General features: G+C 39.5%; 1 protein-coding gene across 1 annotated transcript; it reads right to left on the reverse strand.

The window, feature by feature from the left end:
- Positions 1-1,640: 1,640 nt before the first annotated feature.
- ELL2 (elongation factor for RNA polymerase II 2) lies at positions 1,641-75,698 on the reverse strand. Its single transcript, XM_068979704.1, has 12 exons — positions 75,543-75,698; positions 53,035-53,082; positions 31,128-31,249; positions 26,041-26,204; positions 19,167-19,426; positions 15,997-16,121; positions 15,744-15,831; positions 13,226-13,793; positions 10,612-10,678; positions 6,439-6,610; positions 3,860-3,904; positions 1,641-3,768 (listed from the first exon to the last, which is right to left on the reverse strand). The coding sequence occupies exons 1-12, from the start codon at positions 75,696-75,698 to the stop codon at positions 3,652-3,654; spliced, it is 1,932 nt and encodes a 643-aa protein (XP_068835805.1). The 3' UTR covers positions 1,641-3,651.
- Positions 75,699-144,179: the final 68,481 nt, after the last annotated feature.

Genomic DNA, 144,179 nt, shown 5'->3' on the forward strand with positions numbered 1-144,179 from the left:
ATATGTATAGATTTTTTAACACTTCAAAATATTTTGAAATGAGCCTCATAGCCTTGTTCAGTTTTCAGGTTACAGAGGACACTGACAATATCTTCTGTTGCCTTCATTTAGTTGTGTCAGTTAATATCTTTTCCCAAGAGGTTCCTCTCAAAGCTGGCTGTTGATTTTTCCCCATCCGGTATACAAGAGAAGGCTTTAGTAACACTTAGGCAAGTGATACACTGTAAGAACCTTAGAAGTAGTAAAGGCAAAAACCACACATACGTGACTCAATACTCACGAGGCCAGCAAGATAGGGAAACTGGCTGGAGAATTTCAGCCAAGTTTCAGAAGCAAAGAACGCACTAGGGGTAGGGGCAAGGCAACCAAGCAGAGGGTCGGAACTGATGGACCGTTTGTGTCTAAACCTCATTTCAACACCTTGTTTCAAACATGAAAATACGCATTTGTTTGACAGAATAAAGGGAAATATTTTAAGGGGAAAGAAAACTCCTATAAAGGTTAAAAGATCAGTCAGAGATGAAGGAAGGTTAATACTGGATTTTTATAATCAATGCCCGCAGCAATGATATCAACTGACGACACCAATTACTTCTGTGAGAGCAAGTTCTGAACATTCATCTCTACTGAGAGTATTCACCCCTCTCAAGTATTCCAAGGGAAATACATAACCAACAAGGCAGGAAGTGAAATCCTCACATAAAACAAAAAAACCACATCTAGTTGATGCTATTTTTGGTTTGTATTAAATCAGCTGCTCATTCATTCTGGAGTTAATTTATGGGTGTTGGTAAAAATCTTCAAGAGTGCTTCAAATTATTTTAGGTGAAATGTGATGAACAAATAATAACTCAATGTCTCATCTTGACAATGCTATTTAACACTTACCTATTCCTCTCAAAAAACAAAACAAAACCTAAATAAATTCTACCAGAGTAACTACATGGCCACCCATTCCTGCAGCAATTATTTGAGAGAATCTAAAAATCTTGCAGTAGGAGATGAAAGATGGTTATAAATATAAGTATTTTAATAGGCCTATGCCTATCTTTAAAAGAGATGCAGTCTCAGGTAACAGCAGATTCAGAGATTTACAACTCTCAAATTTGCAAGACAGACAGATACACATTTTGCAAGGATCTGCCCAATGTACACAACAAACATCTAAATTAAGGCTTTTATAGGTACGTGGTCAAGTCTATGGGTGTGCAATCCTGGATTTTCAGAAAGCATCTCCAGCTTCCATTGTTACCCAATTTGTAAACCAGAAGACGTGCTGATGGAGGTGGGTAGGAGCTCCAAGGGACAACAATTAACCAACTGGAAGGCTTGCCTTATTTGTAAACAAGTTTTAAAGTAAGAGCTGGCAGTGAAACAATTGAGGGTGCCTCATATGATGTTAAGAGGAAAAGTGACTTGCATCTGCTGAGAGATGAGCTTAAAAAAAAAAACCAGCTGAATTTCAGTTCAAGACCTTGAGATTTAGAGACCTAAATGTTTAGAGTCGCTTCCAAGTCAAAGGTTCTCACACTTTAGCTTGCAGAAGTCACCTGGAGGATACTTATGAAAATGTGGCTACGTGGGCCCCATCTCCAGAGATTCTAATTTGGGGATGCAAGTGGCCCGAGCACCTTGCTTTTGAGAAACACCACTCACAGCAAGTAGCAGCACACGGTCTTTGATTAAAAGGCCACGATGTCTAAGAAATGACCTCTATGAGGTCATTACCTATAGAAGAATCCCTCAGGAGACTCCACCATAATGATGTGAGGACCAAGTTTATCCCCAGTTAAGTTTCTTTTCCTATTTTTTTTTTCCCCAACTGAAAGTTTGATATCAATGAACACAATGATTGTACCAATTCTGAGGTAAAAGGAAGAGCACCAGGGATCTCAATGCTTAAACAAACAAACAAAAAAAATCAAATTCCCTAGGAGGTCCATGCTATGTAGAAATCAAATTTTTGCAGTAATGTATTAGAGTTATAGTGCACAGGGGCTTGTTGTAGTCTTTGTAATAATGTACTTTTACCATATTATTTACTCTTTCCTGTTAATGTTTTGGAACTCCAAAGACAAAATTCCATCTACATGCTCTCTCAGGTTTTTTTGGATACCAGCATTTTCTGGTTTACGATACACAACAAAGTTATATATTTTTTTGGATGCTGGAGACAAACATCTTTATTAAAGATACCACCAAAATTTTGGCAAACATTTCAAAACATATTTGTAAACATAATGCTTCCCTTTTAAACTGGCAGCACTTTGAAAAACAATACGATAAGACAACACAACTTGTATCAACATTAGTTCAAAATCCTTATATTTTTGACCACATAACTTATGTTCCCACATGATAAAACAAATGATAGTTTAAATCAACGTCAACAGATAAACTCCATGAAATGAAAAGTTTGTGCTGTTTGATGAATCACAGTATGTTATGGTTAAATATATCCGCTCTGCTTTATATTCCTGGCACCCAGGATGACAAAAAAAATTCTTTAAATATACATTTCATGTAGGTAATAGCTTCTTTGCATATCTCTCTTCAAAAAATACTTTATAGCAGTATATAAATAGGTTACCTACACATTTCATGTTATAATTTTGCCCCAAAACTATAGATCTGTTTCATTTTCATAACATATCAATTTTGCCCAACATTAATAAAGCTGACAAACTGTTGAAATGGAAATGCTTTTTGTCTTCCATGATAGAAGTAGCAATTTGACAGGAAAAAAAAAAAAAAACACACCTACAGTAACACTCGTCAGTTGTTTCACCTGAGCGTTTGGCCGACTGAGAGTAGCAGCTTTTTTCCTCCATGCACGCTCACATCCACACCACCTCTGCACACACACAGGTCGCGCACACGCGTTCAGACGCTGGTAGGCCACAGTGTACTTCCCACTGCCCTAATCAAATGGGAAGCAGTGTAGCTAATGAGTAACCACACTAGGTACACAACTAGCAAACACCTTAAGGCAACCATTGCAATGGGGGGTTAACTTGCAGGGCGATCACTGTTCTAGATCAAGTCAGCCTATATATACACGTGTGTATACAGAGCTATACACGTACTCACACACCTTTCTATTTCTTAACCCTCCAAAACAATGTTTTAACTTTTTTTTGTATTTTGTGCAAATTTCTAAATGTTCTACCATTTAAGGCAAAGAGTTCGCATTAAGAAAGGTCAGAAAATAGGCTTATGTTTATCCAAAAGCATTTCACCTTGCATGTTACTGCTTTTTTTTTTTTTTAAACATATGTAACTTTGAAGTATGGACACTGGATCCCCAATATCTAAAAAAAAAAAAATCATTTCTAATGACAAACACAGTTTTTAAGGAAAAAAGTTGATTTGAAGTACAGACACAGGATCCCCAATATCTAAAAAAAAAATTATTTCTATTGACAAACACAAGTCTTAAAGGTGAAAAAAGGACCAGGAAAAGCAGCTTCAAAAATGCAAGGAAGCAAAGTAAAATGGGAAAACAAGGAAAAAAAAAAGGTAACTCAAGTTTACTAATACTGAAACTTTCAACAGGCAAAGTTTCATTTTTTAGAATTTTGAGAGCAACTCATTTGGAATTTTAAATAAATAAGCTTAAGTTTATTCACATCTTCTGGTCCAAGCAGAGCTCTAGTGCCATGATTCTGCTTGCTGTTGGTCAAATTCACCTATTAGTCTTTTGATGTGAGCTAGCTTGTTATGAAGATACTCGCATCGGTATTTTTCTTCGTGGTAATTGGGACTAGACTGTGGATGAAAAAAACAAAACAGGAGTAAGACTATGGAATTTGTAATACTTTCTCAATGAGGTCAGAAGACTAATAGTGATGATACCTACCTGCTTTATCTTCTGATATTCTTGTAAGACTTCTTCATGAACATTCTAGAAAAGTAATAATTAGAAATCAGAAGAGGAACTTTTTTTCTTTGTGGTATAAACAGATAACTTGCAATTGGCAAGGGTGTGGGAAATATTAATGATGGAATGTAATTTGGTGTACTCTTAAAGGAAGGCAGTTTAGCAACTGCCATTAAGATTGCAAATGCAAAATGGACTCAGCATTTATACTTTTTTCAGATTACTTGGGCCTGAATGAAATGACACATGTTCAGGGCTACTTGCTGCAGCGCTGTGTGTAAAGCAGAAGAAAGTAAACACGGTCTAAATATCCACTAGTCCATACAAAAGAGTCCTAAGAGGCCATTAAAGATGAGGGGAGTGCTGTATGTGCTTACATAAAAATGTTCTCTAAGATATATGTTGTTCAGTGAAAAAAGCAAAGTACAAACAGTTTTATATAGTTTGGTATCATTTGTTTATAAGGGAGAAACAAAATATTATGTTCTGAGAATTTTTAATGAAATCAGATAATGTAATAAAGTATCTTAACTTACTGGAACATAAGACAACGGTGTATCTTATTGATGATGACATCTTAGGTTCAATTAAATATGGTATATTTGTGAATTTACTTGTGTATATCTTATAATCACACAGCCTTCTGAAAGAATACACTGGGAACTGGTAATACTGATTTCCTCTAGGGAGGAGAATTGAGTTGCAAGGGAAGAGCTAACCTTTATGTACCATATGACCTGATATACTATGCATCTAAGCAGTTTCCAAATGCTTATATTTGTTCTGCATAGCTCTAATTATCTCACTCTATGGATGGGATTTTGAGTATTTTCAGGCAAGCAAGTAACCTTCCCAAGGTCACACAAGTAGAGCAGAGGTAGGAACCAAATGCAAGCTGCCTGGCTTTGGAGCTTGTTCCTAACCACTAAGCAATTCTTAGAATTACATTTTAGTTTAAATATAATTGTGGTACCCTAGTAAATAACTATATAGAAGAAAAAAAAAAAAAACCAAAAAACTCCTAACCACTGTATCACTAACTTCTTGCACTCCCAACCACCCACTCCTCTGGCTAAGTCTTCTATTACTTTAGGGAGCTTGTGTAAAAGGTGAAGGCCCACTGACAGAAGACACAGGGGGCCTCTAGGGCTTCCCTGGTGGCTCAGCTGGTCAAGAATCTGCCTGCAATGTGGGAAACCTGGGTTCCATCCCTGGGTTGGGAATATCCCCTGGAGAAGGGAAAGGATACCCACTCCAGTATTCTGGCCTGGAGAATTTCCATAAACTGAAGAGTCCATGGGGTTGCAAAGAGTTGGACACAACTGAGTGACTTTCACTTTCAGGGCATAGATGCTTTTTTTCGTGTAGGTTCCTGCTGGAACAACAGTGGACTATGATGGAGACACCATTTGTGGCTGTGAAGTGCAACAAACTTATCTGTCCTACACAAGGAGGGGAATTCCCATTTATACCAGTCCTTTGGCTGAGGGCTCTAAGAACACTGTGGAGACAGGTCAGGCTTCTCCTGCCCTGTGTCAGCTGTAGTAGTATTACCACTTAAGGTAGGCGAGTGAGAACGGATTAATACCTGCTAACAAATGTCAGTAGCTGGACTAGCTGGAAGCACCCAGCTTTTCTTCACTTAAACCCCAAACCTGAGTGGTCTTAGGCTCCCTTTAATATTCTATACCAGACTGAGGTTTAAAATAAATAAATTTACTCAAAATGGTAATTTTGGAAATAGCATCAGATAAGCTGAGCGCCAAAAAATTGATGCTTTTGAACTGTGGTGTTGGAGAAGACTCTTGAGAGTCCCTTGGACTGCAAGGAGATCCAACCAGTCCACTCTAAAGGAGATCAGCCCTGGGTGTTCTTTGGAAGGAGTGATGCTAAAGCTGAAACTCCAGTACTTTGGCCACCTCATGCGAAGAACTGACTCATTGGAAAAGACCCTGATGCTGGGAAAGACTGAAGGTGGGAGGAGAAGGGGACGACAGAGGATGAGATGGCTGGATGGCATCAGCGACTCGATGGACATGAGTTTGAGTGAACTCCGGGAGATGGTGATGGACAGGGAGGACGGGCGTGCTGCAATTCATGGGGTCGCAAAGAGTCAGACACGACTGAATGACTGAACTGAACTGAACTGATAAGAACTATAGTCTGAGTTGAGTAGGTAACGCAGTCAAATACTTTGATGAATCCCAAATCCAGCTTTTCGTTTTTTCCTATTTAGTCACCTGTATTTTTCTCAGCACATGTTATGTCACGGGAAGTATATAAGTATATATTATACATTTTATACACATTATGTAAAAATGGTGATTTTTTTTTTTTTACATTGGAGGAATTAGAGGCTCACTGTGTTACTTATTTTTAAGAACTATTTCAAATATTTATTTTCCTAGCTAATTCTAAGTCAAGGCCAAAAGCTACAGAGAGGCTGGTCTGTGAAAGGACCTGCTCTGAAGGCTAGCAGGACGTCTGGGGATGGGCAGGGCAGAGAAACGAAGAAGGCAAAATATGAAGACAGTCCAGTGAGGAACACATGTGTTTACCTGATACTCTTTTGAGCCTGGAGAAAGGCGTTTTCGCTGTGCATCCAGTTTGATAAATCTTCTAGCCACAGTCTCCATCCTGGCATGCAAGGCCCTATATTCATCATACTCAGCATTGAAGTCATCCTTGTAATTCTGGCGTTGCTCATAGGAGACGATGGCAATATATTTTCTAATAAGACAAAAGGTAAATGGAGAGGAGCTTTGAACAAACACAACACACAACATTGAAACCAAATATTTGGAAACCACATCTGTGCGTTGTCTCCCTAGGTTGAGTCCCACTCTACCACTGCTTGCGGCCTGCCACTCCTTCAAAGACCTTCCAGGTGAAATTATCCCAGAGGAGAGTTTAAAAACCTCAGTGAAGGAAAGTAAATGTGGGGGAAAAAAAGCAAAAAAACCATGGTGGCAGTGGAATTACAGTGCAACTAGAAGACAGCACTCACACAGAGGGAGCTTCCTAAAGCTTTCCACGCTCGAAATGACTACCACGCTAGCGCAGAGGCCAGTCCGTCTGTTACAAGTCATGTGGAGAGAGCAGGGCTGGTGGGGGAGCCTGAGACCCGGGGAATGTCGCAGTCCCCAACGGCTGAAGGCAGAGCTCTCTCCAGACCTGCTGCCTTATGAGAGGGAGTCTCTGCCTTTGGCCTTTCACACCTGCTGCCAGCAAGGTACCTGGGGCCATTCCCTCTGCGCCTCTCCTCCCATTTCTGGTAAGGCAAACATAAAATACAAAAGGGGGATTGTTTTACCATTAAAAAAAAATAAGAAGTACAGCCACTATGGAGAACAGTGTGGAGATTCCTTAAAAAATTGCAAATAGAACTACCTTATGACCCAGCAATCCCACTGCTGGGCATACACACCGAGGAAACCAGAATTGAAAGAGACACATGTACCCCAATGTTCATCGCAGCACTGTTTATAATAGCCAGGACATGGAAACAACCTAGATGTCCATCAGCAGATGAATGGATAAGAAAGCTTTGGTACATGTACACAATGGAGTATTACTCAGAACTGATGAGATGGATGAAACTGGAGCCGATTATACAGAGTGAAGTAAGCCAGAAAGAAAAACACCAATACAGTATACTAACACATATATATGGAATTTAGAAAGATGGCAATGACGACCCTGTATGCAAGACAGGAAAAAAGACACAGCGGTGTATAACGGACTTTTGGACTCAGAGAGAGAGGGAGAGGGTGGGATGATTTGGGAGAATGGCATTCTATCATGTATACTATCATGTAAGAATTGAATCGCCAGTCCATGTCTGACGCAGGATACAGCATGCTTGGGGCTGGTGCATGGGGATGACCCACAGAGATGTTATGGGGAGGGAGGTGGGAGGGGGTTTCATGTTTGGGAACACATGTAAGAATTAAAGATTTTAAAATTAAAAAAAAAAAAAATAAGAGTAGGAAAAATAAAAAGGGGGAAAAAGGAATAATTCTCTAGTTCTTTTCAAACATTTACTGCCATACTATGTGTAACAGAAAGCCAGTTTATACCATCAGTTTATTTTTTTAATAGAAAGGCTACACATATTTCACTTCAGGGCATGAGGATCTCTAGGGACCCAGAGAATGAAGGTCATCTTCCCAGTGTCAGTCTGTTCAGTGGTGGTGAGAAAATCAATAATATTAAAGTTGATATCATTTGTGGATCTGGGTCTTTGCAGTCTGTGCTCCTGTCATGGGATGCAGCATTCCCTTGATTTTTTGAGATAAAAACTGAGATTTTGAAGCAATTTCAAGCAGGAGCTTCAGGATGCCCTGGGGGTACACATCTATTCTTTATTGAAGAAGATTTTGGGAGTTCAGTCCTCTCAAGAATGGTTTTAGACAATCTCACCAGTTTTGTTTAAAATGTAAAATAGCACAGATGTCTATTTGCAAATGTGAGAAAAGTGATGCAGTGAGCAACCTTAATGTCCTCATTAATATTTTTATTCATGCTGAGTTAGACCGTGTGGAGGTTTAATTTTCTAAGTGTAATTGAGACAGTGGTAGTACGCTGATTTAAAGCCGCCCTGCTAGTGTACTTGCTATAAAAGGAACCTTACCAGCCAAGCAGGGAAGCCATCCTCTCTAGAAAGGTTCCTGGGGATAAGCATTCATAAGCAAAACAGCTTAGCTGAAACTCAGGTTCCATTTGTTATATAAAACATTTATCCCACTTTCTTCAAAATCACACCTGAGACCACACCCTCTTTATTTAATTTAATTACTCCCTCAGGGAAAAAAGTACCAAAGTGGCCAGCAGTTGTGTTGCTATTATAGAAGGTTATTTGGTTATACTGACATTTTAATGAAAAGTATTTCAATATTTTCAATAAAAATTGTTACGGTTCTGCAGTTGGCTCTTAATGTAGTGATAGAATAAAATGTTAAATACTTTGGATAAGTCACAACCACAATCTTATTAAGAAGTGTCCATATTATAAAAAAATTGGGACTGTTGTGGTTCAGTATGAATTATTCAGAGGTTGGTCATTAAAGGTTTTATAGGATGTTCTTTGGTTTTCTTAAGAAACAGGTTTAAGTTCTACATTTTTAGTGATTTTTCTGAAATTTCATGCTTTATCACCATTTTAAGAAAATCTGCAATATTTATATAAGATAGCTTTGGTTAAAATAAATTGCTTAAGTAAATTAAGCAATCATGGAGGTTACATATTTTCATGATTTTTAAAGGAGCTAGAAAATGACAAACATACAGAAATGCACTGAGGCAGATATCTGCAGCAACCATCTGTAGCTCAGTAAATTAAAAACAACTTTAAGTACAGAATTAATTGCTTAAGTTGACAAAACTCAGCAACATCTGAATACATGAGGGAAAGGTTACAATTACTTTTGAGTCTCCCCACATGATTTTGTCCTATGTAACAAATAAACAGCAGTATTACTATTGTAAGGGGAATTCAAAATCCATCGAAAGAGAATGAGAGCACAGTACTGCAGCTGTTATTTGCACCTCTCACAAGACTTGAAAGGGAATGCATTTGGAGAGGTGACCCCCCACATCAGTGGAGCCAGGCACTGTCCCCCATCCATCCCTGACCAGGCCAATTCAGTGGCAGCACCTTTTCCAACCCACCCCCCCCACCCCACCCCTCGGCCCCAAACACAGACTTTTAAGATGAGAGAGTATTCAGCATGGTTTCCTGGATTCCTTTTAGTTAAAAAATGATAACCGGCTTATCATTCCATGCTGTATCACCCCCAAATAAGTATAGCTTTCACCACTACTGTTAAGCAAAGTAGCACATTTTTAGTGTAAAATGTTTTCTACTCTGGAAATGAACGTTTCATGAGACACGGAGCACTAAACCGCATAGTTTAACTTTGTACACCATGAGATGCTACTGATAAAGAAACAATATTCATACAGCCCAGGTTCCGTTTTCCAGTCTACATGTAAGCTATCTGTTAGTTTTCTAAGCTACTGGTGAGTAAATCTGTATGTTCTTTCACTCTCCATTTTTCTAGACTCTTGCAAGTTAATTATTTTCTTCTTACAAAAGCCTTTTGAGTCTGTAAAAAAAAAAAAGCTAGAATTATGTGTCCAGGTTATAATTTCTGTGATGACCAGTTATAAGAAAGTCCCCAGCTTGGCATTTAGCAACTTGTTGTCACAACAAGAAAAACATTATAACTAGTATTAGAGCGAAATGAGCAAGTTTTACTGCTCTCTCCTCTTAATTTTATGGCACAGCTTTATTTAAATCAAAAGCCATCTATCTCTAGTTTGTATTAACTGCAGAGGTTTAAGCACTTTGTCAGTAATAAACTGTCCCTTTGGGGGGCGGGGGGCCCAAATGAACGACTATGCACTGATAGACTGTCAGCTTTGAAGAGTAATATCCCTGAAATCTTCCATAATCAAACGCTTGGCCTGGCCTCAGAACAAAGGGCAGGCTTCTCTATACTTAAAGGCCACTGAACAGAGCTCAGGGCAGGGGCAGGCACAACCTGTTGAAGCCGACAAGAGTGGACTGGGGATGAACAGGCTTAATGGGAGCCTTTCAATTGCAGGGGTGGCTCCAGGACTCTATTTCTGGAACGTCTTACTGTTCTGATTTGCAAATTATGGGAAAAGAGTTTGCAAACTTTCTAAAATTGAACAGTTCTCCCTCATTGGCAGACATCTGAACTTACATCAAATAATCTGGGAGTTCAATTGTTGAAGAAGGCTCTGTGGAGGCAGTGCAATCTTCTTTAACTCCTGCAAAGAAAAAAAAATTTTTTTTTTTTCAAGCGTTCACCAAACAGTATGGTTACAAAATGCCTATAATTCTAAAATAGATCAGAAACATCTGGAACACTTTTCCTCAAATTCTATTCTTCCATCTCAATAAGCAACAGTGAGCAAGGAATACAATTGAGCACGAACAATAGAGGCCCTGTGACCAGCTCCAGCAGAACCGACGCCAGGCATTGAAAGCACCCTGGCTACTGCAGTGTCTGCACAATAAAGGAATTCCATCTTAACCCAAGGTCAATCTTCTATTCTTTCAACAACAGTTGTGGCATCTGCCCAGCAATTCAAAGACTGTGGTGGCAGATGCAGCCAGACAATGGGAGATACAAATTTTATATCAACATCTACTTTTCGTAGGATTCAAACAAGGCAGATGAGATAATGAAGTCAGGTAGCAGACTGCTTCAATCAGTGTATTTTTGCTGCTATTCTTTTTGTATGCAGACAGTGCAATTGGGCAGGAAGTCTTCCCATCAATTTAAAGTAATTTAAAATGTTATTAGTGAACAATTTACACTCCTGTAATCTCTAACCCTCATAGTACTACATGGCTTTTTCCTTACGAGGCCAAAATAAATAGATAAATCAAGTGCCAGTCACTCAGAACTATGCTGTGAATCCCTCAGTATTCCATTTGTTTGAATGTACCATTTCCAGAGGGTATGTTTAGATTTTTTATTAGGGTAATTTTTTTTTATCATTCAAAGTAGAATTAAACTAGTAACTCAAACCCAAGCCCTGCCTGCTGGCAAAACATACATGTTCAATATAAAACAAGAGTGAGTATTTAATAATTTCTTGGTTTAATATTTTAAAGGACAAAGCACACTAAACAAATTATGCAGACTTTGTGGACTTACTGTGTGTGCCTATCTGACTCAGGCTTAGGTAAAAGCTTGTTTTCACAACAGCCTGAGTCTTAAAGGAAAAGGCACTGAGTGCTTGTCACCCAGCTTCTCCTTTGCCACAGACATCAGATAAATTCCAATGGGTGCAGAGCATGTGGGTCTGAATCGGTCCTCAGTTTATGATAATCTCGACTGGCTGGTCCGTCCTTAGTGAAGGATTTAGAGACTAGGTCTGTTTCTCTTGGCTTCCAAGTGGGAAAATAGTCAACCTCTGCTGTAGGACTCAACGTTCTGGGATCCAGTCCTCCCAGCAGATGCCTCTGTCTCGGGATTACCTTCTGATGGTGGGAAGTGTGGAGTGGAGCATACCCAGGAATCTGGCTCACTGAGCACAAAGTTTCACTATTCTCTTTTCTCTTCTTGATCTGGCAACTTCAAGTATGATAGTGTTTGAGGGGAAAAAAGCTTACAGCTGACTCTTGGGCTACTATACACTACCACGCTGATCTAAATATTTCAACAGCCATGCTTTGATGAGCAATATACTCAATCCACGTTAGTAAAGGCACTGAATCATACTATCCCCATAATCCAAGCTTCTTGTCTATGGTTAAAATGGTCAGTTAAATCTAAGTACCACAGGCTTTCAGTATTATGGGCGAATCACAAAGATAAAACTCCTTAAAGTCTAATCACTGAAGTACGTTTTCTAAAGTTGTATTTTTCTGGGGAATTTTACCTTAGTTATGCTAGGTTTAAAACTGGTAGCAGTCCTAAATGATAAGCATGGATCTTCTCCATGGTGGTGTGTAAGACATTACGTTTTAAATATATGGAGTAAGAGAAATCTAATTGTGTCATTAGGTTTTAAAGATCGCTACACATTAGGTAAGCAGTGTTTCTACTAACTGTTCTTCAGAGGTAAAGCATGATTTTAGGCTTCTTTGGGTCTCTAGATATTTGACTTTTAAAGCTTCCAGAAATGGTTAAATTTATTAATAACAACTGATGTTAGTTTACTCAAACAATGTTCTGAAAATTGGGGGGAGGGGGGAAGAAAAAAACCCCAAATCTATCAAGCCAGTCACCAACAGCCTTGCACAAGACAAACTGCTTTCACTCTGAATGAAGATGATGCTGCGGATCTCCACATGTAATTTTACCTTGCCTGTTTTATAAAGAATTTGACATTTCCCCTGTGCTATTATTAATTAAAGCAAGGTTGACCCTGTTTCTTTGGCAAAGAAGGAAATGAGTATTTTTGTTGCTAATTGTGTGTCTGGTTAAATCAGTTCAAGAATGGCATATAATAGGTCACGTTGAGGTTGCACAATACTGTGACAGCTCTGGAGAAGAGCAACAAAGTCCACCTTGTCAAAGGGGGTCCCTGGAGGACCAAAGGTCTTTTTCAGATGTCACCATCTTATTAATAAATACAGAAAACCATGGTTAATAGTTGGCTAAGAAGAGACAGAAAGTGACTACTGTAAAATGGAAGAGAAAGAACCTTGCTCCAAAGGACAATACTAAAATTAATAACTAAACAGCAGGTCATTTGATAAAAAAGCATTACTAATTCTAAACAGCACATGCTCACAGTCAGCAAAGTCCCCTCCTCCTGTGCATTTAACCCACAGAGTTGGTTTTTACAAATGCAAAATACCTTCATTGGAATCCGGATTGGAGTCGTTCAGCTTGGCAATTTCCTCTTCTCTTTCAAGGTCCTCTTCCTTTTCCTCAATCATCTCAACGTCTTGCTTTTTTATTTGGTCCTTTTCCTTGTGTTTTTTAGACTTCTTCTTGGACTTTTTGTGAGACGAATGGTTTTCTTCCATAGGCTTTGGACACTTTAGTAGAACTGAACCAGGGGGTAAGGTTTCCAGAGAAGTCCTAGAGGTATATTTGTCTTGCTGGTCCTCATAGATACTACCATCTTGACTAAAACTGTCAACAGGTAGGTCTTGAGTCCCCCGGCCTTCTGGAGTGCTAGGGGAATTGGAGTTAGAATTTACAGTCTGAGGCGGGTTGGAGACAGGCAGGTGGGTTGAAGGCAGCGGTGGAGGCGTGGGGATGGCAGCTGCTGCAGGGGGCGGCGGAAGGCCTGCAGTGGACTTTTCACTGGTGGGATTCAAATGGCCATTCAATGTTGGCGGCACTCTATTTGTCAGGTGAGATATTCGAGCCTTTTTATTCATTAAAGGATCAATGAAATCTGAATCCAAAAGCCGTTTCTAGGGGTGGTGGTGATGGGGAACAGAGGAGAAAAAAAAACCAAATGAGCCAGTTTGCACTAAAATGTAATACATGTGTCATTTGTTACCATATGAACTGAGTAATTTTATTCATACTTAAATTTATAATCAATTTAAATTCACCACCACTATCGTGTTAACTATTCTCTGAGCTTAAGCCACAACCTACAATAAGTTTTCATGTCTAGTGTAAAAAAAAACAGAATCTGGAAAATATGGCTCTTTCTTTTTTTTTAAATTAATTTTTTTGACTGCACTGGGTCTTAGTTAGGGTATGTGGTATCTAGTTGCCTGACCAGGGATCAAAGCTGGACACCCTGCATTGGGAGCATGGAGACTTAGCCATTGGAACACCAGGGAAAGCCCCCTAACATGTTTCTTGAAGAAATATATCAGATTATACTTTCTGATCATGCAACCCCACCCTCAGTTACTTGAGAGACTGCTGCTGCTGCTAAGTCGCTTCAGTTGTGTCCAACCCTGTGAGATCCCATAGACGGCAGCCCACTAGGCTCCTCTGTCCCTGGGATTCTCCAGGCAAGAACACTGGAGTGGGTTGCCATTTCCTTCTCTAATGCATGAGAATGAAAAGTGAAAGTGAAGTTGCTCAGTCATGTCCGACTCTTTTCGACCCCATGGACTGTAGCCTACCAGGCTCCTCCATCCATGGGATTTTTCCAGGCAAGAATACTGGAGTGGGTTGCCATTTCCTTTGCCACTTGAGAGACTAGGCCAATTTATGTGCATTATATCACTCAGGAAATGTATTAAATAGAGGTGGCCTCCTCCTCCTGCTGGCCACAGCTGACCTACTTATATTCAGTGAGAACCTTCTCTGAATATAACCAACCATTATTGGTTGTCAGAATCAACAGGGGTAGGAACAGGGCAACAAGCCTACACTTACTTGATCTCTATGAATGTGCTAAGATCCTGCAGTTACAAGTATTTTGGCTGTTACTTATTATTTCCCCTTTCTTAAGATGGGAACAACCAGCACTTTCAAAATAGTTTCTCTATAAATCTCTATCATTGCTGAAACACTATCCACTTCCTCCCTGCCCCTCTTAAATATATCTCTTCACTGGATTAGAAGATAAGTCTTAACAACTGGTCCATAAAAATAATATGGAATTTCTGTTTCAAAATATTAAAAAAAAAAAAAACAAACATGCTAATATCATCCTAATCCAGGAACAACAATAACAGTATTTAAAATAAAAAGGGAAGTCAGTGAGTTGATCCCCACTTCTGTCCCATCTCCCTAAGCCTCAGGAAGGGGGCTCAGGGACAGGAGCCCTCTGTCTACAGCACTGGAAGAGACAGGTCGGTCTCACCGCTAGTCCCAGAGACCTGAGAGCGTTCGAGGCGGTCTGAGAAGCACGTGGGCTTGAACTCTTATGCTGCTCAGGATCTCCACACCTTCTTCCAACTGAATCTTTTGGGGGAAACTCTAAGCTGGAATGGAGTCTAACTGGAATAGTCTGATTGGGATCTAGTCAAAAAGTGCTTTGAGAAAACATATATGGAAACGGCAGAACTTTTTATTTGCTTATATATTCAATTTTCTCTATAATCTAAGACTTGATATAGGGCTGAATAAATATTGTCGTCTAGTTAGTGATTAAATGGAAAAGTAGACAATCTCAACAAAATGAAAACTTAAAGAACCGCAGAGCAAGGTAGACGTTAAGTACCTTAATGACAAACAGTGCCATGTAGCAGCAAAGAGTTCTGGGTTGGGAGCTGGGATCTGAATTCTAGAGTGAGCTCTGTCTGAGCTAGTCACAACTTGCTATGTGACTTTGGGTAGGGAGGCTACATAGCTTTTTCTGGGTCTCATTTCTCTTACGTGCAAATCGGACAACCTGAAAAAAATGGTACCTAAAGTCCATTTCAGGGCTATGATTATATAAGCTTATGCAATACCTGAGGAGAAGATGCAGGGTCTCTACTAGAACATACAGGAGATTCTGAGCGGCTGGTGCTGGCAGCATTCTGAGATGGGTTTAATTTTCTGTAAAGCACACACATGCCCCAGTTAGGGAGACAGTTTTCAAATGTTCATGAGAGAAAGCCTGCCCTTGCTTCTTTTTTTCCATCTCAACCCTAAACTAACAATGACTAAAATAATTACTTATTTACATCATTTTTAAAGGCAGGAAAAAAAAAAAAAACTTACCTTGAGAGTACTGACTCTAATGACCGTCTGTCTATTTCATTGTATCCAGGCCAGTCTCTTTGAAGCTCTTTAAAAACATAATCCTTTAAGGTGTATGAGAGGTCCTTAGGATTCAGATTGGCTACCTGGAACATGGTGTGAAAACAGAACATTGGATCTTTTTGCGATTTCCTAGCCTAAAACAGGCAATCTTTTGGATTTATACCGAAAATAACTATACCAAATGGCTCCAAAGGGACTGCTAGCTTTGCATACGCCAGATCTCAATAAATACTGTTTGACTTCACTTGGGGAATTAAATAAAACTTTATATGCATATTTAAATTTTTTTTTTTCCTGGATGGCTGCTGTATGTTAAATAGTAATTATACCATTATGCAAAAAGTGGAGGAAGGCTTTTTTTTAATATTTTTTTTTTCCTAGTCAAAGGAATCTAAGACAGTTTTCTTAACAACTTCATTATTTATTTCTGGCTATAACTCCATCAGGGCTTTCCAGGTGGCTCAGTGGTAAAGAATCCACCTGCCAATGCAGGAGATGCTGTTCCATCCCTAGGTTGGAAAAATTCCCTGGAGAAGGAAATGGCAACCCACTCCAGAATTCTTGCCTGGAAATCCCATAGTCAGAGGAGCCTGGCAGGCTAGTCTGTGGGGTTGCAAAAGACTTAGGACTTAGCAACTACACAACATTAACTCCATTACTTTTGAGTCACCATACAAGTCCTTGACCACTTGTGTTAAGTAGAAATCAAACAGTGCCTATATGCTGGTTTACAAAACTTCCCTTCAGTAATCAACAGAAATTATCTTCATAAATAGTATCAGTTCTGATGATTTTTTTTTAAATTTTAAATTTATTTCTTTTAATTGGAGGCTAATTACTTTACAATATTGTATTGGTTTTGCCATACATCAACATTAATCCTCCACAGGTGTACACGTGTTCCCCATCCTGAACCAGTTCTGATGATCTTGTGTGTCATCTTCTTGGCTTGCTAAGCTTGCTCCTTATAGCTGCCAGTACTCCTGAAGAACCACTTTTTCAAAATCCTTGAAATTCCCCCAAACCAATAAATGGAAACAGAAACCAAAACCACCCCCAAATTACTGTTATTAGTCAGCCAGTTTATTTGCAAGTGTAATCTTTTCTTATCCTCTAACTACAATTCCTTGTGCGTCCAGGCCCAGGCTCCATTAACAACATAAATGTATGGATTCAGGGGCTGAACCAAGAGTCATTTCCAAGGCTGGCAGAGAGGTAGTCTTTTATTTTCCTACTGGAATGGTCTTTTTTAAGAACTTTACTTCTTTCCATGTCTTTTAAAAGTACTATAAATTAGAATAGATATTTTATGCTTTTCTCACAGCTCAGCTGAATACTAACAATGTTGATATACAGTAGAAAACAATAGGCTTCTCTTAAAATTTAAAAATAAATTAAAATGAGATACAACCAGATTTCTCAAAGTGGAATAAATACAATCATTTTACAATTTACAATCTGCTAGCTCCTAATTTATAACTCCAGCTTCAGTTGCCCTCTGGCCCAGACCCTTACATGTAACTACCTACTGAATATCTGTCTCCATTTGGGTATGTCTAACAGACATCTTCCAAAGAGAGGGCGTGTAGACAGGACTCCTGACCGCCCTGCACACAGGCGTTCCTTTTCCTTTGCTCCCCACCTCAGTCAGTGGCTCAGGATCCATTCAGTTGCTCCATTTTGTTGTTCTGGGGCAAAGTCCAGGAACTGGCATTTTAAAAAAAGCTCCCTAAGGGATTCTAATCTGCAGCTAGGACTATGCTGCAGCCCTAGACTATGCTCTAGCTTCTATCAGGTAGTCAGCAGTAATGGCACCCATGTCTCACTTGCTCAGGAAGTAAGCACACCTACATTTAAAAATTATATACAAATACACCATCACATGCCCACTGACGCACATCAGTAGCAGCCTCTGGGTGAACTGCCTCTGCCACCTTTTTGCCTTCTCATCCTCTAACCTAGGAGGCAATTTACAACCTTTCTGAAAGTTCAGCCATGAATTATTTGGTGACTTATAACCTGAACCTCCCTTCTTCTCTAAATAAAAAACTGAATGCACATAACTATACCTTCATCCTCATTCATTCTTTCATCCTGTCTCTTGAGCTCTTAAAATTGCTATGTGACAGATGGATTTAAATTAAGTGTTTTCAAAAAGTACTCAAATGACTTAATAAGATCGTTGAGATTGCTCAAGATATCTTGGGGACTGGTTAACCCAGAACTGAAGATTATGATTTTACTCTTTCATGATATTTAGTATCATGACATGAATATAAGAGAAAATAGATGAAAAATAGACTAAAAAAGTGTTATTCCTTGAATAATAGATGGAAACCTGAGGGTGTATTTTATTTTTTAAAGATGAAATTTAAGAACTTTGAAAATGTTACTGCTTTAGAAAAAAAGAAAGCAGATGTGATTTACAGTGGATTTGAATGCTAACCAACATTTATGACCCAAAGTCATTCTGAAAAATACAGGAAGTTACAGCCTGAAGAACTGTTGACTTTAACAAAAGTAATGACCTACATTTATATGTAAGCTTGTTATCTTATGGTAACTGATCAGAGCTGATACTTAACACATTCATATCCTTTAATGAAGATAGGTGACTGATTTCAGCATATCCAATGGTAGAAAAAGGCCGAGTATTATACACAGAAAGAGCGTGCAGGGTAAGACATTCACAATTATTTAGTAAGTAAAAATATTCTAGCTTATACCAACCAAAGACCAATAAAATACACTTATAACTTCATCTATATAAACCAGTAAAAAGTATGCAATAGTTTAGTACATTCAGTACTAAAAGCAGACAGCAAAAACTTAATTTTTTTTAATGGAATTTCAAGCAAAATTTGTTTAATCCAAATGAAGATAATGACTTGAAACTTTTTTTCAATCATTCAGAAGCCTCTAACTTATAAAACCTAGTGTAGCTGTCCACATTTCAGTTAGTTTTTCATTAAATGTTTAAACCAAGATGAATTTAAGCTAATGTTCATCTACCATTGATCAAAATGATCCTGAAATTTCTCTAACTCAATAATAATGATAACAAGCCTTCTTCAATGAACTCCCGAACAAGACGGTGGGCAGACAGAACTCTCTCCAGCTCTCCTCACCTGCTGCAGAACTGCTCCAAGGGAGTTCTTGTCTTTCTGATTGACACCGTCTTTCTGCAGTCGGGCCAGCAGCTCAGGCTTCTTATAGGCCTTCAGTGCCAGCAAGTGAATCACCCTGTCCCGATACGGCCGCTGAGAGACACTGTTGCTGCTGTGCGTCTTGCGAATCGTATTTGCAGGGTTCATGGGGGTTGACCTTTTCCTTTCAGGCACTGTATCTGAAACAGCTTGAGGAGCTTTCCGAATTTGCACTCTTTTCCCTAAAGTCCAGCAGAAGCGACATTGTTAACACACTTGCAGGCAGTAACATCATGAGCATCTCAATTTCCATGACTCTGATTTAGGCATCTTTTCATTTCTGGAAGGAATAAAGACCTCATATTTCAGCTTTTGTTTTATAGAAAGATATGCAAACTGAAAGCATTCTGAATAAATGGCCTAAAATATAGATTTGGAATTTTCTGATAGACTCATTTATTGGAATAGATAAAACTTATAGAAGCATTTTGGCCACTTAGCTACACAGCAACACACTGGACATTTTAAGGCTGTAGGCATTTGATGTTAGGTGGAAATAATTTCCATGCTCACTTGTGCTACTTACGGAACTTAAACCTACCTATTGTATGTCGTTTCTTTGACAGGCATGAATACAACGAACATGCTAAATGTGGAAAATATGTTTGTCTCACTAACGACATACTCTCAGCTGAGCTCAGTCATTAGCTTAATTTCAGATTAAGAAGCCACGAAGAGAAGAGGCAGTCATAATTTGGGGTCAACCTTCACCAGGGTACTCACGAGTCATACTGCTTTTCAACAGAGCACAATAAACTCTGAGTCAAAAAACAAACAAAACCAACCAACCAACAACACAGTCTCAGCAGGCCAGACAATCGGATCCCTTCTCTGTGGTGCTGAGACGACCCAGGTGAGTTAGAGGAGTGGAGCGGTAAGGGGAGGCCCTCACCCCAGTTCTGCACAGGCCAGTGCCATGCACACAATCAACCCACTGTTTGCTTAAACTTGACAGTGACAAGTGTTTGGCAAGCGGCTGCTTCTAGAAAATACTGTGGGCTATGTGGATTCTCCGTGTGGGTGAAGCCATCAGGACATGGTTGGTCACTGACAACACCTGGTGACCATTCCTTGCAGAAGAAACAGAAATGAGAATGAACCTGGGCTGACCCTCACTTTATGATTTCTAAGGTGAAATCTCAGAGTTCATTACAAAAGCCTCCAACTCTCTGCCCTTGGGTTAAAGAGAAGGAAGAACCGGTAATGTCAGCCAGTGTGGAGCAACTGCACTGGGGACAATCCTAGCAATTAGAAACTATGGAGAAGCAGGAGTGGTCTCTTCTGTGTGACCTTGGGTGAAAGCAGCGTTGTGGCGCAGGAACTTTACTGAAAAGCAGTCCTGTCCCTGCTGGGTCCTCAAGGCCTGGCCAGAGGGGCTGTTTATTTGATGTAATCCTACCTAAAGGAAAAAGAATGATCTCACTGGCTCTTACATTTCTTTACAGTCTGGACATAACCAATTGTAAATATCAGATCAAAATACTGACCAACAAAGGAACCCACATTAAAGGGTCACTGCCCAGGGATAAGAGAAGCTATTAAATTAAGGTACAATTAGGGTTTTGGAGGTGGATTTAGACCTGGTTTCTGTATTTTTCTTCAGAGATAGTTAGATCAGTGTCAGATGTGCAGGGAACTAACATTTATCTTGCACCAATTATGGGATGAGGGTGGGGCACTGTGCTAAGAACTTTACATATATAATATAGTCTCACAGTTAACCTGATGAGGTAGGCATCGGTCCCATTTCACAGATGAGAAAAGTAGAGTTTCAATGGGATAATCTCAAAGAGTAAAGTGCTCATTTAGTATTTGCAAGTTTCTGTGATTAACACCCAAGGTTTCCTACTTGTGCTTCTTTTATTGGAAAGGTTTTACGAACAAATGCCCAATGTCTATTCTTGATTCATGTTGGGCTGCCAGCTTCCTGTAAACAAAGCTATGGCTGCTTTATCAATCAGATTTTGATGGCTCACAAAGTGAACTGATCAGCAGAGTATCAAAGTGAATGATAGCAAGAGAACAAGCTGATGGCAGAATCAAGGTGGCTTGTCCTGTTTTCCCACATTACCAGGCTGCCCAAGTTTGAAGACACCTTGAAATTTCTAATATGGCAACTGCAAACTTTCCAACTCACCACTTCTCAGTTGCAACAGTGTTAGCAAATAGCACTATTCCTTGAAATTTTAATAGGAATTTGTGGAAAGAAAGAATAAAGGTCACGAAAGTTTAGGAAATGATATAAATTCCACACTCCCCTCCCCCGTGAAATCTGCTTAACTTCCACTTCCCCAAACCAAGCTGACTGTGGATCCCTTTCCCACACTCTCTGGGGAGGGGGAGGGGCAGAGGATGGTTTTTAGCTAACTCACACTACCATGACTGGTGATTTAGAATGAATTCAGGCCAGCAAAGAAGGTAAATAAAATTAAAACCAAAAACAGGACTATCACTGTGTTGCAGGCTGCCCGACTCTTCTGTAGGTATGACCAACCTCTGGTCCCCGGTCTCAGGAGAGCCCCCCAAGGTCTCCTGAGTTTACCCCACCCTCCCTGACGTGGCTCCCCAGAGGGCAGCCAAATAAGGCAGGCTCACTCTGACCTTAAGAGGGGTCTAAGTATGATGTCTGGCAAGAAATTAGGATCTGGTTAGGGACACGACTGCCTTGGAGTCTCAGCTGGGATGGAATGCTTGACTATCATCAGTCTGTGAGTCTCCTGCCCGCAGAAACTCACTTCACCTTTACCTCATTGAAACAGCCAGTCGCAGGGTAACCCATTTCTTTCAAATGATGAAAGAATGGAGCCACACTGGGCCACGGGGTTTGACACAGAAGTCACTGGCTCCCCGCCTCCCCATCAATTTTTGCCAATTCAACCAGGAAGGAGGCCTTTGATTTAAGGGAAGACAGGCTACAGATGAAAAAACATCAGTACTGTATGTAAGCAGTTACAGAATTGAGATGCCAAAGTTAAAAAAGAAAAAAAAATAAAGTAAAATAGAGCAGGAAAATGTCAGGTTCAAAGTGGGCAGAAGAAAGGCTTTATTTTTATTTTCTTACATTTGCCTCAGAAAAGTCCTTTTAATAAAGCCTGTGGGAGAACCTAATTCTCTTCCCAGACCCAACTGCTAATCAGTTCCCTGGGCTCCTTATATAAACAGCAGCAGCAGGTCCGACAGAGTTGGGTAATCTGGGACTAAATCTGAACTGTTTTGTTTCCTAACAAGGAGTCCACTTCCAGCTTCTCCATTTAATACGCTGGTGATAGGACTTATCCCTTTAATGACTCTGAGTAAACAATCTGAAAGGAAGGTGTTAAAGCAGACCATGGGACAACAGCTGTCTTCTGCAGTTGTTTTTCTTTTCTGTGGAACCTAACCAGAAACCCTGGCAACACTGACCTGAGGCTTTAATAAAAACACTGGCAGGACCTCGACAGTGGTGTGACACTGTCATGGTTAAATACATAATCTACTGCAGTGGAAACCATTTCCACTACTTAGCATTTGGGATCACTTCTTCAAAAGGTTTACTATTAAAACATACATAAACCTCAGTTACAGAATGCTGGAACAACAAAGGACCTTAGATGCTAACCTAAGTTCAAAACCCTTCATTTAGTATCTGAGAAAATTAAGGTCTCCATGTTGAATGATTGTGTCCAAAGTCACTCAAATAGGTACTATCAAAAACAAGGAGGATGGGGGCAGAAGTTGGAAAGACTGGAAAAAGGATCTTAGAAATTACATTGGTTGGGTTATTTAATATACCTAAATAACTAGCATACTTAAAAATTTATGATTCAATAAATTTCCAGAATTTAGATAGGAGTCAGTGAGCAGACATAAGATCCTGGTAAACTAGAGGTGATAAGTGTTTTGTTTTAAACAAAGGGGATGGATCATAACACAACAGTGCTGATCACTGATATAAATGGCATGACTACAACTGGACATATTACCGACAAAATGATAACCATATTTTCTAGGTTAATCTCCTGTTCCTTTCCTTCTTCTCCTGTTCCTTTCCAGGCAAATAGGCTTTTCTTTTTTCTCTGCAGCCCACTGGAGGGTCGTAGAAGCTCACGTTCCTGGTTGCCTAGGCCAGCTGAACCCTAGGTACTCAGCCTTCCTTCCCTGAAGCTGGGCTTGTGTCCTAATTCAAGTGTCAGAGGCCTGGCACGATGCCATCACAACCCACAGTGACGCCAGCGTTATTTCTATTTGTCTTCTACCCGGCTGACACTATTAAAAGAAACCTTGTTCTACAGGGGCTTCTAAGCTGGCAGAGGTCAACTTCTGTTATCATCTCATAAGACAAATTCAATTATGAACTAAAGAGGTACCTCCTATTGTCTTATGAAAAAAACCGCAACTTGTTAATGAGGCCAAACTCCTGGTTTTTTCTATTTGCTGATACCAACAGCTTCATATGTGAAATGGAGAGGCAATGATTACCCACCTCATAGGGTGATTGTCAACTTTAGATGACTAACTACGTGTACAGTGCTAACCAGTCCCTTGTGCATCAGAAGCACTCGTTAAGTGCTGAGTAATGTTAGTACTGAAGGGTGACGGACAAGCATTTTAAAGAGCGCAGTGAGTCAGTTTTGAGATACTGGAAAAAGCAGGAGGATACAAACTGAGCTGCCTGGAAGGAAAGACACAATGTAAGGGCCTAGTACTGACAGGATTAAAAGAAAAAGATGAAAACACGCCATAATAAAGAAGAGTAAAAAAAAAAAAAACAAATACAGTATAGCCAAGCTGGAGTCTTTTGCTCTACTGTACATAAAACTGATCAGTTCTTTTTTTTTTTTGACCAGTCTTTTCTTAAGGGTAGCGTGTGCAGTTTTGAGTTCTGAGGTGCAGAACTGGAGGCAGTCCAGAGGAGAGCAATAAGAATAATTAAAGGGTTGGGATGCGGGCCATATTAAGAGAAGTTAAAAGGAGCTGGGGCTATTTGACCTAGAGAGTAAAGGGCTGAGGAGGTTAATGACAAGACTGAAGGCCAGGGAGCACTGAGCTGTGGCGGTGTAGCCCAGGGCGCCGAGGAGAAGGCTAAGAGCACTGGGCTGCCAGCAATGGCCGCCGGGGGAGCACACGTGGCCTCGTCTTCACAGGGCAAAGATGTAATCCGGTTCAGAAGTTTAGATCACCTCAAATTCTATGTGGTCACTCTAAAAAATGTATATACATTATTGGTAGTGCCAGTAAGAAACCCTGCACGTTTCAAAAGTCCCATCCATTAGGGCAACTAGGTCTGTGTGATTCTGGGTGTTGAAAAGTCTGTTGTGTAAGCTGTGAATGAACTGTACCAACCCTACAAAACAAACAAAAACACATGAACACAGGGTACACCCAAGGATCTTTCCCTGGAAAAGTACAGTGATCACTGCCAGTTTTCAAGCGTTAGAGTAAATCAAGGTGGAGGTTTTCGACTGGTTATACTGGGAAGAAAAAATAACCATTTTGATGGCTTGAGTCTTCTATTCCTTTGTCAAACATACCAGTTTACCTCACGTTTTATAAACTGGTAGTGTTGGACAGAGTTAGAAAACACTCTCAGAGCAACAGGGACAGTAAATTCATAGCTTGATTTAAGTGCAGATCTTGTACATTTTAGAAACAATTTGAGATTTGGCTTACTAAAGTCAATTAGGTTACTTGTGAGAAGAAAGGAGGTTGGAAGTTGTTACCTTATCAGGTAGGAAAGAGAAGATGAAAAATCTCATTGCTTGTAACTTACTGGGCAGGGAACTGGGCCCCGTGGGTACAGATACCTGGGGAAGCCATGAATTGTTGTTAAACCAAACTAAATGTATCTAAGCTAAGGACCAAGTCCCAGGAGCACTGGCTCCGTTCCAAAGAAATACTTATTAAGGATACTAGTGGAGCTTCTCAAAGCTGAATGCATTATAACTGGGGCAGCAATGGGCAAATACAGAAGTAGAATTATACCAAACTGTAGAAAGATGTTGATTAAGGGATTTGGTTATTCAAGAGACTTTTTGTGAGCATTTATGTTTTCAAACTAACATCCTTTCATCATTTACTATCCAGTGACTTGTGTTATTAAACTAGTCATGGCCTCGTAGAGCTTATCCTCACTCTGGGTAATTCTATTACTATTGTTAATAGGCTCGTAAAGGAAAGACTCATCTGGCTGGTCTGGTCTTCCCTTTGATCTGAGGGATACTTGAGTGAGCAAATGATAAAAATGAAGGGAGTGGGGCAGTCTCTTAATTAATGAAGAGATGAGGACTCATAATTGAGATGATATCACAATTGAGGTACCAAAGAAGCATTATACTAACTAATGCTTGGCTATAAACACATTTTATACTTTTGTAATAAAAATCCCTTGTGCAAAGATCCTTTGACTCTAGTAGAAAACTCGTAACTTCTACTAATAGAATTTACTATAAAAAAAAATAACTCCACACAAGTGCAAAATAAGAACCATACTGTCCACCACTGAAATTACATCATCCAGTGACAAACACAGCAGTCCCACTATCACAATCTTACATAATAAAGTAACTTGACCAGATCCCTAGTATTGTAAAGTAATAATAAATGGCCAATAGAAGATTTGGGATTTATAAAAGAAGTAAAACTTCCATCTATTCCATCAGCAGTATGAAGAGGACAAATGACTTTTGACCATGTTTTTCAAAACATTCTCAGTACTAATTTCTGTGTTTTCATTAAGTTAATATTACCAATATTTACCTATAGTGATCTTGAATTATTCCAATCGATCAGCAAGAAGGAGAAATATATCTATACCAACCTACATATGGTCCACCGGGTTTGATAACTTTTGTGCTTCGGTTGCGGGATTCCTCCTCTGCCTGGGTCATTCTTTCTCGTGTCATCTGATACGAGTCATTTGTTGCACACACTGTAATTTTATCTTGTATAAATCCCAGGCAATTGAGCTGGGAGGCTCCAGAGCTGTCAGGTAAGATGGTGGCTTGTTAGAGATGTCCCACATTTTGCACAATAAAGGCAAGCAGGAATTGTATAATCCTACAATCAGCAGCTTTAATAATAACTTTAAAATTCAAAATAACTAATATTAATCATTTTAAAATGTAAAGCTTATTTTAAAACTTTTAAGTTTCTTTTCTTCATTTCATATCACATTTTTTTTTTTTTTTCTGGATAGAGTGGGTGAAATGAACTCTCAGAGACTAAATCTATGAAATTTTTTGGGAAAAAAATGAAACCAAACAGTATTTGGAGTGAAGATCAGGGTCCTAATGGGCACTGAAGTTCTACTTTCATTTTTTAAAAAATTATCTACTACTGATGTGAGAAATGTTAAAAGCTTACTTTTAATGGAACCATAATGTGTATGCTTTAGCACTGACTAGCTGAAACAGATCCACCATAATAATCCCTTTTATTTTTAATAAGATTAATTTTAGGCAAAAATACTGACAAATATCATAGTTTGTTACTATTTACCAAAATACCCTAAACATTTGTAACTTTATATTTACATTTATTTTTTACATTGTTAAATGTCTATAAGATAATCTGTTGAGATAGCATATATGAAAAAAATACTAGACAAGAGATTTTTGCAGAAGTATTTAAAAAAAAAGAAACCTTTTGGTTAAACAATCACAAATACTAATGCTGGCCAGGAAGACAGTTCTGTATTCAAAGTATCATGCTGTATTAGGGGATCATGGTAACAGTTATGCTAGTATTTTACGAAGAAATTACTATTGCCTTAGACTAGAATATAGAAGTAATGAAAATGTCACTATAGCCCTGATATTCTATTCCTAAACTTAACTGGAAGTAGCTTTGTTATGATGCTACAAAGTAAGGATTGACAAAATTTTTGTAAAATTTTTAAAAAATCAGTTCATTCATCTCATGAATATTTATTGGGCAGAGACTGCACGCTAGGCAGTGTGTGAGGTATACAGGCTGTGACAAAGACTGACAGAAGTGGTCCCTCCTTGGAGGAGCTCTCTAATGAGTGACAAGGATGAACACACTGGGAATTATGATTCAGAGTGACAAATGACAGGGGGCAGGGACCTGCAGGAAGGTACTTCATGTGGACTAGGGCACAGGCAAAGGCTTCCTAGAGGAAGTGGTGCCCAAGGTGATCTAGAGGGATGACTAGAGAGAGGTGGAGGACAGAGCGTTCTGGAGGGATAACCAACGTGTGCCACCTCTCCTGGGGGAGCTAGGAGCAGGTTTGTAGTTTGACCAGAGAGGTCGCAAGGATAATTAATGAGACGAGACTGAAAAAGGTGCAAGAAGTACATGACACAGGGCTTTGGAGGTCACAGTATGGATTTTGGACTTTATCCCAAGAATAACAGAGACTGAAAACAAGAGAGAGAAAACATCTCATTTATACTGTAGAAAAGTCGATCAGGATAAGAACAGATTGAAAGGAAGGGGGCACTCTTGTGAAAGCTGGAGACCAGTCAGGAGGCTACTGACGGATTACAGCCAAGAAGTGATGGCTTGAGCCAGGGTAAGGGCAGTGTGAATGCAGAACAGTAAATGGATTTCAGAGACCGGGAGGAAGCAGCATTGACGGGATCTGGTCAGTGACTAGCCATTGGGGCGGGGGGGGCGGGTGGAGCAGGGGTGTTCAAGAGTGTGCCCAGGCTACTGGGGGTTACTGGAATACTATGGCTGGGAGAGAGAGAAAATGAGTTCAGTGCTCGACATGGTGATTTTGAAGAAATAAGGAGCAGTCTCAGGAGGGAATGGACAGTGAATAACACTAATATTTAAAATAAGCAATAGGAAGATGAAAAGAAGACCACGAGAGACTGCAGAGGTACAGCCAGAGAGGTGGAGGGGCAGCAGAAGAGCAGTGTGTCAAGTCATGGGAATAAAAAGCTTGAAGAATCAGGGTGGTCCACAGGGTGAAATGCTGGCAACAAGTTCAGAATAGTCAGTAAGCAGCCGCTGGGTTTATGGGCAAGGAGGTGAAGGCTCGCTTTGGGGAGCATAATCCAGTGGAATGGTGGGAACCCAACTAGACTTTGGGCCCAGAAGTGAGTGCAAGGAAGGTGGGTTTGGGTTTTTATTTTCTTTTTTAATGAGGCCGACTTGAGCTGAAAAATCAATGAAAGGAGGGGAAGGAAGTGGGGAGAAGAGGGAGGACGAGTAGGAAGAAAAGACTGCAACAGAGAAAAGACTGCAGTATGAAGCGCTGGTGGCAGGAAGCTTCAATTTCAGCATCTCCCCTTATTAATTACTAAGTAATGTCCATAGTGAGAATAAGCTCAACCTATTGCCAGTCATGAGGAAATGACAGTTTACATCATCCAAGGTTAAGAAACAGATGTTTACAGGAAAACAGAATAGGGCTGTCAACACTGCAGGCAAGAAGACATTCCCCACATGCTCTGCTCATCCCTTCTGAACTTAGTTGCCTTAAAGTTGAAATACTGTGACACGTGTGTTCAGATGTTCCTATAGTCTTTCTCAGCCAAGCTTGCTGTTTTCTACACTTGAATATGCACTGCTTATAGAGCTGTATTATATATTTTCACTAGGACTCTCAATGGGTAGAGTCAAGAAATTTTTCAAAGGTAATTTTTGACTGTGAGAGTTCTTGCATCTTACATATAAGAAAAGTGAGGCCCAAGGAGATTTTAAATGAAAGGTAAGAAAGAGACTAGTTAATATGGATTCTTGGAACAGCTGTTTGTGCAGTCAGCCAACCCTTTCAAGACTGGGAAATGGTGTAAGAGAACTGCCCTTGAAGAACTTGCACAGCTGTAGAGACAAGATACACGGAAAACCAAAATCAAATTAAACACAGAAAGTGCTGCCAGATTATACAGAGGCATTCTTGCCAGGTTGTGAACTGAAAGTTTGAGCGCTTCTGCTTTTATAATGGCAAATTTCAATGTACATTCTTACCACACTTGGATCATACTAATGGAGTTGTGACAGTTTTCTCACAGTAATGGTTTCTTTTCTGTTTGGCCCATCATGGATACTTTTGTAAAGTGGCCTTAAATCCTTCTCCAAACAAACAAGGTAGAAATAAACACACAGGGTATTTATGAGGTTAGGGAGAAACCATATTACCTATGATGACAGGCCTGGTTTTGAAGAGGGAATTAAGTTCCTTAGTAAAATCCTAATTTTGGACAGAGTTCAATTTGATGTTGAAATGTTCTCTAGAAAAAAACAATTCACTGAAGACAAGTATTATAGGTGATGGCACAATTAGAAATTGGTGTGCCCTGTGGTCTGTAAAGAACGCCGGGGTGGGAGTTAGGAGAACTCAGTTCTCATTCAGTCCAGTCACTAACTAACCAGCTATGTAACATGGATAAGTCACCTGTGAAGTGACAGGGTGGAAGTACAGTCACCAAGGACCCTTTTACTTGGGGATGCTATAATCTAACACAATGCTGTCCCACAGACCTTTCTGCAATTTCAAATGTTCTGTATATGTGCTGTCTACCACGAGAGCCATTAGCCATGTGGTTATTTAGCCTGTAATATGTGGTTAGTATGAGTGAAGGACTAACTTTTACTTCACTGTTGTCATCTGAAATGTAAACAGCCACATGTAGCCGGTGGCTACCACAGTAAACAGTGTGGAAAAGTCTATATAACCTGGAACACATGCAACTTATACCAAAAAGTGTAAGTTTGGGGGAAGGCAATTTTTAGAAAGCAAAATTAACATCTACTCATGGAAAACGGCAGGTTAAGATAAAGCAAAAAGTTATTTAGTCGCCTTAAATGGGAGGGAAACTCAGAGTGCTTTCAGGGCGGCGTCTTTTTTGTATCTCTGCCTCCTGAGCTCACTGGGAACACAGCTCTCTCCCCCACACAGTGAGTGCTCACGGCTTCAAGTGCTAAGGGAAGAAACAGGGAGGGACAGCCCTGGGGAACTTTGGGCCAATGTCAGTGTTTCTTGCCGGGCTGGGGGCTCTAAGGCCTTGTCTTTATCCATAGCAGAACAAACTCCCCCTACTCAAGGGGCCCATTCTTTAGTCAGAAACAACCACAGCAAAGAAGAGTGAAACAAGCAGCTTATTGTTTACAGAGGACCTAAGCAGATAAGAGTTCCACGGGCACCCTGGGCTATGGGAGTGTGTTCTTGTCTTCCTCCTTCCATTTCCCCCTTAAAATCAGAAGGGACTGCTCTCCTGGGGTTAATTTCTAGTTTCCATTCTGCTGCAGAATAAAGATTTCTAAAAATCTATCTTCCAACATGCCTTGCACAGGGAAGGAGGAGGGCATATATAAGACATGTGCATTTTCCTCCTTTATCCATGAGCGTGAGTCTTGAGGTCACTACCACAGTGGTCTCTAACCTTCGTGGCACCAGGGACCAGTTCTGTGAAAGACAGTTTTCCCACAGATCGGCGGTGGGGGTTGGGAGTGGGGGTGGGGATGGCTTTGTGATGATTCAAGCACATTACATTTATTGTGCATTTTATTTCTAATCTAATGCCACTGGCTGATCTGACCAGAGGTAGCCAGTCGTGGTCTGGAGGTGGGGGACCCCTGTAACAATAAAGTACTCTTACATATATTCAGTGATTAAGAGCTTAAAAACCCCTGAAACTTGTCTTTAATTAAAGTAAAATAAACCATCTTCTATAGGTAAAAAATCTATACTTTAAAAATTCCTCGAGGGCAAGAATCTTAAATTTTTTGTGATTGCATCCCACAGTGACAAATATAATTTCTAGCACATAGTATGTGCTCACTATTTCTCAAATAAATAAGTGAGCTCTGCAATTCAAGCCAATAAATATTTAAGGAATGACTATTATGTGTTTTATTCTTTAATTTAAGAAAAAAAAAAAAACCCTCAAAGAAACATTACTTTCCCTTCAGCATACCTTGAAACACACTTACCTGGAGAAAGTTTGCTGGATGCAGTCAAAGCTGCCCTGAGGGTTGTCTTTACCCACATTTGACAAATAGAAGTTAAAGGTATGCACTTCGTTGAGGGGATCATTTTTAGGGATTTTGACAAGCTAAAAGGGGGACAAAGAGAGAGAAACACCTCAAATTATAAATGTGCTATAGAATGATCTGATGACTGACTTTACTGTTTCTCAAATGACATTCATTTTTTACCCAAACCCTCTTGAGCACTTACACTTATACCATTTAAATTACTGAATCATTCAAGGAATCTGACAAGCATGTCTATAACTTACCACACTCTGATTTCAATTTTCTGCTCTAAAGTGTCAGTAATTATGCCGGCTCAGTAATTAGTCTATAAGAGGAACCCTCTTCTTTTCAAAGTAGAAATTGCTTACATCTCACATGGAAGAGTTATCAGTGAACTTGCTGAAAAGTTCTTCCTCTTCTGAGACACACAGGTTCTGCCTGTGGCTTCATGACCCCCTGCTAAATAGCTTCTAGATATTTAGATGGTCTCTGAGACAGAGTCTGTGCCCCAATCCTTTCCTGTCTTATTACATACACATTTCATCTTGATTCTTACTTCATAGAGTACCACTTTTGAAGAGTAACTAGCAGCATAAGGTGAATATCGTAATTACATTCACAGCACAACACAGGTGGGTGTTTCTCCCTCTTCCTCCTCCTCCTCGTGTCAGCAGCCCACAGAGGTGACTCTGCAGGCCCCCAAGGCCGAGCCCTAGGCAACACTATGGAACAGGAGGATGTCTTCCATGCTCTTGGCTCAAGGCTTGGCTCCTTTCCTAGCTGAGCGGCCCCAGAAGCAAAGGGACAGGATTGCTCTCGATTACTGAGGCCCTGTACCAGGCGTGTTTTCCTGGCACATAGTGGGGGCTTAATAAATACCTGTGAATACATGAACTGGAGATTTCTGTCTTTCAACTGTACCACTCTTCCCAGCTCCCAAGACCTTTCTTCCCTTGGGTATACAGGGGCCACCATGGTGTCAGATGGTGATAATGAATGGGTTTTGTTGCAAAGAATGTAAAATCCTGCTCTCCAGCCTCCAAATATGTATGCTTGGCAATTTAGTAGACATGCAAGGAGGGAGAAAGTATTTTCTAATTCTCTTTCTTCTCCCCCAAATCTTTCCTTTCCATCAAGGGAAGAGTAAGACTCAGAGCTAACTGGCTGCTATGTGTATGTCCTCCTTAAGGTCTAGGACAGCAGCAGGTGGACAGAGAATGAAGGTATGAATGCTTGAATGACATCCCTTCCTCAGCCATGACTCACTTAACCTCCACTCACCTTCCCCCTCAACCCTCCCTGCAGCTCTGGAGAACCTGCTTGGGGAGATTTTCCACAGCAGTGGCCAACTGATTTTCAGGCCAGGTTCTGGCTTCAGTTTAGGCCTAAGGTCTTCTTACAGGGTTCAGGTCTGGGACTGCATAAGTACTTTACCCATCAGAGTATGGAAGACTGTTCCTTTTGGGAGATTCTAAACTGCATTTTTAAAAAGTAGAATCATACAGTTTTTTTCTATTTTGCAGAAGTGATTAGAGTTTGTACTCAAATTCTATAAATGTTCAGTATTCTTTCACTGAAAACTTTTAATTACTGGAGTCCTTAAGTTCAGACATCTACTAAACACAACATGGCTTTTCCTATCATCTTAACTGTGATTATTAAGTAACATTTATACTTCTTAAGGTGAAAAATTATCCTTCTATACATTTTTTTTTCATTTTTAAGCACACATATACACAGAAAGTCTTTGTGTAAACTTGAAGGGTTTAATAACAGAAATACCTTGAATGAATTAATTGCTGTGCACACCACTCAAAGCATTAAGGTCTGGCCTGATGGTGGACAAAGAAAGCTTTCTTATTCTTTAAAAGAATATCAAATAGGAAAAAAAAAAAGCTATAGTCATTTAAAAAATATGACAATGAACACGATAGGAAAGAATCAGGTTAAAAAGAAACAAAGTTAAAAAAATACACAACCTACGCTATGAACCCATTAAAGTGTTTGGAAGCTTGTCAGCCTCAGGGCTCAGGAGAGCAGTTTTCGCCAGGGGGCAGTTTCGCCCCCTCCAGGTGACAGCGGGTGTGGGAGGTTGCTGCTGGCATCTCTTGGATGCCAGGGACATTGCCCAACACGTCACAGTGCGCGGGACAGCCCCCATAACAATGAATCACGCAGTCTCTAATACGTTAGTAAGGCTGACACTGAGAAGTTATGGCTCAGAGATGGATGTAGGTTAGTCTCTTAGAAGAGAAGAGAACTCTGACTTCATTGCTTTTGATAATGAAGAATTAAAGAGGGGAAAATGGTATCTTTCAAGAAATCAAAGTACCCATTAAAGAAAAAAAAAGGAGGTAGTATCATGGAGAGTGACAGCAGGACTTCTCAAAGCTCCCTGCTGCCCCACCCTGGGGTGTGTGCGGGAGCAGGGTGCACTCGGGGGCAGGGGCAGGTGTCAGGGCAGATCATGTTTCTGAGGGGCATCCTGGGTGCATATCATGGTATTTTTCTCCAGCTGAGGAGCTGGGGTGGAGTTGGAGGTTAAGGAATGATGAGCTGCCACAGAGTTTCGACAACTGAGTTTCTACATCACTTTTTCTTGGTGGTTTTCAGAGCAGGAGCAATGCAGATGGTACGTGCGTGCTAAGTGGTTCAGTTGAGTCCAACTCTGTGTGACCCCATGAACTGTAGTCCGCCAGGCTCCTCTGTCCATGGGATTCTCCAGGCAATCTGGAGAACCCACGGGAGGGGGTTGCTATGCTCTTCTCCAAAGGCATGGCAAGATGGTACAGCCTGACCTAATCTCAGGCTTTTCTTATAAAATATCTGAGAGCAAGATGTCAACCATGCAATTTTCTTATCTTTAAAATTTCAGAAGTCTACACTGTACAGTCTGTAGATTTAGTATATCTTATTTCCTGAAGGAGATTGTACAAATCAGATATACATTTTATGTGCATCAATATCTGGATGTATTAGGAATGAAATCTATGTACAAAGAGTACTTATTTTATACTGGTAAATGTACTTATTTATTTAATGATAGGAGTACTTACTTTATACTGGTAAATGTGCCTAACAGTTTGGCTTCTTGGGCAAAGGCTCAATGGAAAGACAGGTTGCGTATGGCAACTAGAGCAGGCAGGAGGGGTGACAGAGGGGGGCACATCAGAATTAAGCTCTGGGGGCCTCAGAGTGGACCAGAACCCGTGGGACTGCTGAGGGCCACAGCTAAAATGGGACCGGAGTCCTTGTCTGATCCAGGGCCATTTCAGAGACTAGACTTCAGAGGAACTTGGGGATACTCATTACTTCTCTCTCTAATATACAGGAACCTACTCCATAGCTTATCTAGATAGTGAAGTAGGAGTCTGTCTTTTCTTCCAGAATGATTATGAAGCATTTTCTTATAAACTGGCCTTTGGGTTATGGACTATGACTAGGAGGAGATGAAAATGACTGTTATTGTTGGGCCTAGGATAGGCTTTTGAAGACAGGGATAATCACCATGGGAAAAGAAATTCCAAGGTCTGATTTAGAAACAATTTTGGAAGAGCATCCCTTTGTATGATAGGAACTTCTCAATTTTAATGATATTATTTTGAGCTTTTCCTACAAGTCAGTGGGAATACTTTTAGAACTTTAGGGACCCATGGTCTACTTGAAATTTTTAGCTAATACCTTAAGAGTGAAATGTTATTTTAAAAGTATCAAAGACTATGATTCCAAGCAGTTTCTTATTCATAATGAAGAATATAAAAATATACTACCGTGATCTGGGCAAGTTGAAAAGTAGATTTTAATTTTCATTCCAAATATGAGACAGGCTGAAAATCAAAGGCTTAGGACCACAATCCACAACCCTCCTCCCAAACTCCAGGCTGTCTTTGATAAAAAGCTATGAAGACAAAGTTTCAGGAAACTTTCAGACATTTATAATTAACATAAACACTGTATACCAAGATGTGTAAGTCAAAGCTTCTAATTACTCTGAGACACAAGTTCAGGCATGTGGCACTGGAACACTGTCTGAAAGGTCATTTCAACATCGAGTCACAGACCTCCGTTTTACAAAAGGTTTTAAGGGCAGAAGCGCAGTACGTGTACTGCTGCAAATTTCTCATACGGGCATGCTAGTCTCTGCTTAAAAGCCACTGATACTTTTGCTGCAGAGGTTTCTTCACTGGACTGGACTGAGGAACACACTAGATTAAAAATAGAACCAGCAAGGTGTTTTTTCGCCCCATTTATTTAATATAAACGCTTTGTTCTGTTGTGGGTATTATAAATTATTTAGGTTTACATAAGCTTTTATTTGGCAGCAATTCTCTAACTTTTATCAGCCTTTTCTACTAGGGTAACTGCAAATGCTCAGTGAGATGTTCATGACCCAGCAATACCACTGCTTATGACAACTCTTGGTCCTTAAAGCGACCTGCTGGCAGGGCCTTGGAGATGATTTAGTTGAATGGCTTCATCTTACGGATTTGGAGCAAAGAGAAGCTAAGTGACTTGCTCAAGGTTACATCTCTATTTAAAATTGTAACCCCTGTACTCCTGACCTCCTGACCCTGGCCCCATGTTTGTCTAAAGTACTTAGTACCTGTACTACTTAATTTTGCTCATTGTCTTTCTCCCTTGGCTAGGCCTTCCAATCCTTAGACGGCCATGGGCTTTTGTCTGGTTTGTTCCAGGTATTGCCAGCATCTTGAATAGTATGTAGCAAAAAGCAGTCACTCCATATGTATTTGCTAGATAATGGTGAATAAAGCCTCAGCCACAGCGAGAACTGAAGTGTCTGTTTTCTTTCCACCAATATTATAAAGCGTGTTGAAATTTCCTTATATGAAAAAGGTTCTATCCTCAAATAAATTTGGGAAATGCCAGCTTAAACAAAATCATTTACTTTAAACTAGGTCCTTTCACTCTGAATAGCAATTTCCCAGTTTTTATGGCCTCAGAACCCACTTCCCTCCATTCCTATAATATCTTAGGAGGTCAGCTTGTCTCTTAATATTATTGGACTAAAATAGCAATTATTTTACTATATATAAACTATATATCTTAGTTTGGATACAAAAAATGCTACAAACATTTAAACATTAGGATTCTCTGTTGTTCTCAAATCCTTTCCTAACTCTTAATGATTCTTTAATTTCCTAATAAGCTGGAAAATTCAGTTTAGCTAGAGAAATGTATTTGCATGGTACTGGTAAGGTTCCAGAGTTTAGGGGCAGAATAAACCTAGAATCAGAACAGAAAATAGAAACCTCAACCTGAAAGCCACAAAGTCCTATTTTTCAAACTAGAGCTGCAGTTATAACTTTAGGCCTAACATTATGGGTTTAGAGAAGAAAAAGCAGCTTCTCAGATCAGTCCAGATGTAGAAACCAATGCTGAGGTGGGGGTGGGGGAGTAGGGAGGGGATCTTTCACTGGCAGTAGAAAAAGTTTAGGTATTACAGAAATCAGTAAGAGATCAATGTTCCCACTGACAAGGAATGACAGGGAGTGGAGTGGAGTGGATCCCACACTTACAAACAACTGAAACTTCCACACGATAGAGGCTTTATTGAGAGTAGTACAAAATGCTAAATTTATCTGCACAAAGGGAAATGTTGGCAGTTATTTAAAAAAAAACTCAGGCCATATACCAATTAATAATTCAGGACAAAGTAAGTCCATTTATTTCCTTGCATTCTTTCTCTGTAGCAAGATGTATAGTATTAAAGAAAAAGTAAAAGTGGACTAGCCTTTTCTATTCTTCTTCATAGAGTTCCTTAAATTCCGTATTAGGACTTAAGCAAATCTCATTGGAAGGGTACAGTAGGTCAGTACCAAGTTTCTTAGTTCTGTTACTTCCATAGGATACAGTCTTTAAATAGGAAAACCATTCCTTTGAAATTACATTCTCACCCCTAATATATTCTTTTACATTTATGGCTGTTTTGGGGGAAAACATCATTGATGACAACATATCAAAAATTAATTTCAATTGGTTACAAGTAAGCAATACCATCTACAAAAGTAAAGTGTTAATTTTTGACAGTCAAATACACCCAAGTTGCTGTATCACTAAAACTGAAAAAAACTACCTTGAGTAATTTTTGGTTCTCTTAATAAGGTTTCTCTTTAATATGAAACCAGCCTTCTAAATGTTGGTCTATCCAGTAAGATGATACTGACTGATTTGTTCATTTATTTCACTTATTCCACAAATATTAACTGACAGCCTACTGTGTCAGGCACTACTCTAGGTTCTTGTGACACGTTAATGAATAAAACCACAATGAGCCCTGCCATTGGGCACTTATGTACAGAAATTCAGAAGAGATAATGATGACTTCGACCAGGAGATGGGGAGAAGTAGAGGGATTCAAGATATAATTTGTAGGTAGAGATGGCAGAATTCCTAGACATGCTGTGAGGAATGAAAGAAATATCAAGGTTGATGCCAAGGCATTTTCCCCTGGAAGAATGGAGTTGTTTGAGAGAGTGTGTGTGTGTGTACACACATATACGTATATACATACATGTGTATATATATACTCATATGTATGTGTATATATTTATGTTTGTATATTTATTCTTGGATATGATAATGAGTACCTTGATGTAAATCTGCTAAGCACATGAAAATACAGTTGACCAATGCTGGTTTCACCAGCTAAAAAGGGGCTTCAAAACGGGTTTTGTTATGACTCATTTTGTAGCTTCATGGCCAAAAATTATTGAGAAGGGCCCAGGTGGTTGGGGGTAGTTGGTTGGTAGCTGGGTATTTCCAGGAAAAAGGGGGAAGGTCAGTTAGTAGCAGGGGTAAGATGCAAATAGCAGATACTGGAGAACCAGGGAAAAGTATACAGACTATGGAGTGTGAGGAACAGAAAATCTGCATTAAAAATGACTGCCAAATGGAGCTAAATGCCAAAGTAGCTTTCAGAAGAAAAGTGGCAGAGCCACCAAGAGAATCTGAGCAGTTTGTTCAAATTTCATAGCTGGGCTAATCCATATTGTCTCTTTGGTGGCAAAAACTAAAACTCTGTGGTCAGTTTCATAAATCTTACCCTAAAATTGCTTTTCATTTTATTAACCATTCCCTTCTGAAATTTAAATATATTCCACAACATCAATGCTTCTATAGAAAAGAATTCTCATCCTATTTCCAAGTCTGCCCACCCTGTCACATAATCTATCTCCTAGTTAAGAAACTACTAGTCATCTATTTTACTGAGGTTACTGGCATCCTGGGGAGTCAACTTTGGCTCTTCATTCCCCCATACCACTGCACACCCCTCGGCATCCAGACACAAGGCCTACTGCCTTTACTCCCCAAATTCTCTCTCAAATGTATGTTCTCGTGCCCCTCCTCTGTTTGGGCTCAATATCACCTGCTTGGACATCTTGTGATCTGGCCTCCACTTTTTGTCTTCTCTTGATCCCATCCTCTAATTATTCAGCTGCCAAAATCAGTTTCATAAAATGCCAGTGTGACTATGTCAATCCCAAGCATCATAGTTTCTGTATGGTTCCTACTACTGATCTGAAGTAAGCTCCTGAACAGGAAGGACACTTGTGGTTCCTTTCCAACAGACCTGGGCCTCACTCTCCACCTTGTACTTGACGTCCCCATTTCTGTCTTGACCTGTGCTCACTTATCCTTTATCTAACCCTCAGTTCAGGAGCCTTTCCTTCCCCAGTGGAACAGGTTCCCTTTTCTGTCCCCACAGCCCCTTGGGCTCGCCTCTCCTGCTGCCCTCACTGTACTGCGTGCTGAGCATTTCTTCATATGTCTTCCTTCCTATTAGACCAAGAGTTTTGGCGGAGGCAAGGACCATGGTCTTACTTTCACATATACTGGAACATAATAGATACTAAATAAATATGTGTTGGATCCATCTGAAGAAACTTAGAACTACATTACATGCACTCTGAAGAAGACTTTTGCCAGGAATATTAAAAAATTAGATCTATATCTGAAATAGATCGCTTAAAAGAGTCAGTGGAAACCCAGAGCAGGCAAAAATAAATAGCAAAATGAAAGGAAGAAACAAACAAACAGCAAACAGCAGGCACTGTGTGGTACAAACGTCAGGATGAAGAAGTTTCCTTGTGCTATGTTTAGCCCCAAGCCTAGGTCAAGTGGATGCCTGAGTTTGTAGAACTTAAATTTATAATATAGATTTTTCTTTTAAAAAAAAATTATCTTCATCTTTATTAAAATATTCACATGATACTCTGGCCTTATCAAATTCCATTTGAAAATATGATCTAGCATCTTTAAGACCACTTTGCATTTTAAAGGACTTAGGGAAACCACACTAAATAATTCTTAAACTTAGCAATTCTCCTGGTCAAGTAGGAAGCAGAATTTTTTAAATTCTGTTTTTTTTTTAAATGGCTTGTTTCTCAGAAACAAAGCCCAAACCTAATTTCTACAAGGAAAAACAATCTTTGATATGAATGTCAGTTTCCAAATTCATTGCTAATCTTCTCTCCTTGTTCTCCTGAAGTCTTGACGAAAGCTTTCTGTAATATGCCAGGAGGCACTGCTGGTAAAACGTGGGTGGAACAGAAGTCATGTATGGCAGTCAGCAATGGTTGTGTAAACCTGGGGGGAGACGGGGACTTGGCAGATGTGAACACTCAAGAGTAAAACAAGTTGCTAAAAGTGGCCCAGGCTCTAGATTTTGCAAAACACATGGTTTTTCTAGCTCACTCAATGTTGCCGTGAAAACTTATCAGTTCAATAACATAAACGGTATTTAAGTCTAAAAAATATTTCCATAGATTTAAAAAGAAATTCAATTCTTTTCTATTTTTCAACATCAACATATTTAAAAACAAATTAAAGCTACAGAATACTTTCTTCAAAATAAATCTTGTGGGGAAACCCACCATGTACTATAAATAGAGCCACTCTGGTTGAGGAAAGGGCGATGAGGGACTGGGACTGCTGAGGCAGCCACGCTGGTAACATCACAGAACCCAGGCAGGCTCTGGGGATCAAGGCCACAAATCCAGGCTCTGTGCTAAGGGAAGAGAAACAGCAACAAGATGTGCAATAGTCGGGGGATATTTTATTAATTACACTTCAGTCACATCTTAAATGACAGTTACAAAAGACTGTGTACAAATATGATCTCTTATGTGCCATTTCTTGATGGGAATTAGCAGCAAATATAAGGATACCAAAGGTAGAAATAGTGTCCTTCTGCCTTATTCCCTTTCTTTTTTAGAATGCTTTCTTTACTATTGGGTCTTTTTGTATTTCCAGTGCTAAGATGGATAAAATCCAATGGTTTGAGAAGAGGCAACCTGAGCACTTCTCCTTTACACACAGATGACAAGGGAACGGGGCGAGCAGATCACATCTGGTATGCTGGGTTACATATGCCAGGATCTGGAGCAACCATGCTGTTTCCAGCATGGCCCTGGAATCTACCATCTGTGTTACCTTGGGCAAGCAACTTAACCTCATTAATTCTCAGTTTCCTCTGGGTAATGATACTACTCACCTCGTAAGATTGTTGGAGTTTAAAGAGATAACTCATCTTAAGGGCTTGGTACAATGTCCAACACACAGCATATGCCCCAGAGTGGTTGCTCTGATGACGTAAAGACAGTATTGGAGAGCTCCCACTCTGATTTCAGCCTGTTTGATTCATGTGCACACATGTCTCCCTCAGCAACAGTGATGTGTTTGATTTTTAAAATAATTATAAAATGGTAATGGACTGATAACAGGCACCCTGTGGATAATCACAAGTTGATAATAATACTTATTCTGAATTCTTGGTGTTTGCAAAAGTAAGGGGCTAGAAACCTTTAAGGTCAAAATTTAAGTGTTAGCTTAAATAAAAGCCAAAGAAGCTATCTGCAAAAACAAACAAACCAAAAGACTAGCAGTATTTCTAACTGTTCCAAACTCAACATACATAGAGATAAGGTACAAGAATGAATCAGCCACAACAGGTGTCCGTGAAAGGCTGAAAAATTACAAATGCCTGCAATTACTCTAGAAGGGTATTCTAGAATGGTAGCAAACACTGCTTCCCGAGTGCCCTATCCATTAAAAAGTAAAAATGCTGCCTTCAGAACCCCAGATAATAGCTACAGTGCACTGAAGAAACAAAACATAATTAAGAGTTCTCATGAGAATCACAACTTCATGATTTTAAAGCATTCAGTCTTCATAAACGCAAATCGTCTTTTAAAGTTTGTGGGTTTTTTTTTTCTTTTTTTGGTGTGTCAAAACTACATAGGTAGTCTTGAAAAATGAATAAAATTTATTTTAATTTTTTAAAGGTCTCCTACTAAACATCTACCTTGAAAATATATTCCTAAGGTAGAGTCCGTTTCATAAAATTTATTTCTATTCAGTTTTCATAAATCAAATTCACTTGCTAAAATTTCCTTCAAGCCTTCAAGAAGTAAAACTATTTCTGATTTTACATGTATAAAGCTACTGACATGCACAGTGCATCAAGAACTAAATTAGAAACTGCAATTCTGATTTCTAAGAGACGTGACAGGTCATATAAATAAGAGGGCCTGTCAAGTCTGTTAGATCGATTGATTTATTATTATAAGAAACACAGGACTAAGATGATTCGTTTCTGAGGATGGTATGCCTGGGCCATTGGTAAAGCCATCAAAACTAGCCCTTCACATAGAGAAAGATATGTTGGCAAAGAAAGAGCTAAGATATTTTACATATGGACAACCAAGGTAATTATTGTATTTTAATAATTCATATCATAAAACTGTTGATTATATTCTGGATAGTTATTTGATTCTGCTAGGAGGCAGACAACACAGGTCCCTCTAGAATAAAGAAATTATGAGGTAGCAAAACATTTTATCCTCTTGACAATAATTCATTGCATTGCCCCTTAAAAAAGAACCATATCAGTAGACTTCAGGAGACATTTGGCTTCTTATGACTCAATTGCCTTATACATTTTTGGAAAAAAAAATGTATATATATATACATTTTACAGAATCTGAAATTGTAAAGTTTAAGACTTTATCCAAAATTAATCATGGATTCACAATTATCTTTTTTATTTTTCAAATTCTCAAAGGAAGGAACAGAACACTATCTTCCTGAAAAAGTAAAACAAAACACCAAGCATCCCTGGGAGGAACTTTTCTTCACTGCCAAATACAAAACATTTAAACAGCTGTGGACATATGCCAGCATCATCCTGTTGTTTGGTGGAAATGGAACACCTCAAGTTCTGCTCCTCCTTCCAAATCAGTGAAAACTGATTTTAATGAATTACCAATACAAACAGATTAAGAGAAAACTAAAAAAGCATTCTGGTTATTATTAAGGAAGAATTTCTTAGTGTTGATTAGTAGAGTATTACTACATTCATAAATATGGCTATATCTTATATTGTTACTCTTAAAATAGGATAACTTACTGAGTGATTATTAGACACTGTAAACTTTTTAAGTCTATAAAAGATTGCCCTTTTCCTATGGCTGCTTAATTAAGTACTAACCCTTCAATACTGTGGGCCCAATTTAGCTATCTTTAATAGGTTCTCTATTGCATTCTGAGTTTTAGTGCCTGAAGTTCCCTAAGAATCTTATCTTTTGAAATTCAGCTGACTACTGCTTTTCATCCCCACAATCTATTCTTTCTAGACTGGAGCCACTGCCAGGACTCTTCACAACACCACTGTTCCAAAATGCCTGCTGTTAATTCAGAAAGGAGAGTGGCCTCCGTCCCATGTTCTTGATAACACCAGCCACTCCGCCTTTACCTTCCTTTCCCTGGGGAGAAAGATCACAGAAGGGAGAAAACTTTCTTTCTCAACTGATAGATGACAAAGCAACTCATGAAGTAGTTGACTAGAAAGATATTCAGCTGGTGTCTAGGTATAGATAACTTCAAAACATGCTTTCTCTTTTCCTTGTTAACATTTTTTTAAACCTTGAATATTTAGGCTTTCTCCTGAATATTCCTTTCTCCTTGAATATTCAGGCTTTCTTCCTGACACATTTAAGCTCAGCATCTCTAAATATTTATTTTATGCTTATAGAAAAATTAGGAAACATAGATAAACACATCTATCTCATTAGAAAAGCAATTAGTAAAGCAATGACATTTTGGTGTACAGCATTTCAAATTTTTTGTAGGTTTATATTTGCATTTGTGTACTGATTTTTAAACCTTCCCAGGTGGCTGAGCAGTAAAGAATCTGCCTGCCAATGCAGGGGAGGCAGGAGATGCGGGTTTGATCCCTGGGTCAGGAAGATCCCCTGGAGAAGGGAATGGCAACCCACTCCGGATTCTTGCCAGGAGAATCCCATGGACAGAGGAGCCTGGCGGGCTATAGTCCAGGGGGTAACAAAGAGTTGGATACAACTGAGCACACACATAGCACATTTATTGTTAAAATTAGTATAATGATATATATGACATCTAATTATTAATTAGGAAGAAGAAATGACAACTTCAAAAGCTTCTAACCTAAATCTATGGACAGACAGTCTTGCCATTTATCAGTTATATATTCTCTTATACCCATCAGGAAAGTATTACAGCTCTTTAGATAGAATAACAGGACTACATTTAACCTTTAACCTTTGCTACTTTATCATTTTTTCTTGCCACTGTTAAGATCATTTTTATATTGAAATTCCTAATTGTTAGTGCTTAAAGAGGCTAGTGATTTTTAAAAACTGTATTTATCACTTAGTGGGCATTTTCCATGTGCCAAAAACTTTGCTAAGTGTGAACATTATAAGACTTTGACCTACGTGTTTTGACTTTAGTTTGGAGACAGGGCTAAAGAAATGGTTTAACAATAAGAATTTCAAAATCTACACTCATATACATACATACCTTTTTTTTGCTCGTATCTAAAACATATCTCTCCTCTGAGCAACTAGACACTATCTCTCCAACTACTTAAGGGCATTGCTCCAGCAAGTCTTCCTCTTTTGTGTATCAACTTTTGCTTTCTATTGGGTGAGGGCCATCAGTTTAGAAATGTTCCACTATTTCTCCCATTTTAAAAGAAACTTCTCTTCATTCCACTCTACTATGTTTAAGCCAGTGGCTTTTAAACAGTTATTTCTGAACTGACCATGTTACTAAAGGAAATCCTGTATAAGTTTTTATAGTTTTTCACTTGGTTTATCTGCAGATGCAAATTTGTTCCCTCTTATCTATTATCCATAGCTTTTAATTAAAAATAGTTAATTTTCTTTTCCATTATATTAATGAGCATTCTCCAAAATATATTAAATTCTAGAGATGAGAGTGGCTATGTGTATTTTATTGATGTTGTTCAGTAACTGGCTATTAGCTTGACAGTTTTCATCATGTTAAGAGAGAATTCTTCTATTCCCACTTAAAGTTTTAATCTAGATTTAATACTGAATTCTTATCAAATGCCACCTTGGCATCTACTAAAATATGTTCTGGTTTTTCTCTTTTAATCCATGCAGATGACAGATTATAAACATACAAAGATATGTATTTACATTACTATATTTAAAGTTAATGATAACGAGAACTTTATGTAACATTTGTTTCTACACAATCAATACAGCTTGACAGTTATGAAGCCTGACAACACAGTAAACCCTGTGGATTCCCTGCCCAACATAAGAGAACATTAGCAATAACAGATCTACCCATATGCTCCCCTCCTATCCCTCCTGCCTGCCTTTCTGTACCAGAGGTAACAACTATTCTAACTTTTGTGATTACCATTCCTTTATTGTTTTTAATAATTTAATCACATGTGTACCTACAAAATAGTTTGATTTTGCCTGTTATTAAACTTTACACAAATGGTGTCATACCATATGTAGACTTCTGCCCACTTAAAGAGTTTTCACTGCCATACTGCACAGAGCTCTAAGTCACTGCTTTTTACTTGTGTACTCTTTGATAATCAATATGCCACAGTTTATCTCTATTAGCCTGTCATTGTTCTTAACGAGTGTGAAAAAAATTTGGCAAAAGGAGCTTCAAATTTCATAAATGTTAAGAATTAAAAGTATCAACACTTGTAAGTGTTCATAACTAAACCAGTTTGCCTAACAATTGAAAAAAGTAACTCTTTTAATAGACCTTAATAACAGAATTCCACCTATTAATGCATCTTTTTTTCTTCTCACTACTGGACTGTCAAGTATAATTAAGCACTATAAAACGTCTTTTCGAACTGTTTCTCAAAAAACCCGTTTCTTCCAAATCCCCCATTACCAATGTCTCCTGGACAGATCCATCTTGACAGAACGAGGTACAGAGTTATTATCTGAACACCTCATGGACAGCACGTCCTGAACCAAACACTTCATGACTTCTGCCTCAGTCTATTCTTTCATCTATTTTAGATCTTGAATAATAGCCTCACCATTCAAAGAAATGCTCATCATAAATATGACATCATCCTTGATACCTTCTTTTCCTTCCTTGCCATATATAAGCAATATAAGGTAGCTACTGGATAAACAAACTAAAATGCATATCTGGTCACCTGACTCCCTGGCTAAAATTTCTAAAATTAAAAAAAAAAAAAGGAAATGATAATTTCTTGTAGTGTTTTTTAAACTATAGATTGTAACCCATTGGAAAGTTATGACATAACTTTAGTAAGCTGTGATCAGATTCTTTTAAATTGAAATAGAATAGAACATGTCAGAATATATTGGTAAAGGATAAATAACGTGCTGTGAAACTTTTTTTGGCTGTTTGAATGTGTACACCTATATCTGTGAAGGGTCACATTGCAGAATGTTTTTCCTTACTGTGACTTGTTACTAAATGTGCTGAAAGCATCTACTATAGTAGTTTTCTCTATTGGGGAACTTGGTGGTCCCCTTCAGGAAATGATGAAAGTTATGAACCTTGTCCAAAAAAACAGAATGTATGCATACCTGCGTCTGTGCATATTCTTTTAATCATCGACCCTTAGAGAGATTTTATAGATAAGAAACACTGATCTCCAAGGTGAAATTCAAGCTCCTTAAGACGGTGGGAATATTTGCCACACCTCCCTACCTCTCTGAGCCCTCCCTGACTCACTCTCTTCCTGGCTGGGGAGATACTCAACAAATTTTTCTCTGAATGTGGGAATAAAATGCCCACTGAACATTTATTATAGGCAGGCAAGGCAGTGCAGGGATGAAAACAGGCTCTGGAATCAGATGCTTAGACTGTGTGCAGGTTCATTCATTCACTAATGCTATGAGCTTTATCAAGTGGTTTAACTTTAAAGCCAGAGTTAACACACCTGCAGGATACGAGTATGTGCTTCACGGGATCCTAGCGAAGACTAAATGAAAATAACATGTGTAAAAGTGCTTAGAATAGGGGTCTTAGTACATAATAAATATTCAATAAATTTTAGTTATAAAACTACTGAAAAAAAAAACTGGAGTCTATAAACAAAATAATGGATGACTATGCATTTATGCTAAATATACTACAAATTACAAGACTAGTTAAGAGAGATTTTGAAAATTCCTAGCCTGGTTTATATGGGCTTTTTAAGTCTTTAAGTCAGTAAAATTCTTTTCTTCTAAACTTGTTTTCAAAGCAAATTACTTTTATAGATTCTAGTTAGATAAAATCTTACTGCAGAATACAGCAACTCTAAATATTTCTACTGCAGTGCTACCGTTAATTGAATCTAAGGTGCCAGCCCAACTGTACGGCTATCCATGATTTTATGTACCGCTACATAACAAAATGCTGACAAACTGACACACCACTAAGATGCTGCTGGTAATGAGATGTGTTTCTAATTCCAAAGATGTTAAAGGTTAAGAAATGCCTTGCAATCAGTGATATATAGTAATTTTGTTGCTGTGTTAAATATTGCTTGAAATAAGATCTAAGGCTTCCACATATTCTGCTAAATTGTTTTTCCTGCATTAAATTTTGGCTTTTCTTTTTAATAGACCATGTTCTTATAAGGATAAGCCCTTGCACATAGTAAGAGGTCAAAAGAAATTTAAATACTGCTTGTGGTTCAAATCTAGGGGTGGATTAGCTATAAGAACTGTAGGTGTTATAGGATGGTTAAAGATGATTACTTTTCAAATGTAAATAAGTGAGTGCTGTTAAAGTGACTATGTCTGTAACACAGGCAACTAAATTTCACAAGTTTCAGTTTTTGGTGGGAAACGAAACAAAAAGGCAAAGCCATCAGTGGCAGATTTTATTGACAAACAGGTGGTGTCAGGAACAAGAGCTGGCATTTCAAGGTCCACACCCTGTCTACCGAGGTGCCTGGCACACAGCAAATATTCACAAAAGCTTGCTGAATGAAGACTGGAAGCTTAACTAACTGCTAATAATGCCATTTATGGTATTGGTTGCAAGTTCAGATTTCAATCATAGTTCCAATAGCTGCTTTCCAAAGCAACTTCAGTCTGATGAAGGACAGAGCTGGATGACTTAGTCTTCAGTTCCTTTGTGATCTCTGATATATACCAAAGTGAAATACTTCTTTCAAATTGGGTAATTTATTATTGCATTAACACCTTAATAAATTAACATATGGTTGCAGTACGTGTGCTCAGTCATGTCTGACTCTGCAACCCCAGGTTCCTTTGTCAATGAATTTTTCAGACAAGGATACGGGAGTGGGTTGCCATTTCCTACTCCAGTGGATCTTCCAGATCCAGGGATAGAACCCGAATTTCCTGTGTCTCCTGCATTAGGATTCTTTACCACTGAGCCACCCGGGAAGCCCAATGTGTGGTTAATGAGGTATAATTCAATACAGACATCAAAATGTTACCTACACATGTTAACCACTGTAATATTAAAAAAAAAAAATTTAAACCAGAACTGCCATTACAAAAGAATTTAATTTTAATGTTAAAATTAAATCTTTGTAGTATTAATTACATTCGGAGCTGAATGTGTAAGGGTAAGCTGTTAGTCAGCAACCTTTGAGCAGACTGACTAAACACAACTGTTGGCAAAACCAGTGGACCAGCCAAACCAAAAACAGCAAGGGAAAGCAGACTGCAGGCATATCATCGGAGAAGGAATGGCAGTGCTGAGGATTTATTTTTATCTTTGCTGCTGTTTCAAGCAGATAGTTATCTTTGCTTCCCGGGTATCAAGTAGATTAGAGAAGGGTAGTCTGGGGGAAGTATTTGCAGGTGGGTTGAAACTGCCTACTAATTTCAAATACTATATAATTTAGTTTTTCAAAACCAATCTTCTCTCCAGCCCCCCAAAAAGGAAAACAAGTAATTAACAAAACATTTCTGAATGCTTTGCTAAGTTTGGAAGAAAAAAAAAATCCAACTCTGTTCTTTAGAGTTAATGGCTCTACTGCAAAAATTCTAACACCATTCAAGCCTTCAAAGTTAGTTCAATGCCGATTTCATCCACAGAAGGTCACTGCGCCTTTTTGGAAGGCATACATTTAAAACCTGTTTGGCTGGCTCTTTGTTGCTCCTTCTTGGTAAAGTGTGTGTGACTCAGTATTTTATAGGAAACATGACACGGTGGTACGTACAGAAAATATTTTTTACATTTTCAGTCATCTTAAGGTTAATTTCTAAATTACACATGCAGCTTCTACTTTCTAAAGCCTCTGGGATTGCTGAGTCTGAAGCAAGCAATTAAATTAGAGAGAATTTTGGAACAACATTCTCATAACAAATACTGAGTTAATACTGAAGTCTAGAATCCTATTTATTGTGACAAAGTTAACATTTTTCTCACCGCCCTGGGACAATTATTCCCTGCACAGGAGTCCCTGGTCCCTGCCTCAGGCCAGCAGACGTGGCCATTATTTGCTGTGGAAAACCTTACCATTTCAGATTCTATCTGAATTATAAACATACCTTTTTGCATACGAGGATGTACACAGATTTTAATAGACCTTCTGCAATTTTATAAACCTATTTCCAGGATACAGTATTTTGTTTTTTCTGAAACCTCTGCTTTAAGATGCTGATTCATACCAATCAGAAATACATAAGCCTTGTTCCTGAGAGTCCCTTGTTTCCACAGAGAAGGGTCTGGATTAAGTCCTACATTATTAATTCTTTCCTTAGTATTAGTCTGTATGTGTTTGTCACGAGTTCCTAGAGGGCAAAGCCTGTATCTTACCCATCCTTGTATCTCTGCACACTAAGCACTTTAGCAAAGTACTTGGCATCACTAAGGACTAAAAGAATGTGTGTGTAATAACTAAGAGACAAATGAACAATAAAGTTATTAGTGCACCCACTGATTAGGCACCTGTTTATAGTTTATTGAATAATTATGTTAGTAGATAATTGCATTAGTAACAACTGCCATTACTTGAAAATACTGAGTTAGCTTGCTTCCAGCACCTCTCCTTTGAGAGCTGTGCAGTGTAGGGAGCATTCTTCCTGGCAGTGTAAAGACCTAGGCAGTACAGCTGTCTCCTTCAGCTGTGTGTCTTTAGATAAGAAATTTTCAACAAACATAAAAATACACAGTAATTAGTTTTTAAAATGTTACTGGAACACACATTTTTGGAAATTTTTCACCTACCACGTTTTCAGTATCTAGTTAAAATATGAGATAGAACTAACCTGATTTGGATAGAGCTTGCTCAACAATATGGACGCAGCTTTTGGAAACTGTGTGTGTTATGCCAATACATCCCTGTGAATGTCACAACTTGAACATTTCTGTACTGTAGTGAATCTTACCAGCTTCTTTTTCTACCAATTAGAAAAGCTACCTTTTCTATCTTTTCCACAAAAATGCATAATTCTGTGCATTTACTAGGCAATAGTAAACCTTTAGTTATGAATATCCTAGGTATGGATTAGAACCATGAGGATAATTGGTTGAGCCATACTCTTAAAAGTCAACAAGGTATTTCAGGCTGATTTATTCAGCTCCTGATATTCATGAGTTTTAAAAACACAGTCAACTGCTCCTCACAGATATTTCGTCTCTTCAGAATTCATAAAATGCCTTCAACGACCAGTCAATTTCCTGAGTACTCTCTTCCACAGAGGGTAAAGGGTGAGATGAAGTGTGAAAGACACAATTTACATTTTCTATGCTGCCCAACTGTGATGATAAAAATCCAGGTAATCAATGATTCTCAGAATTTTCCTCTTTAAGACCATATTGCTATATTTTGTTTAATGGTCCAGTCTGCATTTTTTTTTTAGAAGAAAACTGTAAGAGAACATGTTCAGGCACAAAAGTAAATACGCTTAAAAGCTAACCTGCCAAGACCCAAATTCTGACTTTCTAATAGAAGAGGGAAAATCCTACAATTAGTAACAAGAAACAGCATAACCATGCAGTGCTTAGGATCACGGATAGAGGAAATAATCTTGACACTAAATGTTCACTTTTAAAATGATGCATTGACAACATTTCATTTCTATTTCAAATATGTCTACACAGGACACTGTCATGATAGTTAATTTACATTTTCAATCACATTTGATGTGAAGACTATACATTTGTTAGATTTGCCACATTCTTTCTAGGAAAACTTTCAAAGCGTCGGGAACCCTGTATTAGAAGACAACTAAAATTTCTCATTAAGAAAAACCCTTTTGTGGGCAATCTAAGTTAAAACCTTCCAATTTTGAGTCCTGAACATTTTCCACATAGGAAAACTCTCTAAGGACACTTCTTTAGAGAGTTTTTAAAGCAATCAGCACTGGCAATGTTAAATTACCATGGCTCTCAAGAAAAACAGAGGAACACTGTACAGAAGACCCTCACATTTGTGGCTCTGTGTCCTCCCTGTGGGCTGTGCCAACCCACTCCCTCCCCTGCAATGACTCTTTGTTTTTACCAAGTCCCAAAGGGACGGGGAGGACTCTGCAAAGAGAAGGGGGGAGGGGAGGCTGGAATGCAGCTGCAGGCTCTGAAACAATGCTGAGTCCATATATTTTGTTCCCAGTTAGAATAATAAAAAGGGGACTGCGGCGGGGGGTGGGGGGTGGAGAAGACAGAGCCCAGAGTGCGCAAGGTAGGACCCAGTGTCCTCCAGCTGAGTGCCTTCTGAGGCACTCCCTCCCCCCACACTCCCAGCCTTCCAACTCCAACAACCATTCATTTGGTTAAAAGCTTATCTGTTAAAATTCAAATGCCCATTAAGATTTAAACCCATCAGTTATTTATACCTAAATTACTTTTATCAGTGAACTCTACTCAGACAATAGAGTAGGAAGAATGGAGCTTGCAGAGATAAACTGGGGAAGCCTGGAAAACTAGGAAAGTTTGGGGGAGGTGGGTAGCAGATTTCAGAAAAGGAAGGTCGAAGTTTCAAACAGAAACTGCCTGCTTGGTCATGGTGCCTAGGGCCTGGGGGTAACAGGTATGCCATATAAGCCACAGTCCTTCTGAGACTGCTAAAACCTACATTTCTGAATCAAGAGCTTGGAAGCCTGCACGTCTTGGTTCCTCATTATTCAGTTTAACCTAGTCCCTCCTAAGAAACTATTCTTCACTTGCATTTCCCTGGCCTCCGCTTCCCAACTGGAAGAATTATGGGAAGAGGGAAGAAGCAGACACCAAACAAGCTGTCAGCTGCTAGGGAGGGAAAAGGAGTTCAAACCCTCCTCTCCCTCCCCTGAGTATTGTCCTCTCTTCCCAGGTAACCCATCACTGAAATGGGCAGCCTGGCTGAGCTCAGGAATTCCTGCCTCTAGAACATCCCTTCAGATGTTACTGATGCCACTGAAATTTGTAAGAAAGTTCAAGAAGCCTTAAGTGAACAACCAAAACTAGTATCTCAAGATAGAATCAGCATGCAGTAAAGACCATCTAAAAAGCTATAAAACAAAATTCAGAAGAACAGTTGTTCCCATCAGGATCCCATTCATGAACACTCAGTTACTGGGGGAGAAAAAAAGAGGGCTTCATTATAAAGCAGTCATGTAGAAGCAAACCTCTGACATCCACACACAAACATCTCCTTCACGTTAGGATTTCACAAGATTTAGAAGTACTCTTAGTTGGTGCTGAATGATACAATTAATCTCTTGACTCCTGAAATGTTTTCAAGTTATGAAGTTTAAAAAGATTCTATTTATTCACATTGATTTTTTGCATTTTGTGACCTAAAAATTCTCAAGCATATAGATATATAATAAGCAGGAACAGGATCTTCCCCCCTCAGGTTGCCCTTTCACTATAGCTCTAAAATCCATTTACAGATAGTCCAAATCTCCATACTATAGATAGTATTAGAGACAAATTTAGAAATGCATATTAATTTAAGTGAAGGAATGATTGAGTCTACCATTTTATTAATATTAAATAGTAATAATAATTATGAAATAATATTGACACTACTCCTGTGAAGTATATCATCTATTACAAATACAAAATTCATCAGTCCATTTTATTAGGGGTTATCACTTATTATATTTTTAAGTGCAGCAATAAAACAGACAATACTTTGTTTATTCCGTGTACTGGAAAAACTCAATTTTCTATATATACATTTTATTTCTTAGTATGTACAATCAAAGAAATAAAGTCCATAGACAACAAAAGTTTGTTCATATTAACAATCACATAGTCATAACTTGCCTAAAATTAATGATTCTTTTCAGTTGCTTGTGGTAAATAAAATATAATCTCTTAACACTATGATGTATGTTATACTTCAAAGAAAAAGTTAAAAGATCAAGTAGCTATGACTTGGAAATAACTACTCTCAATATCTGTATCTGAATTACTTTTTAAATAAATCAAGAAGATAACTCAAGTCTTAAAAGTATCATAAATTTACATTTAGTCACAAAATATGATTGACGTTATTAATATATTAAGAGGCACAGGTGAAAACAAATTTTAAGAGTTAAATATAATACTGTGTAAGATTAGATTTTTTGCTAATAAGAGTACTCACCCCTTGGAGCCCTTGGAATTGAATTGAAGGTCGAAAAGGAATTAAATTCTATTAAAAGAAACATAAGAAACAAACAGATCAAACTTGGTTACTGGACACAGAACTAAATATTTAAACTTTAAATCCATGCATTTGATCAGTGCTATTGTCTGTGAAAACCTTTCCATTACATACTTAGGTTTATATGTCATTATCTTAAGCTGCCTTGATAAATGACATTGCACTATTATTGACAGTACAACCGAGGTATCTTTTGGCAGTATAGCTAATCAGGTTTTTGAAAATGACTAACATGATTTGGCAAAAAATGATTAGTGTACTAATTCAATTTTACACGAAAAAATATTCTTGCTTAGTTTCTTGATATATTTTTCAAAGAGGTGGAGGAAAGCTAGAGATAATTTAAGGAATCCTGCAAAACCTTAACAGGATGCTAGTATAAAATTAAAATATTTGAGGATGAACTGTGGTTTCCATTTTCTCACATTAAAAAAAATTAAATTTATTTAAAATTGAAGGATAATTGCTTTACAGTATTGTGTTGGTTTCTGCCAGACATCAACAGGAATCAGCCATAGGAGTACCTACCTATGTCTCCTCCCTCTTGAGCCTCCCTCCCACCTTCCTCCCCATCCCACCCCTCTAGGTTGTTACAGAGCTCTGGTTTGAGTTCTGAGTCATACAGCAAATTCCCATTGTCTATCTATTTTCCATATGGTAATGTAGGTTTCCAGGTTACTCTGTCTGTATATCCCACTCTCTCCTTCCTTCATTTTCTCACATTTTACCAGCGATGAGTTTTTTTTTTTTTATTCTTACATGTGTTCCCAAACATGAACCCCCCTCCCACCCAGCGATGAGTTTTTAGCTGAGGGTCAAACAAGTAACCAGTTCCATCACAAGCTTTTCATCAGGAGAATATAATTTCTAGAACAGTGTTTTATTATGATTTTGTCCTCTTCCTAACTTTTAATATCTTCTCATAGAGCTATGTATTTAAAAGAAAAGCTGTAATTGTAAATATCTACCATAGTCTCAGGCATAATTTCCTGTACCCCAAATCACCAGTATGGGACTGGTTCACTACTATGGGAATGCTCTCCCAAATTGGTAACAGAAATTCATGGGGAAATCAGATTTGGATAACATTTTAATAGTAACACATCAGCTAGTCTTCATACCCTCATATCCAAATTCAAAGCACAAAAACAGAAGCAGGGGTTTCTGGTCTCAGCTCTACCTTAAAGAAAAATACAGAGGCATCCATATGGCCCTCCCTAGCCCCTCCACATTAACTACTGATATCAGTTACTTCCCAAAACTCTGCAGATTGAAAAGTTTACTAATCAGTATCACAATAAACTAGAGAGAAATAAGGAAAGGATAAGTACTTTAAAAGATAGATCATCTGAATAGAAAACCAACTGGTAGCATTAACCGTCCTGTTATTATTTATAAGAATAGATAAACATCTTCTTGGAGAAAACATGAGTAGTTACTATCACCATTGTTCTACCACCATGAAGATAATTTAACTTTAGACTTATCAGCAGAATCAAAGTACTACTGCTTGAAAAAATTTATTTCTTGGTGTGGGAGACAATTTTTTGTAGTGATTCATTCTAATTCATGGTCTTTTATGAAAATGTAAAATATAGATTAATGCTAATTTGAATTTCCTTAGAGGGAGAAAGCCTCACCCAAATGGACATTCCACAGCTAACCCTCTACCAGAAGTAATGGCAGTTTGCCTGCAGAAGCCCTGGGGAGGCTCCCTTCATGTGGAGAAGTAGGCAGTCCTCCAGTTTAGGTAACAGAGGTCCCGGTTCTAGCTTCCAGAATACTTAAATCAGCCCCGCCTCCTGCTCTGCCTTCAAATCACAAACATCTCCTCTGACACTTTCCTTCCTGACTCCTTGAAGGGAGGTTATCTTCAGCTCATCACTGGAATTTGAACTTGTCTATCAAGTTCATCAATTCTTCTTGGTCAAACAAATGCTAACTTTCCTCCGCTTTCAAACTGCTCACTTCTCCACTGGATATCACAACTTCCTCACACTTGGAGACACCTGTCCTCCTAGCCCTTTGATCACGCCTTTCATTTCAAAACCTAGTGCCCTCATTTTCCTCTCGGTATATCCACTCTCTCCTGGAAGCTCACCCTGTCTGGTGACTGACTCTGAATCTCTTCAGGATTCCTCAACTTGGCATCTCTCCAAAAATTGCAGCTTATCACTGCCCAGGATATTTGCATTAGAAACTCTCAGAGACAGTAAAATTGGCAAACACTAAACTACCCTGGGCTTCCCTGGTGGCTCAGTGGTAAACAATCTGCCTGCCAAACTCTCCAGGAGACGCTGATTGGGTCCCTGGGTCGGGAAGATCCCCTGGAGGAGAAAATGGCAACCCACTCCAGTATTCTTGCCTGGGAAATCCCATGGACAGAGGAGCCTGGTGGGCTACAGTCTGAGAGGTCGCAAAAGAGTTGGACAGGACTGAGTGACTCAACTACAACAAACTACCGCTGCCCCGAACCAAACTGGCACCTCTTTCCTACTTTCTGGTCAGGGTGCTTCTCCAGACTCATAACCGTAAATTTAACTTAAGAGTCTCTTCTCCTTCTCCTCTCACCATATTCAGTTAGGCAGTCACACACTACTAGAATCCCAGAATTCCCAATCTGGAGATAATCCAGTTGCTGCCCACCTACCTCCCGCTATATAACCACAATGGCCCATGTGTCACATTAATAACTAAGCTGGGACCGTAATCTAGGACTCAATCTTCCTGTTTTGCCATACTATTTTTGCCTACTATCTTGGGCTCCACACACATCTGCTATGGCAGATCCAAAAGTTTGGGGGCTTGCTCCTTTAGGCACAGAGTTCACTTTTTAGTTGGAGAACGTTTGAAAATAATTAAATATTAGGTTAAGTACTGCTGGGAGGTGCAGTAAGGACTCTCAAAAAGGAGAAAAGTACGGGTTAGAAGAGATACTAGAAAAGAGAAAAGGCTCATGGAAAAGATGGATCTTTTTTTTTTTTTTTTTAGCAATGCTGAAAAGACAAACTCCAAGGAAAAGGAGTGCCCTAAGGGAAAAAGCTCCTTTTCCTTGGAGTTTGTGTTTTCAGCATTGCTTAAAAAAAAAAAAAAAAGAAAAATGACAGAACGTGATCCACTGGAGAAGTGAATGGCAAACCACTTCAGTATTCTTGCCTTGAGAACCCCATGAACACTATGAAAAGGCAAAATGATAGAATCCTGAAGAGGAACTCCCCAGGTCAGTAAAACACGCTACTGGAGATCAGTGGAGAAATAACTCCAGAAAGAATGAAGGGATGGAGCCAAAGCAAAAACAATACCCAGCTGTGGATGTGACTGGTGATAGAAGCAAGGTCCAATGCTGTAAAGAGCAATATTGCATAGGAACCTGGAATGTCAGGTCCATGAATCAAGGCAAATTGGAAGTGGTCAAACAAGAGATGGCAAGGGTTAACGTCGACATTCTAGGAATCAGCGAACTAAAATGGACTGGAATGGGTGAATTTAACTCAGATGACCATTATATCTACTACTGCGGGCAGGAATCCCTCAGAAGAAATGGAGTAGCCATCATGGTCAACAAAAGAGTCCGAAATGCAGTACTTGGATGCAATCTCAAAAATGACAGAATGATCTCTGTTCATTTCCAAGGCAAACCATTCAATATCACAGTAATCCAAGTCTATGTCCCAACCAGTAACGCTGAAGAAGCTGAAGTTGAATGGTTCTATGAAGACCTACAAGACCTTTTAGAACTAACAGCCAAAAAAGATGTCCTTTTCATTATAGGGGACTGGAATGCAAAAGTAGGAAGTCAAGAAACACCTGGAGTAACAGGCAAATTTGGCCTTGGAATGCGGAATGAAGCAGGGCAAAGACTAATAGAGTTTTGCCAAGAAAATGCACTGGTCATAGCAAACACCCTCTTCCAACAACACAAGAGAAGACTACACATGGACATCACCAAATGGTCAACACCAAAATCAGACTATTATATTCTTTGCAGCCAAAGATGGAGAAGCTCTATACAGTCAACAAAAACAAGACCAGGAGCTGACTGTGGCTCAGATCATGAACTCCTTATTACCAAATTCAGACTTAAGAAGAAAGTAGGAAAAACTGCTAGACCATTCAGGTATGACCTCAACCAAATCCCTTATGATTATACAGTGGAAGTGAGAAATAGAATTAAGGGCCTAGATCTGATAGACAGAATGTCTGATGAACTATAGAATTAGGTTCATGACACTGTACAGGAGACAGGGATCAAGACCATCCCCATGGAAAAGAAATGCAAAAAAGCAAAATGGCTGTCTGGGGAGGCCTTACAAATAGCTGTGAAAAGAAGAGAGGTGAAAAACAAAGGAGAAAAGGAAAGATAAAATGCAGAGTTCCAAAGAATAGCAAGAAGACATAAGAAAGCCTTCTTCAGCGAACAATGCAAAGAAATAGAGGAAAACAACAGAATGAGAACGACTAGAGATCTCTTCAAGAAAATTAGAGATACCAAGGGAACATTTCATGCAAAGACGGGCTTGATAAAGGACAGAAATGGTCTGGACCTAACAAAAGAGGAAGATATTAAGAAGAGGTGGCAAGAATACACAGAAGAACTGTACAAAAAAGATCTACAACCTGGATAATCACGATGGTGTGATCACTAATCTAGAGCTAGATATCCTGGAATGTGAAGTAAAGTGGGCCATAGAAAGCATCACTACAAACAAAGCTAGTGGAGGTGATGGAATTCCAGTTGAGCTATTTCAAATCCTGAAAGATGCTGTAAAGGTGCTGCACTCAATATGCCAGCAAATTTGGAAAACTCAGCAGTGGCCACAGGACTGTAAAGGGTCAGTTTTCATTCCAATCCCAAAGAAAGGCAATGCCAAAGAATGCTCAAACTACTGCACAATTGCACTCATCTCAAATGCTAGTAAAGTAATGCTCAAAATTCTCCAAGCCAGGCTTCAGCAATACGTGAACCGTGAACTTCCTGATGTTCAAGATGGTTTTAGAAAAGGCAGAGGAACCAGAGATCAAATTGCCCACATCCGCTGGATCATGGAAAAAGCAAGAGAGTTCCAGAAAAACATCTATTTCTGCTTTATTGACTATGCCAAGCCTTTGACTGTGTGGATCACAATAAACTGTGGAAAATTCTGAAAGAGATTGGAATACCAGACCACCTGACCTGTCTCTTGAGAAATCTGTATGCAGGTCAGGAAGCAACAGTTAGAACTGGACATGGAACAACAGACTGGTTCCAAATAGGAAAAGGAGTATGTCAAGGCTGTATATTGTCACCCTGCTTATTTAACTTCTATGCAGAGTACATCATGAGAAATGCTGGACTGGAAGAAACACAAGCTGGAATCAAGATTGCTGGGAGAAATATCAATAACCTCAGATATGCAGATGACACCACCCTTATGGCAGAAAGTGAAGAGGAACTCAAAAGCCTCTTGATGAAAGTGAAAGAGGAGAGTGAAAAAGTTGGCTTAAAGCTCAACGTTCAGAAAACGAAGATCATGGCATCCGGTCCCATCACTTCATGGGAAATAGATAGGGAAACATGGGAAATAGATAGGGAAACAGTGGAAACAGTGTCAGACTTTACTTGGGGGGCTCCAAAATCACTGCAGATGGTGATTGCAGCCATGAAATTAAAAGACGCTTACCCCTTGGAAGAAAAGTTATGCTAGTAAAGTAATGCTCAAAATTCTCAACCTAGACAGCATATTCAAAAGCAGAGACATTACTTTGCAGACTAAGGTCCGTCTAGTCAAGGCTATGGTTTTTCCAGTGGTCATGTATGGATGTGAGAGTTGGACTGTGAAGAAGGCTGAGCGCTGAAGAATTGATGCTTTTGAACTGTGGTGTTGGAGAAGACTCTTGAGAGTCCCTTGGACTGCAAGGAGATCCAACCAATCCATTCTGAAGGAGATTAGCCCTGGGATTTCTTTGGAAGGAATGATGCTAAAGTTGAAGCTCCAGTACTTTGGCCACCTCATGTGAAGAGTTGACTCATTGGAAAAGACTGTGATGCTGGTAGGGACTGGGGGCAGGAGGAGAAGGGGACAACAGAGGATGAGATGGCTGGATGGCGTCACTGACTCGATGGACGTGAGTCGGAGTGAACTCCGGGCGTTGGTGATGGACAGGGAGGCCTGGGGTGCTGCGATTCATGGGGTCTCAAAGTCAGACACGACTGAGCGACTGAACTGAACAGAAGCAAAAAAGCAAGGATACAGGAATGGGTGGTGTGTGGATGGAGGGCAGATCTCTGGATGTGTGCAGCTTCCTTTCACATGTGAAACAGGACATAAAAGACGAGAATTGGACCTGGTGATCCCTGGCTAATCTCTTCTTGACGTCAAAATGTGTCTTCAGTTTTAACTTCTATCCACTACTGCGTAAAGAGGACAGTAATTTAAATTTCCCACCTGAGAATTTCATAGGTTTACCACCCTGTGAACTAGTCCTACCTTAACCCCCTCCATTACTCCTTTAGGGGTGGCCTTTAAGTCTTGCCTTTGACAGGATAAAGGACTGGAGGCTCTTCTGATTTTTGGAATAAGAAAGTGAGTTCCTAAAAGAAATTGCTTCAGGGAAAGCAGCTCTTTCAGTCACATGTAAGAAAGATAGACAGCGATGAATCTGGGCTAGGGAAAAGGATTAGATATCGGCTCCAGGGGATGTTTCATTTAGGAACGCTCTGGTGATAAAGGCTTAAATTAGTATGACTTCATTTGGAGCAAACAGGAGATGGTGGAATGAGCAGATATTCCCAAGAAAGAATAAAATGTGCTGAAGGTCTGAATATCACACACACACACACACACACACACACACACACACACACAGGAAGCAAAGGTGGCTCAGGGCTCTCAGTCATCATTTGGGGCCAACATGCCCCAGACTCTGAAGGAGGAAAATGACAACCCACTCCAGTATTCTTGCCTGAAGAATCCCATGGACACAGGAGCCTGGAAGGCAGCAGTCCACAGGGTGGCAAAGAGTCAGACATGACTGAATGACTGAGCTTGCATACACACGCATGCCCCAGACACCCTCAAATTAAGCTCAGTTCCTACTTTGAAAGTTTCTAGCCTGCTTCCAGGCCCCTATTACCAAGCAACTAAACAAAGGCCTTCCTCCCTTCCTTCAGTCAGTCAGTCAGTTCAGTTGCTCAGTTGTGTCTGACTCTTTTCGACCCCATGGACTGCAGCACGCCAGGCCTCTCTGTCCTTCACCATCTCCTGGAGTTTACTCAAACTCATGTCTATTGAGTTGGTGATGCCATCCAACCATCTCATCCTCTGTCGTTCCCTTCTCCTCCTGCCTTCAATCTTTTCCAGCATCAGGGTCTTTTCAAATGAGTCAGTTCTTTTCAAATGAGTCAGGTGGCTGAAGTATTGGAGTTTCAGCTTCAGCATCAGTCCTTCCAATGAACATTCAGGATTGATTTCCCTTACGATGGACTGGTTGGAGCTCCCTGCAGTCCAAGGGACTCTCAAGAGTCTTCTCCAACACCACAGTTCAAAAGCATCAATTCCTCCCTTCCTTCAATTCCTTCCAAATGCTCCTCATTGAAATAGCTAGCAGAAGCTCTCTCAGATACCACTTTGCAGTGGTTCTATCAAAGTAAAACAAACTCCTCACATAGAAAGCAGAAGCTCCAACTATAGGACCAACCAGTCTCATCTTTTTTACTTCCCAACTGTGGCTCAGCACTGTTAACCTTTTTCAGTCTGTTTTGTAAACACTTTCCTATTTCTACTTCCTACCTGTTCCTTCAACCTGGCATAACTTCCCTAACACTATTTTGCCAATCCACCATTAATCACTTAATGTTGAAGTGTAAGATTCATTTCCTCAGCTAGGCCTTCCTTTGGATGAATCAGGAATCAAAGACTCAGGTAAGAGACTGGGTATAAAGCAACAAGGAGTGGTGAGTATTTGGGGGATGAATGCCCAACTGAGAAAGGACTCACATTTTAAAACATTACACACTTCCTCACCAAACAAGATACAAATGCCACCATTTTGCTCACGCTGAACTGTGCCCACTTTAACTACCATTAGCTATTGTTCTTCCAGATGCTTGTGTCTATGGTACCACTACATTAGGGTGTATTTCTGCATAAGTTGTCTTACTCCTGGTTGTTACGTTACAGAAGAGTCTAATACAAATTTAACTTACAAGTACTTATATGCATTATGCTGAAAAGTATATTATAAAATCATATTGGCTATGGTCTCTTTATATATGCAGTATCCAACCATACACATTATATACTTTACTATTTGGAGTTGTATAGAAAAAACAGTACTACTATGCTGTACATCAACTTTGGGACATTCAAGAGTAATTTTGACATTATCCAACCTTTTGCCTCATGACTTGCATTTAGAACCTTACCTCCTGATATGCTTAGAGTTCTAGCTGTATTACTTGATTCCTCAATAAAAATGATAACTTGTTCTTGTTTAGACAGTTTTGTAATGTACAGAGCATTTTTATACCATAGCCTCAAGGGAGGCCTTCTAAAACCAGCTGTGGGTGGGAGGAAGACATCATCACCTATTTCAGAGGGAGATATATGAGTCTCCGACAGGCAGAGTTCATTGATTGAGATCATCCAGCTAGTGGTTAGCACAGCTGGACCTCAAATCCTGGTTTCTGGATCTCAAATACAGAACCCTTTCCTTCTCTTGCCTCTGTAATAGGTTATCTCCCTGTGCTAAACATGTAAAAGCACTTAAATGCTCATTCAATTCTTTCGGCGCTTTGTTTCCAAGGAAAATGAATTTCATAAAATCACTGCAATTTTCAAGGTTTCTGACTAAATAAAAACTTTAAAAAATTAGTTTTTTTCTTTTTTTTTTACCCCTGTAAGGACCATGTATAGTAAAGGAACATATATAAGTATTGTGTTAACGTTTTTTATTAAAAAAATAAAACCCTCGTCCATGGAGTAATTGTGGGTGTTTATCTAAACACAATAAACTGGGATTACTGTTACTGAAAAACTCCTTTAAGATACCTAACAAGCTTGAAGAGAAAAACATATGAGACCCTTAAATCCATTATCAATTTTAATCCCAATTTTAGACAAGAAGATGTTAGGTACTATAGTTCTTGAATTTTTTCTTTTTTTTTAAAGCAACAAGAGACGGCTAGAATGCTATACCACTTTTTATGCATCTGACTACCGTGTTAATAGGAAAGGGACCAGGAATAAGTTCTAAAAGTCAATACCATTATACGTCTTAAGTTCCTTTTCATCTAAATCTTTTTAGCCTAATTTTAACTGCACAAACATAACCTCAACTCATTGTATATTTTAAAATGCAATCCAGTTTTAAAAGATAAAGTAATTACAGGTGACCAACTATGATATGGCATGTTTTACAGTAATGTTTAACTTACTAAGTACATTTCCATTACGAATGGAATTTCAGCAGGACTTCAACTTTTGATTTTTAGCTTTAATTAAATATTTGCAGCAGGTAGCTCTTTTGAAAATCAAGTAACTCTAGGGTTTAACTGAATAGTAGTTGAGTTATAAATAAGAGAGTGATCTGGTCTATTCGTCCAGCCAAGAAACACAATGCAGACTGGTACTGACTAGGGTAACCCCTTTTGATAAATGCTTCAACAACCTGATAAAGGTGATGCTTTTAAGTCAAAGGGCTTCCCTTGTGGCTCAGCTGGTAAAGAATCCGCCTGCAATGTGGGAATCCTGGGTTTGATCCCTGGGTTGGGAAGATCCCCTGGAGAAGGAAAAGGCTACCCACTCCAGTATTCTGGCCTGGAGAATTCCATGGACTATTCAGTCCATGGGCTCGCAAAGAGTCGGACACGACTGAGCGTCTTTCACTTTACAGTCAAAAGATTCTGTTCAACTCTTATTTGGTTCACTGCTTTTAGAGTTCCTTGAATTAACCCTCTCTTATTTATTTCTCAGGGAATGTAGGGCATTCTTAAGCTTAGAATAAAAGTGTAGACAATACTAAAATGCTCAAAAGTTTAGTTATGTTCTTGAAAACTGCCATTATAATAAGCCAACTACTGAAACAAAAACTGCTCTATGACCAAAGAAATCTATGTCCACTTATTCCCAGGGACTATTCCTTGCAATATATCAGGACTGTAAAAGTAATACGTAATTTATTAAGTAATTTTACTATGCAATCTTAATTGTGATTGCAGCCATGAAATTAAAAGATGCCTACTCCTTGGAAGGAAAGTTATGACCAACCTAGATAGCATATTCAAAAGCAGAGATATTACTTGCCAACAAAGGTCCGTCTAGTAAGGCTATGGTTTTTCCAGTGGTCATGTGTGGATGTGAGAGTTGGACTGTGAAGAAAGCTGAGTGCTGAAGAATTGATGCATTTGAACTATGGTGTTGGAGAAGACTCTTGAGAGTCCCTTGGACTGCAAGGAGATCTAACCAGTCCATTCTAAAGATCAGCCCTGGGTGTTCTTTGGAAGGAATGATGCTAAAGCTGAAACTCCAGTACTTTGGCCACCTGATGCTGAGAGCTGACTCACTGGAAAAGACCCTGATGCTGGGAGGGATTGGGGGCAGGAGGAGAAGGGGACAACAGAGGATGAGATGGCTGGATGGCCATCACCGACTCGATGGACGTGAGTTTGAGTAAACTCTGGGAGTTGGTGATGGACAGGGAGGCCTGGCGTGCTGCGATTCATGGCGTCACAAAGAGTCAGACATGACTGAGCGACTGAACTGAACTGAATTTTAATTTCTTCTTTAAAATTTTATGCTTGGCTGTGCTGGGTCTTCATTGTCACATGCAGGTTGTGGTGAGGGGGGGCTCTTCTCTAGTTGCAGTGTGAGGCCCTAGTTCCTCTGGGCCTGTAGGATCTTCCCAGACCAGGGATTGAACCCATGTCCCCTGTACTGGCAGGTGGATCTTAATCACTGGACCACCAGGGCAGTCCCAGTAATTTAAGTTTCTGATAGGATTCTTTTAGGAGAGGAGAGAAGGGGCAAGGCTCTGGTTTCTTTGGGGATTAAATAAGAAGAGAGTAAGGAATCCCTGGTGGCTCAGCGGTAAAGAATCCACCTGAGATGCAGGAGACATGGGTTTGATCCCTGGGTCCGGAAGATCCCCTGGAGAAGAAAATGGCAACCTATTCTAGTATTTTTGCCTGGGAAATCCCAGGGACAGAGGAGCCTGGTGGGCTACAGTCCATGGGGTCGCAAGAGTCAAGACCAACTTAGTGACTAAACCACCACCACAAGAAGAGAGTTATCCTATAAAAATCATTATAAACATCTCTTGATTATTTACATATTGCTCATCCCTCAGGAAAAATTAAATCTATGGTTACTTTTACTTTATCAACCACTATTGGTTTTGTCAACATACAACCATAAGAAATAGACTTCTGGCCTAGAAAAGAGTGATTTCTCTAAGAAACACATTACAGAGGTCTAACTTTATTCTCTAAGGTTAGAGATATACTTGAAATACCTTCAGTTTCCCTTTTGCATCCATCATAGAGCTTTGACTCAAGTTAGTTCTTGAATTATTTAAAATTAACCAGTAGGTATTTATTAAATACTTCGCTTTTTATCTGAGTACCTAAGCCGCATTATAAGTCATGATAGAGACAGTGGAAAAAGAAAAAAATTCCCAAGTCAAATATAATTTTGGAACTTTGTCAAAACCAGAAAACTTTCTATAAATGGTCACGCACCAGGTGACTGCTTTAAGTGAGATTGTTTTAGGAAATGATTATACCTACCTAGTTACTATTTATTGAGTGCTTAAAATGTGTCAGGCCAGTGTAATCATTTTTACTATCACCTCTGGGAGTTCTCAGAATACCCTTGTTAGGTAGATACTATTATTTGCACTTCTCAAGAAAATCCTGTGAAATCACATAAGGTTGCACAGCTTTACAAAGTGACTTGGAGCTCAAACTCTGGCCTGCGTCACTTTAAGAACTGTGCTCTTGCCCACCACTCTAGATAAGTTAGGTTCTCCTACTCCTCCTTAACAACAGTTATATAAAATGTGAACTATCTGAAAGTTAGAGAATTAAGAACTGATAGGAATAAAAAGCTTTGGGGGGGAATCACTGTTTTGGTTTTGCACTACAGCTTAAGAAAATATCACTTGAAAAAAAAAAAAAAGAAAATATCACTTGGCACCTGAATTTGTTTTCACTTATGCAAGTAAATAGTAACAAGTATTTATGACTTATCCTGGGATATGATTTAAGATATATCTTTCTTTCTTTCCTAAAGAGGTACTATACTATTTTAAGAACTTGCGGTTATAATCCTTTAAGAAGTCATTTAATTCTGCTCTTCAAAACGTCACCTGATAGAATAACCAAAGATTATCCAATAATTCTATTTTTAACCATGGTAATGTAAAAGAAAAAAATCTAGGCAGGGAAAGAAGAGGAATAAAAAAAAAAAAAAGATGGAGCTAAAGCAGAAAATCCCTGGAGAGGAAAATGGCAACCCACTCCAGTCTTCTTGCCTGGAAAAGTTCTATGGACAGAGGAGGCTGGTAGGCTGCAGTACATGGGGTTGCAAAGAGTCAGACACAATTCTGTGACTAAACAAAAGCAGAATATAGCACAGGAAATCAGACAGTTAATCCTGAAATCAAATATACTCAGCTCTTGTCAAAGGGGGTAATATGTTTAGAATGATAGTATGAATGTGAAATTTCAGGGTAATCCAAAGCTATCTTTTACTACATGCCCCCCCCCCCCCCCACCACTCTATACCCAAAGAAAAAGAGAGAATCAAAGTTTCACAAAATCTGGTATTTTGCTTTGTCAGTCGATCCAACTTTACACATAGGAGAAACTCGTTCTCTGCAGTTTTAGAAGAACCATATTAAAGCTTGTATGGAATAAAGAATAATGTTTTTCTAGCCATTACAGCATAGAGAAGAAGGAAATATAAAGGAGAGAATCAGAAGGGCAGTGAGAAATTTAAAAAACCTGATCTATTTAACACAGTCCTTGTTTTTAGAGAGTTTCTGGAAAACTGTAGCTATCTGATGTAGGCCAAAGTGAAAAAAAAAAAAAAAGTCAAAAACATTAGTATTTCATACAACTATTTAAAGGAACATGGAAGGCAAAAATCCAAACTGAACAATGGCCTGAAAAGTTAGTTACTGTGAACCAGACCTTATAACAATATTTGAAGCATAATATCCCATCTTTTTTTCAAAGAGAGAACTTAATGTAGACTTTATAACTGAGTAAATAAACGTACACATCGAATCTGACTATAAATACAAATGAAGATTTGTTCCTTGTGATCCTGATCTCTAGTAAGGTATAAGGAGAAGCAGTAAAATAAGCTTGGATTGGAAGATGGGTATTATTTTTAAAATACTAGAAATTTATAAATGAAGCATCTAGAACAAAGGAAGCTATTAGAAACCTTGAAACTTGGAGACGACATGATCACATTTAAGTGTTTTAAACAGGTCCCTCTGGGTGCTGCACGGTGAATGGACTCCTGGAGGAAGAGTGGAAGCTTGGAGGCCAGCTGGCAGTCCATGGCACGGGTCCTCAAAAGAGATGAGGTTGGCTGGGTGTGGAGTGGTGGTGATGGATGAAGTTAGATTTCAGACATTCGAAGAATGACAGAACTGACTGTAAGGATCAATTAAGTCAAGTAAAGAGGAGATGAATCAAGGTAAACCAGGCAATTATTAGGCAACTGGGAACAAGTGCTGCCACCTACTGAAATGGGGAACACTCACAAAGATGTAGTTCTGAGGAGTGAAATCAAGAACTGTGTTTGGGACTGTTCCATTTGAGATAACCTCTTACACTTTGATAAAGAGATGAGATGTTGAAAATTGGTGCCTGGAAACAGAGGAAGATTGGAGCTGGAGATAAACATTTGGAGGTCATTAACATACAGATGACATTTAAATCCTCAGGACTAGATGAGCTCCCCTAGGGAAGTGCATAGAGAGAAAGGAACTGGGATCTCCAACTTCCACAGGCCAGTCAAGCAGAGGATCATCAGCAGAGGAGACTGAGAATGGGCAGGGCAGTGGGAGGGAAATCAGGAAAGTGTTTCTAAAAGGAAAGAGTAATCAACTGGATGGCACAATACTGAGGTAAGACAGGAATGGAGAGATTTGACACTGGATTTGACAACAAAGAACCGAGTCATGTGCAATCTCAGGGATGTGATGGACACAACACAACTGGAGTGGGCTGGGCAGGGGACAGGAGATTAAAAAGCCAACACTACTTCTCAGATGCATTCACAGCTAATCCTTCTCTCTTTAGGTGTCCCCTTGCACACAGACTTTATTGCACTTATTTAATTTTAATGTCTGCTTGTGACTACTAAGACATGAGTACTTAAGGCAGGGACCATCACTGACTTATCTAGTTCTAGTTCTATGCCTGCACACGTCAGAAGATAAACATTGGCTAAATGAATATTTGATAGTTCTAGAAATAATTCCTACTCCTACTTTAGTCTTTTATTAAAAAAACAAAACAAAACATGTTTCAGCTGCGTTTTAACCACAGGGATGTGTTTTCTGGTTATCTGAGGCCATCACATTTTCAACAATGAAAACCAAAAGCCGTGATACTAAGTAAATGTCTTTTTAAAAATATGCTAACACTTAAGTTTACAGGTAAGCATATTTAGATCCTAAAGCATCTCAGAGAATCTTATTAGAAAGTTCAAGCTTGGTTCCTTCCTTGTACCAGCTCACTGTTCATGAGAAAAGTCTTCTAACCAAGGTTATCTCTATGGACCACGAACCAAGTGATCATAACTAGTCTACAGAGACAATGTATATGTACACATGATTATTTTTTAGTTTGTTTTTCACAAACTGTCAAACAAACAAAGAGAATCAAAACATAAACAGAAATGAAAGTAATCCGGAAATGAAAACACTGACCCTTTCAAGGCCTTTAGGAATCATTTTAAAATGATGCTTGAAATGTAAATCCAGGAACATTATAGAGAGTTACTTAATGTTTCAATAATTACTTGCGACAGAAAGCACGGAAGGCCTGATCTTCATGTAAAAATCAAATTCAATTTTCATATTATCTGTACTCTATGACAGTCTTAAGTGAAATTTATAGAGAAGGTTATTGAATAAAGGGAGCCTACAAAAATACAAAGTTTTAAAATACCTATTCAAAACCAAAATTTCTTCTACCTAGTAATTTCAACTTCCCCCAAAACATCACCAATCCCCAAAATTTCCACCCAAATGGAAAAGTTTGAAACATGTAAATAGTGTGGCATTGTTCTAGTCTAGATCTAGACCCAAATACTTCTCAGATACAGAACAGCTAATCAAACCTAAGTCTCCTCATCACCAAACAAAGGACTGAGTGAAGAATATGGTACTTTCTCTCCCCGACCCTATTTTACCCTCCCAACTGCTTCCAATTTCTCTCTCTACTAAGGGTATCTTCCTAGTGCTGATGGCTAGAAATTTCAATTCAACCCTGTTCTTATAAAACCTGGTGTTACATTCCACAGATTCTACTCATCTATAGTATCTTGTCTCCCACTGTATTCCTAGTTCACATTCTACTCATCTCTGATCTTGACCATGTACTTCTTCCTAACTTGTCTACTTCCTTCCAGATGCATCTTACATTCATCATGTGCACAGAGTCCAGAATAATCCTAAAGCATTAGCTCAATCACCTCAACTTTCAGTGTCTCCCCAGTTTTGACAGAATAAATTCTAATCTGCTCCAGTTTCCTTTTCCTCTCTTTAATTCCATTATATTTTCTCCTGCATTCAAAAGTGAGAGGAACAGGGTCTTCCTTGCAATTCTCAAAGCCTGATTTAGCTTTTCTACTTTTGCCCTTTCCTTGCCTATGCCACTCTTTCTCCTGAAGATGTGACTCCCCCATCTAGACTCTGCCTGTTAAAACCCTTTAAGATCCAAAGCTGTTGTTTAGACCAATAACATATAGGAACCCCAACAAGAAAGAAACTTATGTTATCTGTCTAACAACCTAGTTATTAAACTAGTAGCCAAATGCTCTGACTACTGAGTTCTATTCAAGGTGCTAATTTGATTCATGAATCTTTAAGGAGCATATGCGTGTGTGCTAAGTTGCTTCAGTCGTGTCCAGCTCTATGTGACCCTATGGACTGTAGCCCACCAGGCTCCTCTGTCCAGGGGATTCTCCAGGCAACAATACTGGAGTGGATTGCCATGACCTCCTCCAGGGGATCTTCCCGACCCAGGGATCAAATGCGCATCTATGAAGTCTCCTGCATTGGCAGTTGGGTTCTTTACTACTAGCACCACCTGGGAAGCCCTTACAGGGCTTACATACAGTAAGCCCTTAGCATACAGTCTAATTAATAGGATTCCCTCTTCTTATATCCTATATTAAACTGCTAGCTGTGAAATTCCAGGTTTGGCCTTTGCAGGCAAAGTATTAGTGGAGGCCCTTAAACCAGTTCTTCCTAAAGATTTAACATGGCTATCAAGAGCCATAATGCCACAACCAAAATTGTAGATAGGTAGATAAACTGAAAGCAGGGGAAGAGAGAAAGGTAAAGAAAAGAAAGCAATTTTCATGGTAAATCTGACCTGATTCATGCCATGTTTTTCCAGCTTAAACGTGGCTGTAGAGACAGTCATTAATTTACTGTATTCTGCTCCAGGCCTGCTTTTCGAAATTTCTGTATTAAGTCATGGGAAACGTCCTATGGAGCTGAGGTATGCAGGCAAGTCAAATGTGCTGCGGTCATACACACGCTGTCTTCCCTATTCTAAAATTCTACTCATCTTACACAAAGAAATGCCCATTTCATCACATTTTAGGGACATCTTCTTAAATACTCCAAATACATTTCACCCAAACTGGCAAACACTTAGGCTGAACACTGATGCTAGGCTCCTGATCCTCTCTGTAGTCGCTGCAAATTGTTAAAAATGACCCAGCACAGCTTCCATAGTTTTTTTTTTTTAAAAAAAAGCAAATGCAAATAGAAAGGTTCAATCTGGTGATTGTCCTTGATAAGCTTTCCTGTAAATCATTCCAAGGATTTTACACCCCTTTCCTTTTAAATTCTCTTCTTGAACACGGTCCAATCCTTCACATATGTTCTTTCTTCCTCTTCTCAATTCTGGTGCCAAGGTTCCCCGTCTATCCCTTCAGGCAATCTGGCCAGTGCTTTTCACTAGGAGGAGCACCCTTCTTTGCATTGAACACTTGATTATCTGAATAAACTTTTCACTTATTGCAAAATAGGGCACAGATTTGACTTTACTTGATACAAAGCTTTTTTCAGATCAAGTTCAGCCTCAAGATGGGTTTAAGTTAAAGTCAATAAGATTAACCTATTTAAATTAAAACTGGCTATGTGAAAAAACTGCAACAGAAGGAATCTGCTAAGGCAAACCTCACTGTTTCACTTAGTAAGTGTGTCAGCAGCAGTGGCAGCTGTGTTGGCAGGTCTGGATGCTTGAGTGGTGCCCTTAAGAACAGGTCCTTCTGTATTTATAACAGCAGATTATTGAACACACGCGTACACATTCAAAATTGTTTGAGGGCAGGCACAAAAAAGGAAGAGACGGGAAAAAGTAAGGCATGTGTCTTTTTGTGCCTTAAACCACGATGAATCAAACGCTGATATCTTTACTTGCTAAAAAGAAAGGAGAGGAAAGGATATCTCCTACCCCATGACCTGTGGGATGAGTGATTTCATAAGATCATGGAACACATTAAAGGGAGCTATGATGAAGGACAGTAACTTCAGAGGTTTAAATAAGACTTTATGCTTTGACTGGAAATAACAGAACCTGGTAATACTGAACAAGACTGAATTCCTCATACAAAATTAAATGTAAGTGTATTTACACACATTTTCAAAACACTATCATTTTCCTAGAAGACACTCATACAAGCAGGAAAATTTATTTAAAGCCAATAACTGGGGTTAACAAAATAATGCGTTAACAGAACCCTTAAAACATCTCCTTTCTCATGCTCAGGCATACAGAATGAATGTCTCCTGCCTTGAGATGCATCTTTGTGAGACGTTTATGTAATAGTTGGACAAACATGATAGTATTATTTGAGCCACCACCTTTGAAACTTTAAGTAAACATTAAAAAAAAAAAATCAACAGGCTCAGCAATGGCAGATTCTGAAAACAATATTTTGATAAGGTTTTTGTTACTGCAAAATGACTTACTCAAATGTCAAAATAAAGCCAGCTACACATTACTGAAGGAATTGGCTAAGGTAAGTTTTAGAATTCTGAGGTTTGATTTAAAACACTTTTAGGACATATCTGGGAGAAATATGTAATTATAGTAACATATAAAATGTATTTAAATGTATAGGGATTTAAAGTAAAATTAAATCATTTAAAATGTATAGGGATTATATAGACCATAAATTCAGACATGAATTTAGAATCACTATGAAGTTGTAATATGTGATTTTATTTAGCAACTTTAACTTCATTCAAAATAAACTATGGGGGGGAAAAGTAGCTTTGAAATATATACTAAATAACTATATCAGTATTCTGAGTTCATTCTGCAAGCCATGAAAATAACTTTCTAATTAATACATTTTTGTATATAATCAACTGGAAACTGTTTCTGTATTCAAACTGAGTGAAAAACAACTTTTAGGAGATATTTACTCCAGCTATAACTCCCATTCCTGAACTCACAATGTCTCTATTCCCCACCCTAATCTCTGTTTAAAAGGTTCCCAAATAGCATTCTTCATTTCTTCTCTAAAAATAGAAAACTTGAGTAATGAAGGTCAATTAGGTTTGTTTGTCTTGAAACAGTGAGGAATTGTTTCCAATGAAAGATTCTGTTTCCATGGACTCAATAATTTCAGATACTTGCCCAATTACATCTAGAGAACTTCTGTATTTAGCCTAAGTCATAGTTTCCTAAAATTCCTAAATGTACCTCTCTGAAGTCTTAGGTCAAGTAGGTTAATTTAGGAAAATCCAATACAAAATAATCTGGATAAAAATAACTCTGATGCTTAATTTAGGAAATTAACCTCTTGAAGTTTCTGGGTCTTAGAAAGTCATCACAAGAGGAGGAATAACAGTCATAACCTTGCATAGGCCAACACCTGGGAGGCCACTTGTCAAGCATCAAGCACCTTCCTATCAAGTACCGGAATGATAAAGTTTCACATGAGAGGTTAAAGCTATCCTGCCTCTCCTCCCCAGGAGAGAACAGAATTCCAAATGCAGCTACAATTTAAAGTTAGGAGCCCTACTTTGATAAGTGTGGAAAGTGTAACAGCCCAAGTATGTATCGTTCTCCTGGAGGATAAAAGCTGGGCCATCTGCCCACTGCTGGCAACTTTATGGTGATGGGGGAGCCCTGGTCCTGCCTGAGTCAGGAGAGGCCCTGAGGATACCTCTGTGGGAGGTTTGGCTGAACACACCATTTTTCAGCTGTCAGAAGTTTCCAGTCTCACCCCGATTCCTGCTTTTTCCAAGTCCCTTAAAGTGTTTCTGTGGCCAAAGTGACAGTCAGGCCTGGGGACAGAACTGGTTAAGTCAGAAACAAGGCTGGAACCAATTGCAACCGTCAAATCAGCTTATTTCTTCCTCCTCTCCCTGCATACTATATCACCCTTCCAGAAGAAAAGGCACCCAAGGACTACACTCAGAAAGGGAGAGGAGCTTGGAAAAGTCTTCTGCGGTTCCCTTCTCTGCCTCTGCACAGACTGACCAGGCCTCTTCATTTGCATACACAGAGATGGAAACAGACAGTAATGATATTAATAGGCAATAGAAGTAGTCAGGAGTAAGGAAAGCCATTGACTTTGGTACCTTTGCCTATAAAGTGAAAATAAATAATCAAGAACTAAGCAGTGGGATGGAAGAATTTTTGATCTATTTCTTAAGACAATGGCATATAAATGTGGGGGCTTTTAGACCCAAACTTTAATCCCAAGCACAAAGCGCTAAGGTGTAGGAGGCAGAAACCAAGGGAGGAAAACAAATAGCACTCTCTTCTTGGGCCCCAGCAGCCATGCAGGTCAGGGAGCACTGGGGGCTCCTCTGTCACCTCGCTCTCCTGAGGGGGGTGGGGGACTCCTTCCCTGTGTGGGCCTCCTCACCCACCTCTTTCTTCCCTCTGATCCAGGGCCTGTCAATCTTACTGTAATCAGCTGTGCAGTTTGCCAGTTGTCCCCCAAGATGGCTGGCCGAACTACTGCCCCCAGAGACGCCTCTCCCCACCCCTGTGTGTCAGCCTTTATCTGCTCCCTGGGTCTGTTTCTGACTGCAGGTTGGCCTCCTCCGGCAGACTCCTTCCTCTCTGGTTTCTGAGCGTTTTTTTCCTCTTTACATACCCTGACCTACCTTCTTCCCTCTGTCACTGCTTCCACGCCCTCCCCTAGGAACAGAGAGAGGCTTATCTCTCCATCTTGCAGGGCTGAGTTTCTCTCCACTGTCTGCCCCTGTTCCTCTGCTTGCCTATCTGGCTTCCCGCACACGGGGCCTCGCACTCCATGCTGGTGCTGCTCTCTCCCCTGCAGATGCACCTGTCTGGGAGTAGCTACTGACACAAGCAGTTTTTCTGTCTTTATTTCCTCGCCTTCCTACTGCTGGGTGGTCACTGACTTCCCAGTCATACTTGAGACCTTTTTCCCCTCTGAGATTTCACAGGTGTGTGCAAGGCTTCTCCTTGTGCATGCCTTCCTCCCTCCACTCCTGGATCTGAGGGTTTTTCACCTGTACAGTCTCTGGTGGGTAACACATATGCCCTGGAATGTACATCCATGCATCCACTCTGTGAGTGCCATCTGCGGGCATGTCCCTAGTCTGCTGCTGTTTACATGGAAGGTGAGCTCAGGCACTTCTCAAGCTGTGCACACCCGCACGCCTCCCCCTGTGCGCACCCTTAGGTATGGGGGCGTCTCTGAAGGTTGTCCCCCCTGGTTAAAGCTCCCAGGTTCACATCTCTCCTGCCATTTTTGCCTGCTGCTCTGGGCCTTCCTTCGAAGCATTTAAAGTGCCTGGCACTAGTGGGAGCTCAACAGATGTTAATTCCTTTCTCCACTTTTATCTGAAAAACTAACTGTGTGTGTCCGGGTGTCCTCCTGGCCTCTGCGCCTGCTTTATGAGATCAGTTAATCGGTGCGTGTTTCCGTGGCATGGGCTCGGCTCTTTGTCGGGATGCCCTGCGGGTTCTCTGCTCCACGGATGTCTCTCTTCTCCGAGCGACTGTTAAGCGATTTCTCAGATGATCTCTGCCTTCCCTTTCGCGATGCGTCCACTCTGCCTCCCTCACCCACACACGGTACTGCATGGCCATAAACGGCGTCCCCAGCAGTCCGCTTGCTGCGTCCCTTCGCAGTGCCTTCCACGCTCTCTCTCACTTTTTTCCCCCCTAAAACCTGCAAACGCGTTCCTTGGTGTGTCCTCTACAATCGCTGAGTCTGTGAGCCTTCGCTATGCTCGAGTTGTGTGTGTCTGTGTCCACGCTCTCTCCGGAAGGCGGAGCGGGGTGCGACACCCGAGTCTGCCCAGAATGCAGTGTAACCACCTCCCGCCAAGCCCTGCACCCCGACACCCCGATGCTGGTCTCTCTCTAGGTCAGTGAGTCAGCCCCAGCCGCTAGCGACGCGTCTTTGGGGGATGAGGAGCCACCGAGAATCCTTCTCTCTAGGGGACCAAGGTCCTTGCTCCCGGGTGAGCGCTGGGTGTGTGTGTGTGTGTGACTCCCCGGTTCTCTGGGAACGCCCGTGTGCCCTCCTCCGCCCGCGTACGCGGAGCGCCCGTATCAGCCTCTGAGGGTACACGGTGGGCACCCACCCCACCCGCCCCTCCACGCCCCGTGCGCGGCCGCCCATGTGTCCCCAAGTCCCTGCGGGTAACAGTGTGTGTCCCACCTTCACACGCGGAGCGCCTGGGTCCCGGGCTCTCCGCGGCTCTACGGTTGGGACGCCCCCCACAACCCGAAGCGGACGGCTAGTGCCAGCCGGTCTTCTCGGTTCGGCGTCTGGACGCTGCCCTCCTCCCATCCACCCCCAAACGTCGTGGGGGCAGAGGAGCCATTTCACTCATCTCTTCCCTGGTTGCCTCTCTCCCTCAGCGGGACCGAAAAGGCTAGAAAAGCCCCGCGGGCGCCGTCGGAAAGTCCCCGCAGCGCAGGGGCTGCGGCGGCCTCGGCCCCGCCGCCAGGGGCCGCCCGCCCGCCCGCTCGCCCGCTCGCCTCCCCCGGCCACACGCCCCGGCGCCTGGCCGGCCCCGGACGGCGGCGGCCGTCAGCCACCCTCGCCCGGCCCTGCCCGGCCCCGCCGCGGCGCGCGCGGACGGCAGCCGAAGCGAGTCACCGCTCCGCCAGCCCGGAGCCAGGTGCAGCCGGGTCGGACAGGGGGCGGCGCGGCTGGGCGGCCGGGGACGCCCTCTCCCCCCTGCTCTCAGCCGCCCGGCCTCACCTTGTGGCTCTGGTAGGTCTCGAGCGCGCGGATCGCCGTCTCGGTGAGCTTCACATGCAGTACGGTGATGTGGTCCTGTCCCAGCCGCCCGCACGACAGCCCGTACCGCTGCTCTTCCCGCAGACCCGCCGCCGCCGCCGCCCCCCCCGCCGCCATCTTAAACTCCCCGGGGTGCCGCCGCCGACGCCGCTCGGGCTCCAGCCTCCACTGCGGCCGCGGCTGCTCGGGCGTCTGCAGCCGCCGCCACAGCTACGGCCATCCCGCTGCTGACGTACTGTCATATACTGCGCGCAGGCCAGACCTCCGGCGGCCACCGCCGCCGCCCGCCCCGCCCTCCGGCCTCGCGCCCCGCCCCTGGCTCGTCTCATTGGCCCCCGGGGCTCCTCAGGACCGCCCTTATTGGCCACCTCCCACTCTCACGGGGCGGAGCCCAAAGTCGCCGGAGTTTTGCTCCCGGGACGGGACGTCCGAGAGGTGAGAGGCTGACGTCGAGGTGACGCACCAACTTAATCACACCTGACGTCACGCCTGGTCGGCTTGCTTCACTGGCGGCTGTTGGCCAGGCTGGTTTGGGGGTGTGTGTGTGGGAAATCTCCTGCTAATTTAGGGTGTCCAGGTTGCCTGGTCTGACTCCCTGGAGGCCGAGCTCCGCCCCTTGTGGGGGTACTCAGAGCTGGGAGTGTAGTGGAGGAGACTCTCTTCCTGCGCTGGTGGTCCTTGGGGAGGGGGATTCCCTACCCCAAATTGATGGCCAAGTAAAGACTTCGTTCCCCGACGGCTGCTTTAGCCTGTGGAGTAGGATGTGTGCGTGTGAGGGAAGATCGCAGTCACTTGTGGAGAGTTGCTCCTCAGAACTCACCGCTTTGATGAGCGGCTGGAACTGGGGAGGAGGACGCTCTTCTTCGTCATCATTTCTCCCGAAATTTGAAATTAGCGAGTTGGCCCCCGGCTTTGAAGAATTCTGCTAGATTGTGTGAAGCCTCTTAACGAACGTGAAGCTAGTTTAGGGACCGGTACCTGAGGCTTTGGTGCGGTGGGCACAGCAGAAAACGGAAATTGAAGGGTTTTCCCACGCCGTGCCCGGTTGCCATCCCGGAGAAATGTATTCCGTTCCTTTGGAATTCTCCAAAGTAGGAGCAGGGTTATGTATAAATTATGCATGCACGCATGGGACTTGGGGCGGAACTTAGGGTTTTCCTTTCGAAGGGCAGTAGGAGAGTTTAAGTGGCCTTCACTTATATTAAGAGACACAGCGACATCATGCCCCGGTTTCGTCTGGGTTCTGTCCGTTTCATCTGACAGGGAGGTGTTTGAGCTGTTGCTGTTAAGTGGAGGAGACCGGCGCGTGAGGGGGTGAGGAGGCTGGGCGCACATTCCGTTCCTCGCGACGCTCCGTGTGTGGGCGTGGCTAAAGGAAGACGCCTAATCCCGAGCGCTTTTCAGCGCGGCGTGTGGATCCCCTGGACAGGCTTCCGGTCAGACGATGAGTTAACCGGAGATCAGCAACACCAGATATTAAAAAAGCAAACTATTCAAAGGCATGAAACTACTGCAAGGTCTTTTTTTTTTAATTACTTAAAAAAATTTGAGACGCTTTTTTGTTTCCCTCAGATTGTAAAACTCCGTTGCGTTTGACAGGGATGTCCCCAGAAAAAATGTATAGGCATTTAATCAGTGTTTCCCATACTTTTAAATTGGATAGTGCCATTATTTTTTTCCAGGCAGTTCCAAGTGGGAGTTTTCCATGATTCACCTCCCGCTTTTAATCAATCCTTTACCGTTCATGTACACTACTTCTTGTTTCAGACCCTTGAGCCTTACAGATGACAGAACAGATTACAGATTCGTTCTGTAAACAAATTACTGAACGAATCCTCCTTCCATAGAATATGGGTTAAGTGGAAACGCCTGTATTAAGTGTTGTTACGCCACAGGAAAGCATTTTTGAAATGGACTTAATTTCAATCCACTAGATTCTGCTTGCTGTTAAGACATGATTAACACTTGTTAATCTAGTTTACTAGAGTGTTTAATTATCTTAAATTCATTAAATAAGCCAGGCAATCACAAAATAATTTAAAAAGTAATTTTATTCTTGAATTATTCTTTTCTCCTGTTGGCTTTACTTTAATAGGGAAGGACTGACCACATATCCAAAGCTTTAATTATTTGGGGGTGGGGGGTGGGGGAGACTGACCAGAACAAGTAAAACCTGTATACTATTCCTTTTTTGGTGAAGGTGGGTAAATCCCCGCCCACATGGCATCTTAACTTGGCCTCCTCTTACTCAGAACTTCTGATGACATCCACAGGGTGGGGAAGGAGCTAGAGTGGTTTTCACTATAGTTTTTAAATGTCTGACCTGCAGGCACTTAATAGAAATTGATTTTTTTTTCTTAGTTGTGATAAGAAAAAGTTTTTCTTGCTGTATTTTAGTGAGTAACCTAATCTTTCAGCGAGTACTACAGTATATTATTGTAGTGAGTTAATGTCTGTATTTTCTCCCTTTGGAGCATTTCAACTATGGAAGGAAGCAATGACCATGTGTTAATACAAAGTAATAGGGTAATCTAGTTGTGTGTTTCTTCACTGCAAAGTACACATTATGCCTGCCTGGATAAATTGGACAAGTTGTGATGCTGATAAGGGTAACTCATTCTCAGGGGGCTGATGAAAGTTGCTCTTTGGGAGGTTTGCTATTTTATAATTATTTTTAGTTTTTAGTTATTATTCAGTTTCATTAACAAACAATTATTGAATGCTAAATAAATGTAAAATGCTGTGGAAGATTTAAAAATTAAACAGCATAGTCTCTTATTTAAAGGGATTTTCTGTTTGAATATGGGGAAGGAACCAACAAACTCAAAGCAAAGAGATTAGAGAATTAGTAAATGCTAACTTTGGGTGGTAGAGTTTATGAGCTTAAAGCTTCAAAGAAAGAGTCTGGAGAAGTTTTGTGGAGGTGTAGACCTTGAACATTTTTTGAGGTTTTAGTAGATTCTAGATAAGTAGAGCTGGTAAAGATGGGGAGGGGCCAGCTAAAAGTGATCTTAATGATGATTCTAGCTAAACTCAGTCATTTATGAATGAGGAGGCTGAGACACCATTAATTTAAAAGCAAGCTGCCTAATCTATTACAACTAGGAGAGGCAGAGTCTGCATCAACTCTAGTCACTATTTACACTGAGGTAGCTATTGTTTAGACTTAATAACTGAGAATAAATCTCTTATATGATAATTCAGTGCAGAAAAAAAGGCTAAAAGGAAGTAACCTGGTTCAGGACCTGCTCTCTCTCTCATGTCTAGTGTGCAGTGCAGACAGAGGTTGTGGGAACATCAAGGCCATTGCTGACCTTCAAGTGCTGGGTCACCCCTCTTTCTGAGTTGCCATGTATTTAATGACAGTTTCTCACTTCTCCTTTGAAACTGAGGTCACCAATTCAGGTGCCTTCAGGGACCATTAGGTACCCAAATAAGCCAGACGGTATGCCATAGGTACTGAGGGTGCTGGACTGTGGTGAGTTATGGGTGATTAAAAGGTTCAGTGACTTTCTGGTCTAGCTGTGTGCTGCTAGCGGCCAGCAGGGGCCCAATGTTGTCTGATGTAATTTTTCAAGAAAAGCTATAAATCAAATATTTTTACATGAGGTTTCTAAGTTTATTTATTGGCACCTAACTGAAAATCTCAGTAAACATTTTGTGGACATTAGAGAAGTCTCTTGGCCTGAGTTAGCTCAACTTTCTAGTTTTCAATCTCTGCTATAATGCTTTTCAGTGCCGAAGGCCTTTCTGTCTTATATTGATAGTGTCTTAGTACTTTTGTGAGTTATTTATTAAAGCCACTTATAGCATTGTTCCTGCTAATGTGTTAATCCAATTTTAAGACATTAGTAGGAACAATTATATAAGTGGCTTTAAGAAATGGAAACAGTGACAGACTATTTTCTTGGGCTCCTAAATCACTGCAGATGGTGACTGCAGCTATGAAATTAAAAGATGCTTGCTCCTTGGAAGAAAAGCTGTGACTAGCCTAAATAGCATATTAAAAAGCAGAGACATTGCTGGCAAAGCTATGGCTTTTCCAGTAGTCCAGTATGATTGTGAAAGTTGGACCATAAAGAAGGCTGAAGGCTGAAAAATTGATGCTTTTGAGATGCGATGTTGAAGACTCTTGAGAGTCCCTTGGATGCAAGGAGATCAAATCAGTCAATCCTAAAGGAAATCAATCCTGAATATTCATTGGAAGGACTGATGCTGACACTGAAGCTCCAGTACTTTGGTCACCTGATGGGAAGAGTCAGCTCATTAGAAACCCTGATGCTGGCAAAAATTGAAGGCAGGAGAAGGGGACGACAGAGGATTAGATGGTTGGATGACATCACTGACTCAATGGACATGAGTTTCAGCAAGCTCTGGGAGATGGCGAAGGACAGGGAAGCCTGGCATGCTGCAGTCCATAGGGTTGAAAAGAGTTGGACACGACTGAGCGACTGAACAACAACAACATCTTAACACAAGGAAGTAATTTCTGTTATGAAAAGAGAACACAGAACCTTACAGAGTTATAGCTGAGCTCTCTGGAAGAATATCCAGGTGGGAATTCTTTCCCCTTGGAATTCTCTGTTCCTTATGCCTCTTTCCCTCCCATTGTGTTTGATCCCACAACATCGCACTGCTCTTCCTTCAAGACTTTACCCAGTCCTGTGCAAAAATCTCCTCCTTTCCTTGGACACAACTGAAATAGTAGTTTTATGGTTTTATAGGAACTTCACCAAATGTTCATAGAGAATAAGGCTGCAGGACCTACAGGAGGCACATAAATATTTGTTGCCTAAACACAGATCCAACCAGTCCATTCTGAAGGAGATCAGCCCTGGGATTTCTCTGGAAGGAATGATGCTAAAACTGAAACTCCAGTACTTTGGCCACCTCATGCAAAGAGTTGACTCATTGGAAAAGACTCTGCTGCTGGGAGGGATTGGGGGAAGGAGAAGGGGATGACAGAGGATGAGATGGCTGGATGGCATCACTGACTCGATGGATGTGAGTCTGAGTGAACTCCGGGAGTTGGTGATGGACAGGGAGGCCTGGCGTGCTGTGATTCATGGGGTCGCAAAGAGTCGGACACGACTGACCGACTGAACTGAACTGAAACACAGATTTTCAGCTGAACAGTTGTTTGGTCGTGTGTGATTATTTTTTACTCCATCCCATTCAAGTGTACCTGGAGAAGGAAATGGCAACCCACTCCAGTATTGTTGCCTGCAGAATTCCATGGAAGGACACTACAGCACAGGGGGTCGCAAAGAGTCAGACACGCCTGGGCAACTAACACTTATTCAAGTATAAGAAATATCACAAGGCATTGCTTATCATCATCATTATAAGCTAAATCTGGCTCTGAGTGCCACCACCCCCCCAACCACCCTCGCCCACCCCCGCCATCTCACCATGTGATAAAACAATAAATCTACAGGTCTTTCAAAGGTCCCAGGGTATATGGGGAGGGCTCTTTGGTCTCTGTCCTTTGATGCTGGTATAATCCATTAGAAGCTCAAGAATTTCCCTTTAGGATGGATTTGAATTTGGGTACAATGGGGATGGGAGGAACCAGGGGACACAAATTAAAACTGGGTTTGCATAGCAAGCATACTGGTTTTACTTTAGATTGTATGTTTATATGGCTGTTTGTATTGAGGGTAGCATTGATGGGAAGCTATCCCAGCTCTGGGGCTTCCCTGGTGGCTCAGCAATAAAAAATCCACCTGCAAATGCAGGAGACGTGGGATCCATCCCTGGGTCAGAAAGAACCCTAGAGAAGGAAATGGCAGTTCACTCCAGTGTTCTTGCATGGAAAATTCCATGGACAGAGGAGCCTGGCAGGCTACAGTCCACAGGGTTGCAAAAGTCTCGGCAGGACTTAGGGACTAAACAACAAAACAAATCCCAGCTCTCAACTACTCTCAGTACAGTCTCTTAGTCTCCAAAGTTCTTTCCTCCTCCTAGGACCCTCTGGTTCTTTTCAAAAATTGTAATCTGGGAGTAAGAAAAATATATCCCTCTCCCCAACCTCTTCCAACCTTCTTCCCTCCAGTTCAGATACTTTCTTCCTCTCAGTGGTGCTGCGTAGGAGGTGAGGTGGGTAGGCGCTCTCTCTCATTCTCTCAGGTACAAGCGAAACACTACTCTAGCTTCCTAAGACAGGGATACCAGTCCTGATGGACACCTGTCTGGGCTTCTCTCCCTCTTTGTCCCTTGCCATTCCTCACTTGAAGAGCGGTCTCTAGGAAGTTAGGAAGTTGTATGTACTTTGAAAGCAAAATGGTTTAATTCTCCTGCACACGAAGAAGACCTTTTCCTTCTGTATTGATTGAAAGAAACATCCTGTCCACAGAACTGCACAATATAGTGACCAAAATTTCCCTTTCTCCCACATGATAGTTGGTTCTGTGGCTTTTCGGCATAGTGCAAAGTGCCCTGAAAGGTGTCAGATGAGCTTGAGAATGAGAAAGTTGGTAAAGATTGACCTCACAACTCTGTTTCCTTGTTATTTTGTACTGGAAAGGAGCACATGTATTTCTGAAGAAACGGGAAGACTAGAGGGGGCAAAATGCCAGTTCAGCTTTTCTCTTTAAAACATGGGAATAGTGGACCAAATGCCATCAACATCAAGAACAGTATTGATAGTAATAGCTGAATTCCTGATGGGACTTTGCATTTTAAAAACGGTTAAGTTCTGTTTTCTCTTTGAATTTTCTCTCTGTACTCTTTGAGGTAGTCATTGTTTTATATTCTTTTTACCTTTAAGTGATACACAGAGAGGCTGTGTGTCACCCAATTGGTAAGTGATAGAGCTTGGCCAGAACCTAAGATTTCCTTTTACAAATCTAGCTCTTCTTTGGTCATGGCTCTAAATCTGTGGAATTACTGAATGTGTCAGGTTATCACAGTAAATTCATAAAAATGAAATGGTTGGTTCTACTTTGGGGGGCAGCTTGGGAGCTGGTTTTGTTGTTGGTCTTGAAAGAAAGAGTTAAGTCATTTGAGTCACCTCTTCCACACAAACACCAAATAGTCTATTGAATAGTTAGAAGATAAATAAAATGATCCACTCAGCTTTGGTTTATTATAGCTTGCATACTGACTTTAGTGAGATTTATGAAAGCTAGTAATAACTGTATTTTTTCTGTATGGCATAATTCGTGATATAGTAGAACTCTTGGTATAACAAATATGTGCCCAGGTGCCCATATGAAGGTGCTCATCTTGGAAGTTCCCTGGTGGTCCAGTTGTTAGGACTCTGGGCTTTCACTGCAGAGGGTGTAGGTTCAGTCCCTGGTCAGGAAACTAATAAGATCCTGCAAGCTGTACAACATGATCAAAAAGAAAAAAAAGGAAAGAAGAAAATGCTCATCTCATGCTTTTAATTTATAAGGATTTACAGTTGTTATATCTTTGCTTTTATTGAATGTTGTTCATATCCAACATGTAATAAATGATTTCTTTGGTAACGAGTCTCCAGTCAAAAGCACGATCCCCAAAGGCAAAATACCACTCCCTTTAAAACATGGTTTCCAGAAGGTATTATGGCAAAAAGTAGAAAAAATATGTATCACACATATGAACATAGAAGCTTTTCTGTTTCTACTTAGAGAATTAGAATTGTAATTGCCCTGATCCCATTTTGTTTTCAGTCATCAATTTATTCAAGTATCATGTTTACCATGTTTTGATCTCTTATGACCTACTATTTGGAAGCTTTTTATTTGGGAGATTTTGCTGTTGCTTTGGATTTTGGAAACTTAAGAACCAACATGACCTTACAGGGTAGAACATTTATAGAATTAGAAGCAGGGCAATATAGTTTAATAAGATTTAAGATATGAGAATAAGGGATCTTAGATGAGAAGCACCATTCAGGCACTAATTCAGTGGTGTAGGAGTTGTGGATTGTTGGAACATATTCAGCTCACGGTGTTGGGGAAAGCTTCATGGAAAAGTTAGTATTGAAACGTCAAAGGCTTGGAGCTGTGATAATGGGAATATTAAAATATTCTAAATTTAGGAATCTTCTAAGCAGTGGTTTGCTATCACAGTGTGTTTGGGGGAAAAGACCGTAATCTGGTTCAACTGCTCTATGGGACACAGAAAGGTGGTTGTGACAGAGCCAGAAAGATGAGCTGGGGACAGATTATTAAGAGAGCTTTCAGTAGTGGGTTAAGGAGCTTGGACTTTTATCTGTGAGCAATAGGGAACCTTTGGAGGCTTCTGATCAGGAAGTGGCATAATCAAATCATACGTTAGGACTCTTCAGGTGATAGCAGTATGAATAATGAGTTGGAGTAGAGGGATACTGGAGAAAGGAAGTTGAATTAAGAGACAAAAATAATAAGCCTGGGGCAGTGGGGTGAATTGGGAGATTGAGATTGACAGATAGACACTATTCTGTATAAAATAGATAACTAATGATAACCTGCCATACAGCTCAGGGAACCCTACTCAATGCTCTGTGGTGACCTAAATGGGAAGGAAGTCTAAGAAAGGGGGGATATATGTGTATGCATAACTGATTCACTTTTACAGTACAGTGGAAACCAACACAACCTTGTAAAGCAACTGTACCCTAATAAACATTAATTAAAAATAAATAAAAATTAAAGCCTGTGTTAGGGTATTGACATTGTGAACAGAGAAAAGGAGGTGGCTATGAAAGGCTCTGCAAGGTAGAGTTGACGGATTTAACAGTTTTATTTGGCTAAGAGGTGAGTGAGCATGAGGAGCCACAAACAACTACTAGTTTCAAGTTTGGCTTACTATATGATAGTATTGATATGAAAATAAATAAGAAAATCAGAAGCTGGTTTAGGTTAGAAATAGTGGTAGGATGTGTGTGTGTGAATGTTTGGCAGTAATTTGCAAATGTGGGTCTTAGGCCTCAGAGTCAATTCCATTGAGATAATAGAAGTCATGGGATTCGATGAGTTTTGTGAGAGAGGTTATGAGGAAAGAGGGGGAGAAAGGAAAGATCAGGAAATATTCCCAAATCACACCCCACTGTAAGGGCTGCAAACCTCCTTCATTTAGAAGCACGGCAATGGTGGGTGGTATTGACAGGGGTATCTTACATCTGACGTGTGTGTGTGTGTCTTTCTGTTTGTTTCCAAGATTTTCCAAAGAGTAACATCATGCTCAGTCACTTGCATACAAATATCTGTTTTGAAATGGAGAAAAAAAGGGTAGAATTAACAGCTGCCTCTTGGGCATTGGACTTATTCAGTGTGCACCTCATCCATGGGGCATGTTATGACAGAAAGTAGGTATTAAAGGCCATAATGGGGGAGCCTGTAGGCACTTTGATCAGAAGTGAAGAGGGAACAAAAGATTACTCGGGAGAGAGTAAGCAGGAAGACCAAGGATCAGAGGAGGCTCTATATAATATGGGAATTCAGAATAGGGCACTATCAGTGTCAGTGGCAGGCATCCCTGGTGGCTCCATGGTAAACAGTCTGCCTGCTAATGCAGGAGACATAGGTTCGATCCCTGGGATTCTTGCCTGGGAAATCCCACGGACAGAGGAGCCCGGTGGGCTACAGTCCATGGGGTCTCAAAAGGGTCGAACACAACTTAGTGACTAAACAGCTGTCTGTGGCAATAATAAATACTGTGAAGCTTAAGTGATTACTTGTAAAAAAAAAAAAAAAGCATTTAAGTAGAAGAGATTGTCGTACTACTAGTAGTCACATACTTACCGAATAAAGTTTCCCAGCTGTGCATTGATTATTGTCCATCCTGAATGGATCAAAATTTCAGTTCAGTTGTAGGGAATAATGTACACAAGGAAAAAGAAAGGAATACATTTGTCTCCAAGGACTGATATTGTTGCACAGTACTTAAAGTGGTAATGCCCTCCTTAAATTGTTATGGCAAATTAATTTTAACAATGACTAATTAACAGATTATAAATGTGTTTATAATCTGTAATCTGATCTTGGAGGCAGGGCCATTCACCGAGAATAAGGAGACTTGCTGTCTGTTTCTGATTCTGTACCTCTTGATTCTTTTATCTTTGCCTTGAATGAATTACTTCTTATGTGTAAAATTGTTTTAGGTAATTTAAATACTCCAGTTATTTCAATTGTGATAGTTCTCTTCAATATTTCTCGACTGAGCCAACATAAAAAATATTAAAAGCATAAAGAGTATTAGCCTCATATTGCAATATAAAATATATAAAAATCAATATGTTGTATACCTTAAGCTCACACAATTTTGTATATCATTTATATCTCAGTTTAAAAAATTATTAGCCTCTAATAGGGATATTCACATTTCTCAACAACAACAACAATCCAGAATGTTAATGATCAATTGTGATTCTGACCCGTGGTGAAAAATTTGTACTGGAGTCAGCAAATTGTATTAAAACTTCAGTAGTATAGAAAGCCAAGCTGTATGATTTAGCTTTGAAAATGTTGGCATTTCTTGTGTTCTGCATGGAGCAAGAGGTCTGGCCTATGTAGATTTTAATTGATGAGTATCTTTGTTTCATTTTTAATTTCTGGAATCTTAAAAAAATGTTTCTGTCTTGTGGTTTTAAAATTAACCTATTTTTTACATACTAACTCTAAGCATATCAGTTTGAATAGATTAATTGAATGTTATTTTTGACTGTTTTCCAAAACAAAACATAGCATTGGAAATTTACTTTAAAAACAGAAAATTTGAAGGCATTTTTTTGGTTTGCAACCATGATTACAGAAGATTTACTGTAAACTATTTGTGTCAGTTCAAAACAAGCTCTTTAAAAGTGATTTTTAATTTACATACAGTAATATTTACTTCTAGTTTTATATATTTGACAAACAGAATAGTTCTATGACTTCTAACAAACTCGCTCATGCTGTTCCTTTGTAGTCAGACTCTTTTCCCTTCATTCTTAACCCCTGGCAACTGCTGGTCAGTTCTCTGTCCTTACGGTTTAGCTTTTTCAGAATGCCACATAAATGGAATCATGCAGTATGTTGGCTCTTTGGTCAGGCTTCTTTCACTTAGCATAATGCATTTGAGATGCACCCCTGTTGTTGAATGTATCTATAGTTAGATCTTTTTTGTTGCTGAATAGTATTTCATTATGGATGCATCAAAAGTTTGGTTATCAGTTGAAGGATATTTGCATTTTAATTTTTGGTGATTCTGAAGAAAACTGCTATAAACATTCACAAGTGGTTTTTTTGTGAACATGAGTTTTATCTCTCTTTGACAAGTACCTAAGAGTGAGATTAACTGCATATAGTAAGTATATATTTATTAATAACTTTAAACTGTTAAACTGCTTTCCAAAGTAGTTTTCTCATTTCCATTTCTCTTTTTTGAGAGTTTGGGTTTTTCTGTGTACTTACCAACACTTTGTATTGTTAACTTGGTTTTTTGTTTTTCATTTTAGTCATTCTAGAGGATGAATAGTAGTGTCTTTTTATGGTTTTAATTTAAATTTCCTGAATGACTAATGATGTAGGGTGCCCTTTCATATTTGCTATTCTCATATCTTCTTCTTTGAAGGATCTTTTCAGATCTTTTGTCAGTTTTTAAAATTGGATTGTTTGTCTTCATATTATTGAGATTTGAAAATTCTTTGTGTAATCTAGGTACAAGTTCTTTGTCAGGTATGTGATTTACAAATATTTTCCCCTAATCTCTAGCTTGTTTTTTAATTCTCTTAAAGGATCTTTTGCAGAGCAAAACGTATCATTTTGTAGAGCAAAAAAGGTTTTTAATTTTGATGAAGTCCAATTTATCAATATTTTAAAAAAGATATAGTGTTTTTGGTGTTAAATCTAAGAACTCTACCTATCTCAAAGTCACAAAAATTCTCCATATGTTTCCCCTACATTTAAGTCTGTGGCCCGTTTTGACTTAATTTTTGTAAAAGATGTAAGATAAGTATCTCGATTCAATTTTTTTCCATGTAATACACCATTTGTTAAAAAGATGGTCTTTTCTCCACTGCATTGCCTTTGCACCGATGTCAGAAATAAGTTAGCCACAGTAGTTATGGGAGTCTATTTCTGGACTCTTTTCTTTGCTGATCTATGTGTCTATCCTTTCACCAGTACCATACATTGTCATGATTATTGTAGGTTTATAGAATTAACTTTAGACATCTCTGCTAGGAAGAAACAAATTATAGCATTCTGGTCAATTTCCTTTAAACTCTTATTATTAAGCAAATGGATTATTTCAATGTCTTCTGTCTTTATTCAGTTTATATATTGATATAAATTCAGAACAGGCTGTAGCCATACTTCTTATATCCCTTACCTGGATAGAAAAAGTTCCCCACGGACTATGATATTTAACTCAAGTTTTCTCTGCATCACGATTGTTAGTCGCTCAGTCATGTCTGACTCTTTGCAACCTCATGGCCTGTATATCCTGCCGGGGTCCTCTGTCCATGGGATTCTCCAGGCAAGAATACTGGAGTGGGTTGCTGTGCCCTCCTCCAGGGGATCTTTCTGACCCAGGGAATCAAACCCCTATCTCCCATATTGCAGGCAGATTCTTTACCATCTGAGCCAAAAGGGAAGACCTCTGCATCACAGTCCAAATGCAAAATTTTGCAAAACAAGCAAACAAAAAAAACCCATTACTAAGCTACTACCTGCAAAAGTTCCCTAGATGGGCTTCCCTTCCTCTCACAGGCCCCCCACCACCACCCAGGCTGAGTTGCCTGGACAGTGACACCCTACCACCCGTTGACAACCAGCTTCCTGTCTGGTGGAGTGGAAGCCAGCTGTTATGATTCATACCATTTAAGATTTCTGCCTTTTGCGAAGTGATGCTGATAGAGCCATGCTGAATGGTGTCTGATTGGGAGAGTTTTCTTTATGAAGGGGGCTTGATTTCCAGTGCCTTAGCAATAGAGCTTTTTTATTTTTGGGGGCAGGTACATTTCAATTTCTAGTTTCTGTGCGAGCTCAGATAGATAAATGTTTTCATCAAGTATTTGTACTTGCTGTTGTTTCTCCCTGAAAAACAAATGAGCCTGGAACCTTCTGTAAAAAAGGTTCTTTCCTGTTACCGAGTCTTTAATAGTTTTATTTTTCAGGTTTCTGATATTTTCCAAAAGGCAAAAAATTCTCTGCTTATGATAGGATTACATTTTGGATTTGGTGAAATAATTCTCTTATGCCTGAGGGGATAGTGTCATGTATCTTGAAGCCACAGTCTTTCTCTTAGGCTCCTGAAGCCAATTTCTTCCTGAGTTTATTGGTTTCTTTGTTCAAATTTTTGTCATTTTATTAGCTCAGTTAGACTTATTAATGGGGCTTCCCAGGTGGCGCTAGTGGTAAAGAACCCACCTGTCAATGCAAGTCAGATGTAAGACACGCTGGTTCAATCCCTGGGTCAGGAAGATCCCCTGGAGAAGGGAATGGCTACTCACTCCAGTATCCTTGCCTGGAGAAATCCCATGGGCCAAGGAGCCTGGCGGGATACAGTTCACAGGGTCGCACAGAGTTGGACACGACTTAGCAACTTAGCATGCAGCAGACATATTTCAGTCCAGTTCAGTCGCTCAGTCATGTCCGACTCTTTGCGACCCCATGAACTGCAGCACTCCAGACCTCCCTGTTCATCACCAATTCCTGGAGTCCACCCAAACCTATGTTCATTGTGTCAGTGACACCATGCAACCATCTCATCCTCTGTCGTCCCCTTCTCCTGCCCTCAGTCTTTCCCAGCATCAGGGTCTTTTCAAATGAGTCAACTCTCCACATCAGGTGGCCAAAGCATTGGAGTTTCAGCTTCAGCATCAATCCCTCCAATGAGCACCGAGGACTGATCTCCTTTAGGATGGACTGGTTGGATCTCCTTGCAGTCCAAGGAACTCTCAAAAGTCTTCTCCAACACCACAGTTCAAAAGCATCAATTCTTTGGCACTCAGCTTTCTTTATAGTCCAACTCTCACGTCCGTACATGACTACTGGAAAAACCATAGCCTTGACTAGATGGACCTTTGTTGGCAAAGTAATGTCTCTGCTTTTTAATATGCTTTCTAGGTTGGTCATAACTTTCCTTCCAAGGAGCAAGCGTCTTTTAATTTCATGGCTGCAATCACCATCTGCAGTGATTTTGGAGCCCAGAAAAATAAAGTCTGACACTGTTTCCACTCTTTCTTTCTCCATCTCTTTGCCATGAAGTGATGGGACCGGATGCCATGATCTTAGTTTTCTGAATGTTGAGCTTTAAGCCAACTTTTTCACTCTCCTTTTTCACTTTCATCAAGAGGCTCTTTAGTTCTTCTTCACTTTCTGTCAGTGCAGTTTGGGTCATACTAATCATGGTACCAGTCTAGAGGTGGGGAGGGAAGTTGTTTGCAACAGCCTTTCACAGGATGGATCAGTGATGTTGGTGATATAGTGATGTTGGTAGCATCTCAACCACATGCTGAATCATGCCTCTAAATATGAGAAAGTCAAATTGTGACTGGAATTTTTCTAACACTAGGAATGCTGATTTCCTGTAGCTTATTTAAAGCTGGCTAAATGTTCAACATTTTATAACATTCGATAGTAACAAGTGATACCCTAAGGCAGAAGTTCTAAAACTTTGAGGTATATAAGGATCCCCTGGGGAACTTGTTAAAATATAGGTCCCTAGACTCCAGCCCTGAAGAGCTGAATTTAGTAGGCATGAGAAGTGGCCAAGAATCTGCATTTTAACCACAGCCTTACTTTGTTTGGCACTCTGAGTCATCTCCCAAGAAGTTACAAAATTCTCCTAACAAAGACTACTGTCCCTCAACTGAATTTTTAAAATACTATTTCACTTAGAACAGATAGGTGTTATAAAACCTAATGATTGAGCTTTAGTGTTCCAAAGCTGTTAGCAATAACTAGTTTAGATTCCCTACGTGTGAACGAAGATATAACATGCCATGAGCAGCATACAGAAGCTTAAGTTAGATTTCTTTCAATTAGAAGTTATTAGTTACACAATTTCCATTTCCAGGTCATCTGTGCATCCACAAATGGTATTAGATAATAGAGATAGACCAGGCATAGATACCTAGGGAATTTCACTAGGTTCTTTATAATCATTTATTGCCTACTGTGCCCTTAATGATGATACTCAGGATCCCATTAAGTTAGCTGTGAATGTAGTAATTGGTCCCTAGACAATAGCCAGAGGGTGTTAAATCCACCCCATTCTGGTCATGTTGGAGACAAGATAGAAATTGTTGCCTATAATCCTTTCTGGGGACAAGGCTGCCTGTGCTCTACAGAAGATTTCTTAAAACACACCAGGAGTCCCTAGAGAGTCTGCCTTTAAATTCAGGCTGATGACCTACTTTTAAAAGTTATTTGAAAATCCCATCAAACACAAGCAACCAAAATCTAGATTCTCCAGTAGGTGTTCTGTAGACCTAACACTGCCTCCTTGATCTGTTTGCTTACACCAACAGCCTGAATATATTTTGTTTCGAGTTTTCCCCTCTCTTTATTGACATTTAGGTAATGAGAATTTCTAGTTTCTGGATTCAAAGCAACTGCACAAATGAATATGATGTGATGGAAATTGATTCTTCCCATATGTAACAAAAGGAAAGGAATCAGATTGGCTGACTCAGTGTTCAAATTCAGACAAAGCTCTGAATTAGAATTAGAACATACAAGCCAGAGGTTCTTTCTTCCTCCTTGGAAGCTCTGTGCTGTGGTTTATGTAGTACCTTATGAAATTTTTCTAACTTTGGCAAACAAAACTTTGATAAGGCTAAGAGATGCATAGAATCTTCCAGATTTGAAAGATATTTTAAAGAACATCCAATCCCATCTCTAATCTTTGAATCTCATCTTGCTTCTACTTTAACTCTCCCACTTAATTGGCAGTTTCTTAAGGAAGAAATTTCTATTTAGTTGTTGTTCAGTTGCTCAGTCGTGTCCGACTGTTTGCGACCCCATGGACTGCAGCACACCAGGCTTCCCTGTCTTTCACCATCTCCCAGAGCTTGCTGAAACTCATGTCCATTGAGCTGGTGATGCCATCCAACCATCTCATCCTCTGCCGTCCCCTTCTCCTCCGGCCTTCAATCTTTCCCAGGATCAGGGTCTTTACCAGTGAGTCAGCTCTTTGCATGAGGTGGCCAAAGGATTGGAGCTTCCAGAATCAGTCCTTCCAATGAATATTCAGGACTGATATCCTTTAGTATTGACTAGTTGGATCTCCTTGCAGTCCAAGGGACTCTCGAGAGCCTTCTCCAACACCAGGGTTCAAAAGCATCAATTCTTCAGCCCTCAGCCTTTATGGTCCAACTCTCACATTCATACGTGACTACTGGAAAAACCACAGCTTTGACTAGATGGACCTTTGTCGACAAAGCAACCTCTCTGCTTTTTAATATGCTGTCTAGGTTGATCAGCTTTTCTTCCAAGGAGCAAGCATCTTTTAATTTCATGGCTGCAGTCATCATCAGCAGTGATTTTGGAGTCCAAGAAAAAGTCTGTCATTGTTTACATTGTTTCCTCATCTATTTGTCATGAAATGATGGGACCGGATGCCATGATCTTAGTTTTTTATTCACCATGAGATTATATGAATACTCAAGTCTAGCTTCTTAAAGAAGGCTCCATTTTGCACAGTTGGCCTAAATAAATATTTGTGAGCTTGATCACTAAGTTGGCTTATTTTTCTCATTCCCTGTTTTCCAGTTGCATGGATTTGACTGCTACATTTCTTCAGTTCAGATCCTTGCCCTGTCACTTGCTAGTTGTTTGATCCTGGGCGAGTTACTTAACCTCTCTCTGCCTCAGTTTTCTTTTCTCTAAAATTGCATTCAATAAATGATGCATTATCCTGGTCACTACCAGCCAGACTAGCTCCCGTAGTTTTTATTGTTTTAGGGTGTCTTTTACGAGATTTCTGTCATCACCTTTATTTTACTGATTCTTTTAGCTCTCCTGCAAATCAGTTTGCATTTTCTACACTTATTCATTTCTGACTGTATCTTCTGGGTATATATATTCTGGGCAAGAATGACATGGCAGTCCTCCAGTCTCTGGGAAGATAGCTTGAAGTATTGTGAAACTGCATAGCATACAGCAGGCTGTGTGCAGTCTGCCAATGTCCTAGATGCTTGCTTCAGTTTACCTCATTAAACCTCAATTCCTCAGGAGTAAAATGGAGATGATGAGAAATAGTACCTATGTTATGAGGTATAGTGTTAAATGATTATGTAAAAGCACTCAGAATGGTGATTAGTATATAAATCACCATGCCTAAACACCCCTCCAAGAGTCTGATTTAATTGATCTGAGTTTGGACTCAGGCGTCTGTATATTTAAAAAAACTCTAGGTGACTCTGAGTACTGAGAACCACCAAACTGGATTTTTCTCAAAGACTAGCTTCATTAGCCTTGTTATCACCTTAAATGCTTATGCTTCTCATCCTTCCATCTTATTAAGTTCTATCTAGAAAATGCTGTGGGAAGACAGAAGTTATTAGAAAGCTGTTGGAAGTAGGTCATATTATTAGTTACAATGATTTAGTTTGTACGTACTGAATATACTTTATTTGGTAGGTTCCCCATAATTCTAAGACAAGCAGTTTTTCAATTGAAAATATAATAAGGAGTTTTCAGGCTGCCTCAACTCACTGTCCTCCAATATAATATGGAAATCCCTGGTTTAAAAAAACAAGCTTGATGATTCAGTTAACAAAGTCAGGATATGTATGCTCATGTAGAGGAGTTAATTAATTGAGTGTTTGGAGTCTGATAAGTTGTAATGAATTGGGTTATCAGGTTGTGACTTAATTGGGCTGTTGAATGAATTAGCACCCCTTAAATGTGAGAAGTTCACACTTAGCTTTATCACTCCTGTTAGTGAACTGGTGGCTGTATCCAAAAGTACCTCTCTGAAAGAAAAAATCCAAGTTGTTCCTATCAAAGAATAATGAGTGTCAGAGGCATTGGGGCCCTACCATGTAATGTTGCCAATGTCCTGACAAACTGGGAAAATACAGAGGAAACAGTAAGAAGAAAACTAAAATCACCTGTTTTCCATACCCTAAGTCAACCATTTCTAAGAACTTGCTACAAGACAATGAAGAATAAATGTGTTATTTCTGAATATCACTTTTTTATTCATAAATATTAATAGAGTATGGGTAATAGTTGAGAAAGGCAAGGACTTAAGTTTATTTTTAGTGAAAGCTCTGCTGGTCTGGGACAGGCATGCCTGCCACCCGCCTCGCCCTGAGATGTCTCAGGAGCTATGCAAGCCTTCCATCTGTGTTTGGACCCCTGCTGGGTTGGGAGGCCAGTAGCAATAGCTGGGTGAGTCCTGGGGGGTCGGGGTGAGGGGTTCTGAAGTGCCCGGGCAGCTGAGAGCCCGTCCCAGTGAGGCAGGGCAGTGGACTCATTGGTAAGCTGAGGCTCCAAGCTCCGAGTGCATGTGCTGTGGTCTCATAGGACTTCACTAACAAAAGACAAAGGCAAAGGTCAAATTATTAAGAATTTTGAGACAAAGTACTAAATCTCCTGGGGTAGGAGGGTCTTCTGAGCCAGTACCCTATGTGACTAAACTGGCCGCACACCAGTGAAGCAGACTCAGGCCTCTGGAATAACCTATCTGATACTGAAAGGAAGAAACTTTTGAAAGAGTGAGGAATACTTGAATATTATTTTTGTTTCTTGAACAGCAAACTTTAGTGTCCAAAGAAATCATCTGAGGTTCTTGTTAAAATGCAGATTCTAATTTAGTAGGTCTAGGGTAGGGCCTGAGATTCTGTATTTCCTCCAAGATCACAACTGATGCCAAAGCTGGTCTGGGAACCACTCTTTCACCCTCCCCACCCCCACCATTAAAGCATTTTATCTTGAAAAAACTGTTGACTCACAAAAAGTTGCAAAAATCGTTCATAGGCTCCTATGTAACCTTCACTCAACTTCCAATGATGACATCTTGTATGTGATACAATAGGTAATAAGATTATAATATAAGGTCAAAACCAGGTGGTTAATATTGTATAATAGTGTTCACTATACTACAGACTTGATTCCATTTTCATTATATTTTACTTGCATACATTTGAGAGTGTGTGTGCATGTGTGTATGGGATGCAGTTTCATTCCATGCGTATGTTTGTGTACCTGCCATTGTAATCAAGGTATGGAACTGTTCTCGCAAGAGAGAGAAACTTCTGCATGCTGCCCCTTTAATTCATGCCCCCAAAGATGTGTACAGTACATTGGAGATTCTCAATAATTCGTATAATAATGATGCCTATCCTTTTCTTATGGTGAGAATTGTCTCTAGAATGCATCAGACCATGGAACTTCAGTGGCGGTTCCAAGTGCACTGAGGCAATGAAGTAAGATGAAACTGAGGGTGAAAACATAGCCCTGGCCACTGGAGAGAAATACACCATTCCTTGTGCTAGTGTTAATACCATCCCCTCAATCTGGACCAATTTCAAATGCATATTTGGGAGAATTGTTTTACTCAAAGGAGCCATGATGAAAATATGAACCAGAGACACCCTGTAGAGCTCCAGGGCTTAGTATAGAAGTTGAAATATAGAAATTGACAAATATTAATTGATAAGGATGAAGATGTTTGTCATCATAATGTTCAGAGGACATGCTAATTGCCTTATCTGTGCATCAGACAGCTTCCAACTTCACACAAGAGATAAAGCTTGTCACCCAAGAAATACCCTGTAAAAAGGCAATATATGTCAGAACTTTGGTAAATATGACTCATAATTATCAGCTGTCCCAAGAGACTATGCTTGCTTCTCTTTGTATGTTGGTGGTATAGTCTAGTGGTTAAGCATATTACTCTTACCGGCTGTGTGACCTTGGCTAATTGACTTAACATTTCTGTGCCCCAGTTTCCTTATCTGTAAACTGAAGGTGATTGATTAGAGGGCCTAACTCAGGGTTGCTGCAAGGGTGAAGCCCTTAGAACAGTGCCTTACAGAGAGAGTGTAAATGCTCAGTGTCAATTGATATTTTATCATTCTTACTAGGACTGGGCTAACCTTGAGTGTCATCTCCCAGTAACTGCCCCTAAATTTTGGTTCTTTATATCAAAACTCTTAATATCAGTCACTTTTGTATGGAACATACATAGATTTTTAAGGACAGATGTTCTTTTAAATGTGACCCTTCACTGTGCAGACTAAGGTTAAGCACATAGGCTTTGGGTTCAAGACTCAACCCTTACTAATTACAGACTAATTGTGCCGCTTGGGCAAGGAAATTCCCTAAGTCATAGTTTTCTTATCCGTAGTCAAGGGGTTAGTAAATAGTACCTTAAATTTGTTGTAATGATTAAATGAAATAATTCATGTAAGGTTCTTGGCACATAATTAGCACTTTATTGATATTAGCTGATTTTGTTGTTCAGTCATGTTCAGCTGTTTGTGACCCCTTGGACTGCAGCACGCCAGGCTTCCCTGTCCTTCACCATCTCCTGGAGCTTGCTCAAACTCATGTCCATTGAGTCAGTGATGCCATCCAACCATCTTGTCCTCTGTTGTCCCCTTCTCCTCCTGCCCTCAGTCTTTCCCAGCATCAGGGTCTTTTCCAATGAGCTGGCTGTTCGAATCAGGTGGCCAAAGTATTGGAGCTTCAGCTTCAGCTTCAGCATCAGTCAGTAAGTGTAGGTAGCTCACAAGTTCTAGGGGTACTTGGGAGAAGGGACATTGAACCAAGTACAAAAGAGCACTTCTCCAGCCCAGTGACCAGTCACGCCTGAGGACAGAGGACTTGGAGCAAGCACCTAAAGATGTGGATTCCCAGGTGCTGCAGAAACTACTAATTGCCACCCCCCACATCTCCATCCTCTTCTTCCTTTTAGTAATTGAACCCTGCCACTTGCCAGTGAAGAGGACACATGGCCAGCAGAACCAAAGCCACACATTCCCAGTATGCCTTGTAACTAGCTGTGGCCATATTTCTTCCGGCAATGGAATGTGCACAACTTGTGCACTTGGCTTTCCCTCTACTTGTTTTTCCCTTCCCTTTGCTGAAAATGTGATAGTCCAGGGACATGGTCAGGGACCAGCTTCTACCATGCCTCATAGACTAGCAGAGCACATTTGTTTTGGAGTACAGCTGCCTTCTCTATATTGGCCAGCCCATGCTGCTCTGAACTGTTAAATGAGAAGGAAGTAAATGCCTATCTTGTTGATGCCACTGTATTTTGTAGTCTTGGTTACAGTAGTTTAGACTGTATCCTAATTAATTTATCAAGACCATCTCCAAAGATGCTGAATGCTAGGAAATGTTCATTTTAATAAGATCCTTCAGTAACTGTGATGCTAGCAATTTAAGACTATACTTTGAAAAACCCTACGCCAATGTGCTCAAAAGATGTCTCTTTGCCTCTAAGCAAAATGTAAGCTTTGGGAAGCAGTCTAGGATTTAGAAGATAGGATCATCCCTTGTTAAAATTTTATTGTATTGCAACTAAATTTGTTCAAGAATTCTGAAATAATTAATGTGGCACTTCATTTCATTTTACATTAACAGTATGATTACTTTTTGAGTGAAAGTAATTGATTTATGAAAATGAATGCCCAAGATGTTCTTTATAATGTTATTCATAATGGCCAAAAAGGATGAAAATAATTTGATATTAGGCCATTTGTCCAATTCTATATCGTGGAATTAAAAGGATAAGGTAATTCTCTATATATTGACTAAGATTCCCAAAATATAGTAAGCTAAAAATAAATTAATATTGCAAATAAAAGAAGCAAGACAAAAAGAATACATATGGTATGACTTCATTTGCATTGATCGCTGAGGGCTTTTTTATCTCTTCTTGCTATTCTTTGGAACTCTGCATTCAGACGCTTATATCTTTCCTTTTCTTCTTTGCTTTTCGCTTCTCTTCTTTTCACAGCTATTTGTAAGGCCTCCCCAGACAGCCATTTTGCTTTTTTGCATTTCTTTTCCATGGGGATGGTCTTGATCCCTGTCTCCTGTACAATGTCATGAACCTCATTCCATAGTTCATCAGGCACTCTATCTATCAGATCTAGGCCCTTAAATCTATTTCTCACTTCCACTGTATAATCATAAGGGATTTGATTGAGGTCATACCTGAATGGTCTAGCGGTTTTCCCTACTTTCTTCAGTTTAAGCCTGAATTTGGTAATAAGGAGTTCATGATCTGAGCATCACGGACTCGATGGACATGAGTCTGAGTGAATTCCGGGAGATGGTGATGAACAGGGAGGCCTGGCGTGCTGCGATTCATGGGGTCGCAAAGAGTCGGACATGACTGAGCGACTGAAATGAACTGAACTGAACTGATGACTTCATTTGCTTAAAAAATAGGAAAAGTTATATTTCCTTAATGATGTGTACTTAGGTGGTAAAATGAAAAAGAAAAACAAGGAATCGATTACTCTAAAAGTCTGGATAGTGGAAGGCTTTGAAATGGATGATGGGAGAGGGCAGGGATTAGGAGTTGGTAAAGAGGGCTTCTGAGAGGCTGGCAACATTTTACTGTTCAGTCTGGGTGGTAATCTCAAGGGGATTCACTCTGTCATTTTGGACTCTTATCTATATATATATATTGATTTCACAAATAAGTACCATATTATATATATTTTTAATACATTAAACATATATATTCTATATATATTCATACGAGTGTTGGGTATATGTATGTATATGTATGTGTATTCTTGTGTAGTCATAGAAAATTTCACAAAGAGAGCACACACAGAAAAGAACCGAGGGCACATTTTATTACCTTTGGGTAGAGGGAATGTGGGATAGGGAAAATTTCACTTTGCATTTTACAGTTTGCTTTTTACCATAATTTGCATTTTCTCCAGAATCATGTGTTACTTTAAGATCCTCTCTCAAATAATCTATGTGAATATGATTATTCCATTTTTATATGCTTCTGTGTTATTTGAAGTTTCCTTGTAATCATGTGTTAATTTAAAATGCTTTCTCAAAATTTGTGAATGTCTATACATCTGTATATATGTATTTATATATGCTTGGAGAATTCTGGCATAAAATTCTGTAAGTGGTCACCTCTGAACAGTCTACCTGGGAATAATGCATTAAGAGAGAGGAGAACTTTCATATTTTACTTTCTATACTTCTGAGTTGTTTGAATATCTTCTTCTACAATGAATATGTACTATTTTTAAATTTATAGCACACACTCAAAATTGTAATATAGTGTATTTCAGCATATTTTGTTTTATAGGCAGAATAGATTTGGAGAGATAAGAAGTGTTCTATTTAAAAATGTGTCTGATTTAGGGATGGAGTGGGTGTGGGGAAAGGCTTGTCTGTAGGAAAGGATACCCAGGGATACAAAATTATACCCTTACTCCAATACATAAATTCCAGAGCCTCTAGTAATGGGTTACTCTGATGGAATCTTTGAAATTAAACCACCAAGATAGGAATCCTCAAAACCAAGCACAGGTGCTGGCCTATGAAAGGTAATCAAGAGTTATTTGTTGAGTTTATTAAAAAACAGTACAATGATTAAGTGATATTTCACTTACTAAAATTTCATTGCTTGGTAATGCTATATGCTTTATAATATGTTAGATTTTTTTTTTTTTTTAGTGAGAGGATTGAGAGGTGGAGAACATTATTGATACGATACAAGTGAGTGATTTAATCTGCTTTTAAAAGCTTGGAATACTTTCCAAATGGTTAATTAACAATGACACATATCCTAATCATTCTAGGTAGCTTGGGATAAATGATCTAAAATTCAATAGGAATTACTTAGCCAGACAAGAAAAATTCACTTGAAGACTAGGAAAACAGCACTAATATTAATCAGAACTCTGATACTGAAACTCTATGAGTAGTCTAAATAGATTCAGCACTTAGTTGTTGATAATTAGATATTGCTAACAAATGATAATCAACAATAATGTTTTGTTGACAGCAGAGTCAATCAAGTATAGAGATGCAGAAGTGAGTTACAAAGTGAAATAGAGCTTTTTCTCAGACAATGTCTGGCACTGATATAAAACTTTGCTGCTCAAAACACTAGCAATTATTCACATGTGGCTCTTGAACACTTGAAATGTAGCTAATCTGAATGAAGATATTTTTTTTGTCAAATACACCCTAGATTTTGAAGACTTAGTTTGAAAAATAGAATATAAACTATTAATGTTAAATTTTAATGTTTTAGTGTTGATTACAGGAAGCATGGTGGCTCAGTGGTAAAGAATCCTCCTGCCAGTGCAAGAGACCTGGGTTTGGTCCCTGGGTCTGGAAGATCACCTGGAGAAGGAAATGGCAACCCACTCCAGTTTTCCTGCCTGGAAAATCCCACGCACATTGGAACCTGGCGAGCTAAAGTCCATGGGGTCTCAAAAGAGTGGGACATGACTTAGTGACTAAACAACAAACAGCAACAAAACAAATGCTGATTGCATGTTGAGATGATAATATCTTGACTGTGTTGGGATGAAAATATTATAATTGCCTTCACCTTCTTTTTTATTTTTTAAATATGGTTATTAAAAAGTTTAAAATTATGAATGTGGCTCACATTTGTAGCTCAGTTGTGTTTCTGTTAGACAGTGCTAGTACAGGAAGATGTGAATTCAGCGTGAACCAAGAACCAGCATTCTCATCTTCCTTACTTTTCAGACAAGGAAAAACTTTGCCGAAACGTGCAAAAATGGTTGGGAAGAAGTGAGCAGCAGAGCTTCCAGCTTTTGATTTTCTGTCTCCTGTTTTCTAGCTTGTACAACCAGCCTTAATAGAAAATATGAGGCCAGGGAAGCAAAGTTATGCACACTGGATACAGTGTTTCTTTAATGTTTTAAGAGCTGCTGCTGCTGCCGCTAAGTCGGTTCAGTTGTGTCCGACTCTGCGACCCCATGGCAGCCCACCAGGCTCCCCTGTCCCTGGGATTCTCCAGGCAAGAACACTGGAGTGGGTTGCCATTTCCTTCTCCAATGCATGAAAGTGAAAAGTGAAAGTAAAGTCACTCAGTTGTGTCTGACTCTTAGCGACTCCATGGACTGCAGCCTACCAGGCTCCTCCCTCCATGGGATTTTCCAGGCAAGAATACTGGAGTGAGTTGCCATTGTCTTCTCCATTTTAAGAACTAGACAATGATTTTTTTAAAAATTTTAGGAATTTTTAATGCTTCCCTGGTGGCTCAGCTGGTAAAGAATTTGCCTGCAATGTGGGAGATCTCTGGGTTGGGAAGGTCTACTGGAGAAGGGAATGGCAACCCACTCCAGTATTCTGGCCTGGAGAATTCCATGGACTGTATATCCATGGGGTTGCAAAGAGTCATGACTTTCACTCTCAGGGATTTTTAATAGGATTAAGAGCAGAAAAAGGTTAGAAGGTTTTAACATTTTATTTTATATACCTCTGTGTTCTTTTTAAGCCTTGGGCATATATTACTATTATAAGAAAGGTGGGGGAAGGCCTGGGGTGAGGACAGGGAGTGAAGTAGACAGATAAGATTCAAAAGAAACCTTGGCTTGTAATTACAGTCTGGAGATGTTTGAAATGACTTTTTCCTATCATTATCTTCTTTCATATCTCTAACATCCTTAGCTAATTCTTTCTGCTCTCTTTGGGGTGTTTTGCTTTTTACATTACTAAAGCAAAATCTACTGGTCCTAATTTTTGAATCTGCAGCTGTAGCTCAAAAAACCCTGTTTTCTTTACTTTTGTAAGCAGCAGGCCACAAGAATGATTGGTAATTTTGCTTCAAGAGAATTCAAGTCCTTCCTTCTAAAAGGCACTTGCCAACAGTCTAGATGTTTCTATTTGAAGCCATTTGCTACAATAATCCTTGAGGTTTTTTTGCTTCTGGCTTTCAGAGTTGTTACTTCTAAAGGCAGATTCTTAGAACACAAGTTCATTTAGCTGCAGAATATACCCAGCCTCCTTATTGGCGCAGCTGTGCTGAGTTCCTAAATAGAGAGATGATTTCCATAGTGCATTTTATAGCACATACCATTGCTGAGGATAATCTAAATCACAAATTATTTTTATTGCTATTTATTGTAAGAGAGAGAAGCATACTTGGCTAGTCTGAAAGGTAATGTTGACAGCAGCATTTTCTAATTTTGTGGCAATTTCCTTCTCATCGTTGACTTTGTTTTCAACCCCTAGAGCTTGATTTAGTGGTCTCCTAACCTAGGATAAGGATGAATACAGGTTTCCAGTGCTTATCTGGACTCTTGGAATACATGAGTATGGTATAAATTCCTCTGCTTAACTTTTGGTCAGTATTCTCATTTTTTCTTCTTATTTTATCATTTTCAAGCCTTTACAACCCCTGAAACAAAAAATACAGGCATACCGAAGAGATAACACAGGTTAGTTTCCAGATGACCACAGTGAAAGGCTTCCCAGTGGCACTAGTGGTGAAGAACTGGCCTGCCAATGCAGGAGACGTAAGTCGTGAGTTTGATCCCTGGGTGGGGAAGATCCCCTGGAGAAGGGCATGGCCACCCACTCCAGTATTCTTGCCTGGAGAATCCCACAGATAGAGGAGCCTGGCAGGCTACAGTCTATAGGGCTGCAAAGAGTTGGACATAACTGAAGTGACTTAGCATGCATTCACGACCACAATGCAATAGATGGAGTCACATGAATTTTTTGGTTTTCCAGAGCATATAAACACTGTGTTTACACTATATTGTAGGTTAAATACAATAGCATAGATACTTTAAAAATTCCATATCACTAAAAAAAAAAAAATACTAGCTATCATCTGAGCCTTCAGCAAGTTGTAATCTTTTTGCTGGTGGAGGGTCTGGCCTTGACATTGATTGTTGTTCATTCACTCAATCATGTCCCAACTCTTTGTGACCCTGTGGACTGTAGCCCGCCAGGCTCCTCTGTCCATGGGTTTCTCCAGACAAGAATACTGGAGTGGGTTGCCGTTTCCTTCTCCAGGGGATCTTCCCAACCCAGGGATCAAACCCAGGTCTCCTGCATCTCCTTCATTGGTGGCAGATTCTTTACCACTGAGCCACCTGGGAATATGATGCCAGTCTTAAAATAAGACAGTGATGAAGTCTGCCACATCAATTGACTCTTCCTTTCACGAATGAGTTCTCTATATCATGCAGTGCTGTTTGATAGCTTTTTACCCACCATTTTACCCTTTGAAAAAGTAAAATTGGAGTTAATCTGTCAAACCATGCCTGTTATTTATGAACTAAGTTTAGGTAATATTCTAAATTCTTTGCTGTCCTTTCAACAGTTTTCTTGACAACTTCTTCTACCAGGACTTACTTCTACCATAGAATCTACTTCTATCAGAGTAGAATTCATCTCAAGAAGCCACTTTCTTGGGGAAGTTCCCTGGTGGCCTAGTGGTTAGGATTCAGCACTTTAACTACAGAAGCCTCATTTGATCCCTGGTGGGGGAACCATTCCACAGGCTGCACAGTGTGGCCAAAGTACAAAAAGAAGAAAGGGAGAAAGTAACCACTTTCCTTGCTCATCCAGAAAAAGCAACTCCTCATTTGTTCAAGTTTTTTTTTTTCCTGAGATTGCAACAATATATATTCAGTCTCCAGTTGTAATCTTAGTTTCTTACTGTTTTCACCACCTCTATAGTTACTTTCTACACTGAAGTCTAGAACCCCTCAAAATCATTTATGGAGGTTGGAATCAACTTCTTCCAAACTTCTGTTAAGTTGATATTTCGACTTAACCTATGAGTTGCAAATGTTCTTAATGGCATCTAGAATGGTGAATCCACTAATGTTTTTAGCTAGTTTTTCTGGATAATTTGCTACAGCGTCTGCATTAGCGCTTGCTATTTCACCTTGCACTTTGATGTCATGGACTTCTCTTCTTTTAAACCCCATGAACCAACCTCTGCTAGCTTGAAACTTTTCTTCAACAGGTTCCTCACCTCTCACAGCCTCCACAGAAGTGAAGAGAGTTGGGGCTTTGCTGTGGATTAGAGTTTGACTTAAGGGAATGCTGTGTCTGGTTTGATCTTCTATCCAGACCACTAAAGCTGTCTCCATATCAGCAATAAGTCTGTTTTGCTCTCTTATCACTTGGTGTTCATTGGAATTGCATTTTTAATTTCCTTCAAGAACTTTTCCTTTTCATTTACAACTTGGCAGAACTTTTCCTTTTCATTTACAACTTGGCTGACTGTCTTATGCAAGAGGCCTAACTTTCAGCCTATCACAGCTTTCAATGCCTTCCTCACTGAGCTTAATCATTTCTAGCTTTTGATTTAAAGTGAGAAATATTCATCTCTTCCTTTCCTTTGAACACTTAGAGGCCACTGTATGGTTATTAATCAGCCTCATTTCAATATTGTTGTGTTTCAGGAAGTTGAGAGGCTTGAGGACAGGGAGAGAGAGTGGGGAACTTTGCGTCAGTGGAGAAGTCAGGACACACACAGCATTATCAGTTAGGCTTGCCTTTTTGAATAGGCATGGTTTATGATGTCCCCAAACAATTACAGTAGTGACACCAAAGATCACTGATCACAGGTCACCAAAACAATTGCAATAATAGTGAAAAGGTTTGAAATATTGTGAGAATTACCAAAATGTGACAGAGACCTGGAGTGAGCACATGCTGTTGGGAAAATGTTTGCCAACAGATTTGTATGACACAGAGTTACCACAAAGCTCTGATTTCTATAGGATACAGTTATCTGCATAGTACAGTAAGAGGAGATATGCCTGTAACCCTGCCCTGGAGACTGACATCATCTTCTCCACCTACTTTTGGGAGTGATGTGTAAAGGTTCTGAAGGGACTTTTTACTTTCCTTTTTTAAAAAGTTATTTACCAAACACATATTCGGATATCTGAACCCATCCAGAAGCTGAGTAATCTGTCTCTTGAATTGCAAAACCTGCTTCATTCATTTCATAGTCATAATTTTAAGCACATACTATGGGCCAAAGGTAAAATTATGTCTGTTAAGTATGACGTTGACAATTCATCACATGGTGAGGAAAAATTTTTTATAGCTATTAATATGTTTGGTGGTCATTTGTAATATATGCAAATAGTGAATCATGTTATAATGTTCTTTGTCAATTTTCTCTCAATACAACAACAAAAAAAGTATCTGAGAGAGTGAAAAATACTGCACAGAAGCCTTGGATCACTCCTGAGGACTTTGGAGCAGTGGAAAGAGGGGATAAGAAAAGGTGATGCTGACAAATCTGGAAGAGCCAGATATTCCCACCACTGCTGCTGCTGCTGCTGCGAAGTCGCTTCAGTCGTGTCCGACTCTGTGCGACCTCATAGACAGCAGCCCACCAGGCTCCCCATCCCTGGGATTCTCCAGGCAAGAACACTGGAGTGGGTTGCCATTTCCTTCTCCAATGCATGAAAGTAAAAAGTGAAAGTGAAGTCACTTAGTCGTGTCCGACTCTTAGCGACTCCATGGACTGCAGCCTACCAGGCTCCTCTGTCTATGGGATTTTCCAGGCAAGAGTACTGGAGTGGGGTGCCATTGCCTTCTCCAATTCCCACCACTAGAAGTAGTCAAATGTCACACACTCCTAGCTTTGCTGCCTTGGGCTTCTCAGTTGCTGCTTAGGATTTTGCATCCCTTAGTTGAGCTTTCCTGTCCTTTGCTTATTTGTTGTCCCCAGGGAACCAAAAACAGCAGCATTTACATATTAACTTATACTTGGGTCCTTGTCTCAGCTCCATCAAAACACCAGCTATGTGACCTCACCCTAGCTCAGAGCAACTGCTCTTAGTCAGTTACTTTGACCTGCAAAAGGAAAGTGTGGGACTCTTTTTCGCGTTAAACTGTTGACCATGTTTAAGAGAAGAGATAGATGTAGAATTTCATCGCAGCTTCCTTTTGGAAATGGTTGTCTCCTACTAGAAGGCTTTGGTCACACTGGTGGTGGTGCATAGTGGAAATTTCAGAGGTATGCACGTGCCTGAACCATGCCTCTAAATAACAATTACTGGGTTATGGAACGTCAGTCAGTTCAGTTGCTTAGTCATGTCCAACTCTTTGCAACCCCATGGACTGCAGCACGCCAGGCTTCTCTGTCCGTTACCAACTCCTGGAGCCTGCTCAAACTCATGTTCATCAAGTCAGTAATGCCATCCAACCATCTCATCCTCTGTCGTCCCCTTCTCCTCCTGCCTTCAGTCTTTCCCAGCATCAGGGTCTTTTTCAATGAGCTGGCTCTTTGCATGAGGTGGCCAAAGTATTGGAGCTTCAGCTTCAGCATCAGTCCTTTCAATGAATATTCAGGACTGATTTCCTTTAGGATTGACTGGTTTGATCTCCTTGCAGTCCAAGGGACTCTCAGGAGTCTCCTCTAACACCACGATTGAAAAGCATCAATTCTTTAGTGCTCAGCTTTCTTTATGGTCCAACTCTCTCATCCATACGTGACTACTGGAAAAACTTTGACTACATGGATCTTTGTTGACAAAGTAATGTCTCTGCTTTTTAATATGCTGTCTAGGTTGGTCATAGCTTTTCTTTCAAGGAGCAGGTGTCTTCTAATTTCATGGCTGCAGTCACCATCTGCAGTGATTTTGCAACCCAAGAAAAGAAAGTCTCTCACTGTTTCTATTGTTTCCCCATCTATTTGCCATGAAGTGATGGGACCAGATGCTATGATCCTAGTTTTTTTTCGAATGTTGAGTTTTAAGCCAGGTTTTTCACCATCTTCTTTCACTTTCATCAAGAGGCTCCTCAGTTCCTCTTCACTTTCTGCCATAAGGGTGCTGTCATGGAACTTGGGGGTGAGTATTTCTGAAAAGCACACCAGCTGATAGCTAACCAATGTTGGGAACCATTGGTAGTGAAAGCATCAGGCATTGAGAGGGACAGACATGGGTATAAAATCCAGAATTTACCACTTACTAGTTGTAAAGCCATGAGCAAGTCATTTTTTCTCTCTTAGCTTCAATTTCCTTTCTGAAAAATGGGAACAAAATTGGACCTTCCTCAAATGTAGTTTTGAAGCACATAATAGATACTCAGTGAATGGTAGTTACTGAGATAAGTCTAGAGCTATTCTGTCCAAATGATAATCATTAATTTATGTGATGGTTTAAAATGAGAAAGTTAAAAAGTTTGTTCCCAGGTCACACTAGCCACCTTTCAAGTGCTCAGCAGACATGTGTGGCTAGTGGTTGCTGTATCAGACTAGGATGTTTAGCATCCTATCCTTCATCCCTGAAAGTCCCTTAGACTGGAAAATGATAGCCTACAGGGTCTGTTTCACTAATAGTTAAGTTTACTTGATAGAATTCATTTTTAATTCTGGTCTGGAAAGCCCACTACATTTGTTTCTCTTGGGTAAGCAGCAGGCCTTTTGGCTTGAGCAGAGATGTGAGGGAAATCCGTGAACCAGCTCTTCTGTGGAGACTTTTTCTCTTATTCCTATATACCTGTAAATGAGTTTACCTAGAAGTAAACAAGTAAGTGGGAGAAGATCTAATCAATTGTCAAATAAGAATCTCTCTTGCCCTCCCTACCCCAAAGGCTCTGAGGCCACACTTAGCATTTAGTCCATTTTTTGAATTAGAATATTACTTTTTCCTCCCCTATTTTTAAGTACCACGGATACTATTAGTGAAGCTGTGTGTATGTGTGTTTGTGCAGGCATACATGTGTGTTATGGAAGAGAAAGGGGCCAAGGGGGAAGAGTTAGCACTGGTAAGAGACGTCACTAAATATCTGTCAGTGGGAAAAGAAAGGCCATAGATGGTATGTGTTTTATGATTTTATTATCAGTCATGTTTATTTCAGGCTTCCCTTGTGGCTCAGTGGTGAAGAATCTGCCTACCAATCCAGGAGACACAGGTTGGATCCCTGGGTAGGGAAGATCCCCTGGAGAAGGATACGGCAACCCACTCCAGTATTGTTGCCTGGAAAATCCCATAGACAGAAGAAACCGGGAGGGCCACAGTCCATGGTGCTGCAAGAGTCTGACTTAGCAACTAAATAACAAGAACAATGTTTATTTCAGGTATTTTTGTTATCTCTTCCATTCTAGAAATTCTTTGGTGTCATTTTAATTTGCCCACAGTGGGTAAGTTCCACAGACTCTGAAGGCAGACCTCATGAGTCCGAACCATGCTCCAGTATTTAATTGTTGAATGACCTCAAGGCTCAGTTTCTCCATTTACAAAATGAATATAAATTCAATCCTTCATAGGATTATTTCAAGGTTTAAAGGAAAGAATACGTGTAAAATTCTTAGTACGATGTCTAACACTGGATAGATGCTAAGTGAATTAAAAAAATTATTTAGAGAAAAGAAGGATATTTTATTGTCAGTAAACAAATGATGTGATGCTTTTAACTTCAACAAGTGTAAGAGGTATCTTCCTCAACAGGAGTTTTAAAAGGTAATACTCTCAGCCCTTAGTCTTATCTTCTAGAATGAGTAGGCCTCTTTGTTTCTCAAAGAACATTTATAGTTTCTGTGTTACATAAATGTTCCACTTGTTCTACTGTACTTGTTTAGTTAAGCACAGGCCTAGCAGCTTGGGAAGTGTCAAAGTCTGAAGAGCAAATGAGTTGTTGATTTGAGCTACTGTGTGTTAAAAATTGCTAATAAAACCAAGCAGATTTACAAACAAGGGAAGTAGTGGTTCTTGAAGGGAAAGGGGCCGCAATCTACCCCTTAAATTCACTTTGTATTTGTTTTGTCTTCCTGCAATGATGTTTTTGTTGGCAAAGTTAGTTTATTATTTTTTTAAATCTGAAAACATAGCATGGCTTTGGGTTTTTTATTACTTAGATATTTCACACTCTTTGGTTTTGTTATGCAGTGTGACATACTTTAAAAACTAACTCCCCAGAGAGTGGAAAGTGTTATCATTTATTTTTAGTAAGGAAGCTGTATTGGTTCATATGGCTGCTCTCCCAGCTGAAATAATATTGCAGATTGGTGCTGTTTGAATACTGTTAATTGCTTAACGTTCTTAAACTAAGCCTGATTAGCTAGAATCCAAACAGTAACCCAAAGAGACCAGACTTTTGATAAGATAAACACTTAACTAACCTTATACATTCCCTTTGGATTATCTTCCAGTGGTATGAAATGTTACACTAAAAATGTTTTTTATATTGAGAAAGACTTTAGGAAAAATTATTTGGGGTATTTGAAACCAAGTGAAAGATTGTTATGTCCAATATATGATTAATAGATAATTATCAGTAACTTTGGCCTTATATCATTTAGTTCATGAGAGTTTGACAGTAAAAGTGAACCAGTTCATAACAGAAAGTCCTCATTTATAAAATCACATTGTACCCTGTCGTTTCTGTTTGAGCAACTACAAACAAGCAGGAGTAACTCGAACGAGGGAATAATGAGCTTTTAATAAATAAAATGTAGTGCATGCTCTTTAATCTTAAATTACACATCTTAAATCTCAAAACTAAAAAGCTTTCTAGGGTAAAACTCCACTTTTACTCAGCATTTGATATAATCATTGGAAAAAACAACACTAAAATTTCTTCTATTTCCCAGATTCTAGGGCATCTATATTAAAATTAACCTTGCTTGAATTGTTTTATATAATAAATTTTAAACTGTTTTAAGTAAATATTGTTCATGTGAACTATGCTATCCCCTTAACCATAGAAATGGAGTCTGGGACACAACAAAAATGATCAGTATGTAGTATCATATCCAACGAGTCAGAATACAATCTCACCATACAATAGAGTACTAACAACATACTTTGTGTACTTAGACAAATATTTTAACTCTCTGTGATGTCTACTGATAAGGAAATTTTCTTATTAATGAAGTACAGAGGGTCAGCTAGGTTTCTAAAGTGTTTTTCCAGCTCAGAAATTTAATAATAAGGTAAATTTTTATAAAATTAAAATGTTTTTATTGTTTTCTTGCCTCACTATTAAAAAATAGCAAGTAGGAAAATGAAGAAGTAAACAACTCTAGTCTCACTAGCCACCAATAAGATTATGGCATATTAACTTCTAATCTTCTGTACTTAAAAAATAAAGTGGAACTCATACAGCATATACAAATACTTAGTATTATAATAGGGCTTCCCAGGTGGCTCACTGGTAAAGAATCCGCCTGCCAATGCAGGAGACACAGGAGACATTGGGTTTGATTTGTGGGTGGGGAAGATCCCTTGGATAAGAAAATGGCAACCCACACTAGTATTCATGCCTGGAAAACCCCATGGACAGAGGAACTTGGCAGACTACAGTCCATGGAGTTGAGAAGAGTCGGACATGACTTAGCTACTAAACAACCTGGCCACCAACAGCACTATTATAATGCTAAAAGCTTTTCATAAAATCATTTTTATTTATTTAATTAATATATTTATTTTTGAAATATAGTTGATTTGTTGTTGTTGTTTAGTTGCTAAGTCATACTCTTCTGTGACCCCATGGACTGTAGCCTTCCAGAGTCCTCTGTCCATGGGATTTCCCAGGCAAGGATACTGGAATGGGTTACCATTTCCTTCTCTAGGGGATATTCTGGACCCAGGAATAGAACCCATGTCTTCTGCATTGCAGGTGGATTCTTTACCGCTGAACCATCAGGGAAACCTGATAGTTGATTTACAGTATTGTATTAATGTCATGTGTACAGCATAGTGATTCAGTATTTTTTACAGATTATATTCCATTAAATGTTATTACAAGATAATGGTTATAATTCCCTGTGCTATATAATATATCCTGTTTTTAAATCTATTTTATACATATTAATTTTTATATTTTAATTCCATACCCTAATTTGCACCAGCCCCTTTCTCTCTCTACTGTAGCTACTTATTTGTTCTCCATACCTGTTACTATGGTTTTGTTCTGCATATATATCCATTAGAATTTAGATTCCACATGTAAGTGATATTATATACTATCTGTCTTTCTCTGTCTGACTTATTTCATTAAGCATAATATTCTCTAGGTTCATCCACACTGAAACAAATGGCAAAGTTTCATTCTTTTTTGTGACTAATATTCCATTGTTTGTTTATGTACCACATCTTTTCTCTATTGTGTATTTTTGCCTCCTTTGTTGTAGAATAATTGCATAAACATCCTTTTTAAATGGCTGTGTGAATAGAATTATTTCTTTTCCTATTGGACATTTAAGTAGTATTTTCATTACATTATAAAAAAGTGCCGTAGTAAAAATATTTGATTAAAGGGTAATTCTTCCCTCTGACTCTATTTAGCATTGTTTTCATTGGATAGAGTATCTAAAGTGGAATTAATAGGTCAAGATAATAATTTTAATGCTCTTGTGTATTTGTGTTCCAAAAGTGTTAACAGAATGTATTCCCATTTAAAATCTATTACTCTACAGAGTTATGCCCATTTTACCACAATGTGGACAACATTGAACGATTTTGTTAAGATTTGAATATAATTCTCATATGTTTGATCTTTTAGGATTTGAAGTTTTAACCATATATAAAGTCATCAATTTCATGTAGTCAAACTCACTGACTCACAAAAAAAGTCTGTTTCTATTCAAACTATGTATTCATTGTTGATGAATTTTAAGATTGCAGGTTGGCTCAGCACAGATAGTAGTCATGATTCTATTTTAAGGGTATTTTGAAGATAATAATATAAATTTGTCTGTCTACATTTCCCTGTGCACCTTTAAAAGTATTGAGGCAGTGTTAGGTTCTGTTTTCAGTAATGGCTGAGTTAGATCTTACTGAAGTGACCTTACCCAGATAACAACTGTACACTCTGGAACATATGAGTAATAATAATAGCAACAATAATGTCACTTCTTGAAGGTACAGGGCAGTGAACTGAAATACATGCTTAGAGGAGGTGAGAGAAATTAAAGAAGACCTAAATAAGTAAAAAGATAAACAATGTTTATGGGTTGAAAAACTCCATGTTATTAAGATCACAGTTTTCCTCATATTGACATGTGGAATCATTGGAATCCCAATCAGTATCAAATAGGCTTTTGAAAAGAAACTTGACTTAAAGGTTAACATCATTAATGATGCCATTTTTAAAGAGATGGCAATACCAGACCACCTGACCTGCCTCTTGAGAAATCTGTATGGAGGTCAGGAAGCAGCAGCTAGAACTGGACATGGAACAACAGACTGGTTCCAAATTGGGAAAGGAGTATGTCAAGGCTGTATATTGTCACCCTACTTATTTAACTTCTATGTAGAATGCATCGTGAGAAATGCCGGACTGGAAGAAGCACAAGCTGGAATCAAGATTGCCAGGAGAAATATCAATAACCTCAGATATGCAGATGACACCACTTTTATGGCAGAGAGTGAAGAAGAACTAAAGAGCCTCTTGATGAAAGTGAAAGAGGAGAGTGAAAAAGTTGGCTTAAAGCTCAACATTCAGAAAACTAAGATCATGGCATCCAGTCCCATCACTTCATGGCAAATAGATGGGGAAACAGTGGAAACAGTGGCTGACTTTATTTTTTGGGGCTCCAAAATCACTGCAGATGGTGACTGCAGCCATGAAATTAAAAGACACTTGCTCCTTGGAAGGAAAGTTATGACCGGCCTAGATAGTATATTGAAAAGCAGAGACATTAGTTTGCCAACAAAGGTCCATCTAGTCAAGGCTATGGTTTTTCCAGTGGTCATGTATGGATGTGAGAATTGGACTGTGAAGAAAGCTGAGTGCCAAAGAATTGATGCTTTTGAACTGTGGTGTTGGAGAAGACTCTTGAGAGTTCCTTGGACTGCAAGGAGATCCAACCAGTCCATCCTAAAGGAGATCAGTCCTGGGTGTTCATTGAAGGGACTGATGCTGAAGCTGAAACTCCAATACTTTGGCCACCTGATGTGAAGAGCTGACTCATTGGAAAAGACGGTGATGGTGGGAAAGATTGAGGGCAGGAGGAGAAGGGAATAACAGAGGATGAGATGGTTGGATGGCATCACCGACTCAATGGACATGGGTTTGGGTGGACTCTGGGAGTTGGTGATGGATGGGAAGGCCTGGCGTGCTGCGGTTCATGGGGTCTCAACGAGTCAGACATGACTGAGTGACTGAACTGAACTGAACTGTAGATAGTAGGTCTCCCCTGATATTATGTGGTGAGAAGTGTGATGCCAGGCATTAGTGTGGCATGATCCCAGTCTAATCATGAGAAAAACAATTTGGGGGACATATTACAGAATACCTGACCAAATACTCCTTAAGACTGTTAAGATCATATGTGAAAGACAAAGAAAGTCTGGGAAGAGAGAGGGGAAACATGGTGATTAAAAGCAATGTGGTATTCTATATTGGATCCTGAGACAGAAAGAGGATATTCATAGAAAAAAAACAATGAAATTAAAATAAAGTCTTTCATTAATAGCAATGCACCAGTGTTGGTTTTTTAGCTTTAATAGACATACCGCAGTCAACGCTGAATGTTCATTGGAGGGACTGATGCTGAAGCTGAAGCTCCAATACTTTGGTCACCTGATGTGAAGAGCCAACTCACTGGAAAAGACCATGATGCTGGGAAAGATTGAGGGCAGGAGGACAAGTGGGTAATAGAGGATGAGATAGTTGGATGGCATCATCAACTCGATGGACATAAGTTTGAGAAAGCTCTGGGAGGTGTTGAAGGACAAGGAAGCCTGGCGTGCTTCAGTTCATGGGGTGGCCAAGAGTCAAACACGACTGACTGAACCACAACCTCTGGAAACAGGAACTGGGTGAGGGGTAAGTGGAAGCACTCCATAATATCTTTGCAACTGTTTGCAAATCTGAAATTATTCAAAACCAGAAAGTTTATTAGAGAAAAAAAGAAATGGACAAGCTTGTTCAAAGATGTGTGGAAAGGCAAAGGACCTAGATTAGCTGAAACAATTTTGAAAAAGAATGAGGTAATTAGACTACCTAATTTCATGATTTATTTTAAAACTACAGTACTCAAGACTGTGTTTTATTGGCAAAAGGCTAGAAATATGGAAATGGAATATAATAGAGAGCTCAGTAATAGATCTCCATTTATAAGGTCAAATGATTTTTGAATAATGTCCCAATGTAGTGCAATGGGGGTAAGGATAGACTTTTAAACAAATGGTACTAAAACAATGGGGCTTCCCAAGTAGCACCAGTGGTAAAGAATCTGCCTGCCAGTGCAGGAGATGAAAGAGACAAGGTTCAATCTCTGGGTTGGGAAGATCCCCTGGAGGAGGAAATGGCAACCCAATGGCTAGAAAATTGAATATCTATCTGGAAAAAATGAATTTTGATTCCTACATCAACCGTACACAGGGATTGACATGAATTGTAAACCTAAATGTAGGAGCTAAAGCTATAAGACTGCTGAAAAAAAAAAAAAGTTGTGACATTGGGTTAAGCCAGTGATTCTCAACCAGGGGCAACTTGTCCTTCAAGGGACATTTGGCAAACTCTAGAGACATTTTTGATTGTCACAATTGGTGGGGTGATCCTGCTATTGGTATTTAATGAGTATAGGTCAGACCTGTTAATAAATGTCCTACAATGTATAAGACAACCTATGTAACAAAGAAGTGTCTGGTCCAAAATGTCAGTAATACAGAGGATGAAAAAGCTTGGATTAATCAAAGAGTTCTCAAATCATAAAAAATCTGAATCATGAGAGGAAGCATTTTACAAAGTTGACTTCGTAAAAATTGAAGACTTTTGTTCCATGAATGACATAGTTAAGAAAATGAAAAGGCATCACAGACTGGTTGGAGGTATTTGCAAAACATATATCGTGACAAAATGCTAGAGTTTAGAAGATATAAATATCTCATAATCAATAATAAGAAAACAAGCAACTTAATAAAAATAGGCAAAGAATTTGAATAGATACTTCAAAAAAGAATTTAAGAGCATGACCAATAAGCACCTGTAAAGATCCTCAGCATCACTGGTCAGCAGGGAAATGCGAATTACTACAAACTTGGCAGAATGGTTAAAAAAAAAAGCCTGCCAACATCAAGTGTTGAAAAAGATGTGGAGTAACTGGAACTCTTTCATCTATTGACGGTGGGATTGCAAAATGGCTCAGCTATTTTGGGAAAGAACTTGACATTGTCTTATATGTGTAAACTTACCATAGGACTCCTACTTCCTAAGTATTTACCCATGAGAAATGAAAATATATGTCCATACAAAACTTGTATGTGAATGTTTATAACCACGGTATTCATAATAGTCTCAAATGAAACAAACCACTTGTCCTTCAACTGGTTAATGGATAAACAAGTTGTGGTATAACCATACCATGAAATTCTATTTGGTAATTAAAAATGTAATGAAATATTGATACACAACAACATGAATGTATTTCAAAAATCTTATGCTAAGTAAAAGAAGCCACATAATTACATTCTGTGTGATCCCACTCACTTGAAATTCTAGAAGGGATTAAACTATAATGACAGAAAGTAGATCAGTAGTTGCCTGAGGGTTGGTGTCAAGGGAAGCGATCAGCTGCAGAGAGGAAATTTTTTAGGGTGCTGAAAATGAGACAGGCTGGGCCTGGGACCTGGGACTCCTTGCTGCGGTGCTTGCACCTGGACGGATGCCTGCTGGAGCAACAAAATGCGAAGAAAGTATAAGGAACTAAGCAAACAAAACAACAAAAAACAAACAAAATGAAAACTGTGTGCATGGGCACTTGGGGCAAATTATGGACAACAGGACACAAAAAGACCAAAACAATCCAAATGACACTTCTGAAGAGTCAGGAGCAAAAACACATGCCATCTGCGCTCAACACCAGCAAAGGGGTGGGTAAGCCACCCAATCCACCCTAGCTAAACACCTGGACACACCGCACAGAAGGAATCAGCTTGCACGCACCTCCGGAAGCAAACAAGGGAAACTATTACTTGTTTTCACTCCCCGCTGCAATAGTCAGGGCCCCAGTAAAGCCTTTCCTGAATTTCTTGTCTGGCCTCTTATCAATTTCTATTGATTGGGGAAGGCCAAGAAACCTGATCAGTATCAGAAATAGTCTATAATTTGATTGTGGTGCCAGTTCATAACCCATTATATACAATTGTGAAAACTCATCAAACTGTACATTCAAAGGGACTGAATTTTATATTAAATTTAACCTATAGAAATATAAATTGAAAAAATAACGAGACTTTAGACTTACTAACTCTATTAAGAGACTATGAACCAAATAATATAGGAAAAATTTAATTATATCAAAAAAACAGCTAAAGGTAATTATTGCAATTGAGCAATAAATTTAGCTTCAAGGTTCCTGGTAGATGATAATAAAAAAAATAAAAACTGCATGTGCTATATACTTTTCATTATATGTCATAAATAGAAGGGTACTTGCCTGTCAGAAGACAACACATTTTTACAAGTAGGAGAGTAATTTTCTGTGAGAATCTTCACTTAAGAAGGTTAAGTACCACAATGGGTAATATTTTCTAAAGGACTTTAAAAAGTTAGAAATATTCTTCATGTGGTTGACTTTTATAATGATCCCGAAGAAGCCTTTTTTTTTCTTTCTTTTTCTGGAAACAGAAGTAAAATACATAGCTTCCCATTGTTCTACCGTCGGACCAGCTTTTTCGTTGTCAGTAACCTGACCTAGACAATTGAGATGAGCTCAAGAACAAAGGAGGTGTGGTTTAAGTGCATGGAGATGGAGTGAGGTAGGAGCTAAAAATGAAGCCTTGTAGGTGTTGATGATTTTTTAAGAATAGAACACCCACCCCAGTGGAACTCATCCCATCCCACATAGCGTTTTATATGCTTAAATGTTTGGACAAGCATTGTGTTGAATTCCTTAAATTTTATATCACAAGCAGAAAAAAACAAGTTCCATTGATAAATATCAGTGGTTACCAGCTGCTTCTATAGAACTGTAATATGAATCATGTACAATGTTTTAATTTGAGCTAACCTGCAGCCTGATCAACCTACCAAGTTATCTTTAAGATATAACCTCAGATAATTACATTAGTTGACCTGTTGAATGATTTAGTATTTGCCATCTGAGTGCTGCTAAAATCTGTAAGTGGAAAATGAATATTTGGGTCTTGGCATGCATATTGGATTATTCATTTCTGAAGCAACTGATCAACAGACTCAGTTATTTCTTGTGATCTTAGGCCATTAACAGAGGGGAAGATTTTTGCATTACTTTTTACTGTGCCATTTCAGTTGCCTTAGGTGTGATTAAAGGAGAAGGGACTTTGGCAATAGCTATATTAAGTCCATTTGGGGGTTAGAATATTGGCTGTGAAGTGCTCATCTCTTCCTACTGCAAACACTTCTGCAGTGGACTGAATGTTTATGTCTTTCCAAAATTCATATGTTGAAATGCTAATCCTCAAGGTGATGGTATTGCCAGGTGAGGCCTTTGGCAGATGATGAGGGTAGAATCTACTTGAATGGGATTGGTGCCCTTATGACAGAGACCACGGAGAGATCCCTCAGCTGTGTGGGGACACAGGGCAAAGACAATCTAGGAACCAAGAAGTGGGCCTTCAGTTCAGTTCAGTCGCTCAGTCGTGTCCGACTCTTTGAGACCCCATGAATTGCAGCACGCCAGGCCTCCCTGTCCATCACCAACTCCTGGAGTTTACCCAAACTCATGTCCATTGAGTCAGTGATGCCATCCAGCCATCTCATCCTCTGTCATCCCCTTCTCTTCCTGCCCCCAATCCCTCCCAGCATCAGGGTCTTTTCCAGTGAGTCAACTCTTTGCATGAGGTGACCAAAGTATTGGAGTTTCAGATTCAGCATCAGTCCTTCCAATGAACACCCAGGACTGATCTCCTTTAGGATGGACTGGTTGGATCTCCTTGCAGTCCAAGGGACTCTCAAGAGTATTCTCCTACACCACAGTTCAAAAGCATCAATTCTTTGGCGCTCAGCTTTCTTCACAGTCCAACTCTCACATCCATACATGACCACTGGAAAAACCATAGCCTTGACTAGACGGACCTTTGTTGGCAAAGTAATGTCTCTGCTTTTGAATATGCTATCTAGGTTGGTCATAGCTTTCCTTCCAAGGAGTAAGCATCTTTTAATTTCATGGCTGCAGTCACCATCTGCAGTGATTTTGGAGCCCCCCAAAATAAAGTCTGACACTGTTTCTGCTCTTTCCCCATCTATTTGCTATGAAGTGATGGGACCAGATGCTATGATCTTCATTTTCTGAATGTTGAGCTTTAAGCCAACTTTTTCACTCTCCTCTTTCACTTTCATCCAGAGGCTCTTTAGTTCCTCTTCACTTTCTGCCATAAGGGTGGTGTCATGTGCATATCTGAGGTTATTGATACAAGTGGGCCCTCACTAGATGCCAAATCCTCTGGGGCCTTCCTGTTGGACACAGCATCCAGAGCTGTGAAAAATACAGTGTATCTGTTGTTAGTAAATCACCCAGTTTATATTTTCATTATAGCAATCAGAACAGATGAAGACAACCTCTTACGTTCTATGCAAGACTCAGAACTGGACAGTAAGAGTGCTGCACACCCCTGGTGACAGTACGGAACAGTACAGCAGAGTGGCAAACGCCTCAGGCTCTGGAGGTAGGCATGTGACATTCGTAGCAGCTTAAAATGTTCTCCAGCCATCCACTCCATGTTTTGATAGTTCCCTTCATTATGAATTTCCCTTTCCTAAAGTAGCATAAAAACAAAAGCATCCTCCCCTGTAGCTAATGAAGATACGTAGCTTGAACGATACCAGTTTGCTGCATCCAGCAAGACCTTGACTCAGATATGAGCTAAAGGAGGATACAGGCTTGTTCCAAAGTATCTTTCTACTGGTTCCAGAGTGAATGGCAGAAGCCAACTGTTTTTAGGATCAGCAGTGGCAACAACAGCTTGATTTATCCAGTTCTTGATTGTGATGCTTAGAAAATCATGACTCAGACAAAGCTTCAAAAGTGGCTGACTCAGCTTAAAGGTCTGGCTATAAGACCTAACTCAGGTGTTTCCTCTATGATACCTTTCCTGACTCTGGTGGATCAATTTCATCCTCCTTTGTGTCCTCCTTTAACAGTGATCATTATTTTCATGATATTGATAATTTTATACTGGTTAGAAGCTTATATGTAAACATTATCAGCACTAAGAATATTATATACAAGGGGACTCTGACACATAATTGGCAATAAATCTAATGGAGACATCTTTTATTCTGCTATATTTGTTTATGATGGAGATCACAAACATGTATGTAAAAATTCCCTGTAGAACTTGTTATAGTGTATATTCTGGAGCTCTGCTCAGAGGTTCTGTTTCATTTTGGCTGAGGGGGTGCCCAGGAATCTGCATTTAAATGGCCCTTCAGGTTATTCTGAGTGCAAGTGGTCCACTGGCCATACTTTAATAAACACTGAACTATACTTGAGCTCCTCACACATCTTTCATCCTTTTTTATTTCATTCATCATGTTAGCCCAGTGCCTGGTATATGGTATGTACTACGTTTTCATTGTTCAGTTGCTAAGTCATATCCAACTCTTTGTAACCCCACAGACTATAGCACACCAGCCTTCCCTGACCTTCACTGTCTCCCAGAGTTTGCTCAGATTCATGTGCCTTGAGTCGATGATGCTATCTAACCACCTCATCCTCTGCCACCCTCTTCTCCTTTTGCCTTCAATCTTTCCCATGATCATGGTCTTTTCCAATGAGTTGGCTCTTTGCAGCAGGTGGCTTCAGCTTCAACATCTTTCCTTCCAATGAGTTGGAAGGAATTCAGTATTGGAGCTTCAGCTTCAGCATCAGTCCTTCCAATGAATATCCAGTGTTGACTTCCTTTAGGATTAACTGGTTTGATCTCCTTGCTGTCCTAGGGACGCTCAAGAGTCTTCTCCAGCATCACAATTCAAAAGCATCAATTCTTCGGTGCTTGCCCTTCTTTATGGTCTAACTCTCACATTTGTACATGACTATTGGAAAAACCATAGCTTTGTCTATATGGACCTTTGTTGGCAAAGCAATGTCATTGCTTTTGAAGATGCTGTCTAGGTTTGTCATAGTTTTCCTTCCAAGAAGCAAGCATCTTTAAATTTCCTGGCTGTAGTCAATGTCCTCAGTGATTTTGGAGCCCAAGAAAATAAATTCTGTCACTGTTTCTACTTTTTCCCCCCTTTGCCATGAAGTGATGGAACCAGATGCCATGATCTTAGTTTCTTGAATGTTGAGTATTAAACCAGCTTTTCACTCTCTTTTTTCACCTTCATCAAGAAGCTCTTTAGTTCCACTTCACTTTCTGCCATTAAAGTGGTATTATCTGGTTGTCTGAGGTTGTTGATATTTCTCCTGGCAATCTTGATTCTAGTTTGTGATTCATCCAGCCTGGCATTTCACATGAGGTACTCTGTATATAAGTTAAATAAACAAATTGACAATATACAGGTTTGATGTACTCCTTTCCCGATTTTGAACTGGTCCATTGTTCCATGTAAGGTTCTAACTGTTGCTTCTTTACCTACATACAGATTTCTCAGGAGATAGGTAAGATGGTCTGGTATTCCCATCTCTTTAAGAATTTTCCACAGTTTGTTGTAATTCACAGTTGAAGGCTTTTGTGTAGTCAATGGAGCAAAAGTAGATGTTTTTCTAGAATTCTCTTGCTTTCTTTATGACCCAACAAATGTTGGCAATTTGATCTCTGGTTCCTCTGCCTTTTCTATATCCAGCTTGTACATCTGGAAGCTCTTGGTTCACATACTCCTGAAGCATAGCTTGAAGGATTATGAATGTAACTTTCAGTTCAGTTCAGTTCAGTTCAGTTGCTCAGTCATGTCTGACTCTTTGCGACCCCATGAATTGCAGCACGCCAGGCCTCCCTGTCCATCACCAGCTCCCAGAGTTCACTCAGACTCATGTCCATCGAGTCAGTGATGCCATCCAGCCATCTCATCCTCTGTTGTCCCCTTCTCCTCCTGCCCCCAATCCCTCCCAGCATCAGAGTCTTTTCTAATGTAACTTTACTAGTATACAAAATGAGTGCAATTGTGTGGTAGTTTGAGCATCCTTTGGCATTGCTCTTCTTTGGGGTTGGAATGAAAACTGACCTTTTCCAGTCCTGTGGCCACTGCTGATTTTTCCAAATTTGCTGCCATATTGAGTGCAACACTTTAACAGCATCATCTTTTAGGATTTGAAATAGATCAGCTGGAATTCCATCACCTCCACTAACTTTGTTTGTAGTAATGCTTCCTAAACCCCACTTTACTTCACATGCCAGGATGTCTGCTCTAAGTGAGTGACCACACCATCATGGTTATCTGGGTCATTAAGACCTTATTTATATAGTTCTGTGTATTTTTGCCACCTCTTCTTAATTTCTTTTGCCTCTGTTAGAGCCATGCCATTTCTGTCCTTTTTTGTGCCTATCTTTGCATGAAATGTTTCCTTGATATCTCCAATATCAAGGTACACATCATAAGTACGTACTGTAAGTATTTGCTTAATGACTGAATTTTTTCATTGCGTGATAAATGGTAAAGGACAGAACTATTAAAAATAGTGACACTATCTATTTTCTTCGAAAAGCTGAGAGTTCTTTGGAACCAAAGAAACAAATAATATCCTTCCATACAGTGATTCAGCAGCTTCTTTAAGGGTCAAACTTCTATTTCAGTGGGTTTCTACCTAAGCTACGATTCATTTTCCATGCATGGTCAAACATAAGATACTACATACTGACTTTTGATTCACATTTATTGGGGGAAAGTATACCCTTCTGACATGTTAATCGCTAATGAGGGTGTCTTTTTCCAGAGCATTAGTGCTTGTCTCCTGGCAGGACTTCCCCTTCTAGCCCTCCCCTCTTTGACACCATCTCTTGGTGAGAGGAGCTGAAATTTGTGAAAAACATTATTTTTGAAATAGTACATTCTAAGACACAATTATGTATTGAAGATGTGCAGATAACAACCACAGGGCTCAAATGAAAGCTCAGTTATTTGCTTTTTGCCTGAGTTTGAGTAGTTAGCATGATAACAGAGCCAACAGCAAGTGAACATGGTTTGGCAAGAAAAGAGAAGGAGCAGGAACAAAGATCTGATGCTCCCAGCACTCAGAGTAGATGTACTGCACCACTGGGCTGGCCAAGGAGGTCTTGTACTGTTCACTTCTGGGTGTGGGAGTTCTGACTTTCACGCAGTGTCTTGTTTCGATGACATCTCTTGAAGAAAGATTTTCTGTTTTCTCCCATCTGCATCCAGAAGGATCTTGCCATTCTCAGAACCTCTATCTCATGGTTGTTTGTGCGAATGTGAATGAGCCATTGTCAAAGGGTACATGTTTCTCTGTGAATTGAAGGACTGGGACAAGTGTGTTAAAATGTATTTTGAGAGAGTTTTGGTGGGGCTTGGGGAAAGGTGAGACTCTTAAAGATCAGGAGAATAGACAGCCTCTAGTAATTAGTGCTGTATTCATTTAGTGGAATACTAAACGACAATGAAGAGAAGAATGTTTTCAATGGGTATTAATGGACCGGTGATCCAGTCACTTGTCTTTTTCAAAAACAACATAGTGAAATACATTTTACATATCAAAACTCATCCATTTCAAGTGTACAATTCAATGATTATTAATAACTTTACCATATGGTGTAACCATTGCTATAAATCCATTTTAAAACAGTTTCATCCTCCCAACAAGATCCTGAATGCTCGTTTACGATTATCTCCATCCCTAGGGCCAGGCAACTATTAATCTGTTTTATGTCTTCCGGTTTGCTTTTTCTGGACATTTCTTATCAGTAGAATCATACAACAATATATGGTTTCTTGTATCTGGCTTCTTTCTCTCTGACTAATGTTTTGAGTTTCTCTGTAAGGTATCTTGTGTTGGTATTCCTTCCTTTGTCATGTTGAATAGGATTCCATCATATGGAAATACACATTCCGTGTATCTGTTTGCCTGTTGACTGACCTTCAGGTTGTTTCCAGTTTAGGGCTCCTGTGAATAATGCTCCTGTGAGCTTTTCTCTGCTAGGCTTGGTATAGATGTATTTTGTTGTTGTTGTTGTGTAGATATCTAGGAGCAGAACTGGCTGGTTCTTCTACTTAGCTTTAACAGACTGCTAAACTGTTTTTTACAGTAGCTACCTGATTGTATATTCCCAGTAACAATGTATGAGGGGGTCTCATTTCTCCACACCTCACCAACATTTGTTATTGTCTGCCTTATTTATTATAACTATTCTAGTGGGTGTGAAATGATATCTCATACTTGTTTTAATTTGCATTTCCCCAATGACTAAAGATGTTGAACTTCTTTTCATATCTTTATTAACCATTATCTATTTTCATATCTTCTTTCATGACATATCAGCTCATACATTTTGCACATTATCAAGGGGACCATTTGTCCTTTTATTATTGAGTTGTAGGAATTCTTTATATATTTTGGGTATAAATCCTTCATCATATATGGCTTTATAAGGATTTTCTCACAGTCTGTAGCTATTCTTTTTATTTTCTTAATAATGTCTTTTGTAATGCACAACTTTTAAAGAATGATGAGATCCAATTTATCAGTTTTTTTATGGAAAGTGTGTTTGGTGTCTATCTGAAAAAAATCTTTGCATAATTTAATACCTCAGAGATTTTCTCCTATATATATTTTTTCTATTTAGCTCTTGTATTTAAGTCTCTGACCCATTTGAGTTAATTTTTCATTTATGGTGTGAAGTGAAGATCTAAGTTCATCACCTTGCATGTGATATTCAGTTGTGCTCACTTGTCTTAGAAGCCGACATCTACTGAATAAGTGGCTTTGGGGTAGGCACTGGTGATACAAAGATGAATGATACAATTTCCAGCTTCAGGTACAGTCTTGAGAGGTATATCTCCATAACCAAAGGACATAAAACAGAGGGGCACACCAGCTCAAGATTTGGTGACTTCAAGAATGATGGCTCTGGGGTGAAGTCAAGTGGGTGGTGTTGGCATCCTCAGGAAAAGGACCTGTACACATTAGTCTAGTCTAGTGTGATGGTTTCAGCTTGTTTGGTATCTCACTCGCTCGTTTGTCACCATGTGTTTTAAGGTATATCTCTAAAATCTTAAAATTAATACAAATGCACATACTAATGTTTGCTAATGATCATTAAAAAAAACCAAAACAAAACACTTGACATGCTAGAGTGGGGGCTACAATGATATCTTAGAATTGACCACACATCGGTCTGTGCCCTGAGAACATCTCTCCTAGGCACACGTTAATTAAAAATAGCTGAAAACTCTAATTTAGTAGATGAACATTATGGATCAAGAAACTTATTCCCGGGGTTCCCATTATTGGCTTTGTGTTCTTAGAACATTGCTTGACATCCCAGACCCTCAGTTCTTCTTCCACTATAAGACAGCAGCTCATTTCTAGCGTCTTTTCCTTGGAATGCTCTACTTGTTCATTCAGCCAACACTTATTGAAGACTCACCCTGTGCTAGACTCTGTGAGGCCATATCCCAGAAAGGTAAGACAAAGATGTCAGATGGACAGGGATGTGAGAACAAGTCCTTAAATGATTATGTTGCACATTTATTGCTAGTTCTGTGATTCCCTGGGTCTAGAACTGCCTACCTCTTTTGATTGAGGGATTAACTGAGGAGAATGAAGCAAGAGGGAAAATGATCCAAGGATCAGCTTACAGAATGTGCTCTGCAGGAGAGAATTCACACATCAGACAAGTGACAGGAATTCCTGCCTATACAGTTGCAACCAAACTTTGGACAATGACATTTTTTTTTTTTTTTCACATTGCAAGAAAAAGATTGTCTTTCAGATTCTGAGTCACATACTCTAATACATTTTATGGACTTTCTCTTTTAATGTAGCGCTTTCAGACTTGAACCAAAATAACCTAATAGTCTTTCATGTAGCGTACAGACACCGAGCCTGTGACTTCTGAAGCTTTTCAGACTGGGGGAGCCTGTGCTTCTTTGTTTTGAGTTCTCCGTCTGATTTCCCCCTCTTTATCTCCACACACTTCATTTTCTCTTCTTGAAAACAGACAGTGTGGGGCTGCTTATATGTGAGTAGTAGAAGTCTTTGCACGGTTATAAAAAGTAAGCTAACATTACATTCTTGTAACTTTATAATCTTTATTTGGTGGATGTGCCATTTAGGAGCAAGTGTTGTTCAAGTGTACTTATATATACTTTAGTTATACACTGCATTTGGAAAAGGCCTTGCCTTGGTCTGTTAGTCAGGTTGCTTTGTTATGAGTGACAGAAATCCAACTCAAATGAACTCAAGCAAAAAGAGAATTCATTGCCTCTTGTAACCAGAAGGGGCTTTGCAGGTGGCACTAATGGTAAAGAACTTGCCTGCCAATGCAGGAGACACAAGAGATGTAGGTTCATTCCCTGGGTGGGGAAGATCTTGTGGAGGAGGAAATGGCAACCCACTCCAATATCGTTGTCTGGAAGATCCCATGGACAGAGGAGCCTCGGGGGCTGCTCCATGGTGCTGCAAAGAGTTGGACATGACTGAGTGACCCAAGCACTTTGACCAGAAAGTCCAGGTGTAGAGCTGACCGCAGCACAGCTCTGACCGCAGCACAGCTCTGTGTAAGGACGCAGCAGAATTCCTGGCTCTCTTGCCTCTGTCACTCAGTTCAGCATTCCTCTGGGTACCGGTATTAGTCTCAGACAGATTCTGTGTGTGCGGTTGTTAAAGATGGCCATTGGCACCTCCAGACTTATTTGTTCTGTATAAGTTGAGATCAGAGGGAGAGCCATCCTGTGTGCTGGGATTTCATCAGGGGACTCTGCTCCTGTTTGAGTCCTACGTTTACCCTTTGCACCAATCTCTGCGAACAGCAGAAGATGGTTTAAAGATTTCCTGGCCCAGGAAGTGTCCCAGCTCACGAAGCCAGAGCCCAGTAAGACCCTCTGATTGACAAACTCTCCAGATCCACATGGGGTAAAAGAGGAGGAGCAAGCGCCTAACGGATGCCAGGCAGACACAAACAACAGATGTCCACGGCATTTGGTAAGGTGTTATTAAACACTTTAAAGTGAAAGGAGCACTGGGTTTTATTTGCCACAAAAATGCAAAGCTGCTATTAATAATATTGCTGCATTTATTTATCTTTGAAAGCATCTCAGATATTCTAGGGATCTATTTAACTTATGCTTTCTTTATCTTTCATATGGTAATGTAATACCTTTTCCCTGAATTAACATTCGGTGTCAATTTTCAATATCACTTTTTGAATTTTATCAAGTTTTTATAAGTATTCTCATTGTGATTGTTTGCACAGACTGTTTATTTCACAATAAAAATGACCGTTGTCCTAGTTAAGAGAGATCATTTAAAACTTAGTTCCTCTTTGATAACCTAAGTATGTTGATGGTGTTCATTTATGTAGAGTTATACTTTTTTTTTTTTGATGAAATTTGTCTCAAATTCTTACTGAAGACTAGAAGACAGTTTCTTAGTGACCACAGTTTTAAGCTTCAGGTAAACCATATTTTCCTTGTATAGAGCGTTCTCAATTCTCAGATCTTGGTCTTGATAGACTTTCTGATAGGGGAAAATTCCAAAACACATATGAAGAAGAGAATTACATTCAGGCGTTTTAAATAGCAAGTCCAAATACAGTAATTTTTTTTCATACTCGTAAATTAGGACAGCTCCAGCTTTTAAAATAGAGTAAGAAGAAAGGGTGGCATACGCACAGAACAAACCAGCATTTAAATATAGCACATTTAAAATTCTTTGCATATCAAAGGCAAGTAATGAAATGTAAGTTGGTTTTGGCTTTGAAAAACATGATGGATGTTGGCTGGTTATGCCAAGTTGCTGTCTTCTAGAGCTTGGCATGGGGTCTGTGTCATAGGAAGAAAGAAGAGGTGAGATCACTACAAAAAGGCCCTGCTATATTGTTATCATTAAATCTCGTTGGACTATTTCCAGTGTAGATACATTATATACAGGATTCCTATGCACATGGCTAATTTTAGCAAGAACATATCTTGTTCCCTTAATCTATTGGTCATAAAATTAGAAGCATTATGTGATAGAGGGACTTGCTCTTAGGAAATACATGCTAAAATATTTAGTGATGAAGGGCATGATGTCCCCAAATTGCTCTCAAATGGTTTACAACAATAATAACATGATGTTCTACTAGCTAAATGTTTAATAATTTATTTAATCAGTCCTTGTTGTTGTTCAGTCTCTAAGTCATGTCCAACTTTTTGCAACCCCATGGACTGCAGCATGCCAGGCTTCCCTATTCTTCACTATCTCCCAGCGTTTGCTCAAACCCATGTCCGTTTAGTCCGTGATGCCATCCAGTCATCTTATCCTCTGTCTCCCCCTTCTCCTCCTGCCCTCAATCTTTCCCAGCATCAGGGTCTTTTCCAGTGAGTCAGCTCTTCACATCAGGTGGCTAAAGTACTGGTATTTCAGCTTTAGCATCAGTCCTTCCAATGAATATTCAGGACTAATTTCCTTTAGAATGGACTGATTTGATCTCCTTGATGTCCAAGGGACTCTCAAGAGTCTTCTCCAGCACCGCAGTTTGAAAGCATCAATTTTTTGTTGCTCAGCCTTCTTTATGGTCCAACTCTCACTTCTGTACATGATTACTGGAAAAACCATAACTTTCTTTATATGGACCTTTGTCAGCAAAGTGATGTGTCTTCTTTTTAATATGCTGTCTAGGTTTGTCATAGCTTTTCTTTCAAGGAGCAAGCATCTTTTAATTTTGTGGCTGCAGTCACCTTCTGCAGTGATTTTAGAGCCCAAGAAAGTAAAATATGTCATTGTTTCTACTTTCCCCCCATTTATTTGCCCTGAAGTGACGGGATTAGATGCCATGATCTTAGTTTCTTGAATGTTGAATTTTAAGCCAGCTTTTTCACTCTCCTCTTTCATCCTCATCAAGAGGTTCTTTAATTCCTCTTCACTTTCTGCCATTGGAGTGGTAGCATCTACATATCTGAGGTTATTGATATTTCTCCTGGCAATCTTGACTCCAGCTTGTGATTCATCCAGTCTAGCATTTTTCATGATGTACTCTGCATAAAAGTTAAATAAGCACAGTGGGACTATATAGCCTTGATATACTCCTTTCCCAATTTTGAACCAGTCCATTGTTCCTGTCCAGTTGTAACTGTTGCTTCTTAACCTGCATACAGGTTTTTCAGGAGGCAGGTAAGGTGGTCTGGTATTCCCATCTCTTTCAGAATTTTTCACAGTTTGTTGTGATTCACATAGTCTAAAGGCTTTAGCATAGTCAAGGAAGCAGAATTAGATGTTTTTCTGGAATTCCCTTGCTTTCTCTATGCTGTTGGCAATTTGATCTCTGGTTCCTCTGCCTTTTTTCAATCCAGCTTGTACATCTGGAAGTTCTCAGTTTACATACTGCTGAAGCCTAGCTTGAAGAATTTTGAGCATTACCTTGCTAGCATGTGAAATGAGTGCAATTGTGCTGTAGTTTGAACATTCTTTGGTATTGCTTTTCCTTGGAATTGGAATAAAAACTGACCTTTTCCAGTTCTGTGACCACTGCTGAGTTTTCCAAATTTGCTGGCATATTGAGTGCAGCACTTTAACAGCATTGTCTTTTAGTATTTGAAATAGATCAGCCGGAATTCCATCACCTCCACTAACTTTGTTTATGGTAATGCTTCCTAGCGCCCATTTGACTTCACAGTCCTGGATATTTGGCTCTAGGTGAATGACCACATCATTGTGGTTATCATGATCATTAATACCTTATTTATATAGTTCTTCTGTGTATTCTTGCCACTGCTTCTTAATCTCTTCTGCTTCTGTTATGTCCTTGCTGTTTCTGTCCTTTATTTTACCCATTCTTGCATGCAATGTTCCCTTGCTTTCTCCAATTTTCTTGAAGAGATCTCTAGTCTTTCCCATTCTGTGGCTAATTACATGTGAAGGTGAATGAGAAAGCTGGATAACTTCAACTCCGGTGACTGGGTTTTCTTCAAATAGCTTTATTATTTGGCTTGAAATACTATACATTCTGAAATTTTAGACCATATTCCAAAGACAATATACATGCTATTAGAGTGAATAATTGATTTGACTATGCACTTAAAATACTACCTCAAATGACTTCTGATAAAATATGGGGATGGTGTCATTAACAGAAAAGAGATTTCAACACAATTTTATAAGCTAGAAAGCAGGGATGCTGGAATATGAATCTTCCATTTGAAAAGGTCCACTGGGTGCCTAGCACAGTGAATGAAAATAGACCCTTATAAAGAAAGTCCTCATAAAATTTTAGCACCCTAGGATTAAAGAGAAAATGCTGGAAGACCACGGCATGTATTATAGGAAATAAAATGGCACAGTACATCTTAGCAAAAATTTTGGAAGATAGAAAACATGTCACTAGAAGTCTGAGAAAAATTGGTTTTCACCTTAGAATTCTATGCTCAGCTAAATAATCAGTTGTAAGAGTAAAGACAATTTTAGGTAAGTTAAAAAAAAAAAAAAAGCTTCCTTGAGCCTTTTCTTAGGAAGATCTATTTCAGCAAAAATAAGGGCACAACCCAAGAAAGATAAAGTCTCAAGGTCCAAGGAACAGGGGATTCCTGTATAGGAGATTGGTAAAGGAAGTCTCAGCTTTGGCATCAGACCTAGAGTCACCAGTTATAGACTCGAGCAAGAAGGTAGGAGGTCCTTAATAGAAATGGGGAAGAAATGAAATGGATGGATTATCTGGTAACCCTAGACTGCTCAGAAAATAATGTTGATAGGTCTATGATAAATCTGATGAAGCATTTGGAAAAAAAAATCAGAATTTCTAATATTGATGAACTAAGGAATTTTAGTATTAATAGGTTACTTAGAAGCTCAAAGGTTAAACAAATAGAAGAAATAGCTATATAGATGGAAGTATTATTCATGGAGAAGAATAAAGTAAGTGCTGATAAATTTGATTATCAGCTTTTTAGTACCATTGATTATATTATCATGGATATCAGTTATACTGATTAAGAATCAAGTGGAAATAAAAGTAGTTCAAACTAAAATAAACCATTGAAAGAAGTTAATAGTGGAAACTGGGGATGGGTTATATGGGAACTCTGTCTTCACATTTTTCCTATCTCAATCTATTTTGAAAAATAAAGTCTCAATAAATTTAATTCGAAACAAGAAAGATGAAGCAAAGAAAAGAGTACAATATAATATGTACTATGTCACATATTATATATACTATAATAAAATTCATGAGCACCCAGTTCAGTTCAGTTCAGTCGCTCAGTCGTGTCCAACTCTTTGAGACCCCATGAATTGCAGCACGCCAGGCCTCCCTGTCCATCACCAACTCCCAGATTTCACTCAGATTCACATCCGTCGAGTCAGTGATGCCATCCAGCCATCTCATCCTCTGTCGTCCCCTTCTCCTCCTGACCCCAATCCCTCCCAGCATCAAAGTCTTTTCCAATGAGTCAACTCTTCGCATGAGGTGGCCAAAGTACTGGAGTTTCAGCTTTAGCATCATTCCTTCCAAAGAAATCCCAGGGCTGATCTCCTTCAGAATGGACTGGTTGGATCTCCTTGCAGTCCCAGGGACTCTCAAGAGTCTTCTCCAACACCACAGTTCAAAAGCATCAATTCTTCGGCACTCAGCCTTCTTCACAGTCCAACTCTCACATCCATACATGACCATAGGAAAAACCATAGCCTTGACTAGACGGACCTTAGTCGGCAAAGTAATGTCTCTGCTTTTGAATATGTTATCTAGGTTGATCATAACTTTTCTTCCAAGGAGTAAGTGTCTTTTAATTTCATGGCTGCAATCACCATCTGCAGTGATTTTGGAGCCTCCAAAAATAAAGTCTGACATTGTTTCCACTGTTTCCCCATCTATTTCCCATGAAGTGATGGGACCGGATGCCATGATCTTCATTTTCTGAATGTTGAGCTTTAAGCCAACTTTTCACTCTCCTCTTTGACTTTCATCAAGAGGCTTTTTAGTTCCTTTTCACTTTATGCCATAAGGGTGGTGTCATCTACATATCTGAGGTTATTGCTATTTCTCCTGGCAATCTTGACTCCAGCTTGTGCTTCTTCCAGTCCAGCGTTTCTCATGATGTACTCTGCATATAAGTTAAATAAGCAGGGTGACAATATACAGCCTTGGTATACTCCTTTTCCTATTTGGAACCAGTCTGTTGTTCCATGTCCAGTTCTAACTGTTGCTTCCTGACCTGCAGACAGGTTTCTCAAGAGGCAGGTCCGGTCGTCTGGTATTTCCAACTCTCTCAGAATTTTCCATAGTTTATTGTGATCCACACAGTCAAAGGCTTTGGCATAGTCAATAAAGCAGAAATAGGTATACAGAAAATAAAGTTAATTTTATGATTGATTTTTCAGAATAAACAATTGAGATAAAATATTGCATTATTTTTTAATAAACATTGCTTGTACATGAATGTCTTATATTTTGAATTATCCAGTATTACCAGTCTATTCTTCTACATGGAAACATCTATTTTAAATAACAAATGAATATCCATGTTTAAATTAAGTGACTAGCATTTTTACATCAGTGGATTACTATAGATTTGGATTATGATTATTTAAGTTCATTTCTGTCCTATTTAATCATCCTAAATCACTAAGAGCAGAGCACTTTGGAAGTTGTGTAGGACTCACTGGGTGTAGAGTGGTCAGTGAGCGTATGTGGTTAGACCACACCTTCAAAATATTGCACTTTTGTTGAGCATTTTGCTTCCCCGTTCATTTTCATCTTTTTGGCTAAATGGTAAATGGATTCTATAGAAATCAAGCCATTTATTTGCTCATCTACCAGTAGAATGGGGCTTAGAAATCAAGCCTCTGATGCCAGGAGCAGGAGTGTCCTGGGTCACCAAAGCTATGTGGAGTTCACTGTTGCTGTCATCAAGACAAGCAGTAAAGTTGGAGGCCTGAACTCTAGGACAGTGAGACTGAAGCGAAACCATGGTGAGCATACCGTGTTGGATTGAGCCTTCTAGCAAGTTTTAAGGCAGGTTTACTTTTTCTTTATTATAATTTTCCATACTTTAAAAATCTCTTTTTATATGTTGAAAACTCGTCATTGCAGGAAACTCCTCTCATTCTTTGTTTTCTCTCTGTAGATCTAGCAAATGAAAATGACAGCCCTGCAATAGCTAAATATCTAAGCTTTAAAAAACATTTTAAAAGCCCTAATTGGCATAATAACCTGTAATTTTCTTCTGTATTTGGCTTTACCCATTTTATATCTTGTACTTCCAGTTTCCCTCAATCACATAATTATCAGATATTCTTGTGGATTGTAAAAGGTGGTTTTGGTGTCATATTCTTCAATTAATTGACCAGTTTGCTTCCATTTTCTGTAATATGTTGTTACTTCAGCTTTCTGCCCGTGGGACATAGTTTATTTAGTTAGTTCCCTTTCAGGCTTTTTCCCTTGATTTGTTTACTTGTATACTAGTTCCTGGTCCAAGTGAGAAATCTTAGAGGTGCTACAGAGAATGTTTTTCTCATTGTTTATGCACATTAAGCTTCCTTAAGAACAATGCTATTTCTGGGTGCAAGACTGAATTGAACGTTTGTTCGGTTGATTTTTATTGTGTGAATAGTAAGTATATTTCATCCTTTTGGTCATTCCTTGACTTTTGAACTTAGTTACAGTTCTTTTGCTGCTGGGTATATACTGAATGTTTGTGTTCTCTCAAAATTTGTGTGTTGAAGCCGTACCCCATAATGTGATAGTATGTGGACATAGGGCTTGAGGAAATATTTAGATTTAGATTAAGTCATAATGGCAATGCCCCCATGGTGGAACTAATACCCTTACCAGAAGAGACACAAGAGCTCTCCAGTAGCACATACGGAGGAAAGACCATCAGGGCACACAAGGAACAGGCCGCTGTCTGCAAGCCAGGATTGCCCTCACTGAGAACCAAGACTGCCAGCACCTTAATCTTGAACTTCCTAGCTTCCAGAGCTGTGAAGTAAATGTTTGCTGTTTAAGCCACAGATCAGTCTATGGTATTTTGTTATAGCAGTCCAGATGTCTAACACACAGGCTTGTCCAACTTCTCCAATTTGGGAGTTCACGAAGAGAATAAGGCAATTAAATTTTAGCCAGTATTGACCATGTGGAGGTTATATTCTCCTGCTTCCTTTAGACATAACACTAGTTGATTCGTTTTTCCTAGGATCATCCTCTAAAAATATGAAAATATAAAAATACATATAAAATAAAATATACATACATATAAAAGTAAATTATCTTTAGAGACAATATCTTTATGTTTCTAAGTGCCTTTTATTTGACCATGCTGGGTATATTTTGTCAACAACCTAAATGACTGCTACAGTGCAAGTATCTCATTTTAACTTTCTCTGGTGTCCATTCCCCTACAACCTGGTTACAATGCTTTGTTTTCTTTGGGAAATTATGTTTCCCTCTTCGTACTTCCTAGTCCATGTGGTTAGATGGAGGCCTATCTCATTCACGGCTCCAGACATGAGTATGTTATCCAGACAGGGACATTCAGAGAAATACATTCTCCTAACTCCACTGATTGGTTCTGAAAAGAACATGTGACTTATTTCAGGCAGAGAGCAATAAAAGATAGGTCCAAGTCTTTCTCTGGGTCAGAGGTTCAAGCCCATACAGAGGAAAATAATGCTCAAAGGTAGGCAGAGGGAGAGCCCTCAGAGGGTAATTGTTTGTTTACTTGGAGCCACGTGTATCTGAATCTATGCTGGACTTTTTGATCATGTGAGCCAGTACATTTCCTCTCTTGTCTTAGGTCTGTTTTAACTGGATCTTTATTATAACTGAAAGAGTGCTAAGTAGCATGATTACTAAGTTCATAAACAGTAAGAAGCATGAAGAAACAGTGATAGAGAAATAGAGACAGAGAGTGAGAATAGAGATAGATGACAGAGTCAAAATCCAGAAAGATCTTGGCTAAAAGGAAAAGTAACAACTAATACAACTAAAGTGTAATAGTGATAAATGTAAAGTCCCATGCTTACGTCAACTCATCAACTGGGCAAAACAAGGATGACGCTGAACATGGATATAGTTACCTTTGTAAAAGAAATTATTGATTTTAGTGAACTCTCAGGTCAATCCCAATTATTAATGTGATAAATCTGCCAAGAACACATTGCCTTCTATTCCATTAACCTATTTGTCTATCCTTGTGTCCATGCTGTGCTGTACCATACTGTCTTGATTACTGTAGCTATATGGTGAGTCTCAAAATTTAGGTGTCTCTCTCCCAACTTTGTTCTTCTAAATGGTTGGCTCTTTTATGTCCTTCTCATGCGTGTGTGCGTGCTTAGTCGCTTCAGTTGTGTCGACTCTTTGTGACCCTATGGACTATAGCCCACTAGGCTTCTCTGTCCGTGGGATTCTTCAGGCAAAAATACTGGAGTGGGTTGCCTTGCCCTCCTGTAGGGGATCCTCCCAACCTGGAGATTGAACCCACGTCTCCTGCATTGTGGGGGATTCTTTACCCTCTGAGCCACCTGGGAAGCACATGTCTTTTGCATTTTGGTATAAATGAAATATTGTGACTTTCCTTAATTTATAATGAATTATGTAAGAGTTGCATAAGTTTTCAAGCTGATAGGTCTTGAAATTATGAATTGTTTTTTAAATGCCATTTGACACTTTAGTTGGTTAAAAAAAAATCTGTTATTTTTTAACAGTCCTATGTGAAAATAAGTATTGAAATAGTCCTTTATCTCCATGAACCTGGGATGCATGTTATATTTATGGAGTAACATAAGATACTGCTAACAGTATTTTGCTCTGGTGCAGGGTGAGGATAGAATTTGTGTTTGGTAAAAAAAAAAAAGGCATCTTTTGTATACCCTTGAAATCTTTTAAATTAAAAAAATCTAATAACATTTCAAAATAAATATATAATACACATTATTACTCATGTATGTTTGAGATTTATCTCTAAGTCAAAATTCCTTTGTCTGCATGAAATCTGTCCATATTTGTGACTGTGGGTGCTGTTTGTAGTTAATGTCATTGGTGTTTGTCCTCCTTATTCCCTCAGTCAGCCAGTCATCTCGACTTTAAGGAAACTTGACTTGATCAATCTCTTATGTATCTTTGATGTACCTCCTAAGCTTATTACGACTATTCTTTATTCCAAATAAACAGTTATGCTTTAGGGCTTACAGGTCTTTTTAGGTACTTCCTGTTGCTGTTCAGCTTATCTTACAGTTTATTGTGTATTCTAACTTTCATTTATCCTGGCGTCAGTTGCCTCATCCATGAGAAGTGTTGGGTGAAGTGTGGTCCAAAGTTCCCTCTCTTCCTGTGAGTTCCAAGCCTGCCTTCCGTTTCGGTCCACTCCATTTGCAATCCAGATAGACAGCCATGACAGAATCTTCAAGACAAAATGTCACGAAATTTCATAGAGTTCAAACTTGAGGGAAGGTAGGACACTCTTTGGTACTCCTTAGGCCGGTGTTTCACAGTTCTAGCTTTAGAATGGTCAGGATGTTTGCAGTTACCAGCAGGTGTGATGTACTGAACCATGGGCCCCTCCCTGCAGCCACACTCCTGTCATGACTTTGTTGCAGTTGGAGTGCACTTCCTCAACACTTGGCTTGCTGGTTTAATGGCATGTGATCAGCAGTTGTGCCATTTTTCAGCGATGGACTTGAGAGGTTTTACACACTTCCAGCAGTCATCTTATGCTTCTATTTCTGCTGGTTCAAGGAAAATGAGAGTCATGGGGGAGCAGACTCACAGGTCCGAGTGAGAAGCAGGGCTACCCTAGGTACTGAAGCCTGAAGAAGGATCTCTCAGTTGAGCCTAGGTGGGATCAGCTGAGTCCCAGCTGACCTATAAATCTGCAAGAGTAAATAATTATTATGTCTTGGCATGATCAGTGACAGCATTTTTGTGACAACTAACTGATCCAACAGGCAACATGGAATTACTTCTAAAAAATGTATTTTTATTTTATTTATTTTGAAAATTTGATTAATTTATCTATTTTTAGCTGTGCTGGATCTTCTGTGCTGGCTTTCTCTAGTTGCAGGAAGCGGGACTGTAGTTGTGATGTGCCGGCTTCTCATTGCAGTCACTTCTCTTGTGGAGGCCGAGCCCTAGGGCTCAAATACTTCAGTAGTTGCAGCATACAGGCTTAGCTTCCTCCTAGTATATGGAATCTTCCTGGACTAGGGATCATATTTGTGTCCCCTTCTTTGGCAGGTGGATTCCCAACCACTGGATCATGAAGGGAAGTTCCAAAATGTATTTTTAAAATAGGAAACACATCCATACAATTCAAAAGTAAAAATATAAAAAGGTATACAGTAAAATGTTTGCTCCAAGCCCTGTTCTCCATTCCCCTGGGTCCCATCAATGTCCTGTCACCACAAATTGCTCATTTTCTTTTTCTTTTTTTGTATCCTTCTAAAGTTTCTTTATCTAAATACAAATAGACATGAATTTATAATCTTGGCCTCCATCCTCATCTTTTTCACATTGTTTTATGCTTTTCTTTTTTCATTTAATATACTTTCAATATATTTACATATCAATGTATAGAGAGCTTCCATATTCCTTTTTATAGCTACATTGTACATACCTTGAACATACTGTATGTTTAGTTCCAGACCACTACAATAAACCAGATATTGCAATAAAGTGAACCACATGAACTTTTTGGTCCCAGAGCATATAAAATTTCTGTTTACACTGTGTTGTAGTCTATTAACTGTTCCATGTCTAACAAAACAAGGCATATACCTTAATTTAAAAACACTATGTTGCTAAAAAAAGATGCTAACCAGCATCTGAGCCTTTAGTGAGTTATAATATTTTTGCTGGCAGAATCTTCCCTGGATATTGATGATTGCTGACTGATCAGGGTGGTAATTGCAGAAGGTTGGAGTGTCTGTGACAATTTCTTAAATAAGACTACAGAGAAGTATACCACGTTGATTGATGCTGTTTCATGAGCAATTTATCTGTAGTATCCATTGCTGTTTGATAGCATTTTACCCACAGTAGAACTTTTTCCAAATTAGAGTCAGTCCTCTTAAACTCTGCTGCTCCTTTATCAACAAAGTTCATGTAATATTCTAAAATCTTTGTTGTCATTGCAACAATTGTCACAACATCTTCTTCTGCCAGGAGTAGAATCCATCTCAAGAAACCACTTACTTTGCTCATTAATAAGAATCAACTCGTCATTGTTTTTCTCATGAGATTGTCAGTCACATCCTTAGGATCTACTCCTAATCCTAGTTTTTGTATGATTTTCATCACATCTATAGTTACTTCCTCCACTGAAGACTTGAGGGCCTCAAAATCATTCATGGAATCAATCAATCAATCAATCAATCCACTCTTCAAACTCCTATTAGTGTTGATGTTTTGACTTTTCACACAAATTACAAGTATTCTTAATGGCATTTAGAATGGTAAATGCTTTCCATAATGGTTTCAGTTTACTTTTCCCAGATTCATCAGAGGAATCACTGTCTATGGTAACTGAAGCTTTATAAAATGCTCTCAAAAATAAGACTTGACGGTCAAAATGACTTCTTGACCGATGGGCTACAGAATGGAATGGAATGGGCTACAGAATGTTGTATTAGTAGGCATGAAGTCAACATGAAGTTCATGGTACATCGCCATCAGAGTTCTTGAATGACCAGATGCCAGTGAGCAGTGATATTTTTAAAGAGATTTTTTTTTTTTTCTGAGTAGTAGTTCTCAGCAGTAGGCATAAAATATTCAGTAAAACATGTTGTCAACAGATGTACTTTCACCCAGGCTTTATTGTTCCATTTATAGAAAGCAGATTTAACATAATTCCTAAAGGCCCTAGAATTTTAGGAAAGGTCAGTGAATACTGGCTTCAACTTCCAGTCACCAGCTGCCTTAGCCCCTAACAAGAGAGTCCTCGGAAACCTTAAAGCCAGGCTTTGACTTTTCCTCTCGATGAAAGTCCCATCGGACATCTTTTTCCAATAGATGAAACTTTTTCCAATGTTTTGTCTACACTGAAAATCTGTTGTATAGTGTAGCCACCATCCTTAATGTTCTTAGTTAAATATTCTGGATAACTTACTGCAACTTCTACATCAGCACTTGCTGCTTCACCTTACACTTTGATGTTATGGAGAGAGCTTCTTTTTTTAAACCTCCTGAGCCAGCCTCTGCTTGCTTGCAAATTTTCTTCAGCAGCTTCCTCACCTCTTGCAGCCTTCATAGAATTGAAGCGAGTAAAGGCCTCACTTTGAATTATGGCTTGGCTTAAGTGAATGTTGTGGCCAGTTTGATCTTCTATCCCGACCACTAAAACTGTCTCCATATCAGTAATAAGTCTGTTTTGCTCTCATCATTTGTGTGTTCACTGAAGTAGCACTTGTCATTTCCTTCAAGACCTTTTCCTTTGCATTCACAGCTTAGTCCTTTGGTACAACAGGCCAAGATTAGCTTATCTCAGCTTTCAACATGCTTTCCTTACTAAGCTTAATCATTTCTAGCTTTTGATTTAAAGTGAGACTCTAGTGTGACTCTTCCTTTCCCTTGAACACTTGGAGGCCGTTGTATGGTTATTAATTGGCCTAATTTCAGTATCATTGTGTCTTGGGGAATAAGGAGGCCAGAGGAGAGTGAGACTTGCCTGTTGGTGGAGCAATCAGAGCACAGACATTTGTCCATTAAGATTGCTGTGTTATGTGTGTGTGGTTTGTGGCACCCCTTCCCCTCTCCCCAATTTATGGAAGTAGCATCAAAGATCACGGATCACAAATTACCATAAATAATAAAACAATAATTTAGAAGTTTGGAATATTGCAAAAATTACTAAAATGTGACACTGAAACATGAATGAGCAAGTGCTTGTTGGAAAAATGGTGCTAATAGACTTGCCTTACGCGAGGTTACCACAAACTTTCAATTTTTAAAAGATGCAATACGTATGAATCACAGTATAAAGACGTGTGCCTTATATATAGGATGGATAAATAAGAAGGTCCTACTGTATAACACAGGGAACTATATTCTGTATCCCGTGATAAACCATAATGGAAAAGAATATATATATATAACTAAGTCACTTTGCCTCACTTAGAAATTAACTACAACATTGTAAATCAACTATACGTCAATAAAATAAAACAAGGGAGAGGTGTGCCTGTATCCATAGTAAAGAGAATCCTCTTGTTGGCCACTTGGTTTGTTTTCTGTCTTTCACTGCAGTGCAATATGCAATATGCAATGATATGTATATTATAAATTCTCAGGAAAAAAAAGATATATGCAAATGGAATTTTGACAGTTACTACCAATTGTCCTTCACAGTGGAACAAATAAAATTTAATTTGTAAGAGATATTATAAATGGATATCTATTTATGTAAATATATATCTATTTAAATATCTATTTGTAAATAGATATCTAAAAAATAGCCTTTTTCTTTAACCTGGAGGAAGAATGTAATATTTCATACAGGAAACCATCCCATTGACCTTCCAGGAGGACATGAAGTGATCTTTTCAGAGAGCTGACACCAAATACCAGAAAGTTCTCAGCACTTTACAGGTATCAGCTTTTTAAATCCTCAAAACATCCTCTGAAAGAGGTACTATTACTCCCCTCATCTTAAAGATGAGATTTCTGTGGAAGGAAGCTGAGTGACCTGCTTGAGTTCACTCAGCTAGAAAGTAATAAAACTGGGATTCTAACTTAAGTAGACTTACTCTAGGGTAAGACAGCTAAGCCATAAATTCTCTAAAATTGCTTTTAAGATAAAAACATAATTAAACTAATATTACTATAATATCCTAAAATATTTTTTCTCACATGTCCTGTTTTAAGAATAGCTTTCAAAAAGTGATCCATAAATTGTGTCTGTGTGTGTGTGTGAATTTGGATGTTATTTGACTGTGTCTATAGGACTCTGGGGGAAATTCTACTTGTAAAGCTGAAGGTATATTAAGATATATTAGAAGCTGTTATGAGCTGGCCTCATTTTTAAAAGTCTGTGATTTTAATTATTGGTACTAAAATGTTTTGGAAAATGAGTATAAGTTTCTATAATTTGCTAAGTAGCTAACTTGCCTTTGGCACAGTTTTTAAAAAATCACCTCCTATATATTTAATATTCATATCACTTCTGTGAATTGTAGGTATTAATATTCTGATTGTAGGGATGAGAAAATTGAAGCTCAGAGACAAGGGTTGATTTGCCCAGTTCGTGAGATGCTACTGATGCTGGGTAATGTTTACTGAGTATTTACTCTACGCCAGTCACTTTGCTAGGTCCAGTTTACAGGAGCTGTTTAATCTTCACAACAATTTCAAGAGTAGTTATTCTTACTCCTTTCATTTTACAGACGATAAGATAAGAATTTAAAGAAATTTAGAAGCTTTCTTGAGGCCACATAGCTAGGACATGGTAGTTAGGCACTTAATCTAGGTTTGTTTTGATGGTCTGTTTAACGTGGCTGTTTAGCTGGGCTATGGTCCCCACAATAATACTCAGTTAAACACTGGTCTTGGTGTTGCTATGAAGAGTAGAGGTGATTAAAGTCCATCATCATGTGACTTTAGGTAAGGGAGATCCTAGATAATCTGTGTGGGTCTGACTCAACCAGTTGAAAGGTCTAACGAGCAGAGCTGAAGCTTTCCTAAACAAGACATTCTGCCTGTGGACTGCAGCTTCAGCTGTCTGCGAGTCCAGACTGTCCCTCCTAATGGCTTGCCCTATGGACCTCAGACTTGTCTAGCCAGTCCCCAGTTCTTTGCAATAAACCTCTTAATATAAATTTCCTCCTGGATCTGTTTCTCTGGTTGAACCCTGACTGATCCATTTGTCCAAATCCAAAGCTCAAGCGCTAACCAGAATGCTAGTGAACCCAGGTCCTGAGCTTGTGCTGCTGTGCATCTGAACCACACATTACACTTATCACACCCTACTTCATACTGTTAGCATTTATATTTTGTACCCTCAGTCATGGGGTCTGTGGGGTCTCAAAGAGGTGGACACAACTGAGTGACAACAACACCGACACTCACAATCATGATAAGCATATTGAATAAAGGCAGACACTAGATTTTACTTATCTCCTTGCACACGAGACCCACAGATCTGCTGTCAAAATGATTTCTGTCACGTCTGCACACAGCCATTTGTCTTCTTGCTTTTGTCCACTCTCATATTTGGAGGCCAGTGTTATTTTCCCTTTTCTATCTTTTCTCTCACTTTTCTATTTTAATTCTTAGCTTATAAGCTTTTAGTCAATATTGCTGTGCCCTGTCTTATCAATTATTAGATAATATAAAACTTTAAGGGAACAAGAGGTGATATTCTCTCAGTTGGGTGATGACTTGATTTAGCTATTTAAACCTGTGCTACACTTTCTCCTGGGCCAGGCTTCTGACAAATATTAATAAGTCAAATTCAAAACTTTTCATTCCTTAATGAGTTTAGTTGAATGGAAGGAATATGTTCCTTACTACAGATAAGCACTAATTCCATGATCAAAATGTTATAAGAGCAGATCCTAAGGGCGGGTTAAGTGATAGATCCCCAAAGACAACACTTTTCTGTTTTCCTTCTTCCCTGTTTGTATTTTATTTAAGTAACATGGAACTCTCATCAATGTTATGTGGCAGCCTGGATGGGAGGGGAGTTTAGAGAGAGAATGGATACATCTAGATATATGACCGGAGAAGGCAATGGCACCCCACTGCAGTACTCTTGGCTGAAAAATCCCATGGATGGAAGAGCCTGGTAGGCTGCAGTCCATGGGGTTGCGAAGAGTCGGACACGACTGAGCGACTTCACTTTCACTTTTCACTTTCCTGCATTGGAGAAGGCAATGGCACCCCACTCCAGTACTCTTGGCTGGAAAATTTCATGGATGGAGGAGCCTGGTACGCTGCCGTCTATGGGGTTGCACAGAGTCGGACATGACTGAAGTGACTTAGCAGTTAGCAGCAGATATATGACTGAGCCCCTCGGCTGTTCAGCTGAAACTATCACAATATTGTGAATTGGCTATACCCCAGTACAAAATAAAAAGTTAAAAACAAATCCTTCTTTAACATTTTCTCACCTCCTATCAGTTAGGCTCAAAGTAAATCCTTTGCTAAGAGTATTAAGATGTCTTCCTCAGACCTTATAACTTAGCTAGCCCATTTTCAGTGGTAATAAGTTCCTTAACTTTTATGTTTTATGGTCACATTTTCCATAGTTCTTAAAGATATTTCTGATATTGAAATTGATAATTTGCAGTTACATACACTTGGTGTTATTATCATGAATCAATAAAGCTTTTCTTCAGGACTTCAGAAAAAAAGACCTGTGTGTTTGTTACTATTGTAAAGATTAAGAAAACAAGATATAAAAATAGTATGTCCCCTCTTAGCATTTACTTCAGCCATAATAGAATTAAGACTAGAACTTAAATTTTTGATTCTGATTAGAGACTGTCATTAATTTTATTCATTTAGATGAATAATAGGCTGAGCCACAATATGTGGAATGTGTCTCACTTTCCTAGGTTTACAGAAATTTATATTAAATTTTACTTAGGATACATTTCTATTTTAGATAGAAAGTAAAACCATATACATGTTGTTTTGAAAAATCCTGAAGTCAGTATAAAAACCAAGGTAATTATTTAAGTTTACTCCAGGTAAGTTGGTTGCTGGCATTGTGTGGCATTCCTTACTTTGCCCTATGGAAAAAGTAGGTATCTATTTAGACCTCTTAGATCTCTTGCTAATCTTGCTTTTCTTCGGCAAGAATTTTGTAAGGAACATTACCCTGCATTGGAGTCATGCAGAAGATATGTAAACATCCAACACACTTCTACAAATCTGTGAAGTATGACGTTGGGAATGTTCCGCTCCTCCCAGTAGAAGCTACCAAGGAAAACATGCAGAAAAAAGTATTTTGAAATCTAAACCAATAAGATCCAATGCAAACTATCAAAAGAACCAAGAAGGAATCAAACCTCATTTGTTTATTTTCAAGTAATTTAGGGCTTCCCCGGTGGTGCAGTGGTAAAGAATCTGCCTGCCAATTCAGGAGACTCAGGAGATGAGGGTTCGCTCCCTGAATTGGGAAGATCCCCTGGAGAAGGAAAAGGCAACCCATTCCAGTATTCTTGCTTGGAAAATTCCATGGACAGAGGAGCCTGGTGGGCTACAGTCCACGGGGTCACAAATAGCTGGACACAACTGAGGGATAGAGCATGAACAAATTGCTTCATAAGGAAGCTTGTTCAAATTAAATAAGCATAGACATGTGCTAGGGATGTCAATGATTATTATTGCTGAGCACACAAGGTTATAGAACACTTCATTAATACTAAAGCCAATTTCTTTTCTTAAAGAGATTCCATTTGTGTTATTCCTAGACAATGCAAAAGGCCATAGAAAATAAATTAAAATGATTCTTCTGTGTTGTTCCCATTGGTATTAAATGTAACTGCTAACCCCATGACTTGTACAAAGGGCAAGACTGCCTTCAAAGTTCATAATTTCTCCAGCATGATCGCATTTAAGCAAGACCTGGTAAAGAAAACTTTTGCAAGCAGAAAATGAAACTTTCCAAAGGATGTGGCCCACTTCTGTCTTTCCTTACTCACTCTCCTTGGTAGGCACACAAAACTTAAGAGATTTCTCTAGTCCTTACTCTAAACTCATATTTTTAGGATGCCCGAGTTTGAGTCCTATTCCCAAATTTCTAGTTATGTGTTTTGTGGCAAACAGTCATTAGGGCAATTCACTAATATTCTGGTCTCCTCCTTAGGACACATGGTAGGTTTGTACTTCTGCTCATTGAAATACGTCATGGCCACATGACTGAATGGAAGGAGTCAGGGCATAAGTCACCACCTTTTTCTTCTCCAGGCATGGCAGCCAGCTTTTATTCCAGACAGCAGACACTCCATCATTCTACAAAGAGCATGGCCCTTGCCACATTACATGAATAGGCATCATCAACGAAAAATAAAGCTGTTGCCTTAAACCACTGAGATGCTAGAGTTGTTTGTTGTTGTAATCTCATTTACCTATCCTTACTAAGAAAGTCGCTTCACACAGCTACCTAACCTCTGTTAGTTTTCTTGTCTGTAAGGAAATGATAGTTGTACGTACCCTGGGTTTTGGCGTGAGGATTACGTGGAATTATCTAGGTAAAACACTTAACGTGGTGTTTGGCAAGTGATAAATCCCCTATCATTGTTGGCTGCTATTGTTACAATCATTATCATTATCCAGAATCTTTGGGGCAAGATTATTATTGTTGTTGTTGTTCAGTCACTCAGTCATGTCCAACTCTTTGTGACCCCATGGACTGCGGCACTCCAGGCTTCCCTGTCCTTCACTGTCTCCCAGGATTTGCTCAAACTCATGTCCATTAAGTCGGTGATGCCATCCAACCATCTCATTCTCTGTCCCCTTCTCCTCCTGCCTTCAGTCTTTCCCAGCATCAGGGTCTTTTCCAATGAGTCAGCTCTCTGCATCAGGTGGTCAAAGTGTTGGAGGTTCAACTTCAGCATCGGTCCTTCCAGTGAATATTCAGGGTTGATTTCCTGTAGGATTGACTGGTTTGATCTCCTTACCGTCCAAGGGACTGTCAAGAGTCTTCTCTAGCACCACAGTTTGAAAGCGTCAGTTCTTTGGTGTTTAGCCTTCTTTATGGTGAAAGTCACACATCTGTT

Source organism: Capricornis sumatraensis, chromosome 9, assembly GCF_032405125.1.
Source record: "Capricornis sumatraensis isolate serow.1 chromosome 9, serow.2, whole genome shotgun sequence".
Lineage (NCBI taxonomy): Eukaryota > Metazoa > Chordata > Mammalia > Artiodactyla > Bovidae > Capricornis > Capricornis sumatraensis.

Coding starts and splice junctions, on each gene's coding strand:
- ELL2 (XM_068979704.1), bottom strand. CDS start 75,698: ATGGCGGCGGGGGGGGCGGCGGCGGCGGCGGGTCTGCGGGAAGAGCAG. Junction 19,427..26,040: donor ACCCGGTGGACCATATGTAG/GTTGGTATAGAT, acceptor GCTGGACTTTAG/GGAAAAGAGTGCAAATTCGG. Junction 13,794..15,743: donor ACCCTGCATCTTCTCCTCAG/GTATTGCATAAG, acceptor CACCACCCCTAG/AAACGGCTTTTGGATTCAGA.